At 39.1% G+C, this 123,956-nt stretch overlaps 3 protein-coding genes across 7 annotated transcripts; all 3 read right to left on the reverse strand.

The window, feature by feature from the left end:
- Nucleotides 1–6,150: 6,150 nt before the first annotated feature.
- On the reverse strand, nucleotides 6,151–23,881 carry LOC113113103 (NACHT, LRR and PYD domains-containing protein 3). 2 transcript variants are annotated; one of them, XM_026279268.1, is made up of 9 exons: nucleotides 23,749–23,881; nucleotides 22,282–22,464; nucleotides 20,102–20,284; nucleotides 16,429–18,384; nucleotides 15,641–15,814; nucleotides 10,212–10,385; nucleotides 9,824–9,985; nucleotides 7,195–7,241; nucleotides 6,151–7,110 (listed from the first exon to the last, which is right to left on the reverse strand). In XM_026279268.1, the coding sequence occupies exons 2-9, from the start codon at nucleotides 22,434–22,436 to the stop codon at nucleotides 6,530–6,532; spliced, it is 3,432 nt and encodes a 1,143-aa protein (XP_026135053.1). In that variant the 5' UTR covers nucleotides 22,437–22,464; nucleotides 23,749–23,881; the 3' UTR covers nucleotides 6,151–6,529. The 2 variants fall into 2 exon arrangements, with proteins under 2 accessions (XP_026135053.1, XP_026135054.1); XM_026279269.1 differs by lacking the exon at nucleotides 20,102–20,284.
- Nucleotides 23,882–26,685: 2,804 nt separating this feature from the next.
- LOC113113104 (gastrula zinc finger protein XlCGF8.2DB-like) lies at nucleotides 26,686–32,302 on the reverse strand. 3 transcript variants are annotated; one of them, XM_026279270.1, is made up of 4 exons: nucleotides 32,243–32,302; nucleotides 31,470–32,029; nucleotides 30,712–30,783; nucleotides 26,686–28,424 (listed from the first exon to the last, which is right to left on the reverse strand). In XM_026279270.1, exons 2-4 carry the CDS (start codon nucleotides 31,552–31,554, stop codon nucleotides 27,595–27,597), a joined length of 987 nt encoding a protein of 328 aa, XP_026135055.1. In that variant the 5' UTR covers nucleotides 31,555–32,029; nucleotides 32,243–32,302; the 3' UTR covers nucleotides 26,686–27,594. The 3 variants fall into 3 exon arrangements, with proteins under 3 accessions (XP_026135055.1, XP_026135056.1, XP_026135057.1); XM_026279271.1 differs by having other exon boundaries at nucleotides 26,687–28,424; nucleotides 30,711–30,783; nucleotides 31,470–32,295; XM_026279272.1 differs by lacking the exon at nucleotides 30,712–30,783 and having other exon boundaries at nucleotides 26,695–28,424; nucleotides 31,470–32,295.
- Nucleotides 32,303–50,350: 18,048 nt separating this feature from the next.
- Nucleotides 50,351–115,575, reverse strand: LOC113113105 (neurexin-1-beta-like). 2 transcript variants are annotated; one of them, XM_026279273.1, is made up of 6 exons: nucleotides 114,772–115,575; nucleotides 97,294–97,475; nucleotides 78,040–78,211; nucleotides 63,297–63,610; nucleotides 58,089–58,176; nucleotides 50,351–51,702 (listed from the first exon to the last, which is right to left on the reverse strand). In XM_026279273.1, exons 1-6 carry the CDS (start codon nucleotides 115,004–115,006, stop codon nucleotides 51,398–51,400), a joined length of 1,296 nt encoding a protein of 431 aa, XP_026135058.1. In that variant the 5' UTR covers nucleotides 115,007–115,575; the 3' UTR covers nucleotides 50,351–51,397. The 2 variants fall into 2 exon arrangements, with proteins under 2 accessions (XP_026135058.1, XP_026135059.1); XM_026279274.1 differs by lacking the exons at nucleotides 63,297–63,610; nucleotides 97,294–97,475; nucleotides 114,772–115,575 and having other exon boundaries at nucleotides 78,040–78,203.
- Between the last annotated feature and the right edge of the window lie 8,381 nt (nucleotides 115,576–123,956).

Raw genomic sequence — 123,956 nt, forward strand, 5'->3', positions numbered from 1 at the left:
GGTTCATTTATAATATTATAAAAATGGGAGAAAATGTAAAACAAGGTTTGGCAGTCGAAGTGTCCCTCACTGGTTGCCATAGAAACATATAATGCGCTCGAAACTGCACATGCGTGCTAGCTGTATCAACCTAAAATGCTTTAACACAATTTGAGCGTAATAGAAAACATTCATGTGACAGTTCACCTCAGATTGTGTTGCTGATTTCAAATATATTAAATATGAGTGTGTCAAGTCTGCAAGCATTAATACCGTGCGTGCACTTGTACTATATTAACTCTGAGTCTGCGAGTGAGAGAGAGGGAGAGAGAGAAAGAGAGAGATCACTTTTTTTGGCTCACTCTTTCTTCTCCTAATTTTACAAGTTGCAAGTTACAAAAAAACACAAGCAGTCTTTGATCACGGCCCGGTGTTCTTCGAGTCCGATGACTCCGATCGGCGATCGCACGGGTATTACACACAATGTTAAACAGACCTGGGACCCGAGGTAATAGATTTGGACCCGACCCGGACCCGTCTGATTATTTAAAATATAGACCCGAACCCGTACGGGTCACGGGTCGGGTCCGGGATCGACGGGTCTCGGGTGCACTGTGAAGACCTCTAGTCTGGACTGACCATAAGAATCTTAAATACATTCGGTCAGCCAAGAGACTTAATGCCCGTCAGGCTCATTGGTCCCTTTTCTTTACTCGTTTTGATTTTACTATCTCCTACCGGCTGGGGGCCAAGAATCTCAAGCCTGACGCTCTCTCTCGCCAGTTTCCTTGTCCTGAGTCCATACCGTCTGAAGAAGGCAGCCTTCCTCAGCGGGTCATAGTGGGGGTGGCGATCTGGGGTATTGAACGACTGGTTAAACGCACCTTGTCTCGCACTAGCAATCCTAGATTCTGCCCTAGGGGGCTTTTGTTTGTCCCTCCGTCCACTCATTGCGCTGTCCTTCAGTGGGGACACTCATCTAAATTATTCGCTCACCCGGGGGTCAGGGGCACCATTGCCACTATTCGCCAGAGATTTTGGTGGCCCTCCCGTGAACGAGACATCCGCCGCTTTATTGTGTCCTGTCCGGTCTGTGCCCAGACGAAGGTCAGTAATAGACCTCCTGCTAGGTATCTAAGACCCTTACCCTTGCCGTCTCGCCCGTGGGCGTATATCGCCCTTGATTTCATCACTGGTCTCCCCCCCCAGAGGTAACCAGGTTATCCTCACCGTTATAGATCGCTTTTCCAAAGCCGCCCACTTTATTCCCCTACCTAAGCTTCCCTCAGCAAAGGAGACTGCGCAGACGGTCATAGAACACATTTTTAGGATCCATGGCCTCCCTGAGAATGTTGTGTCTGACAGAGGGCCACAATTCTCCTCCCTCTTTTGGAAGGAGTTCTGTCGCCTCATCGGTGCCTCAATCAAACCATTGGTCCGCTGTTGCGTACTTTTGCATTTATTAAACCCGCGTCTTGGGTAGAACAGCTTCCTTGGGCTGAGTATGCATACAATTACAATTCAATTTTCGCATCATAAAGATTCTTAGCCCGGTCTCTGTCAGGCTCCGGTTGCCGGCCAATCTCTGACGCGTTCATCCTGTGTTTCATGTCTCTTGTTTGAAGCCTGTTATTCGCGCCCTCCCTCATCCTGTCGTGCCCCCGGTTTGTGTTGAGGGCTCCCTCGTCTACAGAGTACGTAGGTTGCTTGATATTCGCCCCAGGGGGAGGGGCCATCAATTTCTCGTAGATTGGGAGGGTTATTGTCCTGAGGAGAGATGCTGGATCCCCTCCCGGAACATCCTGGACCGCTCGCTCTCATTACCACCAGCTGAATTCCATTATCTTAAGAATCACACCTGTTCGCTATCTGCCCCTTTGTCTTCGCTATATTTAGCTCTCTTTTTCATGTCTGTGTTATCGGATTATTGTTAATACTTGATGTACGGAGCTGTGCGTGATTGTTTCTCCATTATAGTCTTGTCTTGTCCTGTCCAAGTCTAGTCCTGCATTGTCATATTCAGTGTTTCTTGTAGAGCCTAATTTTAGCGGTTGTGCTTACCTCCTCTGTGCTGTGCCCAGCGGGATTCGTAGAGGGTTGCAGAGAACTGCGCTTCTCACCTGTGTTCCCGAACTCGCCGCTCAAAGAGTCGCCCAGACCTCCAGCTGTATTCCAGTTTCCCTTTGAGGAAGTGGTCAAGGACCCTGTTTACTTAGTGTATCCTTTGTATCCTTAGTTCTATTAATCAGCCGTGTGGCGTATCCTTATTTTCTTCATTAAAGAACAAGACTGAACCTGCCTTTGTCTCTGGACCCCTCTCTGTATATTTGAAATTACCCATATTGCAATATTACACTAAGTTTTATTAAGCTAAAAAAATATGTTATGCTTATATGCAGAACTAGGATCGCTTTCAAAGGCTATATTAAATGGATAAAACATTTAAATCACTTTCATTTCTAAAAAAAAAAAAAAAACCCTAAGCAGTTGGAAGTGGAACATCACATTTGATCTGAAGTTGATTAAAACATAAATATTCTACTTCCTATATATATATATATATATATATATATACAGTATTGTTCAAAATAATAGCAGTACAATGTGACTAACCAGAATAATCAAGGTTTTTAGTATATTTTTTATTGCTACGTGGCAAACAAGTTACCAGTAGGTTCAGTAGATTGTCAGAAAACAAACAAGACCCAGCATTCATGATATGCACGCTCTTAAGGCTGTGCAATTGGGCAATTAGTTGAAAGGGGTGTGTTCAAAAAAATAGCAGTGTCTACCTTTGACTGTACAAACTCAAAACTATTTTGTACAAACATTTTTTTTTTCTGGGATTTAGCAATCCTGTGAATCACTAAACTAATATTTAGTTGTATGACCACAGTTTTTTAAAACTGCTTGACATCTGTGTGGCATGGAGTCAACCAACTTGTGGCACCTCTCAGCTGTTATTCCACTCCATGATTCTTTAACAACATTCCACAATTCATTCACATTTCTTGGTTTTGCTTCAGAAACAGCATTTTTGATGTCACCCCACAAGTTCTCAATTGGATTAAGGTCTGGAGATTGGGCTGGCCACTCCATAACATTAATTTTGTTGGTTTGGAACCAAGACTTTGCCCGTTTACTAGTGTGTTTTGGGTCATTGTCTTGTTGAAACAACCATTTCAAGGGCATGTCCTCTTCAGCATAGGGCAACATGACCTCTTCAAGTATTTTAACATATGCAAACTGATCCATGATCCCTGGTATGCGATAAATAGGCCCAACACCATAGTAGGAGAAACATGCCCATATCATGATGCTTGCACCTCCATGCTTCACTGTCTTCACTGTGTACTGTGGCTTGAATTCAGAGTTTGGGGGTCGTCTCACAAACTGCCTGTGGCCCTTGGACCCAAAAAGAACAATTTTACTCTCATCAGTCCACAAAATGTTCCTCCATTTCTCTTTAGGCCAGTTGATGTGTTCTTTGGCAAATTGTAACCTCTTCTGCACATGCCTTTTTTTTAACAGAGGGACTTTGCGGGGGATTCTTGAAAATAGATTAGCTTCACACAGACGTCTTCTAACTGTCACAGTACTTACAGGTAACTCCAGACGGTCTTTGATCATCCTGGAGGTGATCATTGGCTGAGCCTTTGCCATTCTGGTTATTCTTCTATCCATTTTGATGGTTGTCTTCCGTTTTCTTCCACGTCTCTCTGGTTTTGCTCTCCATTTTAAGGCATTGGAGATCATTTTAGCTGAACAGCCTATCATTTTTTGCACCTCTTTATAGGTTTTCCCCTCTCTAATCAACTTTTTAATCAAAGTACGCTGTTCTTCTGAACAATGTCTTGAACGACCCATTTTCTTCAGCTTTCAAATGCATGTTCAACAAGTGTTGGCTTCATCCTTAAATAGGGGCCACCTGATTCACACCTGTTTCTTCACAAAATTGATGACCTCAGTGATTGAATGCCACACTGCTATTTTTTTGAACACACCCCTTTCAACTAATTCAACTAATTGCCCAATTGCACAGCCTTAAGAGCGTGCATATCATGAATGCTGGGTCTCATTTGTTTTCTGAGAATCTACTGAACCTACTGGTAACTTGTTTGCCACGTGGCAATAAAAAAATATACGAAAAACCTTGATTATTCTGGTTAGTCACATTGTACTGCTATTATTTTGAACAATACTGTATATATATATATATATATATATATATATATATATATATATATATATATTGAAGGAGTGGGTGCCGAGTTGCCATATCCTTCATACTGATATTAATTATGTCACAGTGTCTGGGTTGTGTTCTCTGGGGTTCCACTAGATGTCCTCCTTTCTCACGGTGTCTGTCACCAGATCACTTCCTGTTCCCTTATTTGGTCACCTTCCTCCTTGGTGAGGAGACAGGTGGGGAACAATCAATTACACAACAAGGAGGAAAGGTGACCAAATAAGGGAACAGTAAGTGATCTGGTGACAGACACCGTGAGAAAGGAGGACATCTAGTGGAACCCCAGGGAACACAACCCAGACACTGTGACAAATTAACTACTATGTACTTCCATAAAAAAATAAGAACAATGTACTTATTGTGTTCATATTGTATTGTAAAACACTTTTGCTGCTATTGAGGTGGGACAGGGGTAAGGTTGGGGAGAGGGTTGGAGGTATGGGTAAGTTTAAGGGTGGGTTAAGGTGTAAAGTATGGGTCAACAGTGTAATTATAAATGTAATTACAGAAATTAAATACAGATGTAACTACATGTCGTTTTTTTTAATATAAGTACAATGTAAAAACATGTATGTACACAATAAGTACATTGTACTAAATTATTAACTAAATGTAAGTACATAGTAGTTAAGGCCACTTAATATAAAGTGGGTCCCACGATTTCTTGTTTGACTATTAATCAAGTTATGGCAAGAGTGAAATCTGTAACCTTATGTGCGCTTATGAGATATTAAAGAATCCTGTTCTACCCTGTATTTCTTTTCCTCAAAATTAATGTCCACATATTATGTGTGTGTATCCAACCGTAATAAGACACGCCAGTGCTAGAAAGCCTTGAATTTTAGATAAGTTCTCTGTGTATGTGTGTTAGTATCTGTCTGTACAGGGAGAAGCTCAGACAGTCCCAGGCCAAACGATCAACTGCCAGTGTCCAGCATATCTTTGGAGAGTTTATCTAGGTTTTGGAACCAGTCAGAATTTTGTTGTCTTATGTTTTGACGCAATTAGTATCCTCTGTCAGGGTATAACTGTGGTTGATTTTGAGTTGTACAGGGGGCAGCCTACGAACTCCGTCGAGAGTATTGAAGCTGACTTCTGCTGATGAAATTGCAAACTATTTTCTTCAAGTAAAATAATAATTATTAATTGAACTCATCTCTGACTCCTGCTCTTTATTGCCAAATATCTGGTCCTTGGGCTTTAACTGTAAATTCCCCTACAATATCAACCTACATAAAATATGGTGAACAAGCAAGAAAAAGTTTTAATATAATTGCATTAGAAACTAAATATCAAAGAAATTGGCATTTAAAAAACAAACAAACAAAAATGGTATACTTTACAAACAAAACATACAGTTCAAGATGTGTTATGACACTTTTTGGTTGTCAAATGTGTAACATGTTCACTGATATTAATATATCCAATATATTAGTCACAATTCAACGAGTATTTGTCATAGCTTTTCATACTTCCAGTATTACAAGATGCACCACTGTCATGGTTAGATGTAGTGTTGTAGTTTTGAATCTTATTGTTATGTATTGTGTTATATCTGATATTACCGAAGGGTTTAATTTCCCCTCAGACACTGATAAGTTGTCTGAATTACAATTATCCATCCTTCACAGCTGAAATTTATCTAAGTTGGGAGGTAGGATGCAGATTTGTTGAAAGGCTGCTTTATTTCGTCTCGACTGAAAACTGGTGGTTGAAGATTTTAGATGCAAACTTGTTGCCATGGAAGCAGAACAGACTCATATTTAAGGAAATGTAGATCAACTGCATATTGTTTATTGAATGACAAAAAAAACTGGATGAGGAGTAATTTCTTACTGTTAAATTCTGAAAAAACAGAGGTGTTAATCACAGGAGCTAAAAACTCTGCTTGTAATAACCTAGAACACTGTCTAAGACTTCATGGTTGCTCTGTCAATTCTTCGTCATCAGTTAGGAACCTAGGTGTGTCTTCTGCAAGACAGTTTTGTTTATTAATTGTCAAAGTGCACACACAAAATTTACAGTGTACTTTTAAATTACATTCTGCATTTTGAGAGTTTTAGGGTTACAAAATGGATAATATACTGGCAGAAAATGACCAGTACTTTTTTGTTCTTCTAAATTTGTTTTTTCTAGCAGCATACCTAACTGAACATCAATTATATGTACAAGCTAATAACAAGGTGTATCCTAAATAAGACATGATAGAAAGCTTCCATGGATTCTAATGGTTCCCAAGAGAACCATACACCCTCACATTCAGCAGCACTACAGTATATAAAGTGAGAGTATTTCTATCATTCAGGTGTGTGGGTAAAGTCTGTTGTTGGTCACAGGCTTTTCAATCTCACACAAAGTCACTGAGGAGTTTGGATAATAAAACACAAACCCAAATCCAGCATAGAGAGGCTCAGTGAACGTGGAGGTGAATGTGTGTAAGTGTGTGAGTGTGTGTGTGTCAGACACGCTGTAGAAGGACAGACTGCCGGCTGGAATGTCCACATACACTCCTACTCTTTTAGAGGAGCCTGAAGATACACATATGTCAGTTTCCTTGTTATTGTGTCGGACAGTAAACCTGTTTTCAGAGCAGATCAGACTCCAGGAGTTTTCATTGAATCCAAATACACAGTCATCACTTGCTCCTTTCCTGCTGACTTCTTTATATGTCACTGATATAAAAGCATATCCACTCCATTCAGCTTCCCAGTAACAGCGTCCAGACAGACTCTCTCTACACAGAACCTGGGGACACTCATCAAATCTGTCTGGATGCTCAGGATATGACTGATCCTCTCTCACACGTGTCACCTGTCTGTTTTCCTCAGACAGAATGAGACAAGTGTGTGCTGTGTTTGGATCCAGTGTGAGGTGACAGGCATCTGAACACAAGAAGAGAGACATTTATAATGCAACACAACAATAATCACTAAAGGGGTGTATGTGTGTGTCTTGTGTAGACGTACATTTGCGTAGTCCAGCTAAAATCCTGAACTCTCCTCCATGAGCCACACTATAAAACACACAGTGTCATATTCTGCACATCAGATACAATCAGTAAACTCACATACACAGCACTGACTCTTCCTTGTCAGGTAAAAGTGCACTAAAACTCAAGGGCTTGTAGATTTGAATGTGAGAACTTACACAAGAAATATTCATACTTGTTAGTTGATATTTACACTCACAATCTGATGAGAAAAGCTGATGTTTTGTTTTGGAAACATACACAATAATCAAAATACCCGTCTTTTATTAATTTATTAATAAAACGACTCAGTGTTCATCTTCAGTTCTCTCTTCACAGCAGTTCAGTCAGTGTACTGTTTGAGTACATGAATTACTCCGGGATATTGTTTTGTTTGAACTCAGAGTTTGAACCTCTGATCACAGCCCGACCTGTCAGTGATCTCATTAACTTGCAAATCAGGCTTAAAATCCTGTAGTGTGAACTAGGCATAAGGGGAAGGCCATTAAAGTAACAAAATGCAAAGTAACAACTCTGTAGGTTGGGGTCTCCAAACTAGATCCTGGAGGGCCATTGCCCTGCAGAGTTTAGCTCCAATTGGCCTTAACACACCTATCTGGAAGTTTTCTAGAGTGTCTAGTAAGAGCTTGAATTTACTGACTTATTTCCCAGATAGCTGGATGTCAAGGGTTTGTGAGTCCCGTTCTATGGTCCGTTTAGATGGATTAAAAAAAAAAAAACTAATATAGTTTTGTGCCCTGTGTCATTTACATTTCACCAGGTTAAAATAATATATCACGCTTTATTTGTAACACATGATTTATTTGTAACACATTAACCTCAAAACCTTTTCAGCTATGTCTGCTATTAGAAATTTGCACAGGACTAATATTATCAGTAGTCAGTGTTGGTATTGTATCAGACACTTGCAATTAACATTAGGCTATATGAAAAACAAGTTTTTTGGTGGAGAATGAGGAGATCTGTGTTTTGTCTGTCAACAGAACAACCACATTTGATGCAAGTGCATAGCATTATACACTTTCATCAACTTTTACAGGTTATATAACATTTATTGTTGCTATATGGGTGCTTAGTTTTTCTTGTTGTTTAACACACTTGGCCAAAATCTCATGATATAAATGATTAATGCTTATGCACAGGATATTTAAAATGTACCAAAGAATATTGGCTAGACGGCAAATAGCCTAACCTACCTTGCTCTTCAAACAAACAAAAGCATTAGCCTTTACAGACATAGGGCCCTATCATACACCCTGCGCAATGCAATGCACAAGTGTGTTTGTTAGTTTCAGTCCGGCGCTGTTCGTATTCATATTCAAACATCAGTTATTTATTTGTTTGCATTGCAAAAAAGTGGAGATGTCTCCAGGCTGTGTGCCTCGTGTCAATCTGAGGGGAGACGGGGTGAAGTGACAAGGTTTCGCTGAGAGCTTGAGTATCCAATGGCATTACGAGCTTTAGTGACAAGCTCTTTGTAATACTTATCATTGGTTAAATATTTGTAAAACCCTCTCATTAATATAACAATAAAAAAGTATAACAGAAATATATGAAGTTTGGATAATTTTTCATGACTCACCTGACTGAGCTGTATGGCCACTGCCATACTCTACCATACAGAAAGGACACTGGCCTATAGGACCGAGTTAATATGTCACACTGTACAACTTTAATTAGTATTTAATTATGGTAAAGAGAAAGTTTAGCTATGTAGGTGTAGATGTTAATAAAACACAATCTAACAGGTAGAAAATTTAATTATAAACATCTAAACCTTTCAGAACACAGCAAGTGCCCCACTGTACATGTGACAAGAATCAACGAATCAGCTTCATCCTTTCCCGTAACAAAATTAAAAACTAAGCCAAGATGGAGAAACAGCTGGTCATAGCTGATAGACATTTTTTAAATGAATTGATTAGCAGAGCAACTGCAAGGGATTTTTAGTGCTGGAAATCTATTTATCCTTTGCTAAAACTTCTGCTTCTTCATGGAGAGCAGGTCATGGTTGCTTAGCAACAGCAGATGTCACGGAACGCAAGCATAAAGCACAGGCTACAGAGTGCTTTGGAAAAAAGGAGAAAACGGTGCGCCTAGCATTTTTCCCCACACTTTTCAGGTGCAACATACAATTGTGGTTTTGTTTTGAATGAGAAAAAAAGCATATTGCTGGAGTTGGTCTTGACCAATGAGAACATTTGAGGTGTTCAATAACCAAGCCTGAGAAGATAAAAATTTTTACTACAGCCCTACATCTTCCATTTGTGCAAGTGAGTTTTGTAACAGAAATATCACAAAAGTAGTAGTAAAAATCAACGCAACTAAATATTTATGTTTGAGTGCTAAAGTAAAAATGTAATACACACTTGTGCCTGTATTGGTGTTTACAAATTTGTAACTACTGGTCTGCAACACTGAATTTAAAACAGGAGTTTTAATTATTGTGTATGTGTAAAAGTTTAAACATTTAAGCTTTGCACATCAGAGGTTTAAAAGTAAATTTCAGATTACAAACTATTTAGATTTCTCAAATTCAGATTTGAAGCTCTCATTTTTTCTCTCTTTTGCTACTCTTTTATCTTCATACTTGCTGATCAACATACTTGATTTTTTCCAGCGTGCAGTTTGGATGGTTGAGCAGCTTAACTTCTGATTCTCTGAGGTGATTGTAGCTCAGATCCAGCTCTTTCAGAAGTGAGGGGTTTGAACTCAGAACTGACATCACATAACAACAGCCTTCCTCTGTTACCATACAGCCAGATAATCTACAGAAACCAACAGCCAACAGTCCACGACATTAGTTTGTCCCCATGAGAAAAAAAATATATATACACTATCTGAATAGGGCATATGTGTGTATTCTTATAAATAAAAATATAATTATATAATTATTATTTAATAAAATACATACTTTTTATAATGTGTACTTTGTTTCAAGTCAGAAATCAAGGGCAAGTCTAAATTGATATGTTTATTTATTTTTATAAATACCTCAGTATGTTCAGTTGACAATGCGACTTCTTCAGTCCATTAAAGAGGATCTTCACTCCTGAATCCAGCAGGTCATTGTTACTCAGGTCCAGCTCTCTCAGAAAAGAGTTTAATGATTGCAGAGCTGAAGACAAACTTTCACAGCATTGACCAGTGAGATTACAGAGGACCAATCTAAAGAGAACAATAAAGGAGAAAGTATGGAATTGGATACTTATGGTTAGGAATTAGATACTTGTTATGAAATGTACATTCTGTTTTCAGCTTATTGATTCCTGTTCACACATCTTCCGAAAGACCAGATAACGGGAAGCATGATTGATTGTTTAAATTATATGAATGATGTGATCAAATTGATGAATCCTAAAAACTGTATTAGAACGGTACTTGTAGTTTATTATATCTGGGGTTTTGATGTTTTTCAGTAACTTGTGAGCATACAATTGGTTAAGACCAGACGCCCAGGGGATACAGTTATCTTTCAATGTTACCATGTTAGCAGGGACCTTTCTCTGTCTCATTTGAACTCAGAAGGTGAAACTCTGTAAATAAGATTATTTCTGCAGAAATTAAAATCAAGTCAAAGACAAACTCTTTGACAGGTTTTTCACCCTCAGTTTCACATTTATTGATCAATTTCAGAAACTACACACCCTTGCTTCGAAAGTAAAGTTTACACAAAACAAACTGAGTAGTGTCACAGGTCGATCATTTATAATCAAAGCATTGCATCCCTTTTCCATGGTTGTGTCATTTAGCTGGGTGTAGAGGGAACTTCAGAGGGAAAAATATTTTATTTTAATTATTTTGAGCTAGCCTATCAATGTTTGTTTATTCACTGGCAAGGGTGCTGAATCTTAAGTATTATGTGCATTTTAAAATGTATAGAGTATGACATTTGTAAAAAAAAAAATATAAGAACCAGCTGGAATTCCCTATACTTTGATAATGTGATGATTTCTAGAACAATACCCTGCTATTCAAGCAGCCAGCTTGGATAAGCATTTGAGAAAAGCCAACAGAGATGGACAAGTACGAACAAAGCGTTTGAATAGTTCTTTGCTATGAGTGCTATGACTGTAAAGGTGAAAACTTCCTTAAGCTTCTTTGCCTTCTTTGTTATGTTAATCTTTAACTGTTGAAAATTGTAATATTTACAAAAATATATATAAATATATATGTCAGGGCCGTGAAGAGAGAGAATTCAAATGCAGAGGATACGTGCAACAGTTTATTGGGTACAATAATAAAAAATTCCCAAAAATAAACCAACGTAAAAAACAACTCCATAGCCGTCCGTACAGACACCTGTGGACACAGGCTATGGAGACTACCTCTGGTGCAATGCCCAACGCGAGGTGGAAATGAGACTGAGAATCTCAGGCAAACAGCCAACTACAACAACTCCTCGTCTATGCGTCCTGAGCACAGCAGCCAAAAGGTGAGGAAACGGACACACAGCACAAGCACAAGAAAGCAGACATGTGACTACAATGACATCTAAAGACCCTGCTACCTGGTGGTGGAAGACCATACACCCCCCCCCCCCCAAAAAAAAAACAAAACAAACAAACAGTCTTTCCTGTCAGATCTGGTCTATTCATATTTATTTATACATATTCATAGCTTTCTAGTGCGTTTTCTTTGTAATTTGACAGGGCACTTATTTGGAGGTCGAGATGATGTACCTCATTTTTCCTCCGTCTCTTTTGAAAGCCCCATTAAAAATGTGGGTACATTTGTGTTATAACAAAAAGCAGCCCATGCAGATAGGTTGCTCATGTCTGGACACACACATATGAATGCAGATTTGCCTGCAGTTTGCCTTGACAGGTTTTGTATGCTCCCAGAATTTCAGATTTGTTGATTTTTCTACATACAAACCGCTAAGCACTGGTGGTAACTATACATTTTTTTTATTTGGTTACTTCCAACAAATGTTGTGTGTTAAAACAGTTTTGCACACAAGCCGCTCTTAAACAAGTCCTCAGTTTTTATGTAGCCTAATGCTGTATAATATAAAACATAATTGATAAACAGAGAAAGATTTAGAATTGATCAAATTCAAATGATACCCAATACTAATCATAACACCCATCCACAACAACATTTAAACAAAATAAATTATATTTGTGGCAGGAGTGTCCAATCAAAAAATGAAGGAGGACAAATAAAATAAATAGTCTTGCTCTGTCGGTGCAGTGACAAGTAAAAGTTAATACATTTGAAAATATATAGTGATAGAGACTTGAACATGTAAGGTCAGATTTTTTATTTTTAAAATAGTGCAATATTTTGATACTACAGCTTATTTATATTATATGATCTGTATACATTAATATTTATTTAAAATAAAAAAAATATAATTGATAAATAACTGTTAAACTAAAATTGCTTGTGTAATAATATATAATAATTTATATTTTTAATTTTAGCAATTTTTTTTGTTAGCAATAGTGACCTTTAATTTGGAGCAAGATTAACTGGAGTGACTTTGTGTCAGACATGTGTCATTTCTCTCACATCTGACTGGTCTAGCTTTAGTTTGAGATCTCTAACCCAGAACATAACCTGCCCCGGAGCAGGTTAGCCTTGGAGTGTAAGTTACTATGGCAATGAATGCCGCTAAAAGCCAAGTCATTTACGTGGTACCTAAAACCTAGGATTGGTGCAAACTAACCTGTAACTTACCTGTCTAGCCAGCTAATCCAGCTTCATGGTACAGGCCCCTAGTCAAAATAAACCTACTTTAATTCACAATTAACCAAAACAAAAAACAGCTGGTTTATGACCGACTACCACACACAAACATAATAAAATGTCCCAGGCCTGGTCCTGTTTCTCCCTGCAATGTCACTACACCTTGCATTGAGCTCCTCTTAAGGAGACTAGTGTGGCATGCAGGAGTCCTTCATTTGCACTTTTGCTATCAGTCACACTCCATTTCCATGACTTTCAGCCCCACCCTGCTTGCAACAAGCTGGTTCAGGTGTGTTTGATTAGGGTTGGAGCTAAACAATTCAAGGCAATGGTGCTACAAACAAAATTTCAGGGAATTTGAATACTCAAACCTACTTTGGGCCAATATAACATGCATGTGTACACCTGAATGATCTCAAAACCCCCTAAAAGTGCTCTAAAAGGAACTGTGTACTTAAATCATGTAAAAATCTTAATCTTAATCATCAAATGATTTTTAGTTTACTGTTTGTAAGGGCTGGAACGATACATATATTCGTACCGAACCATCACGATACAGATATCTCGGTTCGGTGTATGAGGCCTTACAACGAATACAGGTAATTACACCTCAATCCAGAAGGGGTCGCTTGCGGCAATGTAATGCTGTTTGATAACCGGCTGCCAACAGAAGAACAGTGAATGTTGTGAGTTGCGCACTTGAAAACAAAGCCCACTAGACAGTGACCATGTGCTGATTTTGAATGCATCTCTCACAGACTGACAAAGGAGTATACTTTAACCCCCTGGAGTCAATTAACACGTATACGCGTTATGAGGCATTTTCTCCTGATAACCCCGAAAAGAACTTAAATTACATTTTCAGTTTTGATCATACAGATAAGAGCAATACATCAATCGAATCTGTAAAGGGTCTACTTTTTTGTGTACAGACATAATAGCAACAAAACTTTGTCCATTTATAAAATAAAGATAACAAACAAGGTGTGCTGTCTGCAGCCTTTGTCTGCAGTGATCTTCATTTACAAATGCGACATTAAAATGAAGTGTAACTCAATGAATACTCAACGAAGAGACACGAGACATAAATCTATAGAAAGCTTGACATGTCTACTTTTAACAGATATCTGCCGAAAACAAATATCCTGTGCTAAAGTAATACATATGAAAACAACTCGTTATCTGTTTTTCACGTCTCCCTTCATTATCTTGTAATGTGACCACGCCCCTCGTGCTGAACGCTCTATTCAGATTCTAATGTTTCACTGAAGCGTGCGGCTTGAATACGCCACACAACAGAAGATAACGCAGCGAGACTGTTCTTCACGTTTTTTAATTTTACTGTTTGCTTCGCAATGAGAAGGATAAGACATAAATGTATCAAATAAATGTAACTGTAATCAATGTAACAAACAATGCTGTTCTTTCAATTTATCCCCGCTAAAAAAAAACAGAAAAAATATTCACAGCTCTTTTCAACACTATTAATAATAATAATAATAATAATAATAACAATAAATGTTTTTTGTATAGAAAATCAGATTGTTAAAAGGATTTCTGAAGGTTTGTGTGACTTAAGAAATGATGCTAAAAATTCAGCTTTGAAAGTCAGCTTTGATTGTTCCTAATAAACTGTTTAACTGCACTCGCAAGTGAATATTAAATTATGTTGTGGGATAATTAAATATATTCTAAATAAGCTACAAACATAAAATTATTTGCATTTATTTTGTCCTTACATTCGTTCTTGTAACACCTTCCTCTCAGACACACAGCTGATTGAAAGGCTCATTATGCAGCTCATTATCAGGGCCTTCGTCTTCTCAGGTGTAAATGATGAACTATCACAATGATATTTATGATAGTTGACACCTTCTCGCATATGACTTTTTCCAACAAAAAGTGTCTCAGAAAATTTAAATCAATATATTGTTTTCTGTGAGTGAGTAAACAAGATGATTTTCACATAATTTAGAAAGAAACCGAGCATAATAGATTTTGTTCTATTATTGTACTGAAATTGTATTGAACCGTGACCCCCAAACTGAGGTACGTACCGAACCATGACATCTGCGTACCGTTTCACTGTTTGAATACCTGCAGTCTTAGCTACTCCCCTTTTTTAATTACAGATTACTACCAGCTGTTGGTATGGAAAATGCAGATGAAGACCTATCTTGCTAGTTGGCTGTAGTCTGTTGTATATTCAAGCTCAACCTTTGACCCAGATGCAGGCAATGCGATGCAACACCTTTGGTTGCCTTTTCAATTCGGAATTGATTTCAAAGCTCTTTGGTAATACTTTAGAATAGGGAACATCTTATATTGGCTTATTTTTGTGATTGTGGTGCGTTTATTAAAGCTTTTATTTTATATTATGTTATGTTTCATATTTTTTAAATTCTCATCTTGTATTGTGAAACTTAATTGAATAATACTTAAAATCAATTATTTGTGGTCACGGTTTGTGTGTGCACTTTAGATGGGTTAAATGTAGAGCACGAATTCTGAATATGGGTCACCATACTTGGCTCTATGTCACGTCACTTTCACTATATATATATATATATATATATATATATATATATATATATATATACACACACACACACTTTATAATTAGAACAAAATAAAGATCTTTGAAATAAAGATCTTATAAAAATCTGATATTTTCCAAACAGCTATTCATTCCCATTTTTTAACATAATAAGTGAATGTAAAAATCAAACCTCAGTATGTTTAGTTGACAGAGTGAACCCTTGAGTCCAGCACAGAGAAGCTTCACTCCTGAATCCTGCAGATCATTGTTACTCAGGTCCAGCTCTCTCAGACAGGAATTTGAAGATTGTAGAGCTGAAGACAAAATTTCACATTGCTGAAGAGAGAGACCACATCCAGCAAATCTATAACAGAAAACAACATTGTAAAGATTGTAATAAAGATGTCTTATTTTCTTTTTTAAGAATGCCAATAAAACAATCTTTAATTGACCACATATCTAATATGCTGTGTTACAAGAAGTTCTTTGAACAAAGATCATGTTCAAATTAAGTAGCTTTTGACTACTAAGTAATACTTTGTTTGTGATATGAATATAATAGTTTTTAATTGTGAATGTGAGATCGTTGTAAACATATTTTACACATTGCTGTGTTTCTACTGTGTACTGTTCCATGTGTTTTCAAATTCTTATGTCTTTTCTACTTCAATGCTCATAATAAATTTGTGTAATATGAATAAAAACAGGGTTGAAATTTCATATATTAATTAGACACACAAAAAGTCAGATTCACAATTACTGAAAAAAAAAAAAAATTATGTCTGTGATTCCCAACAATGGACCTGGAGCACACCCTTGTTTTAGATGTTACCCTTTTCATTTCAGGCCTTTGAGTCACTACTAATGAGGTGATGAGTAGATTCAGGTGAGTTTGAAAAGGGAAACATGTGCAGAGCTGAGGGTTTTCCAGGACCAAAGTTTGGGAAACTTACGTGATAACATGAATAGCCTACTCACATAACTTTTTTGCAGTTCATCACAGCTGGTATCAGTCTCCATCTACCCTCTTCTGATGTGTTGTATTTCATAGGATCAAACTCATCCAGCACCTCATCTGACATCTGAATTATGTAGGCTATTGCTGAGCAGTGAGAAAGAGAGAGTTTCTTCTCTGAGAGTTTGTCTGATTTCACAAACTCCAGAATTTCTCTTGACAGAGTCTGATCTTTCACCTCCAGCAGGCAGAGGAAAAGATTGATAGATCTGTCTGCTGAGAGACATTGGTAATGCTTTTTAAATTGATTGCTGAATCTGTCATCATCATAATCCAAATTACAATAATAATCTGTTTCATTGTCACTCTTAATTGTGTCTTTGATGTACTTTGTGATGTCTCTGATAGTGGAAGAGCTGTTCTCTGTGTGTGGCAGTAGATCTTGTGAGAGTGTCTGATTGGACTCAAGTGAGACCCCCAGCAGGAACCGCAGGAATAGATCCAGATGTCCTTTTTCACTCTGAAGAGTTTTTTTAACTGCTGATCTTAGTAATGCATACAGAGGGTTTCCCTCAGACCTGTCACACATATTCTCATAATTTTCATATTCTATATACTGAAACAACTCCAGTGGCTCCATGTTGTTCATCAGATGAGAGCAAAACACATATAATGCAGCAAGAAACTCCTGAAGGCTCAGATGTGTGAAGCAGTAGACTTTCCTCTGATGAATCACAGATTCCCCCCTAAAGATTTCAGTGCACATCCCAGAATACACTGAGGCCTCAGTGACATCTATGCCACACTCTCTCAGGTCCTCCTCATAGAACATCACATTGCCCTTCATCAGCTGATTGAAAGCCAGTTCAGCAAGTTTCAGAATCACTTCATCTAACTGTTGGCGATTCTCTGGATCTCCCTCTTCATATTTCTGATTCCTCATTTTTATCTGAATGAGCAGGAAGTGGATGTACATTTCAGTCAGAGTTTGAGGGATTTCTGCACTCAGATCTTCTTCCATGAGCTTCTGAAGCACAGTGGATGAGATCCAGCAGAAGATGGGTATGTGGCACATGATGTGGAGGCTTCTCACTTTTTTAATATGTGAAATGATTCTGCTGGCTTGATTCTCATCACTGATTCTCTTCCTGAAATATTCCTCCTTCTGTGGCTCATTGAATCCTTCAATCTCTGTCACACGGTTGATATATCTGGGGGGGATCTGATTGGCTGCTGCTGGTCTGGAGGTGATCCAGATGAGAGCGGAGGGAAGCAGATTTCCTTTTATTAAGTTTGACATCAAGACAGCCACTGATGAAGTCTCAGTCACACCTGAAACTTTTTCATTGTCTGAAAATATCAGTGTAATTCTGCTTTCATCCAGACCATCAAAGATAAACACAACTTTACACTCCTCATAAATCTTTAAGTCTAGATCTCCAAGATCAGGATGAAAGTCAAGTAAAAGTCTGTGAAGACTGTACTGGTCATCTTTAATTAAGTTTAGCTCACGAAATGGGAGCACAAACAGGAAGTCCACATCTTGATTGGCTTTTCCCTCGGTCCAGTCCAGAATGAACTTCTGCACAGAGACGGTTTTTCCAATTCCAGCGATACCTTTAGTAAGAACAATCTTTATTTTGTCTTTCTCCTCACATCTTGGTTCTCTTAAGGGTTTAAAGATGTCATTGCAGTAGATTGGAGTGTTATGTGAGAATTTTGTTTTGGGCATTGCTTCCTTCTGTAAAACCTCATGTTCCTCATTCACTATTTTACTCTCTCCATTTATGATGTAAAGCTGTGTGTAAATGCTGTTCAGAAAAGTTAGATTTTCTTGTATTTTGATTCCTTCAAATAACCTCTCATATTTGTTCTTCATGTTGTTTTTGTGGTGGTCTTTGGCTCTCAGTAGCTTATCATTTGGTCGGTGAGGATCCAGTTGCAGGTTTCCAGTCTCTCTGCAGGTCGACCAATCATCTCTATGCTCACAGCAGGGAAAAGAAAAAGAACACAGACAGAATGAGGTCTCAAGAGACAAGCTCTACTAAAGCCATGTGTCTTTCAAAGAAAAACAAATGAAAAAAAAAGAAACAGCTGAGACACACCATGCTGTTTCTATAAAGAAACTATCCCCCATCAGTTAGAACTCTATTTTTCAAATGACACTTAAAACTTGTAAGCCTTGCCATATTTTTTTTACGTTGAAACACTGTGTGTGTAACGATGATGGGTCGAATGATGTCAACTCAAACAGAGGTAAAAAAAAAGTGCTTTAAACAAAATACATTGCGTCAAAGCACTGAACAACATTCATTAGGAAAACAGTGTGTCAATAATGCAAAAAGAAATGTGTGTGTGAAAGAAATGCATAAAAGAAGAAAACCAAAATGTTAAATGACATGGATGATTGTTTATTGAGTATTCCATTATTTTATAGAGGGGGATCAAAATGACAACTTTATTCTGAGATGAAAGTGACGTGACATTCAGCCAGTATGGTGACCCATACTCAGAATTCGTGCTCTGCATTTAACCCATCCAAAGTGCACACACACAGAGAAGTGAACACACACACACACACACAGACACACAACCTGAACACACACCCAGAGCAGTGGGCAGCCATTTATGCTGCGGCGCCCGGGGAGCAGTTGGGGGTTCAGTGCCTTCTCAAGGACACCTAAGTCGTGGTATAGAAGGTGGAGAGAGCACTGTACATGCACTCCCCCCACCTACAATCATGCACTCCCCCACCTACAATTCCTGCCGGTCCAAGACTCAAACTCACAACCTTCCGATTGCGAGTCTGAGTCGCTAACCGTTAGGCCACGACTTCCCCGTGAGATAATAGAATGTGAAAAATGTAAAAAAATGGGAAAGATCCCATCTTGTAACTATTAAAGGTATAATATGATTTTAAATTCTAGTTCTTAACATACTTTTCGGTAACACTTTATTTTAACGTGTTCTTAAGTGTTACATATACTTACTATAATAACAACAATTAATTATGCATAATTACCCTAAACAAAATCATAATCCTTATAGAAGTACACATATTTAATAAATATTGCTCAGTACTTAAATACATGATTAAACAGTAACAAGGATACCTTAAAATAAAGCTACTTTTCTTTCTTTAAGGCCTTATACTTCAATTTCAGAGATATTGGGATCTTATTATGACTCCATTAGTAAATTGTTAAATTTTAAAAAATGTCAGTGTCAAAAACAAAATGTGGTTCACTATGCTGTTAAAGAGGAATTTAAATTTTCTGTCCATTTCATGTGTAAATTGTTTAATTTTACTCCACTTTTAACAATTCATCTGAAGGTAATGGTTTGGCAAGTTTTTTTTTTTTTTTTTTTTTGAGGAATTTAGGAAATCAAGAAATCACAGTTTTAAAAAAAAACAATTAAAAAGAAAACATTGTGACAGGTTGACAATAAGGCAATGATAAATTAAAATTAAAAAGTAAATCTCAAGAGAAAATTGCAATTTTTACATTTTACATTTCACCTCGTTCACTAGCTAGAGACTTCAGCAACAGTCAGATGAGTTAGAGTTAGCATGATTTATCCACGTATAAGGTGATCCTTGTGGAAAGGTTTAAAATGTGGGTACAGCAGTAACTTAACAAGGTTGGAAATTATTAGCTTAAGTTTTTTCTGTCCCTTGTCTGGTAATTGTCTTACCTGTTGTTAAGGGTCCCTGTTCCATGACTGAATTTGATGGGTATTTCCATGGATGCATCACTCTTCACAGACAAACAGCTGAGCTCTGGAGATGCTGCTCTCTGGTTCTGGTAGTGAACAACATCTCCATCCTCTCTCTCCTCATTCAGGCTCATTTCTTCTAAAGCTTCATTCAGTCTGCATCTAAAAGTGGGACAAATCTGATTATTTAGCTCATACTGTATGTGGTTCAGATTTTAGTTTTTTCAGAACAGTGTGAACAGCAGAAACCACAAAGAATTAAATTTTTGGTTCTGATTTGTGCCTCTTCCGTGAGTGGTCTTAAGTCAGATACAAGTCTGATGTTTGCAATGCGTTCCCTGTCTTGTATTTTACCTTTTGGGGTACAACAGCTTGACAAGAATCAAAATTCTGTCATTAATAACTTGAAGAGTTCAAATTTTTCAAAAAGATCTGGTTATATCGAATGATTCGTTCACGAACCGGAAATCACAAACTGCTTTGTTTTGAACTCTCTCTCACAACAGACACGGAAGAGAAGACAATGCTGAAAAAAGTCGTAGTTTTTGCTATTTTTGGACCAGACCAAAATATATTTTCGATGCTTCAAAATATTCTAATTGACCCTCTGATGTCACATGGACTACTTTGATGATGTTTTTCTTACCTTTCTGGACATGGACAGTAGACCGTACACACAGCTTCAATGGAGGGACTGAGAGCTCTCGGATTAAATCTAAAATATTAACTGTGCTCCAAAGATAAACGGAGATCTTACTGTTTTGGAACGACATGAGGGTAAGTTATTAATGAAATATTTTTTTTTTTGGGTGAACTATCCCTTTAAGAGTAGTCATTCGTACCTTTATGGTACTAGATTTTAGGCCTATCTATTAGTGGTAAAAAAAGGAACAAATATGTTAAAAAAAGGAACAAATATGTCCTTGTTCCAGTGACAAGCTTTTATACCCTAAATGGTGGGGCTGGGGAGGGGGTTATAGAAATTATTACTTTTATTTACAAAATGTTCTGTCCATTTCATGTCCATTTTTTTTTATTATTTTACTCCACTTTTAAAAATTTATGTGAAGGTAATGTTTGGCCACATTGTTTTTTTTGTTTTTTTTTGAGGAATTGAAGAAATCAAAAAATCACTGTTTTAAAATTTTAATAAAATATTAGCAAACATTGTGACAGGATGACAATAAGGCAATGATAACAGTTGATCTGAGCACATGATGCAGCTGAGGAACTGCTCACATAAGTGTAAAAATAAAATAATGCTGCCGTCGTTAAAGTCATTTTCACCGTATGGTAATCTGGCTCCAAATCTCAATAATTTATTTTTTATTTTTACCCCACTCTACAAAGTAGTGTAAATATTAATTCATATCATTTAATAACCATTGGCTTTCATCATCATTATTATTATTTTTTTTTTGAAAAATATTAACAATATCAAACGTTTTAGCTGAGGATGTTTCTGAAATTTGGTAGATTTGGCATTGATGAATTAATTATTAAATGAATGAATGCTATACAAATAATTACTAAATAATGAGAATGAAAACTAAAATGATATTAACTGACATACAGGTGATGACAATGAAGCGTGATTCTGAGAGCATATTCAGATGACAGCCCTCCAAATGTGGTGTGGAGCTGACTCATTTGCGGCAATGATGGATGAATTAAGTTTACCATAAAATGCCATTTAATTGACGATGTGGCTGAAGGTGTTCACATGGACACTGTCCACTACAAAGATGTTTATCACATCAAGCCACTGTCAGATAAAACCACATTTGCAGGCATTTTCGGTGATGTGAGTCTTTTCTTCTAAACATTAATTGAATTGTATAATGCAGCATTAAGATTTGGATATTTGGGTTAATATCTTCAAAATCAAACAGGTCTACCCCAACATACCAGCCATACCATGCACCGGATAATTCATAATAAAGTTTTATTGTCTAAAATATATAGTTAGACATTTCACCTCAGATCGTTCACTAGCTAGAGACTTCAGCAACAGTCAGATGAGTTAGAGTTAGCATGATTTATCCACGTATAAGGTGATCTTTGTGGAAAGTTTTCAAATGTGGGTACAGCAGTAACTTAACAAGGTTGGAAATTATTAGCTTAAGTTTTTTCTGTCCCTTGTCTGGTAATTGTCTTACCTGTTGTTAAGGGTCCCTGTTCCATGACTGAATTTGATGGGTATTTCCATGGATGCATCACTCTTCACAGACAAACAGCTGAGCTCTGGAGATGCTGCTCTCTGGTTCTGGTAGTTAACAACATCTCCATCCTCTCTCTCCTCATTCAGGCTCATTTCTTCTATAGCTTCATTCAGTCTGCATCTAAAAGTGGGAAAAATCTGATTATTTAGCTCATACTGTATTAGATTCAGATGTTTTTTTTTTTTTTTTCGGAACAGTGTGAACAGCAGAAACCACAAAAAAATAAATTTTTGGTTCTGATTTGTGCCTCTTCTGTGAGTGGTCTTAAATCAGATACAAGTTTGATGTTTGCAATGCGTTCTCTCTCTTGTATTTTACCTTTTGGGGTACAACAGCTTGACACCGTACATATTAGTACCTTAAGAGTAGTCATTCATACCCTTATGGTACTAATTTGTAGGCCTATCTATTAGTGGTAAAAAAAAAAAAAGAAAAAAAAGAAGAACAAATATGTCCTTTTAAGGGTCATGTTCCAGTGACAAGTTGTTGTACCTCATTTGGGGTGGTGGGGGGGTGGGGGGGGCAATTATAGAAATTATTACTGTTATTTAGCAAGGATGCTTTAAATTGATCAAAAGTGTTGATAAGATATTATAATCTTATTTTATATTTCAGATGAATGCTGTTCTTCTGAACTTTCCGTTCATCAAAGAAACCTGGGGGGGGGGGGGTCTAATCTGTTTTCAACATAATAATAATAAATGTTTTATAAGCAGCAAATCAGCATATTAGAACGATTTCTTAAGGACAATGTGAGGACTGGAGTAATGATGCTCAAAATTCAGCTTTTTGATCAAAGGAATAAATTACATTTTAATCAAAAATATTTCACAATATTTATGTGTTTGCTGTAATTTGGATCAAATAAATGAAGGCTTGGTGAGCAGAAGAGACTAAAAAAACTTACTCATCAGAACCTTTTGACTGATAGTGTATTAAAACACAATTTCTAAAGTGCCCACGTCAAAATTAGTGCAATATATTTGTTGGAAATATCTAATACACCATTGAATTATTAGGCTGTGAGCCTGTTAATCATATTATTTTTGTGTTGCTGTCTGCTCTAGCTCCCTCCCTCGCTGTACAATAAATCCATGTTAATATCGGTCTCTGCTAAAAATTTAATGCACCTTCACAATCGACATTGATGCCTTTTAGCGCAGTATATTGAATGATGATAACAAGACCAGTCTCCGTTTACGACACTAGTAAGCTGCTCACGGGTCTTTCAGGCTTCTGCACGTTATCTGCTTCGGCACTACAATGACTCTCTTCTCCACAAATAATTGAGATCGTAGTGCAGATATAGTGTAGGATCAATATCGAGTTTGAAATAAGGTCCACATAAAAGCTAAAATATCATTAGCCTATTACAAATAAGATATATAAAGCTCATGAACGTACCTCGAGGATTTCAGTTTGCTTTAGTCGGATGATTCTTTCGCTTTCGGTTTGTTCAGCTGATGTCTGAAGCGGATGACGCTCAGATCCACGGCAGAGGGCGCTGCAACCCCCAGCAGAGTCACCTTCAATACTCTCTTCTGTCTTAGTGGAGATATTTAAGCACATTTCAAATTGTAAAAAAAAAACAACACATATATATATATATATATATATATATATATATATATATATATATATATATATATATATATATATATATATAAAGAGTTGATGTGTAATTCTAAAGGAGCTTATATAAGAAAAAAAAGTAAAACTGTTTTCCTAAACTTAATTTGGCCCAGCCTGAGACCAAACTATGATTGGTCCGTTGTTAATCAGTTGTTGTGATTGTGATATCAATCCTGTTAACTGTTGAATGTTACTTTTTTATAGTGTCTATGAACAGCATACCTGCAGCACTCTGTTTGCCAAAAAAATAAAAGCGTTTTTAATTTGATTAGGATAAATTAAACAGTTTATTCCTTCATGTGACTACCAGAACAATTTATATGGACCTATTACTGTATAAAAAAGAGAGCCGTGGGAACGGAGCGAGGCCGGTGGAATGATTGGAAATGAGCAAGACTCACCGGTCTCGCTTCCCACAGAGGAGATCTGAAGAATACAAAAATGAAGCGACGACAGTGAAGGATGAGAGAGGACCAGCCCTGGGCTTTATTTTGTGTTTGGTTTTTGTTTGTGCACGATGGTCATCCGCAAGGGGCTGTCGCGCTGTTTTGTATTTATTTTGTTATTAAAGTGTTTCATTTGATTGTTCACCGGTTCCCGCCTCCTTCTTCCTGTGATTATGTGCAGTTGTGCAGTACATGCAGTTCTTTGTCCACAATTTAAATATTTTTAACATCACAAAAGGATGTTGTGAAGAAGTAATTAGAGGTAAAGCACCATAGGTTTCTACTATTTCCATTAGTTTTCTTAGTCTTCTTCTTCCGCTCTGTAAGTCTATGGCAGCCCATAGAACTGTATGGCAGTTTTCCCTCTTGATTCCTTGGCTCATGTGGAGTCAAATGCAAAATAAAAAAAATGTACTGATCATTTTACCAAAATGATCTTAGATCATCTTTCGACTATGTTGGCAAAAAGTTATTAAAATCTTTATGATGAACCCAACCATTCTTAAATAACACTTGAGCAAAATGAACGAATAGCATCTTCTGACCAAACTCGGTACGTCATCAAAAGCATCATCTATGCTATCTGATGGTTAGGATAGGCTCAGTTCTAGGGCCGCTACTCTTCACGCTTTAATATGTTACCCTTGGGAGATATCATCAGGAAACATGGTGTTAGCTTTCACTGTTATGCTGATGATACGCAGCTCTATATTTCCTCGCAGCCCGGTGAAACACACCAATTTGAAAAACTAATGGAATGCATAGTCGATATAAAAAATTGGATGACGAGTAATTTCTTACTGCTAAATTCAGAAAAAACAGAGGTGTTAATCATAGGGCCTAAAAACTCTGCTTGTAATAACCTAGAACACTGTCTAAGACTTGATGGTTGCTCTGTCAATTCTTCGTCATCAGTTAGGAACCTAGGTGTGCTACTTGATCGCTATCTTTCCTTAGAAATCCACGTTTCTAGCATTTGTAAAACTGCATTTTTCCATCTAAAAAATATATCTAAATTACGGCCTATGCTCTCAATGTCAAATGCAGAAATGTTAATCCATGCATTTATGACTTCAAGGTTAGACTATTGTAATGCTTTATTGGGTGGTTGTTCTGCACGCTTAGTAAACAAACTACAGCTAGTCCAAAATGCAGCAGCAAGAGTTCTTACTAGAACCAGGAAGTATGACCATATTAGCCCGGTCCTGTCAACACTGCACTGGCTCCCTATCAAACATCGTATAGATTTTAAAATATTGCTTATTACTTCTAAAGCCCTGAATGGTTTAGCACCCCAGTTTTTGAATGAGCTCCTTTTACATTATACTCCTCTACGTCCGCTACGTTCTCAAAACTCAGGCAATTTGATAATACCTAGAATATCAAAATCAACTGCGGGCGGCAGATCCTTTTCCTATTTGGCACCTAAACTCTGGAATAACCTACCTAACATTGTTCGGGAGGCAGACACACTCTTGCAGTTTAAATCTAGATTAAAGACCCATCTCTTTAACCTGGCATTCACATAACATACTAATATGCTTTTAATATCCAAATCCGTTAAAGGATTTTTAGGCTGCATTAATTAGGTAAACTGGAACCAGGAACACTTCACATAACTCCGTACTTTCTACATCATTAGAAGAATGGCATCTACGCTAATATTTGTCTGTTTCTCTCTTGTTCCGAGGTCACCGTGGCCACCAGATCCAGTCTGTGTCCAGATCAGAGGGTCACTGCAGTCACCCGGATCCAGTACGTATCCAGACCAGATGGTGGATCAGCACCTAGAAAGGACCTCTACTGCCCTGAAAGACAACGGAGACCAGGACAACTAGAGCCCCAGATACAGATCCCCTGTAAAGACCTTGTCTCAAATGACCACCAGGACAAGACCACAGGAAACAGATGATTCTTCTGCACAATCTGACTTTGCTGCAGCCTGGAATTGAACTACTGGTTTCGTCTGGTCAGAGGAGAACTGACCCCAACTGAGCCTGGTTTCTCCCAAGGTTTTTTTCTCCATTCTGTCACCGATGGAGTTTCGGTTCCTTGCCGCTGTCGCCTCTGGCTTGCTTAGTTGGGGACACTTCATCTACAGCGATATCGTTGACTTGATTGCAAATAAATGCACAGACACTATTTAACTGAACAGAGATGACATAACTGAATTCAATGATGAACTGCCTTTAACTATCATTTTGCATTATTGAGACACTGTTTTCCAAATGAATGTTGTTCAGTGCTTTGGCGCAATGTATTTTGTTTAAAGCACTATATAAATAAAGGTGATTGATTGATTGATAGGAGATATGAAGAATGGCTATTTTTGCTAATAACTTTTGAACAGTTTTAAATCATTTAAGTCATTAAATCAAAAAACTTGAAACTTGTGGGGCAGTTTTGAGGGTCTGACTTGTAACTCGAAGGGTGCAGGTTCTAGTTTTGAAGTTAACTTCAAAAAGTTAATATGTACATGATAAAAGAAAATATAAATTTCATAAAGAGTTGATGAATGCAAATAAAACAATTGTTGACAATCAGATTTGGTCGACATTCACCAGTGATTTGATTGTAGCCTTCATTTCACACAGATACATATTTTCTGATGCCATTTTCAATGGCAGTCATTTAAAACAGGTTTTCCCAAACTTTTCAGCCCACGACCCCTTAAGGTATAAGTACCTCGGGACACCCACTTTCTTCTGAGGTGGTTAAAGTATACTAATGTTTTGCACAATGATGCACATGCACTAGCATAATGATAACAAAAAGGAACACAACAGTCTAACAACAATATTATTTTATAGCAATTTACTCATTACTTACATTTCAACATTAATCTTACCTAATTGGTTGGGTGGGCAACATTCTGGAGTTTTAGTTTTAATTCAAGTTATAAAATGTAACAATATTTCTAATCCTTAAAAAATTATTTGATTTCTGGAAATCATCTTGCAACCCTTTCTCGTGGTTAGGCGACCACCTGGGGGGTCCTGAACCCTACTTTGGGAACCCCTGATTTAAAACACTTTACACACAAAGAACATGAACATCTGCATGAGTGTGGCAAATTATTATTATTTTTTGTTACACTGATCACAATTAAACTGCCTTCCTCCAGAGTGAATGTTCAGGCAACTTTTGAAATTGCTTCTTTTCGTTAACCTTGTCACACTCGCAATTTATTTTCAGAATGAGTTTGCAAATGATGTTTCAGGTCTCTTTGATATGTGAAACTTATCTTGCACTGAAGACATGTGAACGGCTTCTCTCCGGTGTGAAGTCTCATGTGAGTCTTAAGGTTTCCTTTAAGTGAGAAACTCTTTCCACACTGAGGGCAGGTGAAAGGCTTCTCTCCTGTGTGAATTACAATGTGAGTATTAAGGCTTCTTTTATGACTGAAACTCTTTCCACATTGATGACATGTAAGACAATTCTCTCCTGAGTGAATCCTCATGTGGCAATTAAGGGTTTCTTTACATTTTAAACCCTTTCCACACTGACCACATATGAATGGCTTCTCTCCAGTGTGACTTCTCATGTGGGCATTAAGACTTTCTTTTCGTGAGAAGCTCTTCCCACACAGTTTGCAGTTGTAAGGGTTCTTTCCATTGTGAATTCTCATGTGGGCATTAAGGTTTCCTTTATGTGTAAAACCCTGTCCACACTGAGTGCATTTGTAAGGCTTCTCTCCAGTGTGAACTCTTAAGTGGACTTTAAGGTTTTGTTTTTGAGTGAAACTCTTTCCACACTGTTGGCAGGTAAAAGGCTTCTCTCCATTGTGAATTCTCATGTGGACGTCAAGGTTTTGTTTATTAGTCAGTCTCTTTCCACACTGGCGGCAGGTGAAATAACTGCTAGATTCTGTCTTCTGACTTCTTTTTCGTGAGGATGACTTCTTAGTCTTTGTGGATTTTTCTCCAATCATGAAATCACGTTTCTGGTCTTTTTCTTCCATTTCATTTAGTTTTTCACTCTCCTCTTTCAGTGTCATCAGGTCTAAAGAAAGAAAAAGACAAATTCAAGTTAATCCCAGTTTAATGGCCTGAAGCAACAGACATCAAATATAATATAAAGCATCTCAACCAACATGTGTGCTAGATCATATATGAACTTAGCTATGAAAGAGGTGTTACCTGTATTATTCAAATTCAAATTCTCCTATCTCAAAGCTTGCAGTTATCAAACCCCTTATCATTTGACTCAAAATAACTGGTTCAATATAGACCAATCCCAAATCTGCCATTCATATCTTAAATAGGAAAATATTGTTCAGTTCAACTGTTCAGTTTAGTAGTAAAATAATATTTCAGTCATAATTTAAAGAGAATGTGCTTATAAAGTTAAATTAATCTTCCCTTGCCATTAGATCTGTCTGACAACACAGACCACAACATTCTTTTGAACAGCTTGAGAATTATGTTGGCTTTGGTGATCAAGCATTAGCACAGTTTTGGCCCCATCTATCCGACCGCTACCACTTTGTTTGTGTAAATGAAAATATGTCTCCTTAAAAACAAGTATTGAGTTCCACAAGGCTCAGTATCAGGTCCGCTGCCTTTCTCCTTATATATGCTTCCACGGGGTATGTTAATAGATTTAGAAGTAGGACCAGTGTCGATAATTAACAAGATTGTCAGACAATAAACAAGAAGTTAATATTAAGGAACTATAGGCTGTGATTGGTAATTTAATATTGGGACAGTCGTGGCCTAAATGGTTAGAGAGTCAGACTTGTAACCCAAAACTTGCAGCAGTAAGTGTACCTCTCTTCCACCTTCAAGAACCATGACTTATGGCTCGTTTCCTGAGCATTACGGTACAGTTCAGTTCAGTATGATTTGATATTGGTAACTCTGATCAGGCTTTTGTTTTCACTGCCAATAGCATGGCATGCCAGAACGTAGCGATCGACGATGAACCATGACAGTAAGCACAACTCTGATAAAATAAGATAAAGGTTTTTTAACCTGTTAACTGTCACTCACGTTTTTGAAGATAGACTTGAATGTGCATGATACAAACCTAAATTTTTATATTTCATGACTGAAAACATTTTGTAACATGATTTTGATGTGCCATTTACATGGTAATGCAATGTCTGAATTTAAAATGGGTTTTGAACGATGAATTTTGAGATTTTATGTTTTCAAGTGATATATAACTTCTGATGATTTCTAAAATGTGATAGAGAAAAAGGCAACGAGGAAGTCTTTTTTTTAAACAAAGGTCAAAGCTCCTTTTTTAATGTAGATTTCTGAGGGTGCACTCTTGTCATAAATTGATCTATTACTTTTCCTACATAATTTTTAACAAAAAATATTGGTATAATATATATTTGGGAGTCTTAGACCTTTCCAACGATATATAGTTTGTCAAGATTAGATTAAATTTGATTGTAATATAGTATAGTCAACGTAGGTGTCCCGTATACGGGACGGGGTGACATTTAACAGGTTAAAAAAATTTGCACACTCTGATGTAAATAAGCCCAACACTCAGCAAAGCAGAATGAGTAAAGGACGCTTTATCCCTGTTTATCATGCAAAAGTGATGATTCTAGTCAACCAATCAACGTTCTGCTGTGAGTTTAGCTCCGCCCTTTTGGTACCCTTCGCTGTGCTAGGTACCCCAATGGAAGGGTACCAAAAAAGTGGTATGGTACTTTTCGCTATTTTGGTACCATTCACACCTTCTGACCGAGGAAACAGAAATAATTTTGCACCATACTGCATGACACTCATTTGATAATAAACTTCTAATGGTACATATACAACTGATATTGGCAGAAGATGTGAACGTTTAGTACAGAATTTGGCTATGATTTGAACTGTTTTTGTTGCTTACAACAAAATAGTTTTAAGAGGTCGATTTAATCTATTATTTTGCAGCCACTTTTAATGAAGAACAAATGTAGACAGTAGATCCACCAAGCTGTGTCAGCGATCGAAACGTTTTATTAGCATTAATATTTATCTGGTCATGTGATCTCAACACGACCGTGCATATGAGGCAAACCGCTTCAGTAAAATAAAACTGCTTTAATTAGGACACTCATATGGCATTCTTTTCATTCATGTAGGCAGGGCTGTCACTAGTGGGGTGAAAAGTGGTGAACATTATGGGGTCTCACAGCGATATCGAAAAAGACGCTCTGAACAATTGACGGGCCACTTGCCGCGTCATCATTAAAGCTTATCATTTGCACGTGTTTTTAAGCCTAGCTAATTTTAACACATTCCAAAGAGTTTAAAGCATTCAAACACAAGACGCGGAAAAACTCAACTGAGTGTTCGCTGCGCACGCAGAGAGACAGACAGCAACACCGAACCAAGCTCTCCTTCGCATCCTCCTGCACCTGAACGAACAAATACAAATCGCAGTTTAAACATGCAAGCTGAAAAGGATGTGAAAAAGCCCAATTCAGCACCTGTGCACGGTGTTCTGTGCACACACAGAAAGACGAGTCTCAAAGCACTTGAACACTGAATTTCCCTCTTCTTGCTCTTGGTCAAAATATTAGTCTTGGAGAGAATCCTCAAAGACTGAACAAAATAAAGCATTGCTCAGTAATTGGTCAAAAGTATTGATAGTTGTGTAAATACTGTCATACAGTTGTCTGAATTTTTGGTCGATTGTAATCCATTATATACCTCTCTATCAGGGTTATCTGACATCAAGAGGAATTTGTTCTGACACAGTTTAACTCTGAGTTCTTGTCATATTGTATCACCATTGTTCAAAACTATATCAAATAAACTGTGATTATGTGAGAAATGTTGAAGGTGTCTGAATAAATTATGGCATGACTGTATATTTAATTTTTACAGTGAAGACTACGCAGTGCTATTTTATATTTAATTATTTGGTTTCTGTAACTTGACACCTACAAACTTGAAAAAAAAAGTCAATATTGTGTAAATATAGCAAAAATAAATAAATAGAACATACAAATTAAACAATTTTCAAACAGGGCCCTGCGTGTAGGTCAACAGTTTAACAAGAGTCAAATGTCCAAATTCAGCTTTGAGAATGGAAACCAACCTGTTTGTTCCTCAGTATCTTCATGCTTTACTCTCAATGCTTCTTCAATCTTCATGTCTTCACTCTCTTCTTTAATAATTGCCATCTTTTAATAGTATGTCATGTAGACCTCGTAGATGCTTCAACAGGATTTTTTTTTTTTTTTCTGTGCGTTTGAGAATAATTTACAGAAAGAAATGAAAGATCCAAATCTCAGTGCGAGTCTGAAAAAGCTCCCTGGTTCAGTGGTCAGTAGACTGGCAGAGGGGCAATGATATTATAAATGACCTTATAAAGAACACAATGTATACATAAAGTCCACATATATGTTTGTATGAATAATATTTAGTATTTAATGATTTGAAGATCGCATTTCTTGAAAGCATTGGTGTTTTTGTGTAGCCATTATTAGACTCTGGTGTTCTCGTTGTATGTTCACGGTTTTATCCTGCAGGGGTCGTCAGCTGCCGTGATCTGAATCATTGTGCCAAGTTACTGTTTGGTTCAGTTCACTCGGAGTTTCAGAAAGCTCAGATTTTTCTAACAGTACATGCCAGAGACCGAAGTCGTGTCTGGAACTCCTTCACGATATAAGAAACGAAATCAGACAGAGTTTCTGTTACTCACGCGCGACTGGGTTTTACTTACAAAACAATCGTTCATTAATGTTAAATAAAGAATTTCGATGTCATATTCAATGAAAAATAGTTCGATTTACTTCGATTGTTAAAAAACTCTAAATAGACTGGACGCTTTTATTGATTTATACTCTTTAAATGATTTAAACCCCAAACCTTTCTTCAGCCGACTCGCAGGCGCAGGAGCGCGGCGCAGCTTTATGTCGTCACATCGCTAGACCAAATAAAAGTCCTGTAACGCACGCGCATATATACATATTCAAATTGCTGTAAGTAATCAGAAATGACATCAACAAATGTCAAATGCTATAACCTTTTGTTTTTAGTCTGTGGCCCTAATAAAGGTTTCAGTTAATGTATCATGAAAACTTTATGCCACTACAAAACTGAAAACTGGGTTATCTCTGTGAAATGCCACCACACCTATGTTGATCATTTTACATTTCTGTAAATGTAAATGTCGACATTTAACATGTCGGTAAGCACGTAGACCTGGATACACTAGAATTTAGTTCAGTGAATGTTACTATATTAACAAGACAACAACAACAAACTGTAAAGAAATATGTTAATAACTTATCAGGTCATATGGTATTTAAAGATAACCAAATAAGGCACTTCACAGTAACAAACCTCCTCAATTTATTGCCAGTCATTTCAGTGTCCTGTAAGTTGCTCAGTGATAAACATTGCCCTTTCGCAGGTCTGCAATCATAGATGTGATTTGTTGGTAATAATAATAGCTGTTTAATAAAAGCAACCTTTTTCTTTAAGATGTCCCAACTGATTATTATGTGCAGTTCTTTTGTAACTCAAAAAATAAAAAAATAAAACATAGATATTATACATATATTAATATATGTATTATTCAATCAATTTACCATGGTGAATTACCAGAGGGTAACCGCTGCTTCACGAGCGGTGGTCATTAGGGAGGGGGAATAAGACAATCATATACGAGTATAGGAGGTTGTGAAGGGTGGTGTTACAGACACATGTTCAGAACAAGAGGATAAAAACAAACACATTCTTCCACAGAACATCAAGATCCTCTGTGTCGTGGTCAAGAGTTTCTCTTTCTTTGTTGGCCAGGAGTCATGATTAAAGATGATGGAGCATCTCACTGCCTTGCCTGTCAAAACAAACAATACAAACACTTACAGTATATGGATACTTAAGCATTACAGATCATATAACTCTGAATAGCCATTAAAGAAAGCATATTACCTAAAAGGCTGCCAAAAGCTGTTTAACAGTGGAGTGTTCAGTTTCTTTTATGGCCTATAAGACAATCATGGAGCTTTAATTTAGAAGCTCTCATTTTCTCTAGCTTTGTCTTTTTTTTCTGTAGCTCTGCAACTTCACCAGAATACTTATTAAATAATAGCAACATTAAATCACATAGATTTATATTAAATGTGTGCATGTTAAAATGTTTAAATATACATAAGATGAAACTGTAATATTCACCCGAATCTTACAGAAGTGTCTGTTTATGTGATTCTCTGTTGCTGTATGTCTGCTACACATGGCCGAATCTTCACCCAGTGCTGGCCCTTACCTCCACTGTTGGGTCAGGTTATTCAGGGCTGTTGTTGTTTTCACACCCAGCACTACCTGTGGTAGAAAGTCCTTTTTATGGAAACAACGTCTCACATTTGGTATGACACATGTGTTAAGCTTGAGCTTGGCTGACGGTGATGACAGTGGCTTTGCTTTGTAATTGTGTCATATAAGCATCCGTGCTAAAACAATACTGTTTTTGTTTTTATTTTTTTGTACCTTAGCCAGGGAAATTCTTGCATCCGTTCTGTATGGGAAACATGTTTCTTTGACTTGCTTTTCCTCACTCCTGCTCCATTTCTAGCTCTGAGTATGACATTGCTCCTTCCGTTGAGCCACTGTTTTGTGAAATTTTACAGATGTATGAGTCAATAGACTGCTTCATCATTAGCACTGAATACATTTGTATTATTATTAATAATAATAATACAATTTGTTGGTCTATACATTTTTATATAATCAGTACTATATAATCAATTCGGTCATGTTAGACATTTACTGTGCATACCTTTGTTTTAATTTTTGTCAAACTCGAACAGTATAACATTTCAACTTTAATTTGAAGGGTTTTGCTTTATAGATTGCATAGTTGTTTATTTTTGTTTGTTGTAGCAAACTTGTGTTTTTATTATTATTATTTTTTGTATTAAGGTACCAAAGATAACAGTAAAGAGAATGTCAATATTGCATACAAAGAGGTGACATTACATGCAAAGCATCATTTACGAATGTATGTAAACATAAAAATAAATAATAATAATACACGAAAGCTTAACTTGAATATGAAATTTTGCAAGAAGTAATAATAGGTTAATAATAAAATATTCATTAATTTTGTCTTTTTGAATATTAAAGAAGCCAAAACAGTACATCCTTAAAAAGCAGAGAGAAACCCTGGAGCACACTGCGATGGATAACATTAGAGAATTCAATCCATAGCTGTGTGTGAGGACAATCCCAAAAGATATGTAAAAATAGCAAAACCTACGACTTTATTGAGCATTGTCTTCTCTTCCGGGTCTGTTGTGAGCACGTTTAAAACACTGCAGTAATGCTGCTGACGTGTTATCTTTGTTATCGGGTGCACCAGAAAATTTTATTTTGGTTATTTTTGGACACAGGTTGAGTACCACTGCTCTACAATGACATTTTAGACACTGCTCTGACCCAATAATCTTATATTAGTACCTGCAGACTACTTATGACTACTTATAACTCTTAACACTGTCTACCCTATTGTATCTGTTACTGCCACTTATTTGTATGTAATGCTCTGTCCGTGTCTGTTCTGCCTATGGTCACTGAAGTCACTCAAAATCTCAGTAAACATTGAATTAATCTTTTCTGTTTATTATAGCATTTTAGTTTTGTATTGTTTGTAGTGTGATCAACATTTGCCTAAGTACTAGATGTGTTGGAGAAGAAACATGTAACATTTTAATTACATTTTGCTAAAATGAACGAAAGACTTGAAAAAAGATTTGTTCATTATGCTGAACGAGACCCAAAAGTCAGAGTCAGTAAAATGATCCGAACTTCCCATCACTAACACCTAGGTTCCTAACTGATGATGAAGAAGAGCAGCCATCAAGTCTTGAGAGTTTTTATGTCCTATAATTAACAACTCTATTTTTTTTCAGAATTTATTAATTTTTCAAATTGGTGTGTTTCTCCAGGCCTCGAAAAAATACAGAGCTGAGTATCATCAGCATAACAGTGAAAGGTAACACCATGTTTCCTGATAATATCTCCCAACATGTAAAGCGTGACTTTGACTTAATATGCTTGACTTCAGACTTGACTCGGACTTGAGTTAAATGACTCGAAATAACTTGTTTTCGTTTTTTAAGTATCTGTTTGTTTTTGAATGCACCGCAACCTAAACAAGTCACACAGCAGGCAAGCAGAGATAGCTAATGTAAGAGCTTGGACTACAGTGTTTCCAACTTAGCAATTTTTGTGGCTAGATTTTGGTACTTTTCAGATACCTTTAAATGACCTTTTTTAACCCATAAGTTTCTTGGATAAACCTTATTTGATTTCTGAGACTCGCTGGTACTGTCGCTTGAGCGGCTGACAAGAGCCACGCTTTCAGATTTCAGGATTCTTTAATAAAGATGTTAATATTTTCTAGTCCACACACAGAAGACTAATAGGGCGATAGCTATTACACTGCATGGGATCTTTACCTGCTTGATGTAAAACTGATTGCTTCTGGCCACGACTTTGGTGGGTCACCTGATTGCAGCGCATAGTAATATACATTACATACTATTGGAGAAAGGTCATTCATAAATGCATTATAAAACTATCCAGAAAACCCATTTGTTCCTGGTGACTTAGATTTTAGATTATTGATTGTTTCTTTAATTTCATCTTCTGTTATAGGATCTGTAAATTTACTCACTTCCTCCAATAATTTTGTCAAATTAAAAATGATTTAAATTTTTTTTTAGATTCCTGGTTATGACCTTTATATAACTGTTGGTAATATTATGCAAAACATCTGATATTGCTTTAAGATGGGTCTCGTTTTTTTTTTTTTTTATAATCCTAGATCGCTGATAGCAGAGGAGTGGATCCAGCAAGAGCTCGATGGGGCGATGCGGAATGCAGATTTTCACAAGTCGTAGCAGTAGGCAGAACAACAATAACAAAATGTGAATAATACCACAGACTCTAAAGCATTACTAAACTGGAGTGGAAATGCAAACCTAGCCAATCATGCCATACCTTACTGAGCTGCACCGAGCCAAGTCATACCCTGAAGTGGAAAAGCGCCAATAGACGGTTAATTTCTTGCACGCAGGTGCAGAACTCACATACTAGTTTGTGGAGTGTGTTCAAGCACAACATTTTGGTCCAGACACAGCTGACAACACCACTGGCTTTCATCTAGTTTTTTTTTTTAAGTCATTTGGTTGTGTCCTGGGCTTTGGGAGTTAATCCTAATCATTCTTGGATCCCCCAACACTTAACAATTTGCATGTCTTTGTATGTGATGAGTTGAATCAGGTGTTTGATTAAGGAGATGCAAATGTGCTCCAGGAATGTGGTTGAGAACCAATGATCTATACAATGGAAACGTATTGTGCAATTGTGGATAGATTTTTTAACACTACACCCTCGTGATGATTATCAGGTGCGCAGGTTTTTTCGAGACGTTTTTCGACATGTCTTTTCGAGACGTTTTTCGACATGAACTTGCAAATTAACTCTCACATCAGATGGTGAATAATGAAAAACGAAAATACCCCGGTACACATCGAATCCTATTTGATCTGCAATTCCTTTCCATAACACATCCCTCATATCGAGATTTATGTAGTTGCTGTCGTGTTTGTCAAAAAGACCTTTAATGTTCAGACACCAATGAGACCAGCAGCTCTAAATTCATCTTACCTCGATGCATCTTCTTTGTTTACTTACTTCCTCTTAATCGTTTTGTATCAATGCGTGCTCAGCAAGATCAATTTTGTGCTTGAGCGTCACCAAGTTGTTTTTTCAGCAGCTTCAGGCATGTGAACAAAAGCACCAATCTCAAGGCGTCAGTGTGCATTTGTGACGACTGGGTGAAGGAGAAGCTGAAAACAAGTGCGAGTATGAACAAAGTTTTAATTAGAGACAGAAACCAAACAAACTGGAACACAAACAACGTTGGGAAGAAGACACCGTGCAAGATGGTGGAAGGCAGTGATGAATCCAGATGGTGGTGTTGAGTTGGCAGCAGGAGAGGGTGGCACAGGAACTGCGGGGAATCGAGCCAAAGGTAAGTAGTGATGGTTGTGATGAGTGGACGAGGTTCCGGGGGAAGACATGAAACGTCGCTCTCCCAAACACAAGACGTGAGACAAGCTATTATATAGAGGGAGAGTAATGAGTGACAGCTGCTGCTGATGACAATTAATGGAGACCCCCACAAACTAATCAGTGCAGACGCGAAACACAGACTTCACCACAAAGTGCAAAACCTAGAGATCACGGTTTACCAACCGTGACAGTACCCCCCCCCCCAAGAACGCCTCCTGGAGTTCCCAGAAGGGCCTACCTGCTGACTGTAATCATCAATAAGGGAGTGATCCAATATGTCCCTAGCAGGTACCCAACTCCTCTCCTCCGGACCGTAACCTTCACAGTCCACCAGGTACTGGAATCCTCGCCCCCACCGTCTTGAGTCCAGAATACGATTAACCAAATAAGTCGGTTCCCCATCTATGAGACGCAGTGGCGGGGATTAATAGGCAGATTAATACATGCATAAAACACGGGTTTAATTTTGGACACATGAAAGGCGGATGTATCTTCCTCTACGCTGGAGGTAGTTTGAGGCGGACTGTCATCGGACTAATGATCTTGGTGATAGTAAATGGGCCAATAAATTTGGGAGCTAACTTGTTAGGTACGGATCGCAGAGGAATGTTATTGGTAGAAAGCCACACTTTTTGACCCACAACGTAAACAGGAGGCTTTGACCGGTGGCGATCGGCCTTGGCCTTAGTGCGCTCCCTCACCCGGAGCAGAGTCTCGCGGGCTCTGGTCCAGGTGCTGTGATACCTCTGGACCAACGCGTGAGCGGAGGGGACCACGACTTTAGATTCCAGAATGGGAAAAACTGGTGGCTGGTAACCTAAGCAGCACTGGAACCGAGAAAGGCCCTGTGGCTGACACTGGTAATGAATTGTGAGCTTACTCCACCACAGAGAGTTGTTGGCTCCAGGAAGAAGGGTTCTTGGAGACCAAACATCGCAACGTCCTCTCTAAATCTTGGTTTGCTCGCTCAGACTGCCTGTTACTCTGGGGATCATAACCCTAGGACAAGCTAACTGATGCTCCTAGCAACTTACAAAATTATTTCCAAAATTTTGATATAAATTGAGATCTACTGTCAGAAACCACGTCTACCGGGAGGCCATGAAGCTGAAAGACATTATCTAGGACAGTGATCGCTGTCGGTAATTTGGGCAAGGGAATGAAATGTGCTGCCTTCGAGAACCGGTCCCCTATGGTCAAAACGACCATCATGCCATTAGAGGGCGGGAGGGCGGTAACAAAATCTAGTGCGATGTGGGACCAGGGTCTCGAAGGGACAGAGACTGGTTGAAGGAGCCCATCAGGAGGTCAGTTAGATGACTTACCACTGGCGCAAACTGAGCAAGCCAAAACAAATTCGTGGACGTCACGAGCCATAAGTGGCCACCAGAATCGTTGCTTAACTAAACCCTTGGTTTGGCTTATCCCTGGAAGACAAGCAACGTTAGAGCAGTGACCCCACAGAATGACTTCGGACCTTAACTCCTCCGGCACAAATAAATGATTCGGTGGACAACCGGGCGGAGGCATTACCCCTTCTAAGGCCGTCTTGACCTTCGACTCGACCTCCAATACGAGTGCTGAGACAACTACTCTCTCAGGTAAAATACACTCGGGAGTCACCGGGCGGGCGGAGGGATCAAAAAGACGTGATAAAGAATCGGGTTTGACATTTTTGGAACCCGGGCAGTACGATAGAGTAAAATCAAAGCCACCGAGCCTGCCTGGAATAGAGTCTTTTGGCAGTTCTAATGTACTCTAAATTCTTATGATCGGTCCAAACAATGAAAGGTACCCCTGAGCCTTCCAACCAGTGACGCCACTCCTCTAAAGCTAATTTGACGGCCAACAATTCTCTGTTACCAATGTCATAATTGCGTTCAGCAGGAGATTAATGATGGGAGAAAAACGCACATGGATGTACCTTATCGTCCAAGGCAGCACGTTGGGACAGCACTGCTCCTACTCCCACCTCTGATGCGTCAATCTCCACCACAAACTGACGTGTGGGGTCAAGGGCCACAAGGATGGGAGCCGAAACAAAGCGGCTTTTGAGGTTAGTGAACACAGTCTCAGTTGTGTCTGACCACCTGAACAGAGTACTGGGAGAGGTCAAGGCCGTCAGAGGCGAGGCTAGTTGGCAAACCCCAGAAACTGCTGTAGGGCCTTACGGGAAACTGGAGATGGCCAATCTATCACAGCCTTAACCTTGTCAGGGTCCATACGTATTACCTCGGATGAGACGATATACCCTAGGAAGGGAACAGACTGTGCATGGAATACACATTTCTCTGCCTTGACAAAAAGCCCATTCTCAAGTAATCTCTGGAGCACTCGTCTGACGTGTTGAACGTGTTCCTGGAGAGATGAAGAAAAAATCAGTATGTCATCCAGGTAAACATATATTAACTGATCTACTATATCTCTCAACACGTCATTAACGAGTGCTTGGAAAACCGAGTTGGAGAGACCGAACGGCATCACCAAGTATTAAAAGTGCTCTCTAGGGGTATTAAAGGCGGTTTTCCATTCATCCCCCTTCCTGATGCAGACCAAATGATAAGCATTACGTAAATCCAATTTTGTGAATATGGATGCTCCCTGTAACCTCTCAAAAGCTGAAGACATAAGTGGCAATGGATAGGTGTTCTTTATAGTAATGTTGTTCAGCTCTCGGTAGTCAATACAGAGAACCATCCTTCTTACCCACAAAAAAGAATCCGGCCCCCGCTGGAGAAGAGGAAGGGCAGATTAACCTAGATGCAAAGGAATCAGAAATGTATTTCTCCATGGCCTCCCTCTCCGGAATAGAAAGAGAGTATAGTTTGCCTTTAGGCGGAGACTTAACTGGCACTAAGTCTATGGCACAGTCGTAGGGACGATGCGGAGGAAGAGAAGGAGCTCGGGACTTACTGAACACTTCCTTCAGGTCCAGATACTCTACGGGCACGTTTGATAATACCATGTTCTCCTTATGAAAGACAGAGACAGGGACAACAGGACAAGCAGAAACCAGACAAGACTCATGACAACTTTCACTCCACAATGTGACAGTGTTGGAACCCCAACCCACTCGTGGATTATGTTTAATTAACCAGGGGTGACCTAAGACAATGGGAGCCACGGGGGAGTCCATGAGAAAAAAGGATATGGTTTTGCAATGATTGCCTGATGTGAGCAGAGTGATGGGTTCAGTATAGTGGGTGACGTGTGGTAGTTCCTGGCCATTGAGTGCGGTAACATGGATGGGAACAGACACAGGCAGGACAGGAATGTTCAGGTGACATGCAAGGAGTGAGTCGATGAAATTACCTTCGGCTCCGGAGTTCAGAAGGGCGTGACAGTCGTGAATGTGATTCTCCCACCGCAGTTTCACCGGAAGGAGAGTCGATGATTTGGTTGAGGACTTCCCAGCAGAGATCCCACCCGATAGTAGCCTCATCTTTACTACCAGGCTGGCTCTTTTACCGGGCAGGAATAGATGGGATGTCCTGAGCCTCCGCTGTATAAACACAGTCCTTGGGACCTCCACCGCTCTCTCTCCCTCCGGGACAGCCGTGTTCTACCCACCTGTATGGGTTTGTGGTCGTCGACGGAACTGACTGTGTTCTCTCCACTCGAGCGGCCCCTTTCCAGAGAGATGGGACGACGTGTAGGACTGGTCTGTCTACCCAGACAATTAATCCGAGCATCAACTCGGAGAGCCAGGTCGATAAGACCGTTGAGTGTAGAGGGCAGCTCGAGGAGGTCCTTCTTAACACGGTCGGCCAGCCCATGCAGGAATCGATCCCACTGCGCCGCATCGTTCCACTGGCACGCGGCCGCCAGGGTTCTTCTGTGACAACAAAGTTTTAATTAGAGACAGAAACAAAACAAACTGGAACACAAACAACGTTGGGAAGAAGACACAGTCCAAGATGGTGGAAGGTGGTGATGAATCCAGATGGTGGTGGTGAGTTGGCAGCAGGAGAGGGTGGCACAGGAACTGCTGGGAATCGAGGCGAAGGTAAGTAGTGATGCTTGTGATGGTTGCGGTGAGTGGACGAGGTTCCGGGGGAAGACACAGACATCCAAATGCAGAACAACACAGAAAGCAATGCACAGTTAACCGACATGAAACATCGCTCTCCCAAACACAAGACGTGAGACAAGCCATTATATAGAGGGAGAGTAATGAGTGACAGCTGCTGCTGATGACAATTAATGGAGACCCCCACAAACTAATCAGTGCAGACGCGAAACACACAGACTTCACCACAAAGTGCAAAACCCAGAGATCACGGTTTACCAACCGTGACAGCATTAACATTGGCGCCTTTTGTTTAGTTGTTTTGTTTGTAAAATCTATGTGCCTGGGGTACTTGTAACAGTGATTTCAGGTATCCTGAAAGGAAGGGCAATATAATTTATTTTATTAGATTTCCTAAACCCAAACAAATGAAGCAAAATGTCCCTAAGCATTCAACCCCAATCCCAATGAAGACAAAAACATTCATTTTCTGGTTGTCATACTCTCATTAAGTTACCATTTCCATCTGCTTAAGCAGAACGTTAATGTCATCTTGGGCTTCAGCAAGGCATCTCTGGCTAAAACCAGCTAATGTAAAGATAGTAATTCAATGCTATTACAAACCTAAACAGTGAACTGCTCTCACATCATGTAAAGTCAAAAACACTTAAACGAAGGTATGCTCTTCAGTGCTTCTCCATGTAACTGGTAAATGTACATTAATCATACACTACAGTACATGAACAGTGTTGATCCTGCATATTGTCATCCATGATCTTGATGACCATAATATGATACTTTTACATTCTTATCTGCAAACCCTTAGCCACCATATTTATTTTAAAATATTTTATAAATCCCTCTATGGAATATTTAATTCCCACTTGTTCTGTCTCCAGAACTGTGCAAAAACTTTGTGGGAAAAGGTTTTCACACAGACAATCATTGTGGGACATTTAGCACCTATGTTTGTCTGAGAAAGCAACAGTAACCAAGGGGGCGTGGCTTACCGATTGGTCAATTAAATCATCCAGAGTGATTATGCAGGTGATTTCTGAGAATATTCCACTTTGTAACCTCTTATTACATTCAGAACACTGTAGTTTTATTTTTACACTGAAATTGCATGTGACATTTCAGGCCTTTTGATATGTGAGACTCTTCTCACACTGAAGACACTTGTAAGGTTTCTCTTGAGTGTGAACTCTTATGTGAATACGAAGGGTTCCCTTGACTGTGAAACCTTTTCCACACTCTCGACAGGTGAAAGGCTTCTCTCCGGTGTGAACTTTTATTTGATTCTCAAGGTTTGATTTGCTTTTACAAGTCTTTCCACAGTAATGGCACATGAAAGGCTTGTCCCCGGTGTGAATTATTGCATGCTTCTTAAGGTGATTCCACACTCATGAAGTTAAACCTTTCTCTTTTAAATGAATCCTCATGTGGTAATTAAGTGTTTCTATACGTCCAAAACTCTTTCCTCACTGATAACAAATGAATGGCTTTTCGCTAGTGTGAATTTTCATGTGAATATTAAGACTTCCCTTTAGTGAGAAGCCATTCCCAGACACTCTGCAGCTGTAAGGGTTCTCTCCAGTGTGAACTCTCATGTGGGAATTGAGGGTTTCTTTACGTCTGAAACTCTTTCCACACTGTTCACACGTGAATGGCTGCTCTCTGGTGTGAAGTCTCATGTGAGTCTTGAGATTTCCATTGTATGAGAAGCTTCTCCCACAGTTTGCAGGTGAATTGACCCTCTTCAGTGTGGTCTCATGTGGGCACTTAGAGTTGCTTTATAGTTGAAACATGTTCCACACTGAGCACACATGAATAGCTTCTCTTTAGTGTGAATCTTCATGTGATTCTTGTGGCTTCCTTTATAAACAAAACACTTTCCACAATGATGGCAAGAGTAAGGTTTCTCTCCAGAGTTAACTCTCACGTGAGTTAAGGTTTTTATTGAATTGGAAACTCCTTCCACACTGATGACATCTAAAATCTCTTCTGAGTGGACCCTCATGTGGGAATTAAGAGTTTCTTTACATCTGAAACTCTTTCCACACTGACCACATAAAAATGGCTTCTCTCCAGTATGAATTCTTATGTGAATCTTAAGACTTTCGTTTTGCGTGAAGCTCTTTGCCCACACAGTTTGCAGGTGAAAGGCTTCTCTCCAGTGTGACTTCTAATGTGGTGAGCTTTCTGAGTGAAACGTTTTTCACATTGTGGACAGATGAAAGGATGTTTAGATTTGGTTGTCCTATCCTTTTTTCAAGAGGAAATCTTTTCAGTCTCTGTGGATTTCTCTCCAGTAATGAACTTATGTTTCTGGACTTTCTCTTCCATTTGATTCAGTTCTTTACTCTCCTCTTTAGGCACCATCAGTTCTAAAGTGAAAAAAGGTATACAGTTTCTTTTTTCAATTTATTATGTTTTTATTATTATTTTTGTTTTACATAATATAGGCCCCAAAGCTACATATATGAAAACCAACAAAAAACATTAAAAGCAACTTGTATGCTAGATCCTAAGGTGTTTCAAATTTCAAACCTTGTCTCAATATTGTTAATAATTTGCTTTCTTAAGGACAAACACTGCTTGCCCCAGGAGATCTTGTTTATTATATGCAGATCCCGAATCTTCCATTTATGTCTAAAATATTAGAAAAAGTGTCTTCTCAACTATGTACTGTTTTGCATATTTCTAAACAATTTCAATCAGAATTAAGTGCCATCAATGCTCAGAAACTGATGTGACATTAAGCCAAGTATGGTGAGCCATACTCCGAATTTGTACTCTGCATTTAACCCATCCAAAGTGCACGCGCACACACACACAGACACACACACCCAGAGCAGTGGTCATCATTTATGCTGTGGCGTCCGGGGAGCAGTTGGGGGTTCAGTGCCTTGCTCAAGGACACCTCAGTCATGGTATTGCCAGCCCGAGACTTGAACCTACAACCCTAGCATCAGGAGTCAAACTCTCTAACCACTAGGCCACGACTGAAATGACACATGACTGTGTTTAGTGAATCTCTCTCTTCTAGTGCTTAGATATTTTGACAGCAAAGATCACAACATTTTCTAGGAAAGACTAAGAATTGTGTTACCATTTGTGGACTAGCATAAACACGGATTAGATCCTACCTATCTAATCCCAACCACATTGTGTGGATTAAGAGTAAAGAGTGCATCAGGGCTATGTATTAGGTCTACTTATAAGTGTTTATAATTTATTTAATGATATGCCAGTGATTCTGAGTCTTATATTTCCTGACAATCTGAAAAAATAATAAGAAGAAAGAAACGCACACCTCTATTAGCAGTAGTGTTGTCCAAAGACCCGATACTTCGGTAAAAGTTGGTACTAAAAAAAATTAAATGTTACGGTACCAGGCTTTTTAACTAGGAAAAAGGAACTAGGGACTTATGGGCTGGTACTCAGTGTGTTTCAACCGCATAAACCAGGAACTAAATAAAGTTGCCCTTTATTAAAATGCCCCTCAGAAAGTCCCTGCTGGTGAGATGGCACTTTTTCAAAGTTCCGGAACTTTCGGGGGCGGGACTTGGGCGCTAAACATCATGATCAAATAAATAACACAAATAAAATAAATATCTTCATATAAACAAAATAAGGCTTTGCCTGTGCTCTTTCCATAATTAGAGACGACCACTGCATTTTAATCTGATCCAAACAAAGATGCTGCCTACATGCCACATGAGCAGTTTTTAATCTAAATTAGATTGTATAATTTTGCAAACGAAAATTTAATTATAGAGGAAAATAAATTAGATTTTTGCAAACAAAAATTAAGAATAGCAAATCTCGCAATCTAGTCTGAGCTTGCGATACCATTTTTCCTTTGCGCTTCACTTTTCTGCACGTCTCTCTTTGTGGCACTGTTTTGACGTGGGGGTGGAGTTAAGGGACGGGGGGGTGTACAACATGCCTCCCTGGAAGTGACGTCATCGGCCCGAGACGCAGCTCACTGATCCAGGTCCTGTCATGGGCTGCATCCGAAAACTGAAAAATGCTGCCTTCGGAGGACGCATTCCAAAGGTAGGAAGGCATCAAGGCACGTCCGAATTCAAAGTTAGCTTCACTTCCTGTCTCCTGAGATGCCTCCATCTGGCCGATTTATGAAGGCAGCATTGATGTATCCTTTGCTGCCTTTGATATCCCACAATCCTGTGCGTTCCAATCCGTGAGAGTTAAGACAAAAAATAAAGATGACGTCTGAAAGTTGCGGTCGGTGGTCAGTTTGTGTGTAAATGTATGTTTCCGATCAACGTTTTTCACTTTTTATGCAATTTCTAGCGAAATAGTTAAAATTTAACCCGTTTGTACCAAATAATCTTCTTGTTTCACACTAAATGCTTCTTCAGTCCTCGTGTCTTCACTCTCCTCTTTAATAAACGTCATCTTTACAGTAGATCTCAGTTGCTTCATCTGGAATTTTTCTATTTGGACAGCAGAAAAAGTGTCATGTTTAAGATGAGAATAAAATGTCACATACTATCTATTCATGTTAAAGTAATACTGGGTGTGGGATTGATTTGCACACAATTTTGAAGGCTCCAGAAAGTCAATTTACCGATTCTCGATTTCTTACGATTTTTAAGTAGTCAACTTGAAAATGTAACTACAACATGATTCAAGTTACTTTTTCTTGACTAACCCTCTGGTTGAAGAAAATTCTATTCAAGTGCAGCACACATTGTCAACATGATGTAAATGTTAACAAATCACTTGTTAAATATCTTCTCAGAAAAGATGCAAAATCTACAACTGCATGCATTCTTGTCTCATACATATTATGTTTCAGAAATAATCCAAGGAAAATTATTTTAGAATATCTCAAAGGAAAGCCAAGGTTACTCAGAATGACTGAAGGTAGACTCTTATTAACTATAATTCCACTGCCCACATCAAAAAATGATCAAAGTGTCTAATTATAACATTTGGTAATATTTCTATTCAAAATCGCAATTGTTCATTTTTTTTTTTTTTTATAAAATTGTAGCAAAGCAAAACATTTGAATAAATCGATTAAATCGGGAAAATCGCCCAGCCCTAACTGTACTATATTGAAAATAGTAAACACATTTTCAAATGAAATACATTTAATAAACAACTGTAAAAAAAAAAAAAAAAAATATATATATATATATATATATATATATATATCATATTTTAAGGACATTTTTTGTGTCCATTTCATTCTTTGTCAGAATCTTGAAACAGAAGACGTCACCTTTATCTCTATAGTGCTTTATACAGTACAGATTACTTCAAAGATATTGAATGATAAAAATATTAAAGTAATATAATATATAAATAATTTGTTGGCAGAGTTGGCAAATGGATGATTTTGACACATTTGAGGCTGCACTTTACCAAACTTGTTCTAGGCTAGTCCTTTTCCCACCACATATCTGATCAGAAAGGCATTTATTTTCAATAAAAATATAGGAAATATAATTTTTTTTTACATAAAATGTCTCATTAATAATACAGTGTTATTAGGTGGTTAGCAGTATAGGTGTAGGGAGGTTTTTGTCCCAATAAAGTTGCATTCATTTAATAATATATTTTTAAGTATGATAATTTAAACACACTGTGTTATTAGATACTGTTTTATAATGTACTACAGTACTTAAATATAAATATCTACCACCTACTATTTATACAATTATTATTAGTTGTGCTCAGTATGTAAAGTCTATTAATTATGCTCAGTTGGACAATATAGCATGGTTTACTAGTATGAATCATTAATTAACAAGCCTTTTTTAAAAAGAATAGTACATTTATTTGTGAGGTAGGTAACAACCTCAGCAGCTGTGCTGAATTAATGTGTTGTCCTGTGACAACGCTATAGCACACTACTCTGAAACATTTGTTGCTTATTGTATACTGTTTCACACACTCTTTAGGCAGTATACACTGTGCACTTGGCTGTAAGCAGTGAGCAAGGATGCCATTTGGAACACAGCCAGTGAATCATTCAGCCAAAACAGAGAAGAGAGATCCAGTTTCTCTCATCAGTACTCGCCAGTGCATGAGTTCGTATTTATGATAAACTCTTTCACGACACTAAATGAGATGTTTCTGCTTCTCACGTGCGGATGCATTAAATAAACATTACATAAATAATTACGATGTTACATTTTTTTTTTTTTTTTTTGCAATGTTACAACTCTTGAATGGTTTACATTTATTTAAACACTTTAAATGCTTTATATGCTTAAAAACAAACCTTTCTACAGTCCAATCACAGACGCTGCACGCGGCGCAGCCTTATGACGTCATGTCGCCAAACCAAATTAAAAGTCCTGTCCACACGCAAAGTGCTTATAAATTTACAAACAAACTACATCTCAGAGATCGTTTTTCTTGGTGAAATGCAAACAGAAACATACAACACTCACTCACACACACACACACACACACACACACACATAAATTTACAAACAAACTACATCTCAGAGATCGTTTTTCTTGGTGAAATGCAAACAGAAACATACAACACTCACACACACACACACACACACACACACACACACACACACACACACACACACAAGATTTAATTTTAAATAAATGCTGTTCTTTTTACCTTTTTATTCATCAAAGAATCCAGATTAAAGTATCACAGGTTCGTTCACGCACACACACACACACACACACACACACACACACACACACACAGACTATTCCCAGGTGGCACAGGACCGAGCTTCAAAGTTGAAATAAGGTCTGTTGTTGTTTTAATGTGCTAAATGTTTGAAAAAAGTTAACAAAAACACCTATATATATATAATTATTATTTTAATAGCATTTTACAATATTTTAATCATGATACCTGTTCTAAAATCTGAAGGTATACATTAAATATTATCATCATCAACAACAATCATTTCGCTTTATCACACTGAAACATTTTATATTGGTTGTTTTAATTAATTGTTTTGATCATGATTGGTTAATCTATCTGATTTTTGTGATGATTTTTGCAAGCCCATGCCTCTATCAGTAAATAGATAGTGTTTTATTAAGAAAAATAAATATTAATTTGTTTGTGTGTGTGCAGAAAGAAACCTACCTGGAACTTACAGTGATTGTAAACATTTTAGACATTTGTGTAAAAATTCTGTAAAATGGGATTGCTGTCAAAAATAATGTAATAATGCAATTATTTTTTATATATATAAATGAATCAGCATTTGGTGTGAGAATCCTTGGCATTTAAAGCAGCCTTTTCCCTTGGTGCACTTGTGCATTGTTTCTAAGGGAGCTCTTCAGGTTTCTTGAAGTGTCTTGGAGACGTTGCCACAGTTGTTCTGGATTGAGTTTGTCTCAGTTTGTTCTGTTTCTTCATGTTATTCCAGACAGACTGAAGATGATGATCAGATCTCTTGTGGAGCACTGGCTGCTTTCAGACTCCTTGTGCAAACAAAAATCTTAACGGATTATTACTATCAATGGCAAAAATCTTGTTTCCATTACTACCGATGGTGCACCATGTATGATTGGGGGAGAGAGGGAACTAGTGTCACGCTTGAGAGCTCACCACCCTGACCTCATGTCATACCACTGCATAATTCACCAGATGGTTCTGTGTGCCAGCCTTGGAGAAAGGTCATTGGAAGCATGACAACAGTCATGAAACTTGTCCTATCTGAGAGCATCCTCTGCTCTGAAACATCGCTGGTTGTGCTCATTTCTAATAAAGGTGAATGCAACATTTGATAATTTGCTCCTTCACAACTATGTCTGGTGGCTTAGTAAAGGCAAGGTACTGGAGTGGTTTTGGCCACTGTGGAAAGAGCTGGAGACATTTCTGTTGGATCAGAAGACTGCAAAAGCCAAACTGTTTGTTGATTTCATAAAGAATGAAGAGGAAATGGAAATTTTTGCTTTTCTTACTTACATTACTATCTCAGTGACCTTAATATGAAACTCCAGCACAGTGTGTGGGCTCATGTCAGCTGTCCGTGATTTCTAGAGGAAGCTGGAGGTGTTCAAATGTGACTTATAGCAGGACCGGCTTCACTTCCCAAGACTTTTGGATCAGACTGCAGGAAAACATCACCATCTCAATTATGCTGAATTCCTGGACAAGCCGATTAAAAATGTCCAAACTCACTTTGAAGATTTCCCTCTGGCAAAATAAGTCTTGCTGTGCATGGGTTCTTTTTGGATGGTGAAAATACGAATGGACTAATACTTTTGCACAGATATTAGAACAAAAAGTATGTGATGTGGAAAGTGTTCATAGCCCCTCAGTTTTGAGCATTTCTAAAAGCAAATCTCTTTTAAAACATAATGGACTTTTTGTGAACACCCCAAAAATATTTTCTGCAATTATTTAGTTATCTGCAAAAAATAAATAAAATAAAAATACATACATGAATTCAGTTTAACAGATGTTTATTCATCATCTAAAATGAGAGCGTGACTGGTGAGGCATCATTAGTTCTCTCTATGCTGCCCCCAGTGTTCAATTAACTACAGGTGCTGATGAACACGCAGTATAAAGCTGAGGGACTCGCAGAAATCCAGACAAATCTGAAAGCCTGACAAAGCCACCGGAGAGAGCAAAACAAGAGCACAAAACCAGCTCATCAACAAAAACAAATAAATAATGCTGGAAAATATTTCCACCATAACATTTTTCCTTTTTGTTCTAAAGATGTTACAGTGCTAAAAGAAGAATGTATAAGTGGTGTTAATCATAGTGATAATATATAAAATAAATGTAGCACACTAATTAATTAGCTAACTAAATGCATACAAACATACATGGTGATAGAAATGCATTTATCCAAGATGACACATATTCATAAATACTCTGGATAAAATGATTCATTCTGGGTAATATTTTATTTGATTGATAAATGTTTCACAGCTATTTTTAATGCTTACAATTTTAAAGTCTCAGAAATAAAATACTGTATAAAAAACAATACAGGTCTAAAAAAAATAAGTCAAATGAGTGTACTCTGTTGATGTACTCACATGATGGAAATGAGTGAATGAATTTGATATATGATTGCATTCTGAGGGTAAGCACAATTAAACATGGACTCATCCCATCTGTCACTGCAGGCTGAGAACTATCTCTCGGGAGTTTAGGTTTGTGAGTTTATTGATAGTGATATGTCTTTGGAAAGATCTGGCTTCACTGTTTTGTGTGTCTTTCAGAGTACATTCGAAAATATGGGCCGTGTATGTGCACACCCATAGTCAAAAAGTTAAGAGACAACTTTTAAAGTCATTTGCAGATAACAAAATAGAAAAAATAAAATGTAAAAAACAAATTGCATTGTTTGTTATCTGTAAACTCTATAATAGACTCATGTAAGACATTTTTTGACATATAGTAGACAAAGTTTGCATCCTCAATGCAACAGGTTATAAAACAAACAGTTGTGGTTTTACTGTATAGAAACATTAAATAAGACTTAACCATAAAATCCATAATCACTGAGATATCCACAACTGTTTTGCAAGCCATATGTTTGCCAAAAAGAATCTTCTTTTCCATTATATCGTCAACTTTCATTCATATTAGCTCTATAAGAATTATCATGCTTCAGGAAAACAAAACAAATCACAAAAGCATTTTGTAATAGTCTATTGCGTATTCTTCATTCCATTCTTGCATTTGTTACACAAGAAAGTGAGAGTCATCTTTCCATCACTAATGGGTAATTGTTGGATATTTAATCAGCTTGTCTTACTCCGACCGGCCTGCTGGACATTTTCTGAACATCCGCAAGTGGCTGTCCTTCTGTTCTTTCATCTATTCTGTTTAAGACATAATGACTAAATGCTTTTCCACAATCTCTCAGTTTTTGTTATCTTACATGAGTAGGTCTTATAGTTGACTTTTGTGAGAACTGTGGATGAGAATGATAGAATCACACATAATACTCCTTGTTTTTGTTTTTCTTGCTCTTGCTGACACTACTGGTACCATCCATTGGTTTCTCCTTTAAGATTGTTCCATTTGACTGGGCTGAATTGCAAATGTAGTTTTGACTCTCATCCACGTGGTACGATCCTTCATCACGGTTGCGGTATTTGTACATGGCATAGAGAAGAATAAGAATGCAAAGTGCAGCAGCAGCCACGATGCCAGCCACCATGCCTGTGGTGCTGCTGGACTCATGGAAAACCTCAGACTGACCAGGATAGCTCTTCACCCCTGGTCCAGTAGGGTTAGCTGAAGAAACAAAAACACAGAGTCAGTCCATCAAACCTGTCTCACCAAAATTCACCAATTGGGTCAGTATACGTAAGATACTTCCAGCTTTTGCACACAAATGTGCTTTATCTTATTGATCCAAGTGATACACACACACAAAAACAGATGGCAAGTAGCTGACCTGTGTAGGTTTCCTGCTACAAAAGCTGCTGCTTCTGACTTTTAATCAGATAATGAGACTGAGCACATGCACTACCTGAGAGGGCACGTCTCCAACATGAGCTGACTTCAAAATGCAAGAGCTCATTCAGTATAATATAAAGCTGAAGACATATCATTATGTGCGATACACTCCTCATCATCCTGAACATCAGAGAGGTCATACCAAGATCATGGACACATAATAGTAACTAACTTTTATTAAGTTAGTACATCGAAAAGCACTATATGACTAAATGGTAGGTGTTCGTTCAGTTACATGACCACAGGCAAAATCAAAATTAAAGATAAAACAGGCAAAACAGGCAACTTAACATTCATAAAGGGGAACATAATCTCACAAGCACTATATGTGAATTCTGTAACGTCAAGTGTATGCCACCACAATATAAATAGTACTGTTTATGAACATACGAACCATTCAATTATAACGAAAATTTTATATATTTAGATAATGAGTTAAATGACTGCTCTTTAATAAACATCATCCAAATTAGAAATGAACACTTCTCAAATCCTATTTACTACTGTAAAATTCTGAAATAATTTTGGTACCAGAGTTTCTGTCATAATCTTTAAACATTGCTGCTGTCAATGTTGGTCTCACAACTACATCCCTTTGTCTTGTTGCTAAAGTTCTGTATTGTACTGTATATAAAATACTGTATAAAGTACTGAGGCCAAAAGACTCAATCCTCAGCAGGCCAGGTGGGCCTTATTCTTTACCAGATTCTATTTCCAGATAGCTTACCATCCAGGATCCGAGACTACAAGAGCTGATACTCTGACCACGCCCTTGAGGAGATCCCTGAAGAACCAGAGCCCATCTCGCCCACCAGGTTATTTGTTAATCCCATTCAGTGGGACCCTGGATGAAATGCTCCGCAAACAATCACAACACCAGCCCATCCCACCTGCATGCCCACCTGGGAAGGTGTATGTATACGAAGATCATCGTAGACCCCTCATCTCCCATGCTCACTCCTCTGTAGGAACAGATCATCCCGAGGTAATTAAAACTCTTGCTTCATTACAGTGCAAATACTGGTGGCCAGGAATGCAAGAGGACGTCCAGGATTTCATCCAGGGGTGTGCCCTTTGTGCCATGACAAAAATCCCGCGACAACTGCCCACTGGGAAATTAATCCCCTTGCCGGCTCCACATTGCCCTTGGTCCCACATCGGGGTGGATTTTGTCACTGACCTCCCCGTTTCTGATGGTAAAACATGTATCCTAATAGCCATAGACAGATTTTCTAAAGCCTGCAAATTAATTCCTTTGAGAGCTTTACCCACAGCCTTTGAGACCGCAGAGCTCCTTTTCGAGCATGTGTTTCGGAACTTTGGAATTCCACGAGGACATCGTGTCGGATCGAGGACCCTAGTTTATCTCAAGGGTATGGCGGTCATTCTTCGCACTACTCAATGTCACTGTAAGTCTCACCCCCAGACAAATGGCCAGACAGAACTGAAAATGCAAGATGTCAGTTGCTTCCTTCGAACCTTTTGCCATCAAAACCTCTGGAACCGTTTCTTAGTCTGGGCAGAATATGCACAAAATTCACTCCGACAGTCATCCACCAACCTGACCCCTTTCCAATGTGTTTTAGACTATCAACCTCCTCTGTTCCCCTGGTCCGGTGAGCGATCTGAGGTCCTTGCAGTAAACACCAATTCCAGAACAGTGAGAGGGTATGAAACCAGGCACACCACCATCTCCAGCAGGCCATAAATCGTCACCAGTGCTTTGCCGATACTCACCAAAGGCAAAATCCCACATATCAACCTGGACAACTGGTTTGGCTCTCAACACGGGGCATCCGGTTAAGACAACCCTGCAGAAAACTAAGCCCTAAGTATATAGGACCTTTTTTCAGTGGAGCGACAGTTAAACCCTGTTACTTACCGACTCCATTTACCCGCTCAATACCGGATACACCCCACCTTTCACGTTTCTCTGTTAAAACCCCATCACTTACCTGTGTCTGTTCCCTCTGCAGACCCAGTCCCTGACGACAACCCCCCGTTACCACCCATTGACGCTGAACCCGTCTACAAAGTAAGAGAGATTCTAGACTCCCGACGTCGTTGTGGGCGACTAGAATATTTAGTAGACTGGGAGGATTATGGACCAGAAGAAAGATGTTGGGTACCCCGTCAAGATATCCTCGACCCCAATCTGCTCACAGAGTTCCATGCCCAACTTCCAGAAAGACCCGCTCCGCGACCCCGAGGCTGGCCACCACAACGTCGGAGAACTAGGTCCCCTGGCACAGACCCTGGAGGGGCGGGGGGGGGGAGTGACAGGGATCTGGCAAGCCCGGTTTCTGCAACTCCACAACAATCACGTTCCCCTGAGTAATAATCAGCCACACCTGTCCTGCATCAATGATCCAACCAGAGCACTATAAAACACTCATCCCAACTTCAGTTCTCCGTCAAGCCTCCAACAGGAACAGACCCTCCGCACTTGTCTCCTGAGCTCCTGACACTTCACTGCCGACCAGACGTAACGTATACTCACCCTTTTGTAACACTAACCTGTGTGCTTGTTCTGCTGTCCTCAGGACAACGGATCACCTTATCGCTGCCTGTGATTCAACAGTCTCTGTAGTCTCCTGTGTATATCCCGTGCTGGTATTAACTTCGGCCTCTGTGAAGGAAGAGAACATATATGAGCGAACTATGACTGTGGCTTTGTCACTCCTGAATCAAACGTACTCACCTGTCTACAATCCAGTGCCCTGTGTTCATTGTACTGCCCACACTTGAAGACACAAAGTATTCACCGAGCACTTGAATATTGAATAAACACTGTACTGAATTCACCTACCTTTGTCTCCCGTGCATATCCTGACAGGAACAGAGTTTTTTTGAAGCAAAGTATTCTGCATCTCTTTTCTTTCCTTTGTTGACAAAGCTGTGGCTACATTCAATTCAGTTTTATTTGTATAGCACTTTTTACGATACAAATCATTGAAAGCAACTACAGAGAATTCAGTTTCTATAATGTTTAGTAGTAGCTTATTAGTGGTAATTTATCCTTTACGTACATATGTATGGAAAAATCAATTGAAGATGTAATCAAACAGGCGACAAACACTAACAGCAATTATTATGATGCAATCAAAATTATAGCAAAATTTGGTAGTTCTGTATGTTGTTTCAGTGTTGGCATCATCTGAGGTCCTCTGATGGGTTTGCATCATCTCTTCTAAGGTGTTCTGGATCCAGACTGAAGCTTGTGTAAATCCTAGTTACCACGGGATGTCAATTCTCAAATCAAATATTATGAGATGCATTATTTGAATGCTTGGCCAAAGAAATTTGTCTTTAATATAGATTTAGCACGAAGAGGCATAAAACGACACACTCACTTGCAGGTGATTCTTTATTACCAAAGTTCTGGCACTAAATCATTATTAATAAAGAATAACCTGCAAGTGAGTGTGCCGTCTTATGCCTCTTTATACTACTTTGATGTCTTCACGTCGGCATCTCGGATGGTGTGTATATGCATGCTTATTTTAATCTAGATTTAAACAGACAGTGTGTCTGAACCCAAACGTTATCAGCAAGGCTATTCCATAGTTTGAGAGCCAAATGGGAAAAAGCTCTACCTCCTTTAGTGGACTTTGCTATCTTAGATACTATCACAAGTCCAGAGTTTTGCGACCTTTGGGAGCGTGATAGATTGTAGCGTGGTACAAGACTAGTTAGGTAAGCAGGAGCTAAACCATTTAGGGCCTTATAGGTAATACTGTTTTGTAAGTGATACAGAACTTAATAGGTAGCCAGTGCAGAGACTGTAGAAATGGGGTAATATGATCATATTTTCTTGACCAGGTAAGGACTCCAGCTGCAGCATTTTGGACTACCTGTAACTTGTTTATTGAAGATGCAGGACAACCACCTAGAAGTGCACTACAATAGTCCAGTCTAGAGATCATGAATGCATGTACTAGCTTTTCTGTAGTTTTGTAATAGATCTATGAGTACAGTATTTCATGATCTATAGTGTCAAACGGGGCACCAAGATCAAGTAAAACTATCAATGAGATGCAGCCTTGGTCTGACGCAAGAAGCAAGTCATCTGTAATTTGAACAAGTGCAGTTTCTGTGCTATGGTGGGGCCTGGAAACTTGAAATTCTTCATACAGATATTTTTTTCTACATGGAATTGCACTATGATGGATTGTTTGTTTGCAGTGATGGATGGCACACAAGTCTGAAGTACACAATTTAAGTAAAGGAGTTCAGAGCCAGTGGTAGTTTTGTGGGCAAACATCAATACCTTGAATTTTATACAAACGACTATTGGTAGCCAGTGGAAATTAAATAAACAGAGGTGTAACATGCATTCTTTTCGGTTCATTAAAGACTACTCTTGCTGCCACATTCTGGATTAGTTGTAGATGTTTGTTTTGTTGGGAATACCTGCTAAGAAAGCATTGCAATCGTCTAGCCTGGAGAGAACTAGAGCTTGAACAATGAGTTGTGTAGCATGTTCTGAAAGAAAGAGCCTAAGTCAAAAACTCTTAGTAGCTCACAAACAGCCTTGGCATCCAATTTAGTGCACTCATCAAAGTCCCTCATAAAACTGGAGCTTGGTAAGCCAGAAAAACAGCCAGGGTGTGCAAGGCTGAAGTCACATGACTAGAATTCAAGTACACCTTCTTCAGTAAAGGCGTAAACAATTTCCCCTCCGTGCTCTGAGCATTTAATAATCACTCCGCTTCAGCTCCGCTCCGGGTTCACCATTTCTTGCTCCCGCTCCACTCCAGGCTCACTGATATCAGAAACACTGCTCTGCGTCTGAAGTAATTCAGTATGTTTCAACTTCTGTTCATAACATATATTAAAAAATAAATTAAATAACAGTTTCAAAGTGGCTTATTGGAACACTAATGTGCAAATGTCATTTATTGTTTCTGATTTTGGATATCCCTTGACATTCCTGACGCTGTTATTTGATTACTGCCTGTCTGACCATTCTCCAATAAATACACTGCAATTGAATCCGAACGTCTATGACTCCACGTTACAACTTTAATGTGGGGTCCAATTCTCACTATTAACAAACTATTTACTACAACTTATTCACAGACCCCATGAGGTATTAAAATAAGCTGCCAAAAATGTTGAATACATTTCAGCCATCTTTCCTGACGGATGAGTTTTAGGATATGTATATATTTCAAGCGTTAGTACTCGGCTCCAATTTATTACTCAGGCTGATCATATTGTAATTTTTAAATGTGGCTCATATCAGATTTCAGTGTGAGGTACAACCCCTTAAGTTTAGCTTGTATAGCATTGTAGCATTGTAATACATTGTAAAACAACACCTCACTGACTGCCTCCTCAACTGTCTAACATAATTACCTAGTGATCAAAGAACTACCGGTGGTAAAATCATCGGAGTGACTCCTATCGATGCGGAGTTATGATGAAAGTTGATCTAGAGTGATGTTAAAGTTGCAAGAATTCAAATATGACCTTTCAGATTGTGGTCGCATTGCAAAACATCTGTCCTGAATCAGATTTAGAACCACATATGATAGCGACCCAACTTGTGATTTGTACAGTTCATACAGTTCAGTAATATATATTTCAGTAATATATGAGAAAAAAATGAAGACTGAAAATAACGCAATATAAAATGACTCTGAAGAAAGAATGGTGGTAGCACTGACTATAGATAATGTCACCTCATGTCCAGGATGGCAAAAACTGTTGATTCGACCTCATAAACCTAAAATCTTAACTAGAGACTATTATCCTTTATCTTCATCTCTGTCAAGACCATTATTAATAGTTTACATATTAGTTTCTCTTTGCTACACTTTTCTCTTCACATTCACTGTTTTTTTTTTCTTCTACACACCAGCATGCACAATTAATCTTCTATTGCAAACTCATTTACCCTTCCTTTAAATTCCAGATGTGGCCCCATAATTGTGTGTGAAAACCGCGACCCAAACAACTCTAAACAGAAGTACATTTTAATATTTAAAATACCAGATACAGACACATTGCTCCAGAAGTACTTTGGAGGAAGGCTCTTTATCTTCTATTTACCTGCATTTGCACATTCTACAGACACAACTGTTGAGGTGAATGTGAGGAAACACAATGAGAGAATGACAGTCAGAAAGAAAAGTAGTAATAAGGAGATGACTAACCTAATCCACCTGAGCTTGGCTCGCATGGGTCTATGTCCTCATCATCACTTGGGCACTCGGCAGATGCCACCAGCAAGTCATCAGTATTCTGGAAAACGGATGATAATGAAAAGAGAGGCTGAATTCAAGATATATAAAACAGAATAAAAAACATACATGAATAAATGAAATAGGAAACTGATCTTATCAAAGCTATTAAATGAGTATACAGAGCATTAGTTTAAGACTTTTTATCAGTTAAAAGTGTAATGGAGATGGCATCCCCGTTGTTGAAAAAAAAAAAAGAAAGAAAAATGACAAAAAGCATCTGTAACCAACGCTGAACTTTACTATGCGCTCGATTTAAGAGCACATAAACAATATACCCTTTGGAAATACTAGTTATGTGATGTTCATGTATATATTTCAACATTACACGATACCAGTCAATACCAGTTTGCTAAAGCAGTACCGTATTTTTCGGACAAAGTCGCACCTGAGTGTAAGTTGCATCAGTCCAAAAATACGTCATGCTTAGGAAAAAAAAACATATATAAGTTGCACTGGACTATAAGTCGCACTTATTTAGAACCAAGAGAAAACATTACCGTCTACAGCCATGAGAGGCTAGCGCCCTCTGGTGACTGTAGACTGTAATGTTTTCTCTTGGTTCATTTCTCTTGGTTTGTCAAATTAATTTTGATAAATTAGTCGCACCTGACTATAAGTCACAGGACCAGCCAAACTATGAAAAAAAGTGTGACTTACAGTCCGGAAAATACGGTAATATTGTTCAGTATTTTTACTATTTTAAATAACTGCTTTCTATTTGAATATATTTCACAATTTAATTTATTCCTGTGATCAAAGCTAAATTTTCAGCATCCAGTCTTACCATTCAAAAGCTTGGAGTCAATATATATAGAAATTAAAACTTTTATTTAGCAAACACGTGGTGATAAATAAAAACGATTAATATGATAAATGTTACAATCAATGCTGTTCTTTCAATTTATAAAAAAAAAAAAAAAACGGACAAAAATATTCCCAGCTCTTTTCAACATTAATAATAATAATAATAATAATAACAATACAATTTATTTATTTTTTTGAGTAGAAAATGAGAATATTAGAAGGATTTCTGAAGGATCGAGTGACTGGAGTAATTATGCTAAAAATTCAGCTTTGAAAGTCAGCTTTGATTGTTCCTAATCAACTGTTTAACTTCACTTGCAAGTGAATCTCAAATTATTTTGTGGGATAATTATATATATTTAAAATAAAATACAAACATAAAAATATATATATTTATTTTGTCCTCACATTCTTTCTTGTAACCCTTACTTGTCAATCACACACCTGACTGAAAGGCTCATTATGCAGATCATTATGCAGGCCTTTGTTTTCTCAGGTGTAACTCACAATAATACATTTCACATCATTTTGAAGCAAAAAATCTAGGCTACAAGCTCCAGGTCTGACAGTCTTGTGAACAAATATTCTGTATGTGTTTTATGACCTTACTTACGACTTTATATATAAAATATTTAGTTTTTTTCACTAACCACGCATAAACGTTGTTTTCTCAAAAACAAAATCATGTACATACATGCTAATTACATATTATTGTAGCCCAGTTTGTAATGAATACAGTATTTTCAGAATTTAGCCATGTATATGTTTAGAAGCAACTGAAAAAAGCACAAAAAACAGGCCATGTCAAAACTTGTTCAGGCCCCCAAAAACCCCTAGACCTCTGAGGGTTAAAAACTGCTAGAAACTGTATGATTACTTTTCATCTCTTTTAGAAGAAAACAAACACAACCTCAGGTATTTATTCAATACAGTGGCTAAATTAATGAAAAATATTCAATATTCAACAATCAACATTAGAGATAAAATTAAAACCATGCAGCCATCAGCTAAAGTATCGCTATAGATCCCCCTCGGAACAATTCCACTCATTCTCTACCATAGGTTTTTGTATTTGAATTGTATAAACTTGTTAAATCATCTAAACCAACATGTATGTTAAATCCTATTCCATCTAAGTTCCTAAAAGAGGTGCTTCCAGAAGTCATAGATCCTCTTCTGACCATTATTAATTTGTCATTGTCATTAGTTTATGTCCCCAAAACCTTCAAACTGTCTGTTATTAAGCCTCTTATAAAAATAAAAAAAAAACTAGACCCCCAAAGAACTAGTTAATTACAGACAAATCTCGAATCTCCCTTTCTGTCCAATATATTAGAAAATGCAGTATACTCACAATTCTATTCTTTCTTAAAGAAAAATGGGATCTTTGAGGATTTACAGTCAGGATATAGACCATATCATAGTACTGTGAATGCTCTTATTAGAGTTATAAATGACTTGCTCTTATCATCTGATCGTGGTTGTATCTGTGACGATCGTGCACTAGGAAAACACAAGGAGAGGGGAAGATCCAATTGCTAGTATGTTTATTGACAAAAAAGGGTAATCAAACAAAAACAGTCTTAAGAGACAAACAAAACAAAAGCAGGAACCGGATGAAATGGACAGGAAACTCGGAGGACGAGAAGGCAAGGGTGAGTCTCAGGAGACGAGAACATAGTACACGAAGGGTAAGGACTCCATACAAACAGCAGGGAAAGACAGGTATTTATAAGGGGACTAATGACAATAGATTTCCTGCACCTGTGCGATTAACTGGAATGCAGTTACTGTAAAGACAGGACCAGACTCGGGGAATTATAGTGCCTATGGTGAAGTGCCTAAGGAGAAGTGAGCTCACTAGTGGACACCCAGGAAAACAGAGACTGACAGCATGACAGTATCTCTCTATTAGTGATATTAGATCTTAGCACTGTGTTTGACACTACTGACCACAACATTCTTTTGAATAGCCTAGAAAAGTTTGTTTTCATAAGTCGAAGTGCATTAGCATGGTTCAAATCATACTTATCTGACCGCCATCAATTTGTAGCAGTGAATGAAGAGCTATTATATTGATAATGCAGTATGGAATACCTCAAGGCTCGTTACTAGGGCCATTACTTTTACACTTTATTTATTACCCTTGGGAGATATAATCATCAGGAAACATGGTGTTAGCTTTCACTGTTATGCTGATGACACTCAGCTCTATATAACTTCGCGACCCGGCGAAACATACCAGTTTGAAAAACTGAAAAAAATTATTGACAAGTAATTTGTTACTACTAAAATCTGAAAAAAAAAAAACAGAGGTGTTAATTATCGGACCTAAACCATTCACCAGTAATAACCTGGAACACTGTCTAAGATTCAATGGCTGCTCTGTCAATTATTTTCATCAGTTAGAAACCTAGGTGTGCTACTTGATAGCATTATTTCCTTTGAGTGCCACAGTTCTAGCATTTGTAAAGATTTTTTCATCTCAAAATATATCTATATTATGACCTATGCCAGGGGTTGCACACTTAATAAACAAACTCCAGCTGGTCCAAAATGCAGTGGTTCTAACTAGAACCAGGAAGTATGACCATATTGTCATACTGTCAACACTTCACTGGCTCCCTATTAAACATTGTATAGATTAAAAAATCTTATAAAGCCCTGAATGGTTTGGCACCTCAGTATTTGAACAAGCTCTTATTGCACTATAGTCCTTAGATCGTTTTCCTATTTAGCACCAAAAGTCTGGAATAACCTACCTAACATTGTTCGGGAGGCAGACACACTGTTTTAGTTTAAATCTAGATTAAAGACCCATCTCTTTAACCTGGCTTACACATAACACTCTAACACATTTCTAATATTCAAATCCATTAAAGGATTTTAAGGCTGCATTAATTAGGAAAACCGGAACTAGGAACACTTCCGATAACACACAATGTACTTGCTACATCATTAGAAGAATGGCATCTACGCTAATATTAGTCTGTTTCTCTGTCATTCCGAGGTCACCGTAGCCACCGGATCCAGTCTGTATCCAGATCAGAGGGTCACTGCAGTCACCCGGATCCAGTACGTATCCAGACCAGATGGTGGATCAGCACCTAGAGATGACCTCGACTGCTCTGAATTGTCAACGGAGACCAGGTCAACTAGATAATCCCCAGAGACAGATCTCCAATGAAGACCTTGTCTCCTAGACAGCAACTGGGACAAGACCACAGGAACCAGACGAGTCCTCTACACAATGTGACTTTGCTGCAGCCTGGAATTTATCTGCTGGTTTCGTCTGGTCAGAGGAGAACTGATCTCCCAACTGAGTCTTGTTTCTCCCAAGTTTTTTTTTTTTCATTCAGTCACATATGGAGTTTTGGTTTCTTGCCGCTGTCGCCTCTGGCTTGCTGAATTGCGGACATTTAATATCCAGCGATAGTGTCAACTTGATTGCACAGATACTATTTAAACTGAACTGAGCTGGATGATGACATCACTGAATTCAATGATGAACTGCCTTTAACTGAAAATGTTGTTTTTCTACCATCATTTTGTATTATTGACACTATTTTCCTGTTTAATACTGAAAAGTGCTTTGACACAATCTGTATTGTTAAAAGCACTTTATAAATAAAGGTGACTTGACTTGACTTATTGTATTCACCCATGTCGTGTTACCCCATTACATATATAAGCCTATGTTTTCTGAGTCACATTGCAAAGTCTTGTTAGTTTTGACACTGCATTTCTGGGCATTCTCTCTGGTTTATTTCTCTTGGTATTTTTATTTTATTTTATCTTTTGCCTGTTTTTTGGATTTACCCTTTTTGCCTGAGTTTCCTGCCTTGTCATTTGTCTGGAATGCCTTCCTGTGTTTTGACCTGCTGCTTGTATTTTGGATCATTGTCTCTGGTCTGTCCCAAATAAAGCTGCATTTGGATGTCCTATCTTTCAAGTCTTGGAGCAGTACGTTAAAGTAGAAAATTTTAAGTACAGAAAATTATTAATATTTCTATTGACACTGACATATAGACAAGTTACATACTAAATGTGAACACAAAGTTTTAAAATCACTATAAAGGCTTAATTGTATAACAGTATAATAGTAAACAGCATTGTTTACAGGTCATTCTACTCAAACTGTTGTTAACATTGAATATGTCAAGAATATTGGGGTTTCACTGCAAAACAGCACAAAACATTTGCAAATATAGCCACTATTTTTGAGAAAATCTGCAGCAAATTCAGTAGTTTTGGGCCATACAAATCAGGAAAAAGTCCAGCAAAATAATAATTGGACGAGTGGAGCTTTCTGACCTGTTGAGGTGCTCTTGCTGTAGTCGTTATGATCTTGTGGTTGGAGGTGGTGATCTCCATGATTGAGGTAGAGGTCTCAGAGCGAGAAAATTTAGCACTGGACTGTGGTGTTATGGAGGAAGACTTCATCTCCCCAAACAACCTCACGCTGCCTTCGATGTGGATGTTGGGGTCTCCTTCCACAGCCATGTTAAAAACCTTCAAGCCATTATAATAGAAACCAGACATTTTGCCCTGGAAGGCACGGCTGTGGTCTCTTTCCCACCCCCCGATCTGGATGGTCATCTGGCTGTTGAAGATTGTGAGCTGACGGCCTGCGGGAGAACAAAGTTACTGCAATAAAAAAGCAAAAAAAAGTAATGCAGACTGAAGACTCAAGTGAGGGAGATGACGGAAAATAATCGCACCTAAGGAAAATACGGATTATTCAAGTACTGGGAATATAAATGCCAGACGATTTATCATGGCTGTGAATGAAGTGATGCTTATAAAACACAAATAATGAAAAATTAATTATTAAGCGGTGGTAATACATTTAAGCTGTGGTACTTTGCTAAAAGGCCTCTTGAACACTACTAATTATGAACAACTGGTTTAATTCCTAGTGAAATAATGTAAAGCTAAGCATTATTGACTCTAAAGTAAAAGAGGGAGAAGATTTTTTATTTTATTTTTTTTGCCCTCTGTTGTCATGGAGTTAAAAACATATCGTTGGCAGATGTTTACAGCTAACATTCAATCTGAAGAGAGCTTGACTGTGCAATTAAATGATTCATCTGATACCAATGTTGTGTAGGTGTGCAAAATAACGAACACATTATGAATTATAAATCAACAATAACAACTATGTCTGCCATTTAGCAAAAGGAGTTGGATTGGATGGAAAGGTAAACATGGTGGTCAAGAAAAAGCAAAGCTTAATTTAAATAAAAATCAAAAAGAAGAAAAAAAGCTACGACAGTAGCACATTTAATTTAAAAGATCAAATTATTATAAATGCACTTGTAAGTTATTTTGTTTTTCTCCAGTGGATTTTTGTCATTTTCTTAGTTGCATGTACATTTTCTTAAAGGGACTCATATTTAAATTAATATTTAAAACACACACATATATGTTATTATTATATTGCTGATTATGATAATTATTATTATAATTATCACATATTATCTAGTCAAGTCTGCTTTATTTATCTACTGTAGTTATTATGGCTGCTTTTTTATTCATATGACGAAACAATACACATATGTAGGCATCTACATATGCATTCTACAGTTTGTCAATTCATTGTATTAACAAAATTATCGTTTTACTCTGGACATTTTAATTTTATGATTTAAAATTAAAAACATTTTGTTTACAAAAAAAATCTACAGTCCCTTTAACTAAAATTTATGACATAAATTAGTTAATACAGATCAGTACATTACTAAATAGTTAATTACGCTTATTTCAAGATATATTTATCTATTTAAAATCATTTAACTAAATGTTTAAATTAATGCTTTATTTCAGATAAAAAAACACTACTTTAAAAGTTTTATCAGTGTTTTTACCTTTGTCGAGTAGCCAAGCGTCAACTACTCGACTGAGACTATATGGAATTTGCTGTCTAGTGATCACCAGCCGTTCACTATCAATCTTTCCTTTGAAGTTTAAAGAGACATTTCATTGGTTACAATCCAAAATAAATGGCTAACTTTAAACCTTATTATTCAAGGTGTTCAATTGAAAAGATTTTAAATCTTACATTAGCTGTATTTTATGTTTAGTTTCCGGTTATATATTGTGTATATTTCCAGTTTAGTGAATTGTATGTTTGTTTAAAAAAAATCTATATAGAATTAATTGCAAACTTCATAGATGTAAAATCTTATATAATTACAATTTACACTAATCATCCTGTTTGCAAAAGTTTACATTACCTTGATTCTTAATATAGTGTATTGAATACTTGATCATCGGTTATCATCAATTAGTCCCTCAAACATAAATGTGAGCAGCTGGATCTCTACATCATACACCCTCAGGAAAAAAAGGGTACAAAAGTTGTCATTGGGGTGGTACCTTTTCATAAGGCACAACTTTGTACATAAAGAGTCCATATTGGTACCTTAAAGGTGCCATAGAATGCAAAAATCACTTTTATTAGGAATTTTATAAGTGATTTTAACACAGTTGTCTGGCCATAGTGTGTGAAAACAACCAGCCTATAATGCTAAAAAATCTACCCACACATTGTTTTATAATCCTAATAAATCACAAACAGTCTCTCCACACAAGCAGTTCCAGATTTCTCACTACTATGATGTAATACTCGGGGAAAGTTCCGGCCATTTGTGAAGCTCTCTGCCATATTAGCATATACATAGCCCCGAGTCAAGTCAAGTCATCTTTATTTATATAGCACTTTTACCAATACAGTTTGTAACAAAGCAAATGAACAGCATTAAATAGGAAAATACTGTCTCAACAGAGCAAAAAGGCCATTCATCATTGAATTCAGTGATGTCATCATCCAGCTCAGTTCAGTTTAAATGGAATCTGTGCAATTAGAGAGGCGACAGTGGCAAGAATAACCAAAACTCCATGGTGACAGAATGGAAAAAAACATTGGGAGAAACAAGGCTCAGCTGGGGGGGCAGTTTTTCCTGGTCAGACGAAACCAACAGTTAAACTCCAGGCTGCAGCAAAGTCAGATTGTGCAGAAGAATCATCTATTTCCTGTGGTCTTGTCCCGGTGGCCATCTAGGAGACATGGTCTTGACTGCGGATCAGTCTCTGGGGCTCATCTAGCTGTCCTGGTCTTCGCTGACATTCAGGGCTGTAGAGGTCCTCTCTAGGTGCTGATCCACCATCTGGGCTGGATAAATACTGGATCCGGGTGACTGCAGTGACCATCTGATCTGGATACAGACTGGATCTAGTGGCTACGGTGACCTCGGATAAGAGAGAAACCAACTAATATTAGCGTAGATGCCATTCTTCTAATGATGTAGAAACTACATTGGGTGTTATGGGAAGTTTTCCCGGTTCCGGTTTACCTAATTAATGCAGCCTAATATTTTAACAGATTTGAAAGTTAGAAATGTGTTATTGTGTTGTGTGTAAACCAGGTTAAAGAGGTGGGTCTTTAATCTAGATTTAAACTGACAGAGTGTGTCTGCCTCCCAAACAATTTTAGGTGGTTTATTCCAGAGTTTGGGAGCTAAGTAGGAAAAGGATCTGCTGCCTGCAGTTGATTTTGATATTCAAGACAGTTTTGAGAATGAGCGGATGTGGAAGACTATAGCTCATTCAAATACCGAGGTGCTAAACCATTCAGGGCTTCATAAGTAATAAGCATGATTTTAAAATATATAAGATGTTTGATAGGGAGACTAAAATGGTCATACTTCCTGGTTCTAGTAAGAACTCTAGCTGCTGCATTTTGGACTAGCTGGAGTTTGTTTATTAAGCATGCAGAACAACTACCAAATAAAGCATTACAATAATCTAACCTTGAGGTTGTGAATGAATGAATTAACGTTTCTGCATTTGACATTGAGAGCATAGATCACAATTTAGAAAATATTTTTGAGATGAAAAAAATGCAGTTTTACAAATGCTAGAAATGTGGCTTTCAAAGCAAAGATTGCTATCAAATAACACACCTAGGTTCCTAACTGATGACAAAGAATTGACAGAGCAGCCATTAAGTCTTAGACAGTGTTCTAAATGATCACATGCAGAGTTTTTAGCTCCTATAATTAACACCTCTGTTTTTGTCAGAATTTAACAGTTAGAAATTACTCATCCATCCAGGTTTTTATATCGACTATGCATTCCGTTATTTTTCAAATTGGTATGTTTCTCTGGGCCTTGAATAACTATAGAGCTAAGTATCATCAGCATAACTAAACTAACACCGTGCTTCCTGATGATATGTCCCAAGGGTAACATGTAAAGTGTGAAAAGTAATGGCCCTAGTACTGAGCCTTGAGGTACTCCATAATGCTCTTGTGATCAATATGATATCTCTTTATTCACTGCTAAGAATTAATGCCACCAAAGTTTTCTAGTCTATTCAAGAGGATGCTGTGGTAAATAATGCACAGCACTAAGATCCAATAACACTAATAGAGAGATACAACCACGATCAGATGATAAGAGGAGGTCATTTGTAACTCTAAGGAAAGCAGTTTCAGTACTATGATAGGTCTAAATCCTGACATGAAATCCTCACAGTTACCATCTTTCTCTAAAAAGGAATATAATTAGTATCTAGTATCTTGGACAGAAAAGGAAGATTTGAGATCAGTCTGTAATTAACTAGTTCTTTGTGGTATAATTGTGTTTTTATGATGAGAGGCTTAATAACCAGTTTGAAGGTTTTGGGGACATATCCTAAGGATAATGATGAATTAATAATAGTCAGAAGAAGATCTATGAGTTCTGGAAGCACCTTTTTTAGGAACTTGGAATAGGGTCTAACATACATGTTGTTGGTTTAGATGATTTAACAACTTTGTACAATTCTTCCTCTCCTATGGTAGAGAATGTGTGGAACTGTTCTTCAGGGGATCTACAAAGCACTGTCTGATGCGATACTGTAGCTGACGGCTGCATGGATAATTTTTTCATCTCTAATAGTATCAATCTTGGAAGTAAAGTAGTTCCTAAAGTCATTACTACTGTGCTGTTGAGGAATGTCAACACCTGTTGATGCTTTATTTTTTGTTAATTTAGCCACTGTATTGAATTAATACCTGGGGTTACATTGGTCTTCTTCTAAAAGAGATAAAAATAATCAGTTTTTAATGCTTTTCTGTAGAATAGTGTAGATTCCTGCCAACCAATATGAAATACTTCTAGTTTTGTTTTCCTACAGCTGCGCTCCATTTTCCAGGCTGCTCTCTTTAGGGTGCTAGTGTGCTCATTATACCACAATGTCAGACTGTTTTCCTTAATCTTCATGAAGCGTAAAATGTCCACATACCACTCCAAAGAGCCCACTCCCTCCTTTGCTTCAGCACTTCCCCCGAGACCTCCAGATCTCCTCCCTGACCCTAAGCCCTGTATCCCCTGTGTCTTTGCTGGTTCCGCCCGGCATAAAATCTCCTGTGTTTCTGCTGGTTCCGCCCAGCATAGAATCTCCTGTGTCTCCACTGGTTCCGCCCAGCATAGAATCTCCTGTGTCTCCACTGGTTCTGCCCAGCATAGAACCTCCCGTGCCTCCGCTGGTTCCACCCAGCATAGAATCCCCTGTTATGCCAAGAAAAGGCCCACTAGCTGTTGCCACCGAACTCACCCTGACCCAAATGAGGAGAATGAGGAGGAAAATGCTGTATTCAACCCTCATCCTCACTCCCGATCCCCAGTTAAGCCCAAGAGGGGCTCCCGATCCCCAGTTGAGCCCAGGGAGGGCTCCTGATTCTCCGATGAACCCAGGGACTGCTCCTGATTCTCCAACGAGCCCAGGGAGGGCTCCTGAACCCCAGTAAGCTCCAGTGTCAGCTCCAGCCCAGAGATCACTCCAGTGTCGGCTCCAGTCCCAGAGCTGGCTCCAGTATCGGCTCCAGCCCAAGAGCTCGCTCCAGTGTCTTCTCCAGGTCCCGAGTCCAGCCCGATAAGTTTTCCCAAGTATTTTTTTCTTTGGGGAGGTTTGGGGCAGTAGAGATCCAGACAAGGCTGAGGCGGGGGTTGGAGCCTCGCCCTCGGAGCCAGTTCCGCCATGGTCTCCCGAGTCTCCAGTTCCGCAATGGCCTCCCGAGTCTCCAGATCCGCCATGGCCACACCAGTCTCCAGATCCACCCTGGAGGTCCTCCTCTGCTCCACCCTGTTCCTGTACTGCACCAACCTCCAGGGCGCCCACCCCCCCTCCCCAATGTTATGGCTCAGGACAAGCCTTCCAGGAGGGGGGAGTACTGTCACAAGTTGGTCTGGTTCATCACCAGCACCTGTTTACTTCACAATTTAGCTGTTTAATCACTAGCACCTGATCTCTATTCAGTCACCCTTTCCCCACCACATAAAAGCACACACCTCAGTCAGCAGTTTGTCCGATGTAGTAGCTGCACAGTGGAAATCTTCCTGTTATGAGCTAAAAGCATTGACTCTACTAAACCTCTCTACCTACCACTTTGTCAGCACTATCTTCCTAGTCTCCTGTGTTCCTCCAGAGTTCTTCCAGCATTTTCCCCTGTGTGTCTCCAGCAATCCTTCCTTCAAGGTCTCCTCTCCTGCGTTTTCCCCAAAGTGTGTGCAACTATTCCTCCACCCTGGTCACCCCACCGGCAGTACTGACCATATCAAATCCAGTCATCATCACCCTGCTCAATGCCTCCTCTGGTTTCTCTCCCCTGCATCTCTCCTTATTTACACATAAACCTGATTTAAAATAAACTTGTCACCTATAACCTTCTGTTCCTGAGCCAGTGTGTTACATAAAGGAGCAACCTTATCTAAAATTCTAGAAAAGAAAGAGTCCATAGTTTCTGTTACATCATCAAGTTATTCTGAGTTTTTGGATGTGGTAAGGAATTGAGATAAATCAGGAAGATTAGTTACAAAGCAGTCTTTTGAGGTAGAAGTGATGGTTCTACCGTACTTGTAACAAGGAGTAGAATTTACCGTTTCAGCTACAGTACAGACCAAAAGTTTGGACACACCTTCTCATTCAAAGAGTTTTCTTTATTTTCATGACTATGAAAATTGTAGAGTAACACTGACTAGATAATGATCTGTGATATCATGCTTGACTGCATAATTTCAACACCATCAACATCAATTCCATGTGACCGTATTAAATCTAGAGTATGATTTTACAATGAGTAGTTCATCATTTTCATTATCAACATGGACATTAAAATAACCAAGAATTAAAACTTGGATATAAAATCTGCAAATTATTTAAAAAAATTCTGTATGTTGCCCTGGTGGCCTGTATACAGTAGCCAGTACAATCATCACAGGGGATTTATCATTAACACTTGTTTCTCTGGATAGTGTTATATGAAGGATCATTACTTCAAATGAGGTATACTGGAAGCCCGCCCTCTGAGTAATACTGAAAATATTTTTAGAAATTGTAGCAACACCTCCCACTTTACCTTTTGGACATTGCTCATGTTTATAAAAATAATCCTTTTGGGGAACAGTAGAATCATTTAAAATAATGTTATCATCAGGTTTTAGCCAGATTTCTGTCAAACAGAGCACATCTGGGTTATGATCAGTGATCATATAATTTACAAAAAGTGCTTTCGTAGAAAGAGACATGATATTCAATATGTCAAGCTTTGTCCTTTGTTTCTCCATGTTACATCTGCTTTTTATTTGTTGAAAATCGATTAAATTGTTACTCTTAAATTGGTTGTATTTTCAAGTTCGGGGAACAGACACAGTCTCTATAGTGTGACAACTAGGTGAAAGAGTCTCTATGTGCTGAGAATTAACTTATTTCTGTGGCGTGATGCAACAGTCATTTTAGCCAGTCTGTCTGCTTCCTGACCTGGGCCCCAGTTAGTCAAGTTCAAACTCTATGTGCCATATTTCTAGAGAGAAGAGCGCACCACCCCAGGAGGGATGAAGACCATGTCTTTTCAACAGATCAGGTCTGCCCGAAAACTCATCCAATTGTCTGTGAAACCTATGGTATTCTGCGGACACCACTTAAACATCCAGCCATTGAGTGATGACAATCTGATATGTATCTCATCACCACGGTAAGCAGGGAGGAGACCAGAGCATATTACAGTATCTGACATCATACTTGCAAGTTCACACACCTCTTTAATGTTATTTTCAGTGATCTCCGACTGAGACTCAAGTCGAACATCATTAGCGCCGGCGTGAATAACAATCTTACTGAATTTACGTTTAGTATTAGCCAGCACTTTTAAATTTGCCAAGATGTCAGGCGCTCTGGCTCCCGGTAAACAGTGGACTATGGTGGCTGGTGTCTGTATTTTCACATTCCATACAATCACCAATAACTAGAGCACTTTTATCAGGTTTCTCAGTGGGTGTGTCACTGAGTGGGGAGAACCTGTTTAATGTTGTGATCGGAACAGAAGAGCGGTGTTTTGACCCGAGACTATGCCGCCTCACAATCACCCAGTTGCCCTGCTCCAGAGGGGCTTTAGCCAAAACCGAACAATGTACAGGACTCCCTGAGCTAGTCGCATCCAAAGCCGTATCTACAGCCATATTCTCACTGTCTTAAGCCCCTTTCACACTGCCATTCCGGCAAATACAGGGGTAAAGTGTTCCTGTAATTGTTCCCTGGTCGCTGGATTTGGCACTTTCACACTGCCAGTGATGACCCGGTATATGTGCGTGCTTTCACACACAACCCTTGAAGATCCCGTAACGACACGTGACATAAGCGCGTGACGTGTAATGTACGAGTCGACAAGGCTTGGCACGTTATACTTTAACTGAAGCAAGCAAACGATCTCTGAGTCAGTGCGGAAAGTGAGGAACTAACTGATCTCTGCTCCATTACAGTTTGCACATATGTTTTCGTCGCGAATGTTGATCTTCCTTCAAAACAGCCGGCAAAAGAGTCGCGCGTCATCACTTCGATACGGAATTAGAACTGGCTTTTGTTCACACAGCGCTCGTTCCGGATCGATTACCGCAATGTTACGGGTTCGATTCGGTAATCAATTCCGGGACGTGGTTGCTTTCACACAGAAGGCGACCAGGCAATGTTACGGGAATATTGCGGGTCCGACGTGCAGTGTGAAAGGGGCTTTAGATTAAAGTTTGGATGCGTGTCTCTAATTCTGAAACCTTCTCTGTCAGCCTAACTATTTCCCTGCATTTATCACATGTAAATCCCTTGTTGCTGACAGAGTACATGTGGCAAGCGGTGCAAACAACAATAGCAGGAGAAGTAGCCATTACTCATCCATGATTGAAGAATGATTCTGACTTACCACTGTTGTTTGATGAACTCCTGAAAAATGGCGCGCAAGAGAAAAGAAACGAGAAAAAAAAACAATAATAGAAATGCGGATGGAAATGTGATGTCAAGCTAACCGGCTAACGAATGCTAACGAATGAAAATGAATGCTGTCTGTCTGTCTTCAATCAGTTCTGTGAATGACATTCTTTATAAAGTAGCAACAATGTCGTTTGTAAAGTACAGTACTGTGCAAAAGCACATTAGTATTTTCATCTCAAAAAAGGGTTTTAGGCCAATTATTTATATCGTTTGTTGTAGTCTGTCAGTAGGAAATATCAGTTTACATTTCCAAACATTCATTTTGCCATTATTTTTAAAATAATCTAGTAAGAATTTTGAATGCACAAGCATTCTGACAAGAGCCTGTGTGCCACATGGAAATGTTAACTGATATTTTCTACTACACACAACAGCAAAATATATAAATAACTGGCCGAGCACCATTCTTTTGGGTGAAAATACGCATTAATTGAGATTAATTAATTACACAAAAAATAACGAGTTAACTAAGATTAATTAATTACAGAAAAAAATCCCGCATTTTTAATAACTTATTTTTGCACCGCGGAACGTTTCTCACTGGATGAGTTTCGGTGGACCGATTATACTGGAGCACCAACTAGCGTTCGCATATCACCGCAGCACATCGAGCCTCAAATATCACCTCAACGCAAAACATATAGCAGCTAACGTGGACTTTACACTTTATGTTGAACTATGTATTATTTTGTTGGTGCAACAGAGAGTTGAACTTAGTATGTTATGGCCTCTGAAGCAACAGAGAGATGTTTTCTAATAATCAGTGTTTCCAGTGTTCTGACTCTTATTGACAGTATTGTGTTTTACTTAAAAAAACACTTTACAGAAGGTTCCAGCACCTATAAGCTTCCTGAATTTCTGAAATGTACTATTTTTAAATTGTTTCTAAATATGTTATTGCTACACTTCATGGCAAAAATTGCACTGGTCTGCTAGACTTGGTTGAACAAAAATAAACAATATTTTGTTGCTTAAGCTTATGTATTCAGTCATTATTCAATGGTATACTATAAATCCATGTGAAAAAAAAAATACTTCTCACTGTTCTCAGGACAAATATTTAAATGCGATTAAAATGCGATTAATTTCGATTAATTAATTACAAAGCCTCTAATTAATTAGATACATTTTTTTAATTGAGTCCCGGCCCTAATAATTAAATTAAATATATTTAATTTAGTGTAATTAAAGTATGCGTTCATGTTTGTTAAGGGCTAGATTTTCGCTGGAGGAAACAACTCAGCTGTGATGAGCGGTGAACTGAGTGAAAACTTTACAGTAGATGGGAAACCAACTGCTCCCTCTTGACCTTTTGTAAACTGTATTTATGACAAAGAACTGCACAGATAAAGATATTCTAACACACACCTTGTTTCTAACACAACTCCTCTGTTTCTGTTTGAGTTCCCTTGCACTGCTCCGCTGCGGTCTGCGGATTAAAGAGCGCGCTGAAAGATGGGGGGGGGACTGGTCTGCCACCTTTTTTATATGAAATTTAAGCGGACTGACTCTGAGGCGATCGTAAATTTGAGTACAGTTTATGGAGCTAAATGCTATAGCCCTGCTAAAACAGCCTAGTTTTGCCCATGCTTCTTGTGTACATTTCGGAGTACCAGGCCAAATATTTCAATCGATTGCTAAGGCAATTAAGAGGCACCGAAATCTACGTTCTGATTCGGTTCGGTGCATACCGTTCCATAGGTACTGGTACCCAACCCTAGTCTCCATAGACCACTGCGGACATGGAGGTTAACTTTCATTTTCTAAGGAAATGTCCCGAAAAAAAAAAATCCTATAGGTTTGTGGTAAAAAAAAATGGGTAACACTTTATTTTGATAGTCCCCCTATAGATAGTCTATTGATTGTCTGCTGACTATAACTTACTTCACAAGTACTTATCTACTTACTCTCATAATGTGCTAATATTTGTGACTGCCTCACAAAGGAGGGTCAGTTCAATGCTGGAGTTTGCTGCAAAGATTTCCTCTGAAAGAGGGATCAATACCAATGCTTCTTGAACAAATGTCTAGACTCCAGACAAAGTAAGCATCACACGTCATGATTTGTTTTCCAAAAGAGCTTCTTGGCTCTCAGTTAGGCTAATGTTGCTAAAGCTACCATTGTCTCTGCCTGTTTTCACTAATGTGTGTTCAGTCATGGGGGGGATTATTATGCGGCCCCATCGTTCACAGCTTAGTGCCAATGTCTTGGCAAACCTTATTTTCTGTAAATGCAACACATTTTAGACTGTTTCAATTAAACTGAATTAGACCGATTGGATCATACATCTTAGACTCTAAATGTTTTGTGTAAACAACACAATTTTATTTTATTTTCAGATATTAATGTAGCACAGCTATGCATATGATTCATACGGTATATAGCAAATGTATAATGAATAAGAGACATTATATATGTTTACAAGTTAATCTTTTCTGTGCAAAAATAAATATGTATAAAAAAATTGACCTCTATTTTAGTACTGTGACTTGTCTTGACTTGACTTGAAACTTATCAGGACTCGACATGACTTGCTTAGGGTGAACCCTTGACTTGACTTGACTTGCTTGATTTATCTGAACTGTGACTTGAGACTTGCTTGGACTTGACCATGTGTGTCCCCACCTCTGGTTAGATCGGATTACAGGTTAAGTTGGTGGAGTTGGGGTTGGAGGAGGGAGTTAATTGCAAGCAGCAATGCAATGGAAGAGACACTGAATGGTGGGAATTTAAATAGACCGTAGGTGATCTGTGTCAAGACTGGATTGGTACACATCAGGAACAGCTGACTGTCAGCTGATGCAAGCGTGACTAACATGGCCTGACTGAACTAACGCGATGCTCGATTTTATTTTACTCACTTGTTGTAACATATCTTGGACTTATTGGACTTACTCCATGTGAGGCATTTCCAGTTGTAAATCAACAGCCAGGGAGATTGTGACTATGGAAACATCCTTACCTATTTTATTTTTATTTTTAGGTGGGATTTCTGGCCTTAAAACTATCACAAAAGATGCCTCCTCATTGGTGCAGTCTTTATAAAGGGCACCCTGCCTTTGGAGTCTGGAGGGGCGAAGGTGGCACTTTGAGCCTTCAAGTCTACCATGTGTTTTTGAGAATAAAGAAAATGTTGATAAACTTGTATTTAAACCGGCAAGTGAGAATTTGCTTTTGCCTCAAGATTTTCAAGCCAGATACTACTCTGGGTACAGAACAAGTTTCTGTCCCTGAGGACATTATACATTTCAGGTATCCTGAACCCGGGAGAGGATCTTCTCTTGAGATACACACTGAGGTCTGGAGAGTGGAGGACAAACCCTCAGACTGTGGGTCTGATTTGGTACAGGTTTGGCATTTCTCTCCTTCATAGCCTCTGTAGATAGATGCTCTGGCGCAGTGGCATGCACAGAGGGGCTGGGTAGAAATTGCATTCCAGGGGCACCTACGTAGATGGGGCTAAAAGGGCACTTCAGTGCTGCCGATTTTAATGGACCACTTTGATTAAAGCTGATCTATGCCTGAGATTATGTGTAACATTTCAAATGATTGAGGGAAACTCTACAAGCAGCTATATGCTTCAGCAGCATTTTTCTGACAGCACAGCCCCAGCTACTGTCAAGGTTTATCAAGCTGCTATTGCTCACTATGTGCCCTCCAGGTTTGGACACCAGTAGCTTAGGTTTTCCATTCTGCTTGAGTTCCTCCTTTGTATCTATAGTCTTAGAAGGTTTAACAGGTTCCCTGTTGACTCGTTCGGTTCAACCTCAAAGGAGGACTCTTAGAAGGTTTTGTTATTGACTGACATCTCTCAAAAGAACTGGAGATGTGAAGGCTTTATCTGTAAACTCCTGCATGGATTTTGCTCCTGCCTTTGTTTAAGTCTTATTGAAACCAAGGCTAGGATATCACACAATGTTGTTTCCAATTTATTTTGCTTCCAAGTTATAGTGTTGCGGTTTTATTTTCTGCCCTTCGATTCACAGGAGAGTGAGAGATTGTACAGGCTCTGTCAGCCTCATCAATGAGGATTTACGTCGACTGCAAAAGTCAGTGGCATGAATTGGATCATCTGCTTGTTTTCACAGGCTGATAAACTGTGAATCACTTTACAGCAGGGACATCACAATGGACAGAAAGGGGGACAAAGTGCATAGGACCCAGAGTCTTAATGGGGCCCACAACAATGCATAAGCTAATGAATTTGCTGACATTGAATCTATATGCGCTATATGTCAGACAGTTTCCACATCTGAAAGGTGTTCCCATAGCATCAACAGTGACTCGTCTCCTTCTCATGGAAACAGCGTTGCATATTTATCCAAGGCTTTTATATCTAAAAAAAATAATATAAAATGCTGTAATAAAAGCTTGGCTGCCTTTCTATAAAAACAAGTGTGTTTCCAAAAAACTTACTAAAAACTAAAACAATACAACGCTCATTACTGGGGCTATACCCTTTCAAAAGGTATGTCTTTGTACAGTATTTACTTTATACACATTAGTACCTTAATGGTGCATATTAGTAACTAATGATTAGGTGAAGTAAGGTCCTAATAAAGCAGCATACATTGATGTACATACTGCTTTGTAATGTACTACAATACACTGAGATTTATTTGAACTAATTCTACATAGCTTCTAACTATTATTTGCTGTTAGTGCAGATAAAATATTATTTTATTTGTAAAAAGCAACTATAATTACTTGCTTTTTTTGCATTTAACATGATTTGCACTTCTTGCAAATAGACTCTGCCACAAATGAAACCTAGAAAATGAATACATTCAAAATAGATGCATTTGGAGTGGCTTTCTATTATGTGCAATAGTCTGTAGAGACTGAGGTCTTGATCAACTGTTGCAGAAAATCGGATAAATTCCAACCCATCCTGCTTCTTTATTTTCAGTGAACAGATAACTAGTGAATTGTGTCCACACAGAGCAGAACAGGATCAAAATAATTAAAGCCTTGCCAGATCTTGGGCAGCACTTTCTCTACAGATACATATAGCAAAAATCACAGAGGAATTAATTGATCTCTTCATGCCTGGACTTGAAGGCCAGACTTTCATCAATATTTTCTTTTTGTCTGCATAAATCTTCTACTGTACCTCTTCAGCTGTGTAAGGCAGTGATAAAACGTGAGTAAAGATGTATTGCTAAAGAAACACCAAATCTTATTACACCAGTGAATGCTGCTGACGCAATACCATTAAAAATAAAGAAACACATCACTACTTCATTTCATAATGTGAGTTTTGCCTGAATAGCAATGGGGCTGAAACAAAGTACAATTCCCTCATCTGTATTCCTCTCCAGCTCACGTACTGTCTGCTGATGTCCATTTTTTTGATTGTTTGTTTGTTCTTGAGTGATGAGAACTGAGCATTGTTTGAGTGATTTGAGTGCTTGAAAAGACGGACCACTAGAACATGTCTATCCAAGTCCAAAGAAGTATATTTTAAAAGGTTTGCATGCTGTGTGAGGCATAGTGGAACATTTAAAATGGGTATTTGTTCCATCTTTCCATTAAATTATGAACAAGAAGTTAATTGCATTAAAAAACTGTAAGTACTACACCCAGTTATCTAATAGAGAAAAAAATAAGCATTTTTTTTATGTTCATAGTAGAAGAATTCAATGCAAACAGGAACTAGCAGCATTCACATACAAAGTCATGTCAACAAAACAAACATCCAGTAACCTTCTCATCTCAGGGAGGTGTTCTTGAGGAGGTAAGTGATGTTCTCACCTGTGGGGTAACGCTCAATAACAGGTAGATCATCCACCTGCAGCGTGGCATTGCCGCCACTTCTTGTGAACTTCACTATATGGTTCTTTCCATCATTTACAAACTTTGCTTTCTCCTCGATGTTGATGTCATCTGTGCCCACATTAAATATAGCTGCAATGTAGCCATTTACCTGGAGAAAAACAAACAGAAACAAAAAGGTTGACACTTGAGGTTCAATTTATGCCCTTTTTTAACATAACTAATAATGAAAAAGTCTGGAATATTTGGTTGAAATTAATGGTAACACTTTAGTTTATGTCAGGATCCTACCCTGACAGCCCTGTCCATCTTGTCTCTGTTCCATGTTTCTTTGTTTGTTTTGTGTCTAAGCACATGGTTCTGTCTTTGTTCGTGTCTGCCACGTGCTCCCCTTGTCCCACCTCCTTGTTACCCCTGGTCACGCCCCCTTGTTTAGCCCTTGTCTGCTTGATTGTTTTCACCTGATCCTCATGTGTACTGTCCTATATATTGGGGTTTCTTTCCTTGTGTCTCTGCTGGTTAGTTTTTGGTGTTTACCTGTCTCTTGGCCTAGAATTTATCCGTTTGAGCTTGATAATTATTTTGATCTCTTATCTAGTTGTTTATATCCTTTTTGGTCTTTAGCTTTGTCTAGTTTAAAAGAAAGGGAAATATTTTTGTGTATTCTGATCTAGTTTTGTTTCTCATTCGATTTAGATTTTTTATTTATTCTTGCTTAAGTGATTCCATTTGTGGATTTAATTTATTGTTCTTACTCTTGGATTATAGCTTTGGTTTTCTTGCTTCGTTCTAATTTTGTCTTTTGTTCACTCTTTGTTTTCAATTGACTGTGTCATTAAGAGTCTAGTTTTTGTGTATTGTCCTGTCTTGCCCCCACTCATATTTCCTGGCCACTGAACCCCACTGCCTGGAAGCAGCTCACCTCTCTCACGTGTCAAGTCTCTGGTCTTGTGAGTCTCTACCTGGCGACTAGACTGGTGACATTTGAGTTTCACTTAAAGCTACGGGTTTCCTGTGTCTACCTGGCCCTTCCTCTGGAGCTGCCTACAGTGTGCTTGGGCCCATGGTCATCTTGGACTGTCTCAGTGGTCATCCCTCCTGCCCGTATTGTTGTCTGCCCTGCCCATCTATTTGAACAGTTTCACGGCAAATTCCCCCAGCTGTTCCAGTCTACGCTTGTTAATAAAATACCCTTGTCTGCTCATTTTGCATTTGGGTCCCATTTCTTGCAGATCCCTGACAGTTTAAGGACCAATTCTCAATGTTAAGCGTCTTAATAGCATGGATATTACCAGCATATAGGCTGTATATTAGTAATTATAAATTACATATTAATGTCTTATTCTGCATGAGCATATTTTAGATCCCTTATTCCACCCCATACCTAAACTTAACAACTACCTTACTAACTATTATTAAGAGCAAATTAGGAACAAAATTCACAGTTAATAGTTAGTTAATCTTGAGAATCAGTCCCGAATAAAGTCCCTTACAAATCTGTTTTAACATTTCTGAGATGTCTTGATGGCACAGCACTCTTCAGGTCAGGCCACAGCATCTCAGAGGTCAGGACTTTTATTTGGTCATTTCAGAACATCAGTCATTTTGCTTTGAGTCATTATCTGGTTATTGCTAACATATTGCAGATAGGTTTATATTCAGTGAACATAACAGAGCACTCAGATCAAAAGGATCAAGTCAGTTAGAAATACCAAGGGTTCACACAAAACAAGGGGAGTCCTCCTTTAGTTACTATGCTGCCCACAGTTGGAATCAGCTTCCAGAAGAGATCAGATGTGCTAAAACACTAGTCACATTTAAATCTAGACTCAGAACTCATCTGTTTAGCTGTGCATTTATTGAATGAGCACTGTGCAATGTCCGAACTGATTGCACTATACTTTCACTGTTTTATTTATTTATTTATTTTTATGTAAAATCATTTTATAACTGTTTTTAAATGTTTTAATCATTTTAAAAGTTTTAAAATTGCTTGTTTTATTTTTGTTATTATTTTTCTTCATGATTATTTTACTCTCTTTTATGTAAAGCACTTTGAATTACCATTGTGTATGAAATGTGCTATATAAATAAACTTGCCTTGCCTTGCCTTGGTTGATTTCCTGTGCTGTAGGTCATTGTGCTGCATTACCCAGCTTCTCTTAAGCTTGATGTCTGGAGAAGTTTGATGTAAGACCTACGCTGGGCTTAGCATGCAGCTAACAAAAATGTTTTGCTAACATTCACATTAAGTTATGGAAATGCTATTTCTGATTTTTTTTTATTTATTATTATTTGCTTATAATAATTATTATTATTTTAATGTGTTAAGAATATTTCTTCTTGGTGACGTAAATGTTACAGGAACATTCCATTTCTTCATTTTGAAACATTCTGAGAACATAAATTTAGAATGTTCTCTCAATGCTTAAAACACCCATTTAGTATATTTAAAGGGCTTTTTTCTATTGGTTATGTGAACAATAGAGAACCATTCACATTTAATTATCTTGAAACTGTTATGATAACGTTAGTTCTGAAAGCAGGGTGGAGAGCCCTCCTAAGAAGTCAGTCTAACACTATAATCATGGATGTCACTGATGTGACAGAGGCTAAGAGTCTGTGACACTATACTGATCTAACAGCAGCTAAAGGGATAATATTAAAGTCATCTGTCACATTATTATACATCATGCTCATTAAGCTTGCTAACTCCGGCCTAAGATAACAAATGTATAAGATATCCAATGAATCAAAATCTAGAATATCAGAATCCATAAACACAAGAAAATCATTTTCACATTAGAATAAACATACTCGCAATGTTCTGCTCTGTGCTACACAAAATAAACATCACTCCACTAACATTTTGTTTCTTTCCTTGCTCCCAGCTGGGAGGGATCACTAGAAGTTGCATCAGTTTCTGCTCCAGGTACAGCTTATATCCCACTCCTACCTTTTGTGTTGCTTAGCAACTATACTTCAAACTACATCCTACACCAGCCCGACAGCAAGAGACACTGCTGCCTGCAACTTCACAGTCATTACTTCACTAGATATGTTTACATGCAACCTAATAATCTGTTAACGTTCAGATTGATCAAACTAAACAAAAGCCTTCATGTAAACACCTCCAGTGAAATGATTTTGGATAATATTTGCATTGGCAGCCACAAGTGCTACTGTACATCTGCATGTCTTTCAAGCAGTGTTTAATTAGTTACATTTTTGTATGTTGTGCTGATCATGTTGATAAATATATATATATATATACAGTATTGTTCAAAATAATAGCAGTACAATGTGACTAACCAGAATAATCAAGGTTTTTCGTATATTTTTTTATTGCTACGTGGCAAACAAGTTACCAGTAGGTTCAGTAGATTCTCAGAAAACAAATGAGACCCAGCATTCATGATATGCACGCTCTTAAGGCTGTGCAATTGGGCAATTAGTTGAATTAGTTGAAAGGGATGTGTTCAAAAAAATAGCAGTGTGGCATTCAATCACTGAGGTCATCAATTTTGTGAAGAAACAGGTGTGAATCAGGTGGCCCCTATTTAAGGATGAAGCCAACACTTGTTGAACATGCATTTGAAAGCTGAGGAAAATGGGTCGTTCAAGACATTGTTCAGAAGAACAGCGTACTTTGATTAAAAAGTTGATTAGAGAGGGGAAAACCTATAAAGAGGTGCAAAAAATGATAGGCTGTTCAGCTAAAATGATCTCCAATGCCTTAAAATGGAGAGCAAAACCAGAGAGACGTGGAAGAAAACGGAAGACAACCATCAAAATGGATAGAAGAATAACCAGAATGGCAAAGGCTCAGCCAATGATCACCTCCAGGATGATCAAAGACCGTCTGGAGTTACCTGTAAGTACTGTGACAGTTAGAAGACGTCTGTGTGAAGCTAATCTATTTTCAAGAATCCCCCGCAAAGTCCCTCTGTTAAAAAAAAGGCATGTGCAGAAGAGGTTACAATTTGCCAAAGAACACATCAACTGGCCTAAAGAGAAATGGAGGAACATTTTGTGGACTGATGAGAGTAAAATTGTTCTTTTTGGGTCCAAGGGCCACAGGCAGTTTGTGAGATGACCCCCAAACTCTGAATTCAAGCCACAGTACACAGTGAAGACAGTGAAGCATGGAGGTGCAAGCATCATGATATGGGCATGTTTCTCCTACTATGGTGTTGGGCCTATTTATCACATACCAGGGATCATGGATCAGTTTGCATATGTTAAAATACTTGAAGAGGTCATGTTGCCCTATGCTGAAGAGGACATGCCCTTGAAATGGTTGTTTCAACAAGACAATGACCCAAAACACACTAGTAAACGGGCAAAGTCTTGGTTCCAAACCAACAAAATTAATGTTATGGAGTGGCCAGCCCAATCTCCAGACCTTAATCCAATTGAGAACTTGTGGGGTGATATCAAAAATGCTGTTTCTGAAGCAAAACCAAGAAATGTGAATGAATTGTGGAATGTTGTTAAAGAATCATGGAGTGGAATAACAGCTGAGAGGTGCCACAAGTTGGTTGACTCCATGCCACACAGATGTCAAGCAGTTTTAAAAAACTGTGGTCATACAACTAAATATTAGTTTAGTGATTCACAGGATTGCTAAATCCCAGAAAAAAAATGTTTGTACAAAATAGTTTTGAGTTTGTACAGTCAAAGGTAGACACTGCTATTTTTTTGAACACACCCCTTTCAACTAATTGCCCAATTGCACAGCCTTAAGAGCGTGCATATCATGAATGCTGGGTCTTGTTTGTTTTCTGACAATCTACTGAACCTACTGGTAACTTGTTTGCCACGTAGCAATAAAAAATATACTAAAAACCTTGATTATTCTGGTTAGTCACATTGTACTGCTATTATTTTGAACAAAACTGTATATATATATATATATATATATATATATATATATATATATATATATATATATATATATATATATATTTATTTATTTGTGATCATGCCAATATAACACATAATTATTTAACTGAAAAAGCTGATATTGCGATAGCATTAATGTTAGACTAAAGCAACACTGACCTGCTTGTCCTGTCTGTGATACAGATGATAAGTTCAAATAATCAGCAGAAAAGAAGCAAAACACCACCAACAAAACTGAAACAAACTCCATCATGCAGGACTTTCTGCAGATGCATCTTTCTGCAAAAGACTGGAAAGTCAAAAAAAGATTTACATGATGGAGTGAGGCAAACTCATTAGTGCAGCTGATAAATATTACAGCGTTACACTCTGCTCATATCCAGTACTCTGAAAGGGGCAGAGGCTCAGATTAGAGACCCTATGCAACAGAGTGCGATGTGGGACAACACTTGATGGGTGAGTCTGGGTGCCAGCGGGTAGACACTAGTGAATGCGGGATGTGGGATAGTAAAACCATTCACAAATCACCCGCAAAAAATAAATATCTAAACATAAAATATCTAATAATAACATATAAATTGTTATGCATTTATTGTACAAAAGCAACAAGAACAATTTATATAAACTTAAAACCATTCAAAACAGATCAAACTTACAGTATCTGTTGATTTCTGGAATGCAATGGCCAATCAGAGGTGTTTAAGTTAGAATCCACTCAATGCTCAAAACTGCTCTTTGTTCCTGTGTAGTGCTAAAATTTGCGTGCTCGCGATTCCTCTTATTATTATAATTAGGTGTAGACATTATGAAAGATTCACTGTGCATATATTCATTGTGTTATAACAGCTTTGTGAGATCGCGATGAACTGAGATTTCAGCTTTTTAGTGATTATAAAGGGAGTGATCTTTGCTCGCTTTCTGCCATGCCAACCATGCACAACACTGCTCCGGGTGTGTGTTCACAGTGTGTGTGTGTGTGTGCACTGTGGATGGGTAAAATGCAGAGCATGAATTCTGAGTATAGGTCACCATACTTTGCTGTATGTCTTGTCACTTCACTTCACTTCACTTCACTTCACTTCACTTCACTTCACTCACACAGCAGCCTATGCTTGCTTTTCTGTTACAAATAACAGTGATTTGTGAATCTTGACGCTTTTATAGGAAATAGGTTATTGGGAAGGTTTATGCTGGGATGTTACAGAACTTAATTTTCATTTAAATTTCATAGATGTACTTGGTAGGAACGGGACTGAAAAATGTGTCCTGGATTGAGTCTCTAGCTCTAGGTCTCTAGCTGAGACCCACAGTCACATACCTTTAGTCCCATGGTACGTATTTATTCATGATTTTTCATAAATCCCAAACATGCCAGCAGCGGAAAGAAACTGAATATTTGTTAAAGATCTCTCTTCTGAAACTTTGTTTGGAATAGATATAGTGCTCATTTTTTTATCTGCCAACATATGTGGTCATGCATATAGTACAGAGATGGGCAGTATTTCAAATACATGTTTTTGAAATACACAATATTATTTTGTATTTAAATACCTTTGAAAATATATATATTTTTTTATATTAGATTCAAAGGTAGTGTATTAGAAATACTGCCCATTCCTGTACTGGACTATATGCATGACCACATTTGTTGGCAGATTAAAACATGCACACAGTATATCTATTCCAAACAAAGTTTCAGAAGAGAGATTTGAAATACTGCCCATGCCTGAATACTAAAGACTGAATAAATTAATTTTAATTCAAACATTTACTGATACATTATTAAAATAAAAATAAAAATGATCTGTTAACCGCACCTGAGCTAATGAAAAGTTGAACATTTATTAGTCAACAAAGATTAATTAATAAAGTACCAAATGTATTTCTCATTGTTAATGTTAGTTAAGGCATTGCCAAACATATTTTGGAACTACAAAAATACTAAGATTAAATGTATTTAAATACAAACTACAAAATAGTGTTTTGTATTTTCTATACAGGTCTTTGAAATACGGCCCATCCCTGCATGTGAGTGCATGGTACATGAGTAATAGTTTGATCCAGTGAGACTCAGTGATCTCATATGATACAGGTCTATAGATTAGGATAGAGAGTGTAAACCATACAGGTGTAAACCACTGATACATCATCTAAAAGCAATTTGGAGAACAGACCTGCGTTGTTACTATAGAAACAACAGTCACAGTGATGAGAGAAAGAAGATGCTCTAACAAGGTTAAAATCACTGTCATCCCCCAAAACTGCACCACACACACATGTCCGATAATAACTGTATGTATGATGACATAATCTCTGTGTCTTGTGAGGCCAGAGTAAACGGACTGCTGAAGTTGAAGCGGGCACAATCGCGTGCCAGAGTCGCGGCAGTGTGTTGGGAGTTTGGGTATATGTGCATGTCTGTAGATGCACAGCAGCAGTTTTCATCTGGGTGTGTAATCTGATCTCTGTAAGTTCATGTCAATGGGCAGGTGTTTTAATTGGTGTGCTGGGGATTGCGTGCGACAGACTTCCCAGTAGAGCCGTGGCAAGAATAAACATACGCACAGCATGCTCTGGAAAAACAATGGCTGATATGCACGAAATACAACACAGAGCAAAGAGTCCATGACAGAGCTTTCAGATGAATTATCCATCAGGGATGAGCACAAATGCAAAAAGCTTCAAACTGGAAATTTTAGTTATTGCGAAAAGAACCCTTTTTATCAGTAACAAGGGAGAAAGCACAGGACTTTCACCCTGTCAAAATCCAGACTGGGGAAACAAGCTCTTCGCTGCTCCTCGGGGGATGAGTAGGGGTGATCACTGTAATTCAAGAAATTAAATAGCCTTTAACATAGATTTCATGAATATACTGAACCTATTAAACAAATACGCTTCTGCACAGGAATCTGTGACCAAGCTATTGTTTTTTATCGGCACAAATTGTGTAGACTGAACTGAATTAAGCAAACTGTGGTGTTTCAAATTTAACAAATTGCAGCATTCAGCTTTGTTCCATACTTCAATACAGGTATACGTCCTTCTGGATTGAAGGGTGAGGATTTATGTGGCTCAATCTGTGCTTTAACTGTGTCCTCACAGCATAAACACCTGCAAACCACTGACCTGGGATCTCATTTCCTGAACACTCAAAAATCTAGTGGTCTTTATCTGAAATCCCCCTCTCTGTTCACTCAGGTCTGTTTTTCTCTTTGAGCACCATTCTTCTTGTTCCACTCCTTCCACTGAAACACACTGCCTAACAAATGCCCTGAAGGACAATATCCTCATAGCTGACTGATCTTCTCCAGAATAGCATCACACCTGACATCTCACCTACCTCTGAAAGAGCCACATGGGTATGCAAACCCATACCTGTCCCTCCACTGGGACAAACACCCCGTAATTTCCCAGCAATAACTATTTTGGTTCTTATTCCATTAAAATTTCAATAAAAATTATTTAGGGAATAGTTCACTCAATTTAAGCTCTTGGCAACTGATATGGTGCTTTTTCATCCATTTTGAAGCTTGAAAGGTACGGTTCCCGTACATTGTAATCATTGTAAGAAATCAAGTACTTCTCATGAGCACCGCATCCTGACACTTATGAACTCACAGTAGCCAAGTTTCCATCCAGTTTTGTCATCTATAAACAGAATATGCGTAAGAAAAACTTTTCTAAATTTGCTCTCTACAGCCTGTTTCCATCCAACTGGCCTTTTACTGATAAAATGCTGTGCATGATGACGTCATCCCTAAAAAATCTAATTATTGCATAAGTTTTGGTTTACAGCAAAAAAAAAAAAGCCCTTGAGCTGTTTCCATACATAATTTCACCTATTGTGTAAATTATATGGGCTAGTATATGGGCTCATTTTTAAACAAATCTTTATTATATAGCATTTTATTACATTGTATAGGCCTGCATAAAATAGTTTTAACAAGTCTCATGAGATTGTTAAATTACAATTAAATGACTTTTGAATTGATATGTGGCTGTGACCCAATAAAAGCACCTAAATTTGTTTTCATGAGATTAATTTTATACACACAAAAAGCAGCATAAACAACAGAACGTGAGGATTCACATGGTCATTGTATGCACCTGCAGCGCTTCTGCGAATTGAGAAAAACATAATAAAGCTATAGGCTATATAAAATAAATAAATAGGCCTATATGCAAAATATATTTTTCTACAACAATTAGCAGCCTGAATGCAGAATTTCGGCTCATTTTTGTGATGCACTCTTGAGAAAGTGGCATCCAGTTTGTTTCCTTTATTTTACAAAAGCACAATATATATATTTTTTTTTTACTGTGAATGTAAACAAATAAAGGAATATTTAGAATAGTTTTGAATAATGTCTAACTCTCATGGGGGTTCCACAGGGATCAGTTCTTGGACCCCTCCTCTTCTCCATATACACCACATTGCTGGTTCCCATTATACAGGCACAAAGTTGCTATGCCGATGACACGGAGCTTTACTTTTCATTACAACCAGATGATCCAATGGAAATCTCATCATGAATGAAAAAACATAACCAATCTAAATCTAGCAAAGACAGAACTTTCAAAGCCACTCCAACTATACAGCACAATTTCACCATCCACCTGGGATCACCTAAAATAGTCCCAAGCAGATCAGACAGAAATCAAAATAACCAAGTTAGCTTTAAAAACCAAGTCATTGTCATTTCTAGGCTGGACTGTTGCAATGCTTTTCTGGCTGGATTTCTCTCAAATATTTCAGATCACAGAAGCATAACTGGCCCAAGAGAGCCTGCATCACACCCCTTTCATCTATACTGCGTACCAGTTAGGGATTGCATCAAGTTTAAAATACCTATGCTTGCTGCTTTCACTCTCTCTCTAGTCTAAATTCCCTCCAGAAGGCTTCAGTTAGTAAGTAAGCAGTGCCTTGTAGTACAATCACAGAACAGCATAAAATCACTTTCCCGAATAATTCACTGCTCATTCACTATTCCTTGATGGTGAAATAATCCTTGACAATAATCAAGATATAGCTTAAAATCTCTTCTGTGACGAAAGAAAAAAAAAGAGAAAGAAAAAAAACGTTGCTTCTTTTCTTTCTGTTTTGTTTAAATAAACCTGTCTCATTTTTCTTGCAGTGCTCAGTGTCCTTGATGTGTGCTGCTGTGTGTGTGTGTGTGTGTGTGTGTGGGATGTTGTATTTGATGTGTCTTGTTTAAAGGGGTCATATGATGCTGCTGTCAGACACAGACGAGGACACAGAGGATTCAGTGATAAGGTAGTTTAATGTGAATCAGAGGTTTCAGACACAGGTGAATCTTGACACGTGGATAGAACGGTGACAACACAACTTCCCTTATGGTGAACGGTGATCCAGATGGTGCTCAGATGAAGACGATGGGGACAGGAAGACTGACGAGGATGAAGAGGGTTCAAGAGTTCAGGTAGGTTTAATAATGGCGTTCAGGCAAGTGAGGAGATCGGTGCAAGACCAGACGATGAGTGATGGTGACTGATGGCTTTATATGTGGTTCTGGTGATGATGCACAGGAGTTCAGAATTCGGGTGATTGGGGACGAGTGGGTGTGGCGTAAGTGTCCGATTCCGGGAGTGTAGAAGGTGTGGCTGTGACAGTCCCCCCTCCTCCACGGGCGGCTCCTGACGGCTGGGATCTTGTGCGACGACGGGGTCTACCTCGGCCACGGGGAGCGGGGCGGTCTGGATGGTCTTGATGAAAGTCAGTGAGAAGGCTGGGGTCCAGGATGTCGTTACGATTAACCCAGCAACGCTCCTCCGGGCCGTAGTTTTCCCAGTCCACAAGGTACTCCAGTTGAGGACCCCGTCGTTGAGAGTCGAGGATAGCTCTCACCCGGAAGATGTCGTTGTCGTCTACGATGGCCGGAGGAGGAGGTACGGCATCATCACCAGGTTCTGTGGATGGAGGAGACAAAGGTTCAGTGAAGGGTTTGAGGAGTGAGACATGGAATGAAGGTGAGATACGGTAGTGTGCAGGGAGTTGGAGTCTATAGGTCACTTCGTTCAGTTGCCGTTCAATAGTGAATGGTCCGATGTATCGGGGACTCAGCTTACGGCAGGGCAGTCGGAGGCGGATGTCCCTCATCGAGAGCCAGACTTGTTGTCCAGGTTGGTATTGCGGCGTGGGTCCTCGACGAGCGTCCGCTTGCTCCTTATGCCTCCGCACTGCCCGCTGGAGATGCACGTGAGCCGAGTCCCAGACCCTCTCGCTCTGTCGGAACCAGTGATCTACCGCTGGGACCTGCGAGGGCTCACCTGACCATGGGAAGAGCGGAGGTTGGTATCCAAGGACACATTGGAAGGGGGTGAGCCCGGTGGTAGATTGCTGGAGGGAGTTCTGAGCGTATTCGGCCCAGGGTAGGTACTGGCTCCAACAGTCCTGGTTACGGTGGCAGTAAATCCTCAGGAACCTCCCCAGCTCCTGAATCTTACGCTCCGTCTGGCCGTTGGTCTGAGGATGGTATCCCGAGGAGAGACTGACGGACACCCCTAGAAGACGGAAGAAAGCTGACCAGACTCTAGAGATGAATTGGGGGCCTCTGTCGGAGACGATATCTTCTGGGATGCGTGACGGAAGACGTTGTGGAATAGTGCCTCTGCCGCTTCGAACGCAGTGGGGAGTCCTTTGAGAGGGATGAGTTTACATGATTTCGAAAACCTGTCGACCACTACCAGTACACAGGTGTAGCCTTGAGAGAGAGGGAGGTCAGTCATGAAATCAATGCCGATATGGGTCCATGGACGTTCAGGAATGGGCAGAGGCACCAGTTTACCTTCCGGGAGTCTTCTAGGGGTGTCTGCTATGGCGCAGACGGAGCATCTTTTGAGGTAGCGGACCGTATCCAGAGCCATCGATGGCCACCAGTAACGCTGTTGTAGGAGCGAGATGATCAATACTCCACTGGATAGGACTAACTATCATGGCTGGAGGGAGGATTGGTTCTGGAGATTCGGGTTCGGGATCTGCTTGATGAAGACAGGAGAGGGCGTCGGCTCTATTGTTCTGGGAGCCAGGGCGATAGGTGACCTTGAAGTTGAATCTCGTGAAGAACAAGGCCCATCTAGCTTGGCGATGATTCAGTCTTCAAGGAGGTATTCCAGGTTCCGGTGGTCGGTTACCACCTCGAAAGGGAACTGGGCTCCCTCCAGCCAGTGACGCCATTCTTCCAGAGCCAGCTTAATGGCCAGTAGTTCACTGTTACCGATGTCATAATTCTGCTCCGCCGGGGATAGCTTCTTCGAGAAGAAGGCACATGGATGGAGTCGTGGTGGATTCCCCTGCCGCTGGGAGAGGACTGCTCCGACCCCGGTGGATGAGGCGTCCACTTCCACGATGAACTGGTGGCTGGGATCAGGGTGGATGAGGATTGGAGCGGTCTTGAAGGCTTGTTTGAGCAGGTGGAAAGCTTCAGTGGCCTCGGGGTTCCAGGACAGAGACTTGGGCCGGTTTCGGAGGAGAGAAGTTAGAGGGGAGCTGAGTGAACTGTAGTCCTTGATGAATCTTCGATAAAAGTTGGCAAAGTCCAGGAAGCGTTGAAGTTCTTTTATGGAGCCGGGTTGAGGCCAGTGTGTGATGGCGTCCACCTTCCCCTGGTCCATCTTCACGCCACATGGGTCGATGATGTAACCTAGGAACTGGACTGAGGGCGTATGGAACTCACATTTTTCGGATTTGAGGTAAAGGTGGTGTTTTCCCGGAGTTTTCGGAGTACGAGGATGACATGATGGATATGTTCTTGCTTGGATGTGGAGTAGATGAGGATGTCGTCGATGTAGACAATTACGAACTTGTTAAGGTAATCTCTGAAGACTTCATTCATGTAGTTTTGGAAGACGGATGGACTGTTGGATAACCCATACGGCATGACCCGGTATTCATAGTGCCCGGAAGGAGTGATGAAAGCGGTCTTCCATTCGTCCCCCTTCCGGATGCGGATTAGGTTGTAGGCGCTCCTCAAGTCCAGTTTCGTGAAGATCCTGGCTCCGCGTAGTTGTTCCAACACCGCTGGGACCAGGGGAAGAGGATAACTGAATTTGACGGTTTGTGAATTGAGGTGGCGATAATCGATGCACGGCCTCAAGCCTCCGTCCTTCTTGGCCACGAAGAAGAAGCTGGAAGCGGCAGGGGAAGTAGATGGTCGGATGAATTCCTGAGTGAGGGCTTCCTGTATATACTCCTCCATGGCCTTTTGCTCCGGGATGGACAGGGGATAGATTCGTCCTTTAGGAAGGGTTGCTCCAGGCAGGAGGTCGATGGCGCAGTCCCATGGCCTATGAGGTGGTAGCTTCGTTGCCAACCGCTTACTGAACACATCCTGGAACGCCCGATATTCAGGAGGGATGATATGATCCATCTTCGTGTCGGGGCTCTCCACTGATGTGGACTGGACCGGTAGGGAAGACTTCCTTAAGGGAGGACTGACCTTGGGGATTTTAGCTGGAGGAGTGATGCAGGTATGATGGCAGGACATTCCCCATTTCAGGATCTCGCCAGTGGGCCAATGGATGTGAGGTTGGTGGAGGTTAAGCCAGGGGCGTCCCAGGATGATGTCTGCGGTGGATTCCTCCAGCACCATGAACGTGATGTCTTCTTCGTGCAGGAGTCCCACGCAGAGGATGATTGTGGGGGAGAAATAGTGGACACGACCCTTGCCCAGCGGCTTTCCCTGTATGGTGGTTACTTTGAGTTCGACAGGGCTTCGGTGATGTTTGGCGTTGAGACGAGTTAAGGTTTGCCGGTTGATGAAGTTCCCCGCCGAACCGGAGTCAATGAGGGCTTGTACTGAAACAGAAGAGCAAAGGTGTCTTAGAGTAACCCAGGTCTTAGTTAGATGAGCAGTTTGAGGAGGTATATGGATGGTACTCACCGCTGGGCGTGGAGGTCGAACTGGACAGGATGGTAAGAGGTGTCCATCTCCCCCACAATAGAGACATAGCCCGGCGTTGATCCTCCGCTGACGTTCCGATGCGGACAGATGGTGAGAGTCCACTTGCATGGGTTCAGGTGCTGGAGGAGCGACAGATGGTATAGCGGGTGGAGGAAGTACAGCGGGAGTGAGCGGATGACTGGCAGTGAGTCTCTGGGCAACTCGAATGGATCTCTGAATGAGATTCTCTAGTCCTAGTGAGTCTTCGTACACAACTATCAAACTTTGTATCTTGTCATTCAATCCGTGGCGATATGCTGTAATTAAGGCAGTTTCATTCCAGCCGCTTATGTAAGCGAGAGTACGGAAGCGTATGGCATAATCACTCACAGATTCATCTCTCTGTTGGTGAATGGTAAATAATTGGTCATGGACAGACAATGCAGAAGTTTGATGGCCAAAGACGGATTTTAACTGGGAACAGAAGTTAGTGACGGATCCAAGGGCAGGGGAGTTCGAGTCCCAGAGAGATTCAGCCCATTGGAGGGCCTTACCTGAGAGTAGGTTGATGATGAAGGCTACTCGACTGCGTTCGGAGGTGAATAAATGAGAGTTGGATTCCATATAGAGGGAACATTGTATCAGTAACCCGCTGCAATCCTCCGCCGTGCCGCTGTATGTCGCTGGTTTGGCCATGGGACTCGCAGGGGCAACTGAAGAAGTGACCGGAGTTGTAGCGGTGTTTGAGTTGTTGACAGCCGGTGAAGAAGGGGGAGTTTGTTGCATCAGTGAGGACCGTACAGCGTGAACCAGTTGCGTGAAGGGATCCGCGGTGCGGTCCTCGCCCGTGTCCGAAGAGCTCTGCATGCGGTCTGGTCTTCTGTCAGACACAGACGAGGACACAGAGGATTCAGTGATAAGGTAGTTTAATGTGAATCAGAGGTTTCAGACACAGGTGAATCTTGACACGTGGATAGAACGGTGACAACACAACTTCCCTTATGGTGAACGGTGATCCAGATGGTGCTCAGATGAAGACGATGGGGACAGGAAGACTGACGAGGATGAAGAGGGTTCAAGAGTTCAGGTAGGTTTAATAATGGCGTTCAGGCAAGTGAGGAGATCGGTGCAAGACCAGACGATGAGTGATGGTGACTGATGGCTTTATATGTGGTTCTGGTGATGATGCACAGGAGTTCAGAATTCGGGTGATTGGGGACGAGTGGGTGTGGCGTAAGTGTCCGATTCCGGGAGTGTAGAAGGTGTGGCTGTGACAGCTGCTAAAAAGAATATTATTTTGTATATTTGGTGTAATGCAATGTGTTTATGCGGTTTAAGGTAAAAAACAAAACAAAAAAGAAAACATTATTTTCCATATAATGCACATTATTGTTTCTCCTCTATGCCCAGCCTTCTGAAACGCATAGATTTTTACAAAGCGCATCGGTCTGAAAAAGCTAGATGTGCTCTGATTGGCCAGCTATACACTGCATTGTGATTGGCCAAATGCATCAAGCGTGTGACGGAAATGTTATGCCCCTTAACATTACTATGCCATCTCCCAGGCCAGCAGCACAAGACTCAGTCAAAACTTGCATTTGAATCATCATTTGAATCACAAGTCCATTACAAACTACATTTGTTGCATCAAGTGGAGACATTACAGATTATAATGACTTACACTGTCTTTTTAAAGGGGTGGTGAAATGCTATTTCATGCATACTGAGTTTTTTACACTGTTAAAGAGTTGGATTCCCATGCTAAACATGGACAAAGTTTCAAAAATTAAGTTGTACGTTTGAAGGAGTATTTCTGTTCCAAAAAATACTCCTTCCGGTTTGTCTGTGTGACGTTAGATGGAGCGGAATTTCCTTATATGGGTCCTAGGGCACTTCTGCCGGAAGAGCGCGCGCTCCCGTAAAGCAGAGCACTGAGAGCACAACAGACTTCACTGATCAGAGCGAGAGCGTCACGAAATGTCACAAAAGGAGTGTGTTTTTGGTTGCCAGGGCAAGACAACCCTGCACAGATTACCAAAAGAGAAACAGCATTAAGGGACCAGTGGAGTTTATTTTTACAGAGCATCAACGGAGTTGTGCAAGTGTTTGTGTTTGTTCCCTGCATTTCGAAGATGCTTGTTTTACAAACAAGGCCCAGTTTGACTCCGGATTTGCACATCGTTTATTTCTTAAGGATAATGCAGTCCCAACGAAAAAGGGTCACGATCGTGTGTTGGAACCGCATGCGGTGAGTAAAACTGCTTCAAATATCTCTGTGTTGTTAACTTAGCTATCCGCGCGTAAGCACATCAAGTAAACAACATGCGATGTTGGCATCAAACTGCACTTTCCACATGTACAGCTTAAAAAAAAAAAAAGAGGACAAAGTGGAACTTAATCATTTTCCATAACCGCTAAGCAAATATATACAGTTTCAGTACATACCACATAGAGACGTCGTTGCTGATGCTGCTCTTGTTAAATTTCAGCCTCTGGATTCTGATTCTGGATCATAAATATACACTGAATCTGACTGTTAGCCGTGGTTTGTTTTGGATGTTTTTTCCCTCACGTTAATGTCACAGCTTCCAAACGCTCTCAACGCAAAAGCCTACTGGCGCTCGTGATTCTTTAGCTCCGCCCACACGTCACGCCTCGAGGCGCTCATGTTTTTCTGGGAAAAATCGGTACAGACTATCTTTCTCTTATAAATATAATAAAACTAAAGACTTTTTGGAGTTATGAAGGATGCAGTACTACTCTATAGGTACTCAAGATTAACAGGATATTGAGTGAAAACGAGCATTTCACCCCCCCCCCCTTTAAATGTTTTTGCATTTCTTGCTGCATGAACTGCATTTGTGATCAGAGAAATGACAAACAAGTGCTACTCTAAACTGCTCAAACCTTGCATGTGAATAGTCGGTATCACATTCTTTATATATATATATATATATATATATATATATATATATATATATATATATATATATATATATTAGGGGTGTAACGGTTCACAAAATTCACGGTTCGGTTCGATACGATACACTGATGTCACGGTTCGGTTCGGTATGTTTTAGATACAGCAAAATGTAAAAACATCTCAACTTTTCAGAATGCCGCAAGCGCACCGCGGGTCATGTGACAAGAACTAACCAATCTGCTTCATCCTTTTGTAACAACGTTGAAAGCTCAGCCAAGATGAAGGAACAGCTGATCATAGTTGTATATGGATTGCAATTTTGAAATAAATTTAGTAGCAGAGCTACTGCAAGCGATTTTTAGAGCTGCAAATCCATTTATCCTTTGCTGAAATTTCCGCAACCAATGAGAGCACGTCATTGTTGCTCAGCAAAGGCAGACGCCTCAGGGGCGCTTCTGCCCGAGCGCTTTGGAAAGGAGGAGAAAGACGTTTTTAGGCGCGATATGTGAATGGCCCCTAAGGCGCTCGCTCACTCAGCACGCGCTGAAGGCTCGTTGCAAAATGTCTAATGCATTTAACAGACCAGAAATAGAAGACACTCCAATAACCAACAGGTCTGGTGTTTGGGTGCACTTTGGATTCCCTGTAAGCTATAATGGTGATGACAGAATGAATGGTAAATAGTAAGGTCTCATATCCGCGGCTATAATGTAAATGTAACGTAAATGTAGCCTACCAATCGCCGCGGTGATCTCTTTTGCCCTGTTTGAGTCAGTTGGAAATGTATGACTAAATGCTGCGGGGATAGTTTGTTGCGTGTATGTTTCTCCTTTTATTCGTCTTTTCCCAGATACTGACATACTAAGGTGATGTCGGCGGAAATGAGTTGACATTTTTCAAGTATTCCCGCTGGTGTTTTTTTTAATTCCCGCTGGTGTACCCTATTGTCATGTAGCAGATGCGACCGTTGTTTTTTTATCCACCACTCTCTTGCCATAACAATTATAGCTTACAGGGAATCCAAAGTGCACCCAAACATCAGACCTGTTGGTTATTGGAGGATCTTCTTTTTCAGGTCTGTTAAACGCACTGGCCACCGCGTACCGGGCATGAACTGCTCGCTCACTCAGTGCGTACTGAGTGAGCGAGCGCCTGACTGAGTAGCCTAACATAAACATATAAGTTGGTGTTTTTTTTCTTATTCGGGGGTGTCAGGGGCGTTGCCTGTTACGTCGTTTGGGTTATTGGGCTACCTTGTTGAACGCATATCATTATATTTTCATATAATGCAATAAATTTCATATACTTTTTTTTAAATATATATATATATATATATATATATATATATATAATTAATTAGTTCAACGAACCGTTCGGTACATAATGCGTACCGCATACCGAACCAAAAGCCTCGTACCGAACGGTTCAATACGAATACGCGAATCGTTACACCCCTAATATATATATAGTTATGTAAGTACTATATATATATATATATATATATATATATATATATATATATATATATATAAAGTACTTACAGGCTGTGAGTCAGAAGCACCAGACTGTCCTTGAAAAGTCTAAACTGCCCAACTTTATAGAAACAGCCGCTGTGCCACAGACACATTGCAGGCTATGGTTCAGTAAACAGTCGTCATCCTCCCTAAAATGCGCTGCACACATCTGAATATTTGGGTTGAGCTGTTATGGGACAGTGTTTTAAATACAACTTAAACACTGATTTCTAGTCATGTCCTCTTTTGGAAGGCAAAAAACAACGGCTTTCACAATGAAACACACAACGACTCCACGAAATGCTGCCGGCGGCAGTGTAGATGAGTCTTAACTTTTATAAAGAATATCTCTTAGGATTTGAGACTTTAGTCTTTGCAACTTTACAGATCTTCTTCAGGACCAAGAGCTTGTAACACTCCAAAGAGAAAGGAAAATTTTAATAGCATTACATGACCCTTTAATGTGGCAGTTCAGATGTGCTGCTTGTGTGTGGTGAGTCTGTACCCTTCTGTGATACACACATTCACCTGCAGGCCAGAGCTCACATGTGCCAATGCAAGCCAATGTGTGTGTGACCGTTTGTATCAACACCTGCTGTACCAAGGTTGCATGTAAATGTGTCTGTGTACTTCCTCCAAATATGTTTGTATGTGTCTTCGGTTTCATTTACAGTAATTGGTGTGTCAGTTTACACCTGGTAACAGCTGTACAGCTCTGGACCTGTACACACCATATTCAATGTAACTTCATACACATAGGATAGTACTTTCTACATATATTAGATAGTGAATACTGTATAAATGAATGAATAAGCAGTTTTAGACAGTATAAGCATGAAATTGTAAAAACAATGTTTGGATGTGCCTAATTCTTGTGTAAATTATTATAGCAATTATTGGACCTTTTAAATTGTTTTAAGTCTAATAAAACAATAAATATTTTGTGTTTTCCATAAGAATGTAATGTTAAATAGAGAAAGGGTCCACTTACAATGTGTAGTTTGAGATAGTCACCTAACCCCGAGGAGCTGTTGACTCGCACCAGGAGAGCTTCCTTCAGATGAGTACTGAACCCCAGCGCCAGCCGATCGGCTCGTGTGCTTGGACGGTCGTGAGGTGGCCATGTGTATGTGATCAGACCACCGTCTCTCCCGAATATATATGTGGTGCCTGCTGCAGGAGACACAGATGAGCAAACAAACAGAGAGTTTATTTAATATAAATAGCATTAGATGCAGTAGATAGAAAGATGGATAGACAGAAAAGGAAGTTGAGGTTATATAAACATTTTTTTTGATTATGTTCTTCTCCTCAACATCTGTTCTGAGCAGTGAGTAGTAAATGATTCTTTGTTGAATGCATTTCAGTGAGCAGCAGTAATATATAGAACAAAGCACTTTCAAGCTCCATCTCTGTCTCTATTTCTTGTTCAGGATTTAGTTTATTTAGAGGTAGAACTTCTCTACGATCATGGAAGACTTTGCAGGTGTGTGCACCAACTTTACCTCAGTGCCTGACGAAAGTCTTACAAGAACACAGAAAAAGCATGGAGCTTTAACACATTCTGCACCAATCAATTATAGCAAAACTATATTCATAAACATTTTGGTGAAAATTGAGATCTTAATTGAATAACACAATTACTTATTGACTCAGCAGGCTTTAAACACCTCTTAAACACATCATACAGAGGCTTTAGTCATTGCAATGGAGTTTGTGTAGAGAGTGAAAGCAAGAGGAAGAGATATGAGTGAATTGCAGAGGCTCAGCAGTGTTGGGCAGTCACATCTCTAATAATAGCAAAGCTGTAAGATTAAGAGTGCTTCCACCTCACGGCTGAAAAATGTCAGGAAGATTTTCAGTAGCAAAACTGATAACACTGCAAGAAACCACTAACACGTTTTTGCTTGCTTAAATGTCTTTCTTTGTGTGTGTGTGTGTGTGTGTGTGTGTGTCTGTGAAAGATAAAGAGAGACAGCGGGATAATAAAATATGAAAAACATAACTAAATTGAAAAAAGAATCCCACATTTCCATTCTTTGTGCATTCTAGAGTTTTCTTTGTTTATTTTTTGATGTCAAAACATGCTGGCTGTAATTAGTGTACATCATTAGTACTGGAAATGACATCAGTGTGCAACTCACTCACTATACTTTAGCTAATAAACATTCGTAAATGCAAATATCAAATCCTTGTGTCTTCTTTTATTTACATTCTCTACATTTTTGTCAAAGTCAACAACTTTGTTACTCAACAGCAATTACCACAGATGAGAATCGAGAGAAGAAGAAATAATCACACAGAGGAAGTCAAGTGGAAAAAAGAAGGCAAGTTAAAATAAAAAATAGGCGTTAATAGAGTAACACCCTAAATGAATGGTCAGTCGTTCCTTAGACATCTGGATTCAGATCATTTTATCAGTCTCACACGTCTCTCAGTCAGGACTGTCAAGTGTGAGAATACACATCTCTGCTCGGTCAGTTTCACATCACATAATTAGTGTAAGAGATGAAATTCACATGTGTGGGGTGGGATGGCACCCTAGTCTCTAGGCCAGACCTTTCAGTGAATGGCAAAACTGTCCACACTGCATCTTATTCTGACCAAGACACAGCCACTTAGACAGGAAGAGACCATCAGACTGACATCACTTCATGCAAACAGTTGAGTTTTTATGTGCCACTTAGAAGCACATTTATTTGACATAGATTATATCACTATACTATTATTTATAATATAATATAATATAATATAATACAATATAATATAATATAATATAATATAATATAATATAATATAATATAATATAAGAATTGTCTGCAAACAATTACCAGAAATGTTTTTAGATTCTGTTTTTAGAATTAAATTATGGTAATCTTAAAAACAGTTGTTGTTGTTTAAAAGTAAAAGAGTTTGAACTAGTATGCACATATTCTCCTACAGTCCTCCAGTCCAATTTAACTACTTCAGCAATATGATATTAAACTACAAAATGGGTAAGGGTAAAACATCTGCTAATTGTCTAAATGTAATGTCAATTTAATAATTATAATTATTACAAAATGTAAAAACAAATAAATAAATGGACACACTTAATTGCAATAAGCAGGTAAATGGCAACTAGCCTGAAAACATAAATCCTAAAATGGGCAGAAATTAGTTGCATGTCATATGTATGATAACATGATTTATTTGAACTCTTCACTGTGTTTGAATTCAACACAACATAAAAATCAATTAAAAATACAATATAAGGCACAATAATAAAAAAATATAAAGAAAATCCTCATATTTCAAGGTTTTGAAAGTACTTAAATAGTTTAAAAATACAGCTTCATTTACATTAATCCATTATGGATAATGCATTAATAATTTTCATTTCAAAACATTCTCCATCCAGATTTTGAATATTTTTCAGAAAGTTTCTCATCCACACTGACCTGTGCCATGCATAAAACCTCAAAAGCTCACTGATACAGATGGAAGAGACATAAGAAAGTTCTCAGGCTATTCTTCTGCGTCCAGATGCCCCTCAGTCACCACTATATGCTTGGTCTAAATCACAACGTGCCTCATGTTTGACATTTTCTGCAATCTTTGCAGGACTGTGATATGAAGAATGTACAGAGTTGCATATCTTTAGCAACAGTGAGAAAGTTAACAGCACATAAGAAGCACATACTGGTATACACGTAGATATTGGTACATGGCTAAGCATATGTCATTGTTTTCAAATACCTCAGTTTTAAGGGTCCACAAAACAATGTGAAATTGGCATTTTAAAATGTGTTTACTTGGGAGAGCATCTTCAAACAGTTCTGAGAAAAAGATGCATTTTCAGATCTATCTGGATTAGTGTAGACGTAGACGTAGCCTACGCAGCTGTGGTTATGTTGGCAGAAACTGAGTCATCGGTGTCTCAAAGTGTTGTGAATCAGAGTCGTTGCCAGTGCCTGAATTCATGAAGCATATTATTTCATGACCTAGGGAGCTGATTAAGAGCTGATATCTGTGTCTCCTGCCATGTGACTTGTAGTTCATCCTATAGCAGCAACATCTGCTGTCACGAGTCCTTTAGCTGCTTATAAGACCTGCATGAAGCTGAGGATGAACTCTGAACCAGTGTCTCTAGAAGTCTGTTTCAGTTTGCCCTACATTTGGTGGGATGGACTGATGAACGCTTGGCCCTTTAGCAAAACCAGCTTTGTTAGGGTGACCAAATGTCCTCTTTTTCCCGGACATGTCCTGGTCGGCTAATGAATTGGCTAGATTTCATTTTGGCTTTGCTTTTCTACTGTTTTCTTACTTGCTTAAGATAATGACTGAAAAGTACCAATGATGTGCAGGCAATACAGAAGTGACATTACATTCAGACAAGTATGGTGAATTCGTGCTCTGCATTTAACCCATCCGAAGTGCACACACACTGTGAACACACACACACACACTGTAAACACACACCCAGAGTGGGCAGCAATTCATGATGCGGCGCCCGGGGAACAGTTGGGGGTTCGGTGCCTTGTTCAAGGACACCTTAATCGTGGTTTTGCCGGCCCAAGACTCGAACCCAGAACCCTAGGGTTAGGCAATCGTGGAACCGTGACATGAAAGAATGTGGGCTATACAGGGAAAGGCCATAATGTATGAGGAGTCTAGAGAGCACAGCAACAGGAAAACAAAGCCCAGACATTTTAGGCAAGGCATAAATCCCAGTATGTGTGCTCACCCTGCAGTAGCTTTGCTCATCTCTAATATGCATCTTCTAAGGTCATGTGTCAGTAGTTGGGACTGAGGCATGGTTCACTAATCGATCTCTCTTGAGAGGAACAGATTTGTTTTGTGTGCCTTTACTGAAAGGGCAGGGCACCTGTGCAACATACAAATCCAGTCACTTCTTAAAGGTGGGGTAAGTGATTTATAGCCAATGTTGATATTTCAAATCAACAAAACAAACATGCACTTAACCCAAAAGGGTCTTGCCCCTATTTTGATAGATTCGCCCCATACATACGTACGTAACCCAGACAATGATTATGGTGTGCCAGCCGGCCGAGGGTATAATGTCATCAATAAGTGAACGCGATGTGTGTTAATATGGTAATACAGGTCGAATGTGTTTTGGTAGTAGTGTTTTAACATGCATATATGTGTTTTATTAGTTCTGTGAAATAAATCAAAACCAATGTAACTCATCTATCGAGAAGAAACAAAGCAACCTCTGCATCCAGTCGCAGGTCTTCCCGCTCCTTGAGTTCTCTCCAGCGCTACTTCTTGCCTTATCGTAAGCCTTCTGTTGTTCCACAGACATTTTCCTCATTTGTTTTTTATCCCCCATCTTTATTTTCTGCTCGGCTCTGCTTTATTATGGAGGAATTATTGGGTCAGATTATAAACTAAAAGTCTAAAACTAAAAGTCTTAAACCAAAACTAAAAATCGAAACTTGAAACTTAAAAGTCCAAGTCGAAAATTAATTTGGTATTTAGGATTGGGCATTTTCTATTTAGGGTTGGGCATTTGGTCATCTATGCCGCGTTTCCACCGAAATTACCCGGAACATTTGTACCAGGAACTTTTTTCCCAGGAACTTTTTTCCCCCCAGACCTGTTGCTTTCTGCGTTTCCACCGTGGTGTAAAGTACCGGGTAGATTAGGCAAATAGACTGGTGACGTAGGTCTGCGCGCGTTTCTCAAAACAAAGTACCGCTGATTAAAAAAAAAAAAAAAAAAGTACGCTGATTTTGGACGTGCATCCTCGGTAGTTGGTTCAGACTTTGTGCATTCCTCTCGGGAGTGTGATGTCCGCGACGACGCAAGTCCGGTAAATCTATAAACAGCAGCGTACTTGATAACTTCAGTCTGCTCGTCATGGCTACTCCAATTTTCCTCTCTGTATATTTACAATAAAACGAAATATGATATCAAATACCACTGCCTCCTTTCGTTTTCATTTAAGCATAATAACAACTGCAGAAATGTACTTAGTTCAGGGAAATGTATGCAGCCATTACAATGAAACGAAATATTATATAAATTTGCCTTTTTTATTTTCATTTCAACATATAGATAAATTGAATACAGACCAAAGAAACCTGTTAGATTTACCCCGCAGCTGAATTATATTTTATGTTTAACCACTAAAGAGACATCAGATCCAGCGGCACATATCAGAAGGTCTATCCCAGGAGAGGCTGCTCTCTGCGGATACATGAGGACTGAGCTCCCGCTGATCGAGTGGAGCTCACCGTCTACGAGATCGGCGAAACACATTTTTAAATAGGCGCTGTCTTTATAAATAAACCATAGATTTGAGTTTTAAACAACTACATTCTCGCCTGAAATACTTTTAAAATTACATTTCATGACACAATAACAGTAATATTTGAAAATTATCCAAATAAATGGTGGTTGAACTCAACCAATGCTGCGTGAACTCAGATCGCTTTGGCTACTGTTATTTTCCGCTCAGTATATTTACAATAAAACGAAATAGGATATAAAATACCACTGCCTCCTTTCATTTTCATTTAAACATAATAACAGCTGCAGAAATGTAATTAGTTCAGGGATAAGTGTAACGTTATATACAGCCATTACAATGAAATAAATATTATATAGACTTGCCTTTTTATTTTCATTTTTACATATAGATAAATTGAATACAGACCAAAGAAAACCTGTTAGATTTACCCCGCAGCTGAATTATATTTTATGTTTAACCACTAAAGACACATCAGAGCCAGCGGCGCATATCAGAAGGTCTATCCCAGGAGAGGCTGCTCTCTGCAGATACATAAGGACTGAGCTCCCGCTGATCGAGTGGAGCTCACCGTCTACGAGATCGGCGAAACACATTTTTAAATAGGCGCTGTCTTTATAAATAAACAACAGATTTGAGTTTGAAACAACTACATTCTCGCCTGAAATACTTTTAAAATTACATTTCATGACACAATAACAGTAATATTTTGAAAATGTTGATCCGAATAAATGGTGGTTGAACTCAACCAATGCTGCGTGAACTCAACCAATGAGCATGTTTAGCGCCAAAGTCCCGCCCTCGAAAGTTCCGGAACTTTAAAAAAGTACCACCTCGCCAGCAGGGACTTTCTGGGGGGCATTTTTTTACCCGGAACTTTTATTTAGTTCCTGGTTCCTGCGGTGGAAACACACCAAGTACCGGACCTAGTCCCTAGTTCCTGGGTAAAGTTCCTGCGGTGGAAACGCGGCTTTAGCCATTTAGGAATGTATGCAAATTAGGAGGCGTGGCCCAAATACTGGAGGCTGGGTTTGAAATGGCTGGTGTGCAAAGGCACCTTATGGACAGCAGAGGGAGCTTCCAGTGCTAAGGAGCACACTAACTTCAACTTAATGACAGTTTTGTAACATTTGTTGCCTGAAACACAAAGTCTCCAGTGAAAGGAGTGCTATCAGTCTGATGACGAGAAAGCAGCAGACAGTGCAGCAGGTAAGATGCTAACATTAGCTACTAGTTATATAAGCTGATATTGCTAACATGCTTTAGTATGGAATTATTATATTTGGACATGCTGTTTTGTTTTTTTAAATTGCGGTTAACCCCTCCTTATTAGTAGATACACTCCTTTCACATTATATAATTTTTGGGGTGTGGACCATACCTTTAAAGTGATAGACACATCTGTGCTTTTAAAGGTATAGTTTTCTTGAAATTTGGATGGTCTGTTAATATAATATTCTATATATTATCAGAGCTTGGTAGACAATTATTATATATTTTAGAGAATATTAGACAGATTAATTAATAGACTATAGGCCTATTTAATGCTAAACCCTATTTATTAATTTATCATTTATGTTAATCATAAATATATACTGTGAAGTGAGTCCCGGTTTCACATCAGCATTGCCCTGGAAGTTAACAAGGAGCACCTGCTCTGATTGGCCACACCTGAGGCTCATCAACCCACTGGCAGAGAAGCAGACATAAGCAGACACAGAGTGACCAATCAACCCCATCACGAGCATGACACAGATTCACCCGCACCTGGACACAACCGAAAGAACCACAGCGAGAGCACAACCACCATTCACATACTCACTCACCTATCAATAAACCCACCCTCTGGGGCCTTTAGCCAAGCTCTAGTAATCCTTCCACCCCACCACAATACATAATACTGTCATTTGGCATTTTAAAATGTCAAAACAAAAAAAAGCTAAATTATTTAGATAAAAATGGGACAAATAATTACATAATAATAGTCCTAATTTAAGCAAATTAATAAAAAATAACATAAAAAAAAAATCATCCCATCCAGGCATTAGCTGCATAACTTGCAAAAAAGATTAATAATAATTAATGAATGGGTGTTTTTGACATCTGTGTATTTTATCAGTGTTTGCCAGCAGTGGTTAACGCTTGCAGACATGTGTTGAGGAGACAGGGGTGGGGTGAATCCCCCACAATCCTATTAGTGCGGATTAGAGCGTGGCTTCCTCATGCTCCTTTACACAGCTACAGGGTGCCAGAATCAGCACAAAAAAGCAGTGACACTGCTGACTACTTCTTACAGGTCTTTGCCCCATGTTTTTTTTGCATGTTTGCTAATGGATAAGGCTCTCACTGAGGATTTATTAGCTTATTCATTAGCTTGTAAACCTGTTTCTAGCTATGTTTCAGCACCTGTCATTATGCATTTCCTTCTGAAGAGTTTATTTCAGTTTATTCAGTCACATTGCTTTTCTTCTTCCATAAATCACAAGTTCCCAGCACAGACAGTGACATCTTTGTTCCTGAAACAATTTCACTGAATTGTTAATCTTATTCAAAACACAGCAGGATGCGCCTAAGAGTGATCTGTAGCAGAAATGACGAGCTCCATGTCTTCAAGATAATGGTACACATGGGTAAAATGGTCTCAATTTCCCAGTAGTCATTTATATTATAAGAAAGATTAAGAACATTTGTAGAATGGTGTTCTTTAGGGGTCTTTGAGAATGTTTAACTCCAGCTAGGATTGACCCTTATGTGACCACGAGTACCTACTGAACCAAAATTACCTTTTGTTTTTACAACTGATTTGAAGATTTCTTTGTTGTCGGGTCTGAGTATTTAAGGGAAGTGACAGAGCACACTGTACAGTTGTTTGTGCTACTACCTGCGCACATTGCTAATTAAGTTTAATCTCTAAAACAAGCAAGTTCTTTGCTATGAATTTTAGACCATGTGTCTTAAATTAGGATAACTGGTACATATGTGACTGTTAAATTTGTGATTGAGTGGAGCTCATGACTGTTTCTCATATGGCTATAGTGTCTATGTACAGGAGCGGGTTTCCACCGGCTACAATGGGATTCACAATTGCATTATCTTTTCTAAATTGGCTTCTAATTGTTTCATTATGTAATTGTCATGATACCTGACTAATAATAAATTGTTATATTTGATTTATTCTGATCTCTTCAGAAATCATTTTTCAAGTAATGTGTGTGTGATCGTCATTACTAGGAAAGTTTTTGGTTTAAATTGTGTGTGTCTTACCCTGGTTAATACATGCTGAAAGTGGCGCTTGGTTTTGCGTTTGCCTATCGCGGGACTGCCTGGTTTCGATCTGCTAAATAGTGAGGCGTGGCCAGCTGACTTCAATCACAGGTAATCAGGCTAATACAAAAGCGCTAGGTTTCACCGTGGCAGCGGTCGAAACAACCCTTGTGTGACTCCTCCTCATGTGAAGACAGACGACTGTAAAGACAATCGACTCTACCTGCGCGACTCCACCGAGCAAAGACACCGACAGGGCACATGAGTATTGCTTTTCTCTTTCTTTACTTTTTATATAGCTTGTTCTCAAATATATCTTACACTTGTAGTCACTAGGTGCTTTCAGATCTCTACTATCACTACTAACACTCTATGGAGAGCACGCTATGTTCGTTGCAGGAAGGCCTGTCTGACAAACCTACGCCATGTCCCTCTGACCTCTAATATTACGCTCTCTATTCCAGTTGGTCTCTGGAACTGTCAGTCTGCAGTTAACAAAGCAGACTTAATTTCTTTTATTGCTACTCATTCCGGTCTCAACCTCATGGCACTGACAGAGACTTGGATCAAACCTGAAGATACTGCCACCCCTGCAGCCCTCTCCACTAATTTCACTTGTTCCCACACTCCTCGTACCACTGGGAGGGGTGGAGGTACCGGTCTCCTTATATCCAAAGAATGGAAATTTGATCTTAAACCATCACCTACAGGTACTGGTTCATTTGAATCACATGCCATTACTGTAACCCACCCTGTTAAAATCCACTTTGTGGTCATTTATCGCCCCCCAGGTCAACTGGGAAACTTCTTGTAGGAGTTGGATGTGCTGCTATCAAACTTTCCTGAAGATGATACTCCTCTGGTACTGCTTGGTGACTTCAACATCCACCTAGATAAACCCCAGGCTGCTGACTTCAAAACTCTGCTCACCTCATTTGATCTCAAGCTAGTGTCTACTACAGCGACTCACAAATCAGGCAACCAACTGGACCTCATCTACACGCGCTGTTGCTCTGTGGACACCTCTTCAGTTGCTCCACTGCACACCTCAGACCACTTCCTCATTACTGCTATCCTAGCACTTACTTCTGAAGTGGCACACACTCCAACACAGGTCACCTTTTGACGGAACCTACGCTCACTCTCTCCATCTCGCCTATCTGCTGTGGTTTCATCCTCGCTTCCTGCACTTTCTCAGTTCTCTGCTCTGGACACAAACTGTGCTACGGACACTCTTTGCTCCACTTTAACTTCTTGCTTGGACAACTTTTGCCCACTGTTGTCTTGACCAGCACGCACTGCCCCATCTGCCCCCTGGCTGTCCGAGGTTCTCCATGAACATCGCTCTAAACTCAGGGCTGCAGAGAGGAAATGGCAGAAATCAGTGTGTATCAATCTCTCCTCTCTTCCTTGTCTGCAAATGTATTCACGGATAAAACATCCTACTACCACAACAAAATTAACAGCTGCTGTGACGCTCGGACACTCTTCAAGACTTTCTCTTCTCTTCTTAATCCGCCGCCTCCACCTCCTCCATCGACTCTTACAGCAGACGACTTTGCAGCTTTTGCAGCTTCACAAATAAGACAAGATCCATCAGTGACCAATTCTCCACACCGCAGACTGAGGACAACTTCACAATGACCGACGCACACTCTTTATCCTCACTTATTTCTCCCCACTCTCAGAGATGGACGTCTCCAAAATTCTCCTATCCAATCATCCTACTACTTGTCCACTTGATCCGATCCCCACTCACCTCCTTCAAGCGATCTCTTCTTCAGTCATGCCTTCGCTTACTCACATTACCAACTCCTCTCTTCACTCTGGAACATTTCCCTGGGCATTCAAGCAGGCTCGGGTAAGCCCACTGCTCAAGAAACCATCTCTAAATCCAGCGCTTCTTGAAAACTACAGACTGGTATCCCTTCTTCCATTCATTGCAAAGACACTTGAGTGAGCTGTGTTCAACCAGCTTTCTATGTTCCTTGTACAGAACAACCTCCTGGACAGCAACCAATCTGGCTTCAAAAGTGGCCACTCAACTGAGACTGCTCTGCTCTCGATTACTGAAGCCCCGCGACTAGCAAGAGCAGCTTCAAAATCCTCGGTACTCATCTTACTGGACCTGTCTGCTGCTTTTGACACTGTTAATTACCAGATTCTCCTGTCCACCCTCGGAAAGATGGGCATCTCTGGAACTGCTCTCCTGTGGGTTAAGTCCTACCTCTCTGACAGATCATTCAGTGTGTCTTGTAGGGGTGATGTTTCAAAGTCACACCACCTTGCTACTGGGGTTCCTCAAGGCTCAGTACTTAGACCACTTCTCTTCTCCATCTACATGACATCTTTAGGATCTGTCATTCAGAAGCATGGCTTTTCTTACCACTGCTACGCTGATGACACCCAACTCTACTTCTCATTCCAGCCAGATGACCCAACGGTAGCTGCTCGCATTTCAGCCTGTCTGAGTGACATTTCTAGCTGGATGAATGACCATCACCTTCAGCTTAACCTTACAAAGACTGAACTCCTGGTGATTCCAGCTAACCCATTGCTTCATCACAACTTCTCTATACAGCTGGGCTCGGCAACCATAACTCCTTCGAGGACAGCCAGAAACCTAGGAGTTGTCATGGATCATCAGTTAAGCTTCACTGACCACATTGCTACAACGACCCGGTCCTGCAGGTTTGCCTTATACAACATTAGGAAGATTAGACCCTTCCTGTCAGAGCAAGCAACCCAACTTCTTGTCCAAGCTCTTGTTCTCTCCAGACTGGACTATTGTAATGCTCTCCTGGCGGGCCTTCCTGCATATACTGTCAAGCCTCATCCAGAATTCAGCAGCGAGGGTTGTCTTCAATGAGCCAAAAAAGCTCATGTTACTCCTCTCCTCATCAGGTTACACTGGCTACCAGTAGCTGCTCACATTAAATTCAAGGTACTGATGCTTGCCTACAAGATTACCACTGGCACGGCACCAACTTACCTAAACTCACTGGTTAAATCTTATGTGCCCTCCAGAAGTTTGCGCTCTGCAAGTGAACGACGTCTTGTGGTGCCATCCCAAAGAAGTTAAAAATCACTCTCACGGACCTTTTCCTGGACTGTGCCCAGCTGGTGGAATGACCTCCCAATCAAAGTCGTACAGCTGAGTCTTTACTCATTTTCAAGAAACATCTAAAGACTCATCTTTTTCGCCTGCACTTAACCAACTAACAGCACTTTTCCTTTTCTTGTCTTTTTCATTTAAAAAATAAATAAATAAAAATACCTGGCTATGCGTTCAATACTAGACTAACTGAGACTTGTCATGGCACTTGTATACTGTTGTTGTTGTTGTTGTTGTTCTCTTGTTGACCTGACTGCTTCTATTGTTCTCATTTGTAAGTCGCTTTGGATAAAAGTGTCTGCTAAATGATTAAATGTAAATGTAAGTAGATTAATGTGTAGTGGTATTTCTGCAAATATGCGTTCAGGACAGATCATACTGCAGCACCAATGGATGAACCATGGGGAACACCATTAGGGGCTTCAGATTTCTAACTGTCACTGGCTTAACACAATGTAGCTCTCGTGGTTATAGGGAAAAATACACTTTGTTATGAGCATGCAGGGTCTAGCTCACTTAAAGGTATTATAACCACTCTGCATCCTCTAAGTCAGAACTGACGAGTTTGTGTCCGTTGTCTTCACTATCAGCTGAGTGTAATTCCTATTTCGATTTCACATAGAGCAGATTTTACTACACAGAGCCGTTGTTAACTGAGAAGATGCGCCAATAAACGCTGAAAATGAACGTTTGCACATCTTCTCAGTTAACAATGGCTCTGTGTAGTAACAGCTGCTCTATGTGAAATCACATACCACTGATTAGAGAACTGGCTTTACTGACGAGATGCGCATAACGATCGGCCCATCGTGATCGGCGCAGCCCTAATCTATAAGAATAACTTGAACTCGCGATAGATCAATGTTAGTGATAATGTCACTCTGTATATATAATTTATTCACTGTTTGAATAATCATGGAATGGAAACATTATATAATTATACATTTCTGAAAATTTGAAAAGGCAGAAGTCAACAGTCATAAATACCAGAATATAAAATGAGTTATTTTATTCATTTAAATGTTTTCATTTTTGCATATTTTCTATTATAAGTGCACTGTGAAAATTCATATCATATTGTGCCTGTAACACTTTACAAACTTCATCATCTCGGGAAGGAGGCGGGAACTGGCGGACAATCAAATGAAACTTTAAAAACCAAAATGACAACAAAACAGCGCGACAGCCCTTCGCGGATGACTGTCGCGCACAAATAAAAACCAAACACAAAATAAAGCCAAGGCCTGGTCCTCTCTCGTCCTTCACTGTCGTCGCTCTTCTTTTGTATCCTCCCAATCTCCTCTGTGGTACTCGAGACTGGTGAGTGTCGCAGGTGACGTTCATTTCCAATCACTCCACCGGCCTCGCTCCGCTCCCACGGCTCTAGGCCCCGCCCCACTCGTCACAGTGCCTTATATGGTAATCTCTAATTGCTAAATATATTTTAGTACATGCATTTGAGAGACGTTCTTGTGTGCAGCGTACATGCAGTTTTAATCACCTTTTAAACACTATAAATATATGCATAATTAATATTTCATAATGTCTACAATTTGTGTGTTGATGAGAGGAAACGTGAGCATGCAAATTTCAGCACTGCATTGCTCAACGCTGCAAACACGTGTTATAGCCTAAATAGAAACTCTGCATACACTTTATATTTTATATTAGTTCATGTTGCTTTTGTGCAATAGATGAATAACAGTTCATATGTTTTAGATATTTTATGTTTAGATATTTCTATTTTACTGGAGTTCCATGAATCATTTTATTCTCCCGAATCCCACAAACACATAAGTATATAACATATAGAGACCTCGACTTGTAACTATACTCTTATTACGAATTAGAAAAATTTTACGCGTTAGATTACTCCGTTACTAAAAAAGTAATCAATTTGCTGATCTGTCCCTTCTCTGACAAATCTCTGACAAATGCTTTGATTTATTTCCTGTTATTATGAAGCCCATCCCTCAGAAATATGCGATTGGCTGAGATTGTTCAGTTGGCTCAGTGTGCTGTGATTGGTTAAATCACCTTGAGCGCGTCTGAACATCCCGCCCCTCTCAAGCTCAGTATGTGCTCTGGTTTTATTGTAAACAATGACGTCCTCTTTATTGCTCATCAATTTGAGCCAAACTGAGACGCAGAGAATATTAATTAAGTGAACCTGTGCAAACATGGCTCTTAATGCTATGTTTGTTTGTTGTTGTCTCATACTTTTAGATATGCTGTTGTTTTTAAATGCTGCTTCTGTTAGCTTTTAATATACAGTTTTATTCTGATTAAAGGTTTAATACAGCACAGCAACCATGCGCGCATCCATGTATAATGCTTCTCATTGGTTTGTGAAAATAAGTGTATAAATTGGACAGTTTGTTGGAGTTGATCTGACGAACTGAATGAGAGAAAAAGAGAGGGAGAGGGAGAGAGAGAGATGCAGAGCAGGGTCGAGGAACAGGGTTGAGAACTGCTGCTTTAGAACATTGGTTTTGAAACTTGTGAATCCATTTGAATTGTTAGAAGACAGAATCGCGATTCAAATATGAACAGATTTTTACATGCTCTCCTAGTTTTCTCTTCCTCTTCTCTAAAGCAGCACAATATGGCCTCACCCCCTTTGTTGCGTGTTCCCGGGGGCAGGTTTTATCTGGGTTTGTGATGTAATGGTCCTGGGAAGAAACTCCCTGTAGTCCCTTACCAGCCATTTTTTAGGCATTAATCTGCCATAACTTTAAAAGACGATCTCCATTTGCATTGAACTTTCACAAATGATATGTTACTGTCACTGGATAGTGAAGATTTGGGCTGTTGGACTGTTTTTGAACTGTACTATATCCACAGCACAAAAACCACCAAATTCTGCTTCAATGAACATAAAAAGAGCAATTTAGTTAACTTTTTGATGTTGTTGTTACTGTTGTGTTTGGACTCATTAACTTATTAACTTTCACTCCTTCTGCGATGAACTATTTTTTTTATACTAGAAGTAAGTCCATGCCTTTGGAAAGAAAACTGTGTATCTGCCCTGTGTCACTGTAACAAAATTACTCAAAATTAGTCAATTTTAAGAAAAACACAGTTAAAGATTTCTGAAAATTACAAAGCAAAATTACCTATCAACGTTGCATCTGTTCCTCCACTTCATTTCTTAATAATTACTATATTAATAATCACAATATAGCTATTTTATTTTATTTTATCTTTGTTATAAAAAATTTGATCAAAGATGCAAATGAACAATGGCACAAGTATAATAAAAGATAGAAACAAATGAAATGGTGCATTACTTTTTTCATATTCCATCTAAACAGAAGCACTCAAGTAAACAAATAGACTAATCAAATGTAAAAAAAAATTAAAAAAAATAAAGAATCAATTTAGTGTGTTCATTATAAACTGATTATTAAAACTACAAAAGTATGCCTCGTATGCCAAAAGTATGGGTGTAAAAGTACACCCATCTCCCACCCCCCTCCCATTTTGTTATTTCTCCTGGGAAATTCCTGTAATGTGTATGGCCCAAACCTCGTTATATGAATAATCACATCAATATATTATTCCAAGGTTGTCCAGTTGCCAGATCTTGCAACACATCATACACATTTCCACCCATTTGTGACCTCAACCTGGCAACCTACCACCCAGATGAACTGTTAATATCTGCACGGGTGTTAGATGCGGGAAGTTGAATCAAGCATTACTGGTAGAAATGGGAAGAGAAGACTCGGGTGGTGCTCTGTATAATGTATAAAACAAAATATACATGTAAATTTAATAACAGCAGTACAGAGTAATTTAAAAAAAAAAAAAAAAAAAAAAAAAGTAAGTATATCTATAATAGTATATCTCGAAGCCATATCGACAATGCCCACCCCCAAGAGCCACCCTTAGCTTGATGCCATGGTGCCAAACCCCCTCACGAAAGAGGAAAGCTGTTGTGTTTACAACGACGGTCAACTAAATGCTTGGTACTCAAAGTATGCGAAAAAATTATAATTTGCAGCATAGAATCTAGTTTTACTGTTATTGTGGCGACACCCCCCCTCCCAAAATGTGACGATGAATGAAATGAACTGTGATTGGTTGTTTGACATGTCAGTCACATGGCCTTATGGGCGGGCCTTGGCCAATGAAAGCTTCCATAGATTCCAGACCGTCAGCCGCAGTCTGAAGGTCTGGCTCCACTCCTAGTCGAAGCATGACATGGTATTTTTATTTGTGTCCAGAATGAGTAGATGTGAACAGTGTGGTGCACTTAACATTCTCCTACAGTGGATGTTTCAAACATACTCAAAGCCTGAGGGCACTCTCTTGCAGAAACTCCAAGACTGACTCATATAAGTAATAACTTGGCATGCCAGGAGATCCCTAATATGGACAAAGGCATCCAGCTATCACTGTGGCTAAGGGTGAAGAAAAAGACAAGAGCTTCACGATTGTGATAATATATGATTCAATTGTGTTTTTCAAGTCATCTCTAGGTAATAAAGTAGGCTATCTGAAAGATGCAGTGCTAACTGACTTAGCATTTTACACAGTAGCCTATAGAAATTATTACATGTGTTTTCTGTCTTATTCTTTGATTAAAAAAAGTGTAATATATAAACAAATCATAAAATTACCCTGCTTTCTGTGTCCCCCTAGATGAGCCACTGCTAAAGTAAAGACAATTACAATTACAACAATTGATCTTTCAGCATCAACAGGTGGTCCTCTTTGGTATTGCAGCTTGACTTGTAATTTATATATAAAAAAGCTCTAAACAAAGGTATCATTTATTTATTTTTTTCTTGCCGTTTTTCCTCACAATATACATAAATTATAACTGTGAAAATGAAAATGTTTTAAATGTTACAATCCTCGACCTAACCCTGAATTTAGTACATCTATTATATTCATGCAAAACATGTTTCAAGGTTTTCCTTATGTTAACTTTTTTCTTAAACTTTTTCTTTAACTGTTTGGTATTAAATCATATGGGGATGTTTGCAAAATTTCCTCTGAAACCCTACTTAGAAACATTTCCACCAGCCTCCACTGCCTAATGGGATGTTTTGCCATTTCAGCAGGACTGTAAAAACACACTGTCCAATCAGCTTACAGCAGGTCTAATCCACCTGACACCCATCACAACATGTCACTCTGAGATGAGTGTATTTTTATAATGTATGTGTGCATGTATCAGTCTGTAAACAGCTGAATTTAGGACACACACATATTCTGACAGTCATGTCATAAATTGGATTTATAATGCATTAAAACATCATCCCAGCAAACATCTCAAAACTAATGTCACACTCATACTGAAACAGTTCTTCTGCACTCACCCTCCGTGTATCATAATTAATGTAATAAACTGCAGTTACTAGGAAACTGATTGAATTTAATAAATGGACTTCAAATGTCTGTCAAAAATCCCTTGGATGTAGGTCAATGCATAGCTCGGAATAATTTGTTTGCAGATGACCCAAAGTTAGATATTTTGGTATATAATGGCACAGAAAGAGTGTTTAAACTTTTTGGTGACACTATAAGAGAAGTCAAAACATCAAAATGACTCAAATGCCCATTAACTGACTTCCATCTAAGCCTGGGTTGCATTGTGTGACTCTGTGGATGTTATAATCTGTTTCAGAGAGAAATGTGCTGATGCAGATACTCAGAGATGAGACTAATCTTAGTAAGATCTAGGCGTGAGAAGCTGAATGAGGAACAAATATTGCATTGCAAATGCCCTTCTATGGATTTGAATTTCAACTCACTGCATTGTTTACTCTGCATGTTTGAATATACTGTGTATTTGTGCGCCAAAAAGCTATGCTGCTACCCACCATGTCCTGCTCGTAGAGACCCAGGTGATCTGTTGAAAGTGATAGGCACAGTGTGGTGGTTCTTGACTCCATGGGTGGTGTGTGTTTGGTGTGTCCTCACAAGCGACTCTGATGCAGCCGTGATGTCCAGTGAGAGAGCTGTGAGGAACAGGCTGAGGCAGGCAACAGAGGCCAGACCCCGAATAAGGGTCTCAGAGCAAGACTGCCAGCCCGCCAGCCTCCAGCCACCCAACATCTTCCCAGAGCGAGAGAATGCCAAGACACACGGACGCTTCAGCACACCTGTCTGTCCATTCTGCTCTCACACACACCTTCATAAAGAAGGAGCGCTCAAACTCCAGAAATCAACAAGCCAGGAGAAAGTAGACCCAGTCCTTGTCTGTTTCAGATACAATCCAATGTTTGATAAGGCAGGAAAGAATATTTTCATTTATGGACAAAAAATCCAAATAAGCAAATTCCTAAACCCAGTTACTCCACCATTGCTCCCAGCTGTCCGAAGTCATGACAATGACTGAAACGTCCGGCAAAAACACTAGAATGGGTTTCCTGAGGTATCAGCACACGCAAGAAATCAGGCATTTTCTGAATCAGAAATTCTGCTGTTTTTCGGCTGAATATTGTATTTAGTCTGTCATTTAAGAGACGAAATCCCAAGAAATCCATCAAAAGCTGGCTGAGAGCCTCCAATAAATAGTGAGAGCTTAATTTACACTCTTACCCGAGGACAAGGTTTCTTGCTCTCCATGGAGAGAGAGAGAGAGAGAGAAAGAGAGAGAGAGATCTCCCCACACACCTGCACAAGCTGCGTTTCCAGCCACAAGACAGAGCACAGAGCAGCTCCGGAGGCTGTCCAAGAGAGAGAGAGAGAGAGAGAGAGAGAGAGAGAGAGAGAGAGAGAGAGAGAGAGCAAGTGTTGGGAGGAAGAGAGAGAGGGAGGGGGAGCGCTAGCACTGGAAATGTTCAGCCAAAACACACCAAACACTGCATAGAAGGAGAAACTGGGATGTGTGCTTTGTTGTTTTCTGTAAGCAATATTCCCATCACTGTTGTAAAAAATTCATATTAAAACCATAAATATCTCACTTTCCTCTGGCACTTCCAATTAAAGCTATTTTATCTCTCTGAGTCTGGATTCACCCTCTCTCTTTCTGAAAGTAGAGCGTGGATTTTCTTAGGAGACACTTCTTGTTTGCTTCCAACTTGAAAGAGACTTTGTGCCATACGTCAGCTGTCTCTCCAGATGCTCCTTCCGCTGCCCAACACCGGCTGACGTCACTGCATCTGCACCGCACATAAAGAGCCGTGTGTGCAGGCGAAGCAGACTTGGCCCTCAAGAGTCATCCTTTGGGAGGAAGCTGCTCATTCAACCACCAGGAAAAAGAAGCACACACAAAGAAAAGGGCTAATAAATGTGAGTTTGTGTGCAAGCGTGTCGCTGCTGATGGAAGCGAAGCTCATAGTTGCAGTTACTATCACAGATTGATTGAGTTATTTATTTATTTTTACAAACTGGTGTCCTGAATGCAATTGTGTTGTGCAGCAAGGGGAATAACTTATTTAGTGGGCTGGGAATTGAGAAATTGTTTGTATTCAGAACCGGATTAATTTTTAACATTAACAGTGTACATATATATTCACTTATTCATTAGACGTATATAACCATGCCACTATGCTTGTGTGCAATGTATTTTTGAATCTGATTGAGAAAGTAGTCAGATTAAACTGTTTATAAGGCTACATTTAAGATTTAATCAGATAATATACATAAAAGTGATCTGGATCTCCCATCGATTAGCCATGTTTCCACTTCGGGGCTTGATTTAGCCTCCTCAGGGAATGCCTCGGCCCAAAGAGGACTAGCTGGGGCTTGATGTGATCACAGACAAAGGCAGATGATCAGAGCAGAGCCTCTTTTCCCACATTTCTGACATTTAAAACCATTTTCCATCTCAGCAGACACTGTTGGGTATTTGATATAAATGTCATCCTAACTTCAGAGCTGACAGCCTCAGAGCATGGTTTCTCTCTTGGTGACCCGAGTTAAGTTCTGTTGTGTGGTCTTGTCCCGTTCAACTCACTCTCTCCATCCATTGCTTCCTGTCTGCTCTCATATAGCATTATCCAAATAAAGATGAACTATCATAAAAATAAAATACATAAATATAAATATTCCCTCTTTCTGTCCGGGGGCTCCCAGTTTTATACTTCTAAATGACACATAGTAAAATAAAAATGAGAGATGTGATCAATAGTGGCCCAACAAACACAGGAAGGCAAATGCTGTAAAGTACATTCTTCATTTCCATCAGCACAGGTGTTTACCACCACTATTAGCTTTAAACACTCATCTAATCAATCCGTTTACCTTCGATCTTACATTTGTCTAATTCCTCTGGCTATTCTGTCGTTTCATACATCTGCCCATGCAGCATCACTACACCATACATTCAAGAAGGTGTTTTATCTTGCGTAACTAACTGAGTGAGTTTAATGTCATTAACTAAAGAAGAGCTGAAACACAAAATAAGAGAGCAGCTCTGTGAAGGTTGTCAGGAGGATATCAGGAAGTGTTGTGTGTGCTTCACATGAGTGCCCTCAAGTGGTGGCAGAACCTCCAGCACACTGAGACCAGCGGAAACTTACTTTAATTAAACCTGTCCTGAAATTTTCAAATCTATTGCCCCATTTTGGACTAAGCAACTTAAACCGAAGGCAGAGCCATGGCTAAATACTGATACATGGGCTCTGAGACGAGTACTGTATGTCAGTACGCAGAACAGAAAAGGGAAAAAGCTAGAAATTATCAAAATGCCAATATTTTGTTCTCTACAATTGTCTCTGTTATAATCCCTCTATTGATCTGCAGTTGGATGACCCAGCTACTACTTGTGAATGCTTTACAAACAAGATACATGACATTAAACAGCTTATTGTCCCCATAAACTATGACCCATCCTCTCTTCCCTCCTATCTGTACCTCATCTTTTAATGCATTTGAAACTATCTCTATAGACTGTCCGAACTTATGAAGTTAAAACTAACCACATCTGTAACGGATATTATTCCAGCATACCTTCTTATTCAGTTCGTTGATATCATTGGGCCCTGTATCCTATCAATAATAAATAAGAGACTTTCTGTAGGATTTGTTCCAGAATATTTAAAGCATGCTACTGTTAAACATCTGTTGAAAAAATCTAATGTCACAGTTTTCTCAAATTTTAGGGCAAATACTAATCTTCTTTTTATTCCTAAAACCCTTGATAAGATAGTTTCTGTCCAATTATGACATTTTTAGAGTCAAATGGAGTAATTCAGTCAGGATTTAGGAAAGTTTGCAGTACAGAATCTGCTTTAAGTGTTCAAATGATAGTTTATTATGTTGATTCTGGGAACTAATAATGTAATACTTATGCTGCTGGATTTGAGTGCTGCCATTGATAGCAGGCGTTTTCTTCCCTCTTTTTATTTTATTTTACTTTGCCATAACTCCACAAGTTTTCCCTCCATTACTTCAGTCCAAGCTACACGCCCAAAAAAGAGTCGCCCGAGTCAGAATTCGGCTCCAAATCGGATGAAAATCGCACAGTGTATGCCCGGCCTTAGTTGAAGAACCATTGGCTAGGGTGACCAGCAGGACAGTCCAGAAATTTGAAGCTTTGTCCCGCGTCCCGCAAGTCATAAGCAGTGTCCCGCATTTTAATTTTGTCTTCGTCAATTTATTTCATCGTTCTTTAAATTCTACAATAAAAAAAAAATGTTAATAAGAAAACACTGAACATGCGCAGCCGTTATTATTGGTTCTAGCGGCTAGCCAGAGTGGGAAAATAAACACTTAGAAAAAAAACACCCACAGACAAAAAAAAAAAAAAAAACGCAACAGAAAAAATTTATTTATCCGGAGCTCCCGAGAAGAAAAAGAGTCTTTGTTCGTATAATAAGGAATAGGAGAAAACATACATGGTTAAAAGCAGTTACAGGTGACCTTAAGAAAGGAAATTGCAGTGTATGCCACCGAAGTTTCACCATCACGCATGGAGGTGAGGGGGATGTAAGGAGGCACGGAGATGAGGAAAGTCACAAGAGAAATGCACAACAAAGAAATACTAACGCTAACATGACAAGTTTTTTCTCTCCACCGAAAGATGGGAACCAAAATAAAATCACAGCAGCTGAAGTGACAAGTGTCTACCATAATGTAGCATGGTTTATCGTATATGTCAGGCGACTGTATTACTAAACTAGCCCCAGTCATTTTCCCCGATTCAGAAATAGCAAAGAAGCTGGCTTTTGGAAGAACGAAGAGTGCATCTATTGTTACAGGTTTGCTTGCACCTGCATCTTTAGAAACATGCTTGAAACAGTTAAATACGCCAATGATTGCAGATAGACAGGATTCTCTTCCACACTTTTCCATTGCGTCTGATGCATCAAACCATGGAACAACCAAGTTATTCCCGTTAGCATTAAGATATTACACACCCGACCTAGGAGCGCAGAACAAACTGTTGGACTTTTATGATGATTGCAATGAAAACTCTGATGCAATTTTCAACCAGGTTGTTTCAAGGCTCGAGGAGAAAAACCTGGGGTTAGAACGGATCTCTGTATACTCAGCTGATAACGCCAGCGTCAATTATGGTGTGCATAACTCTGTGTATAAAAAACTGACGGACAAGAATGCATCAGTTATCAAGCCCAACTGCGTGGCCCATATTCTGCACAACTGTGGGAGGTATGCAGGCGATAAGCTAAGAATTGACATTGAGAACATAGTCACAAAAGTTTTCAACCACTTTTTGTCTTCAGCTAAACGTGTGCAAGAATTAAAGGAAGTGTTTGAGTTTGTGGACGAGGAGTACACGGCTCTTTTACAAGAATGTGCCGACACGGTGGCTGAGTTTGTGGCCTGCCGTCAAACGTCTGCACGACTCCTGGCCAGCTGTCAAAAGCTATTTTTTATCTCTTGGAGAAGAGCGCTGTCCATCAGCACTTTGGAAATTGCTTGCAAATTGTGAGGATGGAGAAGACGTGCCCTGTGAACTCCAGGCATACTTGCTGTTTTTGCAAAATAGCCTCAAAGTTTTTTTCGACGCAGTGCTTAAAGTTGAGGGAGACGAGACAACTGTGTGTGAACTTTTCGAGTTAATGACCAATCTCAAATTGAAACTAGAGCAAAGGAAAAATGATTGATTCTTTGGATTCGAGACCAGTACTCTCCTGCAACAGTTTCCCACCGCACAGGTTGCTGTTATAGAGCAGGACTTTCTTATTTTCTATGAAAGAGCGCTTGCTTACCTACACAAGTGGTTTGATTTCACTGTTGGCAACTACCTAAAGCACATCTCATGCCTGGCTATCAAGAGGGAATTTAGCTTCCAAGACCTCCGTGGAGCAGCTGAAGCATTAAAAATGAGCTTTAAACTGGACATGAACCAGTTGTATGATGAATTATGTGTTCTTATGCCGCACGTAAAGGAAATCGCAACAACAACAAATCCAGTTGCATCTAAGTGGACAGTTCTGTTGAAGCACGTCCGTGCCCCAAACATAACAGCTCTGGTATCTTTGGCTTTGAGCATTCCTGTCACCAATGCGTTCGTGGAGAGGGTGTTTTCTCTCATGACTGTTGCGTGGACAGAGACAAGGAACCGCGCAACTGTGGACCTCATAAAAAGTGAACTCTTGGTGAAAGTGAACTACAGCTACACCTGCCAGGAGTTCAACAGACACATAATGAATGAGAAGGCCCTACTCGAAGCTGCCAGATCAGACAAAAAATATAAATTCAGGATGCACTGAATCCGGTAAGAACGCATTTAATCTTTCTATTCTTTCCTAATGGAATTTATGTGCTTATTTGGAAATGTGCTTTGTAGCGATTGGATTATTATTTTCACTTAATTATTTGGATTGAATAGACACGTGCTGTTAAAATAATTTTTTACTGATATTACTATTAAATATTATTATTATGTGACGTTCACAGCGCCGGTCAGCGCCGTCATTAACATTTTTATAAACCCTTTTAGCAATTAAAACATGTTAACATCACTGAAAAAAGATAAAAAAATCTATATTTATTCACCTAGTATAATAATAGTAATTTCTCTCCCTCGTGTCCCCCATTGTCCCGCAAAATCAGGTCTGCTGACCTGCAATAGAGCAATAGCCAGGTGGTCACCCTACCTTTGGCAGAGTTTCCAGCCTCAAGGCTTTTTGGGTATAATGCCACAAGCTCGGTTCTTCTGGATTTTGGGGTTTTCTGTCACTTTCCTCAGATTGACAGATTGGATGGGAACTGTTGCTGATATCTCCAGATCTGTTTGATTGGGTTCAAGTCTGGACTCTGCTCGAGTCACTCTTGTGTTGTCTAGGCTGTGCTGATAGTGCTGTTGGAAGGTAAGCCTTTGGTCCAATCTGAGGACTTGATCATTAAGAATGTGTGTCTGTTTTGCTGTTCAGCTTTCCCTTACATCCTCTAGCCCTGCCGCTAAAAAAAAAAAAAAAAAAAACCCACAGCACGATGCCGCCAGACCAGACGAACTTGCAGAGCACTTTAAGTGCTTTTTTTATTTTATTTTATTTTTGCTAAATCCAAGAGGGCTTTCAGGTACTGAGGACGGGCCACTGTGACATAAAGCTCAGATCGGTGAAGTGTTGTAGCGACAGTCATGCTTCTGGGAGTCTGCTGTCTCCATATCTCAACCAGTGTCACCATCATGATCTCATCTCACTCTCACTTTCTCTCTTTATTGCTCAGTTTGGCCAGATGACCATCTCTATCAACAGTTCTGGTTGTTCCAAACATCTACCATTTAGGAATTATGGAGGCCACTCATTTGATCATTTAGCAGATGCTTTTATCCGAAGTGACTTACAAACAGTGGCGGCACCAGACAATTTTGATTGGGGGGGGGGGGCAATGGGGGGTCCTGGTAATTTCATGTGAGGTCTCATGAAAACCAACAAAAAATACAGTGGACACGGCTAATTGATGCATATTACTGCTACTAAACAACAAAATCAACACAGCATATCAACTACTTTGTTTTTAATTAATTAATTGATTGCAGTTTGCAAACAATATGCTCAAACTTTAAAGGAAAATTATGTCATTAATGACTAATCATCGAACGAATCATCAATTTAACCGGTTCTTCTTGAACCAGTTCACCAAATCGAAATGAATCGTTTTAAACGGTTCGCATCTCTAATACGCATCAATCCACAAATGACTTAAGTTGTTAACTTTTTTAATGTGTCTGACACTCCCTCTGAGTTCAAACAAACCAATATCCTGGAGAAAATCATTGACTCAAACAGTACACTGACTGAACTGATGAAGAGAGAACTGAAGATGAACACCGAGCCGAGCCAGATAACAAACAACAGACTGACTCATTCACTAATCAAGAACCATTTGCATCGGTTTTCGGATCACCATTAATGATGGGAAGTTCGGTTCTTTTCGGCGAACCGGTTCTTTTGGACAGTTCAATTCAATAAACCATTTGAAAATAAACTGTTTACTGGTTCTTTTGCACTTGATGTAATGGGGGGGGTCAAGGCTTTTTTGGCAGGGTCTTGAGACCCAGCAAGACCCCCACTGGGGCCGCCAGTGCTTACAGATGAGAACAATAGAAGCAGTCGGACCAACAAGAGAACAACAAGAGTATACAAGTGCCATGACAAGTCTCAGTTAGTCTAGTATAGAACGCATAGCCAGGTTTTTTTTTTTTCTTTAAGAATATGATAGACAAGAAAAGAAAAGGTAAGTACTAGTATTAGTTGGTTAAGTGCAGGCGAAAAAGATGAGTCTTTAGATGTTTTTTGAAAATGAGTAAAGACTCAGATGTTCGAATTGAGATCGGGAGGTCATTCCACCAGCTGGGCACAGTCCAGGAAAAGGTCCCTGAACACCACAAGGCGTTGTTCACTTGCAGAGCGCAAACTTCTGGAGGGCGCATTAGTTTGAACTAGTGAGTTTAGGTATATTGGTGCCGTGCTAGTGTCGTCTTGTAGGCAAGCATCAGTACCTTGGATTTGATGCGAGTGGCTACTGGTAGCCAGTATAACCTGATGAGAAGAGGAGTAATGTGAGCTTTTTTTGGCTCATTGAAGACAACCCTCACTGCTGCATTTTACTAACAAATATGTAAAATGTTATGTATATCTGGTCAATTAATTATTAATTTAACCAAGGTGTAAATCATTAACTGCTTCAAAATGTTAACTAAATCACTGTTGAAACATTTGCAGTTAGCCTACTGTACAAATAAAAACACCATGATCACATAAACAGTGAATAAATGTAAAAGGTGAATTAAGCTATACGTGTACACAACGCATAATGTTCAGATTCAGATTTCAGAATGAGCAGTTTGTCATCTGAAATGCAGATGTTGAGGATCTTGTCCAGCTGATGATCATCTGATGTTGGCTCCTGTAATGTATGTGAATGTCACTTTCTGACACATTTCTATCACAGATCAGTGCATTGAAGCCTTTGTATTAGAAGCCTTCACACAGCAGAGTTAACCAGATTACTGTTGTTTAATAAAACGCTAGTACTGTAGGTTATAAATACACTTTCTTTAATGGAAATATAGATTTACAATGATAAGTCATCAGTCTGTGAAAATGTTCCATTATGCTGGTTTAACCTGTTAACCTGACCCCCCATTATGGCACTCACAGCTGAAAGTGCTCTACCTAACATAAACGTGTAATCTACTAGATTTGATAATGTTCAAAAATATTAAAAGTTATAGACACTGAAGTATCTAGAATTTTTTTTTTTTTTTACCACACTTAATTTTTATTTATTTATTTGATATAAAAAAAATACATGAAATCAGTCCTGGAGCAATCTAGAAAACTCATGTCTCACGAGTTCCTATTTCAAATCTGAAGAAGATATAATGAAAAATGACATTCCTGCAAATATTTTTCTGAGACTATGTCTAGACCCCTCCACCCCCCAAATATACCCCTCCACCCCCCATATTTACCCACTGTATTGAAAGCTTCTACAAACTATTTAGTCATTAAACATACCACTGCATAGTTTTTTTATTATATATCACTAGACAGAAACTTAGCCATCATATAAGTGATTTATTCGAGGCCTAGAAAAATACAATAAGAATAATTTGAGTAAGAAAAATAAATAAATAAAA

This window comes from Carassius auratus, chromosome 13, assembly GCF_003368295.1.
Source record: "Carassius auratus strain Wakin chromosome 13, ASM336829v1, whole genome shotgun sequence".
In the NCBI taxonomy this organism is placed as follows: domain Eukaryota; kingdom Metazoa; phylum Chordata; class Actinopteri; order Cypriniformes; family Cyprinidae; genus Carassius; species Carassius auratus.

Excerpts from the sequence above, each read along its gene's own strand:
- LOC113113103 (XM_026279268.1), bottom strand. The coding sequence starts at position 22,436 with ATGAGCCTGAATGAGGAGAGAGAGGATGGAGATGTTGTTAACTACCAG. Across the intron at positions 15,815-16,428 it reads ATGAACTGCAAAAAAGTTAT|ATTTGCTGGATGTGGTCTCT; the intron begins GTGAGTAGGCTA and ends TTTCTGTTATAG. Across the intron at positions 7,242-9,823 it reads TGCACGCTGGAAAAAATCAA|TGTGGCTCATGGAGGAGAGT; the intron begins GTATGTTGATCA and ends TGTGTTTTATAG.
- LOC113113104 (XM_026279270.1), bottom strand. The coding sequence starts at position 31,554 with ATGGCAATTATTAAAGAAGAGAGTGAAGACATGAAGATTGAAGAAGCA. Across the intron at positions 30,784-31,469 it reads AGATACTGAGGAACAAACAG|GTGCAGGAGGATGCGAAGGA; the intron begins GTTGGTTTCCAT and ends TTGTTCGTTCAG. Across the intron at positions 28,425-30,711 it reads GCGTGCGCAGCGAACACTCA|ACCTGATGACACTGAAAGAG; the intron begins GTTGAGTTTTTC and ends TTCTTTCTTTAG.
- LOC113113105 (XM_026279273.1), bottom strand. The coding sequence starts at position 115,006 with ATGTTGGGTGGCTGGAGGCTGGCGGGCTGGCAGTCTTGCTCTGAGACC. Across the intron at positions 78,212-97,293 it reads ACTATCTCAAACTACACATT|GTAAATGGCTACATTGCAGC; the intron begins GTAAGTGGACCC and ends GTTTTTCTCCAG. Across the intron at positions 51,703-58,088 it reads GCCAAGCTCAGGTGGATTAG|CTAACCCTACTGGACCAGGG; the intron begins GTTAGTCATCTC and ends TTGTTTCTTCAG.